We start from the raw sequence: 144179 nt of genomic DNA on the forward strand, positions 1-144179 counted from the left end.
ACACCATCGCCGTCATCATTCACAAATGAATTACCTCAGTGGTGACAAATATGGTGCGCTTGCTTCACACAGAATGGATGTTGTCAGCCCGGAGAACAGCATTTTCATGTCGCGCATTAGGTTGTTCGACGTGGCCCAAAAACGTACACTCAATGTCCCTTAGAGTGGGGGAACCATGGTCAGCTGCACCAACTAGTCGTATAGATGTACCAATACAACACATGCTCATTCTTAAGATTCATTTTTGCTCAATGTTAAACACAGATCCGGATACGGACGGATCCTTCTGTCCATTCTGTGTTCATTTCGTCCGTATTTCCACACGTTTCCACAAAGCTTACGGATACGCGCCAAACCATGGGGCGCAGTGTTGCCGATACATAGCTCTAATGTGACACAAAAAGACAATAACAATAACAATAACAATAACAATGGCGGGAATTTTCCATCCTCCAGTCGCAAAATATTCAATACCCTCACCGATCACCTCCTCCTCTTTGCCATTTGTTTTGGAGTTTGTTACTGTAATAAATGTTTCACCTTGTGTCGCCCCCGCGCCCCCTCTGGTGGATATATTGGTAAAGAGCAACACCAATGTAAACAAAGTATGTGATCAGTGATCGTGACATCTTGACTGGTTCATTTTCGTATGTAAAGGTAGCACAAATGGGCTGCTAGGTTCTCCTAGCATGTCCCGCGGGCAGCACGTCACGTAGCAACCTAAGCCCAACCTTTTCCTTTGGACCGTCACTTCAGAGGGAACAACAATTCTCCATTGAAACACCTATGGGCCAGCTGACTTCGGCATCAACATAGGACGCAAAAGTCCCCTTGAAAATCGACGCCATTTGTCGCCGGTGAGGATCAGTTCAGGATTAAGACTGGTGCCTCTCAAGGTTCTGATCTTTCCAAACAAACATGATGTTTAATGCCTCCATACATAAGGTACCGTATATACCAAGTGACACCACAAGCAACGTAACAATGAGACCATACCCCCATGCATTCTCACTTCAGCATTTGACTCAAATGAATTGTCAAGATGCGTTGTGAAAGACTGACTTCTCCGTAAACATTGGACGCATTTGGCGACACTCGATATGTGACCACTACAAATTGTTGCATTAGATGCTTATTCACTCGCGGTTACGATGACTGCGCAGACTCAAATTCATGCCCTAAAATAAAGTTTTTAAGTACTGTATGTGTCCATCTTTAGATTTTCAGCAGCAAGACATTATTTCAAAAGCAAAACGGGGCAGAAACTGGAGGTGAAAGAAGGTACGTAATCGAAACTTCATCGTCGCAGGTCATTGTTGATGGTGTGTAACACAACAGTCCAGTACGGAATAGAAGCAGAAATACTTAAGTGGTGTTTGACAGATTCTCGCAGTAGTGATATCCTTCATGTCCACACAAACACAAGCTGTGGCATTTTTTTGTGAAACATTTGTCAACCTTCAGTCCAGCGTGTGAATACCACTGATGCTACAAAACAAAACAAGCCGTCCAACGCCGAACATGTGACCGCTGGATGAGCAACATGTATGTTATTCCAGGGTACCGATGTCCAGTCGTGAAGCGGAGGAAACAGAGGAGCGACGGCGCTTGATGTGGTTGCCTCAGTCTGCTGAGTTAATAAGCTCAAATTAAAGATTCAGTGATGGGAACAGAAATTCCCAGGGCTGCCATCAGTGAATGGCTGGAGGAGACGAGACCACTGCAGTCTTTAACAGGAAGTCCTTCTTGATAAACCGAGATAGCAAACGTTCCCTTAAATTCCTGGTGATGTCACTCATATCCACACAACGGAAACGCCATCTGATAACTGAAGTTGCTGCCAGCCACTGGTCACATGAATGCTAGAAATGAAATTGTGACCTTAACAAAAAAGATTATTTGTTGTCACATATCAAGATTAAATGGGATTTTAACAGTCATTGTTTCACAACATTGAACACAACATTGTATTGACTTCAGCCAGGTCTCCTTTCTTTAGGTAACACATCACCATTAGAAGATGACAGAGTCACCTCATGTGATTGTTACCAATGCAAAGCAGTTTTAATCTGAGTCCCTCACTGGCAAACTGGAAAACTGGAAAGTAAAAGACCCAGGAGCAGACAAGCTGAAGCCCGTTTCACCTCACACTGGGACACTTCAATCTTTACCTTCCTTGCTCCTCAGTCCTCACAGTGTTCCGTCGCTCTCTGACTCACGTGTTGAGCCGGCTGAAATGTCACACAAGTATTTCCACCAAGTGTTTTTTGTTTTGTTTTGTTTTGTTTTGTTTTGTTTTGTTTTGTTTTGTTTTGTTTTGTTTTGTTTGAACCATGGCCTCGGACATGGACGACAGGTTGATGACAAACAGGAGGATGTGAAAAACCGCCAGGTCGACCTATTTAAAGACAAAAACTCAGAAAAAATTTGGCTCTAAATGAACACCACCTCACCTCAGACACGATAAGCTCTGCTGAAGGGCAACTGTGTGTCTGCATACTAAGCCGATATCAGATGGCGAGTAGGCGGGTTGTGTTATTAACTTACGCCACATTATTGGCTTCGGTGGTAAAACAGATTAAAGGTGACAGTCGTCTACCATCTATCTGGGGATTTTACTGCGTTGTCAGTATAATGGTGTCTTTAAACGGCATTTGGTGATATTTCATGTCGAGGGAAGAGGATTTATAACATGCTTCTTCACATGTGAGGCACATGCACCAACACGGCCGGGATTTCAGGTCCAGTCAATGGAGCACCGTTGGTGGCTATCTATGTCTGTCTGTCTGTCTGTCTGTCTGTCTGTCTGTCTATCTATCTATCTGTCTGTCTATCTATCTATCTGTCTGTCTATCTATCTGTCTGTCTGTCTGTCTGTCTGTCTGTCTATCTATAATCTATCTATCTGTCTGTCTGTCTGTCTGTCTGTCTGTCTGTCTGTCTATCTATCTATCTATCTATCTATCTATCTATCTATCTATCTATCTGTCTGTCTGTCTGTCTGTCTGTCTGTCTGTCTGTCTGTCTATCTATCTATCTGTCTGTCTGTCATCTAACTATCTGTCTGCCTGTCTGTCTGTCTGTCTATCTATCTATCTATCTATCTATCTGTCTGTCTGTCTGTCTATAATCTATCTGTCTGTCTGTCTGTCTGTCTGTCTGTCTGTCTGTCTATCTATCTATCTATCTATCTATCTATCTATCTATCTATCTATCTATCTATCTGTCTGTCTGTCTGTCTGTCTGTCTGTCTATCTATCTATCTATCTATCTATCTATCTATATGTCTGTCTGTCTATCTGGCTGTCTGTCTCTCTGTCTATTTATCTATCTGTCTGTTTTTCTGTCATCTAACTATCTGTCTGTCTGTCTGTCTATCTATCTATCTATATGTCTGTCTGTCTATCTGGCTGTCTGTCTCTCTGTCTATTTATCTATCTGTCTGTCTGTCTGTCTGTCTATAATCTAACTGTCTGTCTGTCTGTCTGTCTGTCTGTCATAACAATGGCAGTCATAAACAATGGTAGTATAAAGATTTAATAAGATAGACAAGATAAGATCATGTGCACTAGCTCCACTACAACTGAGTTTCCAGGCTGTATTGAGACCTTCTGTCTACAAGTTCATCATTCAGTTACATTGCTTTCTCACAACCCACCTATCTAAAAGCAATCTTCTCTACTTTCCTCCTTATTTTCATCCATATTATTTTCATCTGCTTTCCCGAAGGCTTTGAATAGAACAGTTTCCGCATGAAATTTTAATCATCCTCACAATGCAGCTCTTTCTGTGCGTCTGACCTTTCCGTTTCATGACGGGCACAACTTGATTTATGACGTATTCTCTGCAGTTATTGGGCAGAATAAGTTTAAGAAATAGAGAGATAATGATGAGTGTTTTCAGGGCATCATTGTAAGCGTAATTGCAGTATGTGTTTGTTGTTTTTTTAACTTCACGCTTCAAACAACGGCTTGCTATTTTTAGAGAGCTTCCCGTCACACGTGCGGCGGCAGACTGGGATGAGGACAGATGCAGAGGCGGCACAACTGGCCAGCGAGGAGCAGCGCTGTCGTCGGTGCACGTTGGCATGTGTGTGTACACAGAGCGGGTCATTTATCAAACTATGCCTGGAAAAGGAAAAATAAAAAATATGATCCTGATGTCAAGATATGGGCACAATCCTCACATGACTGTTTGAATTCCGGTTTGACCATCGTCGTCAAATACACTGTGTAAATGTCATTCAGTGGAACACACTACTTCACTCTCTGCTCTGACAGGAAACGGCTCAGTCAATGTCCTTACCGCAGCGTTGTCCTCAGTGGCTGCAGCAACAGAGTTGTTTCTTTCATTAATTGCTTATTGATCAACACAGTTTTGTCCACCAAGTTAATGTTTTTTTTTCCTTAATTCACCTGTTGCAACGGAACAAATGATCCCTTTTGTCTTGTCTCCTCTAAGTGAATGAAGACACCAGTGCATTCCGGAAAAAAAAAAAAAGAAGGAAATCTTTCTTTGCTTTGCTCCTGAGAACCGACGTCACTTCAAAGAACGGCCGCGCATGTTTACCCCCAAAGGATTGACCTTTATCGAGGTAGCAGTATGTCAACCTTTAGATCATTTACGTCTCCAAAAGCCTCGCGGACACAAACAAATATGTGCCCTTCAATGTCTTTGCAAACAACCTTAAGCCTGACTGTAAACACCATGTATTCAGAAGTGCATTACCGTATTTTCCGGACTATAAACCGCAACTTTTTTCTCGCGGTCTAAAACCTAGTTTATACAACAATGCCAGTAATATATTTTTTTTTCTAGGGATGCTCCAAGGCTGATCTCGACGTGATCGGTGAATGCCGAATTGCCACTCGCAACGGCATGTCGACTGTGGACGTTGTTTCAGTCTGTCATATAAAGTTTGCATCCTGCAGCACATGCACATTAGAAGGCGTCGACGCTACAAATTCAATATGATATTTAAAACACCAGCACTTGCCAGAGCACAGACAGTTTTCTGGTGCTCATGAAAGTGAAACTGCAGCCCTCGTGGACACTCGCCGGTCTGTGCGTGACATCCGGAACGCGCAGCATATTACTCAAGAAATAATCATTAATTTCAGCCTCTCTCAAGTGTTGTTTTAAGACGGAATCGATCGAATCCGCTGCTGTTTTGTGTGTGTCAGATGCAGCATTCTTTGGCCACCTGAATCTGAAACTCATGCAAACGTCCAGGGTGGGAACATTCATGAAAGAGGATAAAGACAGCTGCTTCCACAGAGTGCTCTCCCTGTCTCTCGGAGCATCCCTAGTTTTTACAGTCTAAAGAGCGTCATGCTGGCAAAAATATTGAGCCTAGTCACATCAAACGGATGACATCGCAGGCATTTTATTTATCTTTAAAGCGCTCAAACTGCACTGTTTTCGCTCGTGTGTCCTCATCTGTGCCAACAGAGACGATTTACTGCTGGGTGAAAACAGCCCATTTTTAATGTAAATAAGACGTGAGGAGTTCATGATTCAAGTTCAGAACATTGCCGAGATTGTTTCATGAGTCAATATCGATGTTGGACCCAGTTTTCAAAACTAGAACTAGATGCATTTTCTGTAGCACAGACAGCAACAGTCACCCGCGGCTTATAGACGGGTGCGGCTTATGTACGAAAATATCAATTTTCCTTCTTAGATTTCATGGGTGCAGCTAATATTCTGGTGCCCTGTATTGTCTGGAAAATACGGTATTTGTAAATAGCACTGAGAATACTAGATGGTCTTTCTACATTAGACGCTTGTGTTTAGTGGTATATCCCTATGTACATATAGTTCGTACGTAAATTTGAAAGGGTTTTAAATTGTTTTGTTTATAAATGACCCTGAAGGCGAACCGCCCACTCGCAGTCCCAATTTCAGGTGCTAGTGTAGTTGTTCCGCCTATACTTTAGGCCCTTTAACTGGGCCCCACAATGCGTGTTATCTATGAGCAAACCTGCCACAGCGGTTGTTCAAGGGTTGTTCAGTTGTTGGATCAATGGTTTTCCATGGTTTTATCAGTGAAATGAAGAGTCACTTCCTGCTGTATTACCGCGTGCCAACGCCAAGATTCTTGTGTCCTGGTTATCTGCCGACTGACTTTGAGGAGTAAATATTTATTGTCACAAATGGATCGTATAATGAGCCATTAAATGCTCCCGTCACACTCACTTAGGATCTGTTCATTAGGGCAGTATAGTACTCCAGTTCCTGTTGACATCAGGACTGTTTTATAACTCCGGATGAGTTGAGTAATTACTCTCGAGCGTTCAGCCATGAACACTTGCCAACAAAGATGAGGGGAAGAAGCAAACAAATGAAAGCTTCCTTTAAGTGAAATGAAGTGCTGTGATGATAAGGTAAAGGGATTTCTCACTGGTATTTTGTCGATAAACGTGATGGATCTCAGCTAGTAGCAGTACTGTGCCTTTGGATTTGATTCGCAACAGATTCTTAGATCGCATTGATGGCTTCTCCTGAGGTAGAGGACTTGTGGTGCATGAGGTGTCCACAAAAAGATGGGGTCAGTCACATCCACTCTAGCTTTTTCTGGGCTATGACTTTAGCTCTGTCTGCATCTTCATGTGCCCAACCAAACCACACCTTTTCCCCTTCCAGAACGGACTCCCAAATAACATCAAAAAACTACCACAAAAATTGGATTTTTGTTTTCATTTTGCTCACCATAAAAGCGTGGCTCTTCTTCTTTGGTTTGTATACGAGAAACGTTCGCCTTCTTTTCCATGTATTGCAAGAGCACTAGCACACCTACAGGCCTGGCATGTGTACTGCATCAGTTCCATTATACTGAAGTTTTTTTTTTTTTTTTTTTTTTGCATGATCTCATCCCAGTACTAATCGTTCCTACCGCTGAGTTAACTTCTCACCTGCAGTGAAATTGAACGCAGCAAAAAAAAAAAAAGTACTAATTTACACACTAATGGAGTCGCTGCCCTGCTCTGGGCAAAAGTTTTATATTAGATAAGCAGCGTGACAGGAAGTTGGGAGGCGACATCGCTTATCTCTCATGAGACGAACTGTCCTCAGAAATATCTTAAATGTCGTTTAACAGTTGACAGTGTAATCTTCCCCAGAAGTGGATAATCGTAGGACGTAGGAGTGGAAAAGACAGCAGGCGAGAATGTTGTTGTGTGATTGAGGAGAGCTGCCTGGAATAGTACAAAAGCTGTCTGGCTTTTCCGGGAGCTCTGGGGAATTCTACACTGCAGCACAACAGAGATGCGCGAGCGGCGACTGCGGTGGGACGAGATATAGACACTTACATTAACAGAGATGTTTGTGTTTGCGGGCGTTTCGGAGAACTCGACCTCGGGCTGGTTATTCAAATGTGAGATGAAGCAAATAAACAGCAGAGATGAGTCAAGCAACTGCTGGTGATCTTTTACCTCACTTGTGTCAAACCGCAGGCGGCGGGGAAGAATTCGTCCCCTTCAGTTCACGTGCTCGCGTTGAGAGAACGCAACTATAGATCTTAAAAAAACACATCGCCATGAACTCCAGCCACTAAATGTTCTGGCCTCGACGTTTATCAGGATGTAAGATTCCAAATATGAGCAACTAATCCCTTTTGTGCTCCACAAATATCTCTATGCCACAAATACTCCACTTCTATTTAAGCATGGGAGCATCAGGATTCTCCTGGAAACAAACAGTGAAATGCAGCGCACGTGTTCGCGGAGAACGGGTCATGTCTGCGGGGGTGGAGGGCTTAGGCAGCCAAGGATTAATGAAAGAGGAAGGAAAAAAAAACGAAACAATGCTTGTTTACGTCGGACAAATACATGTTATAAACAAAGAATGATTGTTCTCAGTTAGTCAGGAAATGGACCCTGAGGAAAGATGGGCTGCTCCAGTAAACAATTACGTGTTCTTCTCTTCTAATTTCTCCCCCTGTGCGATCCTATTTTTACTCTCTCTTTGAAGACAAGGAATGTTTTGGAGCTCATGCTTATGAATGACAGTTGAGCAGCCTGGAAAAACTCAAAAAAGGAGTGTTTTATAGAAGCTGGATGAGGGTCATGTGTGGTTGGTGGAGAGGAAATGGCCGCCGTTTTTATGAGGATAATTGAGGAAATGTTTGGTAAGTATTTTTGTGAGAATTTTGTCTGACTTGTGTGACACTAATCATCAAATAAAATTTGAATAAAGGCAAAAACACTCGCTAGAGCTTGTGTTTAACGAATATAACTTTATGAATCCAGCTGTTTGGTTGAAAAAACAAAATAAAAAAAGTTATTAAACAGAGTCGAAACATAAAATCTCCTTCAAAATTCAGATGGCAAGTGGATAAAATGATCCTTTTTTTAATCTCATATTTATATTTCAGAGAAAACTTGTTTTTAGTTAATAGTTTGTATTTAAAAATGCTTGGCTGTGTTTGGGTTCAGATACTTAGTAGATACTTGAATAAGACAAGAAAAATGCATTGGGGAAAATGCAAAGTGAGAGGCCACTCTGTTTTGTTCTGCAGTACGTTCTAAAAAGCCTTCAGCAAGAGAAACTCCTCCCACAAATGGGTCAGACTCATCAACTAAAAATCTGGATTCTTATCTGCTCCAGAAAAAGAAGTGACCTTTGCTCAAACCTTTCTCGTGTGGCATAAAAATGGACGTAAGATTTTGGCTTTTTAAAGCCTTTAATGCGTTGCTTTCACCCTTGACCTTCTCAAACCAGGATAAAACCAAGTGAAGGCAATATCTGATTCAAAGACGTGATGAAGGATGAAATAGAAATCAGGCAAATCATGAATCATAAATGAATGTGCAGTACGGCATTTCACCTCAGATCCTGAGCCAATATTTGTTAGGGAGAAGTCTCCGTGGACCATGATGTTTGTTGATGATATAGGGATATCAGGAAGTAAGGAAGGCGATAGAAATGAAATGTGTGTTGTGTACGCAACAGGCTTGACAACACAATTTCTCGCCCCTTTGTTCTTGCTGCTTGAATTCTGGCAAATCCACCCAAATTCAGGTTGAGTGTTCCGAGCCCTCCCTGATGCAATTGTGCGTGTTGGCTTTCACAGCTCCGTGTCCGATATTTTCTGGGATGAATCATTTGCTAGCGCACTCCAGCACAAGTCATGCGGGACAACGCAGGTCCAGTCTACATTGTCAATCCGCCGACTTTTATGCAAAACGCTCACATGAAATTCAAAGTGTGCCACTTATGTAAGACTCGACGAGTGTTTTAGTGCGTCCTCGTGAGGTCGGAGACATGATGCAGTTTAATTTCTGTATCTCTCAAATACATTATTTATGTTCGGCTTGCTGTATTACTCTAGTTCCTTTCGAGGCGGAGATGAAAATGAGTTTTATTTGATGGAGGTAAAAGGAGGAGGAAAATGTGCTCTCAGATTCAATTGAAGCCATCTGTTACTAGCCTGCGCTCCACGGCCAAGCTGAGAAATAAAAATACATTATTTAAATTTATTATTATTATTATTTTTTATTCTCAATCTGTGACAGTTCCAGAACCAACACACTCAAAATAAATGAATAAAAGTAGTGCTGTCAATTGACATATATATGTCAATAAAAGAATAAAAGTAGTGCTGTCAATTGATAGATATACATATATATTTGTGTGTTTTATTCTTTTATTGACATATATTTGTGTGTATATATATATATATATATATATATATATATATATATATATATATATATATATACACACAATATATATATATATATATATATATATATATATATATATATATATATATATATATATATATATATATATATATATATATATATATATATATATATACACAAATATGTATGTATATATATCAATTGACAGCACTACTTTTATTCATTTTTTTTGAGTGTGTTGGTTCTGGAACTGTCACAGATTGAGAAAAAAAAAATTAAAATTAAATACAATTTAAATAATGTATTTTTATTTCTCAGCCTTTTACCTCCATCAAATAAAACAAATAAAATAATATTTGTCATTCAATAGTTATTTGCCTCCATCATCGCTCCTTGCTCTATTGTCTTCTCTTCATCTCCTAATTTATTCCCCTCTCTTCTTCCTTCACATCCTTTCCCGTCATTCATCTCTTTGTCTTCCTTCTGCCATCACTCTGTTCTCTCCCTCTTTCCCTCAGATCAACTCCCTTCTCCACTTTCTTCTCCTCCTGGTCCTTAATAATTGATTCTGGCTGTCACAATGTGCTGACAAAGACAACAGCGGGGCCATTAAAAGTTTCTTTTTTTTTTTTTTTACGCTGTCTCCTGTCTCGCTTTTTCTGTAATCCCTGCTTCCAGCCCGCCTCTTCCTAGCCCGTCCTTCCACATGTTCAAAAGTTGAAGATTTTTTATTGTTTCATATATATATATATATATATATATATATATATATATATACGAAGAATTATGAATGCAAAATATTGACTTTTGATTCAATAAAAAAAATATGAATAATAATAAATAAGTGAGTAACTGTCTCACTGTCACTCCACATGTCCAAAACATCTGGCCTCCCCACTGTTTTCCTAATTTTCTCTGCGTCCCTTTGACATATACTCATTTCTGATCACTGAAGACTTGGTCACCTCTACCTGCTGTGACTCTGCTTCCAGTCTTTGCCGTCCCTAAACTATGTGTCCACTTCTCCTTGTTCCACCCTGACTGCACTCTCTTCTTCGCCTTCCTTGGTCTTATCTCAGCATAGAATTGACATCCCACAAAGGTCTTCTGTCTCACTGCCTCCCCCACGATCAAGGATTTGTTCGGGACGTTCTCATCGATAGTGCCCCAATTTTGACCAATGAAATGGAGCGTCTAATGTAACTGCAAGGTGAGGAGTGTCCGGTTATTTATTTATTTTTAATCTCGGTCAGCAAAGTCGCCTTGGAAAACAGGAAGAATAGGGTGCCCTGCTTAAATGTAGGGTGCCCCATAAACAGCCTGTGCTTTCCAGGGTGCCCCCACCCCAAACACAGGAGGTGCTCCTTGCCTCCGCCACTTGAGAAGAAGCAGCAGGAAATGGCTGTTTCCTTTGCGTGTTTCATCTCACATATGCGTCCATTTATTCACATTAAACCATGGCCTTCTTTGTTCCTGTTCACACCTGATGTGTAACAACACACAAACAGCAAAGTGCAAAAACACAAGGTTCGGCGCGGAGCACTGCAGCACTAATCGGTCATGCACTATGTCTCCCATTCATTCCAGACACTATAATCCAGCGCACCTACGCTGTGATCAGCCTCCAATTAGAAATCCATCAAGCCCAAGGTGCGTTTAATTGCCTTGTCGCGGCAACACTTCCCAGGCAGCCACCTTCCTCTCCACTAACCCCCCCTCGTGCGCGCGCGCTGCTTCAGTGCTCTCCAAGGAAGTGTACTCCTCTGCGGCGTCAGGATGTGATTTCATGCTGAACCTGATGAGCTGCCGCTGACAAAGACGTTCTCTCATCAGATGTTTGTTCTGACAAGTACTGCTGACTCATGTGGTGTGAGAGGTGTTTGGCTTTAATTCATTCAAAAGAATGCAAGAGATTCTATACCTTGGCTATTTCTTTTATCATGGGTCGCCCTTCGCCGATCAGTCCAAGGTAACTTGTACGACTACATGACCCTCTGTGTGATGGATAATACTCCAACTGTTATATAAGGTTCCGTGAGCGCATGGTTGTGTTCGGACGACACCCCGCTGTCTGGTCACGGTCAAAAGATTGTTGTCACATTTCTTTATGCCTGTGAAAATGTATACATAAATATGTTTACTTTTAGTTTCATTAAAACGTTTTCACTTTTTTTCGTTGTTTTTGCTGTCGTGTCAAGTGACATTTTCTTCCATTTGATGTCATGTGCCGGTGCCTCTGGCATTGGCATCATGTTTACACTTCAAGACTGTAATATGATGCAAAGTCTACAAACATCCTTATTTTATTTCCTGCATGAACAATCCGCTGAGCTCTAACTATATCGGCACCAGCGTGCCACAAAAAAAACAGAGTTCATGCATTATATTTTTTCATGTGGTAAACGCTTACACTGTAAGCATGCCACAGTCATGCCACAAAGCCACCTCAGCAGACACAGCACGCCTATGCAGAAGTCTTTTCTTCCCATAGCAGACCAGACTTGCTATTGTGGTTATGGCAGGTAAGCGATAATATCCCCCACAACAAGATCACCTTGCTTCGCCATTGCACTTCTGCAGCTTCATTTCAATATTCTGGTTCCCTGACACATTGTTTGCTGTGACTTCCAATGGCCTGGTGACACCATTGGTCACAGACCGAGCTTTGGCTGCGACACCTACTGATGTGCCGATCGATATTTCCGATCCTGCAATATCGATACCGATATTTCAGGAGAGATGCAAAATAACTTTAAAGGCTTGATTCTCTAAAATCGATTCTCAAAACAAGATATTGATACTTTTGATACTTAAATATTTTGAGGTAATGTATATCCTTAACAGGAACACGAGGAAAAGTAACTAAACTATTGCGATCCTTTCTGGACACGTGGTTGGTGGGAACTCTTCCGCCCATTACGTATAAACACATTCTCCGCCAGCCACAGAACAGACTAAAGGGGGAGATGGTATATATTCTATTTATACAATAATTTATTTTAATGTTTTCTTTTTTCAGAGTAAATAAATATTAGGTGTAGTCACATACACATAGATATCGGTATCGGCGATACCAGCCTGAATATTACTCAGTGTCGGACTGGAAAGGAAAACAGTGGAATGGAACATCATTAGCGACATAAAACCCTTCTAGACAACTATCCACCAATAGTGTGAAAGTATGCATGATGTTAAATAAGTGAAATTGCAGCTACTAAGAATAAGATTAAGGCTACTGCAGCGCGGCTATAGTAACCTACAGCATTAACAAGAGGGAATGAGACCCCTGTCCGGGTGCCACGCGTGTCCTTGCCGAAGTTAAAGCCAGTACTTAAACAAGGCTTTTCTCAAACACCCTTCATCTACTCTACCTTGAAACAACTGCTTTTTCCCGCTCCATTGACAATTTGCCAAATTTATGGAGTCGTAAAATGTTTGCATGAGGATTTACACCCGAAGGAGCTTTTGATCAGAGTTGTGCTTATGGTCCAGAAAATGTGCTCATATGCCCAGAAAATAGCTCTAAGGTATCCATCCGCAGTGTTATGTGTCGGAGGAGCATTAGTGGATTATATAAGCGTTTATTTTCCATCTGAATGTGATCAGACTGGTGGTTATGAGCGGCGCTACATTGATAATGGATGAACTGCCTCCAATGCAGTTCACATCCTCCCGGCTCCTTTGTTGACAACATCGATTTATAGTTTCAAGAAGCAGCTCTGACTCAACGTGCTGTCTGACGTCTCTTCAAATCTACGTCCCAATACATATTAGATTTGGACTGGGGTTGTGCGGTGTCTTATATGGTGCACCGTCACTAGCATGGATTATTAAAACTGAGTTAGTCATTTTTTTTTTTTCATCATCTCCCTGTCTGCAAATGCCGCTTTACCAAAGAGAAGAGAAGCAACCAGACATCCTCCGAGTTGCCTTTCACATTTCCCAGCAGAGCCGTTTCCGTCTGTCTTTTGGTGAAAGGACAATGACGCAGATGATCGTGGCTCAGCCAGTGTCTCGGGTGAAACACACGTTTCATTCTCTCGACTGGAGTTGGAGAAAATTTGGGGATGTTTTAAATGTCAGCCGGCCTCTTGTTGCAGCGCTGTATCAGAGCTCACTAGGGGTTTGTGACAGAGAGCGATACAGACGACACATGCAGTTGTACATTTCAAGCAAAAGTTAAGGATGGAAAGAACCAGAACCTGAATAACCTTTGCTGCTATTGTGAGCCACGTAAATAAAATCATTTCATTCAGAGAGTTTCACTAGTAATGGCATTGCTAGCGCTATATAAATGAAGATGGAGATGAGCTGCGTTGCCATGAGAGAGAGGCACAGAAGACATCTGCATCGACTTTTACTGAGCTTCCTGGCTATGTGGCATGACTACGCAACGTGTGAGTGACCGTGTATCACACTTACAGTACAAGTAACATACGCGACCAGGATCGCTTAAATCCGACAAAGTCAGATTGGATGTAAGTCGAATGCCATTCAAAATAGCCGACGCGAGGGTTAAGGTACCACTGTAGTGGTAGATCGCTGTGTGGGAGTGAGATGCTGGTTGGTTTAGAAATGCTGGCAGCCTACTGTGCTGCCGTAACACATATAACAGTTACGGCAGCACAGTAGGCTGCAAACACACCAGGCTGCTACATGCTGCGGTACCATACATTGAATAAAAAAATTAATAAATAAGCACCTGCTGGCCGTGGTCGTAAGTTCGGGTGGACGTAAGTCCAGCATGTCGTAAGTCGGATGTATTATGTGTGTCGCATGGAAAACAGAATGAATGTAAGTGAGTCCGTGCCGTCGCCACCACGGCTCTACCGCGCTGCCTCGGCTGTGGCACCGTTAAACTTGGAACAAGGATTATTTACGCCGGAATGGTTGTCCCTGTGGTGGTTATCCCTCCATAATATGGCCCTCTTGTTTGAGCTATTTTGTCAACAAACAAGCAAAACCACGACTCCACGGTGGAGGTGATAAACAACCCTGAATGCCTCTCTAGATTGATAGATCTGTCATGTTTCACGGCTGCCTCAAAATTATCGCCGCTCTGATTTCTTTACCCATTGTCTGCTGATTTGAAGTCTTTGCTCCGCGCTGCGGAACAGTCGTCAAGCGAAGTGGAACAAAAGCTAATTGATTTGAAGTTTCATTGTAGCTCTCAGCATGGAAAAAGACTGACTGGAACAAGTGCTGAAGGAGCCCTGTGGCCGCAGATGTACACACCGTCCCACGTGCTGGAGATCATTAGGCTCTTTTGTGTGCCTGCGGAATTGCATGTATTGTGTTTGAAACTCTGCACACACACACACATTATCGACTTGTGCTGCAGTTCTTGCAGGTGCTCAGAACCTTTCTGCAAAAAGAAACGTGACTAACAGCAAAACAGGAGTTATTAAATCATCTCTCCACGCGGCCTCAAATTGAACGCCGCGAGTTGCCCAAGGGTAATAAAAGGTTTTACATATCTGTGTTTGCATAGGTGGCCGAGGTGGCACATAGGTGCGGGGAACACTGTTGTCTACTGGATAATAAATGTAGAGGAAGGCACCGATCCATGTGTTTAGATAGTCGGCATCTGTTAGCGCCTCACAAACACACCGGGTCCTCAGGGCAAAACAATCTCCACCGTGCATCTCTGCCTACCTAATGACAGTGTCAAAACATGCAAAGTACCTCAGTGTTGTGCAGCTGCTCCATTATCAACTGTGGAAATGTTCCGCTGCTGTATAAACAGTTTTTATGGGCATTAATTGCTATGAAGCCATGTGTAGCTACTGCAGGAGTCGGTCTCCTGGAATTCACCTTCTTGCGCAGATATGATGAACGGTTGCGGGGAGAAGAATACAGGCTCTGACTATGTAATTCAGAGGACACAGTTGTCCATTTGTGCGCTGCTGAATCACAGTGGTTGACGCAAGACAGAACGCTGATGTGTCGATGAGAGAGTACGGAGGAAAAGGTGGTGGAGAAGAAGCTGGAGAACGTCGGTTCATTTACATTTATAGGACAGAAGTGAGTCTGGAGTCAGAAGTTCAGAGGTCAAGACACTGAGGTGAGGAGAAAGGACATGATAAGAAATGACTGGGAGATGTTCGGTGAGAGAGGCCAGATGGTTTGGGACACATGGAGAGGAGCGGACAGTGTTGGGGAGAGGACATGAAGGAGAGGAAGCCAACGTGTGAGGTTCATGGAGGCGGTGAGTGAAGACATGAAACTCGGGGTGTTTAAGCTGTGGTTGAAAAAAAGAAGAATCTCTGTAGCTCTCAATAAGCTGTGGACATATCCAAGGTCGAACTTGACCATGTGTGGAAAGTGGCGGATAGTAGATAGATGTAAATAACAAAGTCAAACAAATGAAAAAATACAACTCACCATTTGTCTTGACCTTTGGGTCGAACCAGTCTTGATGGCTTCATTGCCTCAAGCACATTATGCAGAACAGACTCGGCGTGTGATAGTCAACCTGATTTTTAAGCACTAACTCCTGGTTTTGACTGTTAAAAGAAGCTTATGTTTTTTTTCAGAGGCTCCCCTCAGATGGCCTTTTCCCCTTTGCAATGAAGCTCTTCAAACACGCATTTTCACTGGCTCTCTGTTGTGTCAAGAGGCAATTGTTACGTCAGAGAAAATTGTTATTATCGAGCAACTTTCATATGATAACAATCTGCAACAGAAGATTATATTCATTATTGATTCTTCCTGAGCGGCAAATGCCTCAGGTTCTGTGGTTGGGGACTCGAGATGACTCTCTTAACTGTTGCATTCAAAGGCTGCCGTTGTCAGGATCTATTGATGCACATATACATAATACCTCATGTTCCTGAGAGAGATTTCTATATTCTGGCAGAGAACAAATGACTTTCAACTGAAACATTTATGACAACCTCCTTGAGGTGATCTTGCAAAAAACCTGTTTGTTTGAATGCCAATGCCTGAGAAGTGAGAACAGCGAAGGGATTATATTTTATTTTATTTTATTTTATTTTATTTTATTTTATTTTATTTTATTTTATTTTATTTTCATGTGATGTAGTCTACCTGTTGAATTCATTGATGGGAATTGTATTTTGTCTGTTATTAAACAGCATTTTATTGTCTTTGTCATTGTTCCTCTTTATTTTATTTTATTTTATTTTATTGTATTCATGATGGCACGTTATTCCAAAGCACTTTCCTAGTTGGTGGGATCCTCACTGACCATGGCGAAAAAGCTGATTCTGATCGATTTTGTTATGTTTTGTTGTCTCTTCTTACTTCAGTGTTTCATCCCTGTTTTTATCTGTGTTCTGCGCCGTCATTTTATGATTGTTTTGTGTTGAATTATATTACTCTGTAAAGCACTTTGTGACCCTTGTTTGTCTAAAGTATTAAAAAAAAAGCACTTGAAGAAAACGTGCCTCCCCGTCCTTTAATTTTGGAGGGTACTGCATAGGTGACCGACTCCGCAAACTGACTTGCTGTGACAGAGCAATGTGAAAATCTGGATCTGGATTGTGTTGTATTTTATCATGTAGTCATAGCTTTTTTATCTCTTCATTTTCTAAGCCTCCTCCACTCATTACTTATACGCCTGGAGTCGCAGACATGTGACGCCTGGAGAGTTACGCAACCTTGAATAATCGACGACACCTGCAGCATCAAATATGCACCCAAACACAAGGAAGGATCCATATCTGCGCACCGACGCCTCGGGCGGATGCCCACATTTATCAAGGGACAATAGCAGTGACGTCACACGCTGACTCATACGACGCTTTATTATGACAGAGGCATGTCACTCTCCAGGCTCCCGCTGTCCTCTCCTGCTTCGCCCTGCAGAGACGGAGCTCCAGCTTCTGTTGGACACGAGTGAGAGTGGAGGGAGATGGGAGATAGACAGTAACTAAGAGGGAGACTCAGATAAAGCTCCCTCACTCTTCGCTCATGTTCGCATCTTCCAGCCGGGTCTATTATGATTCATTAATCCGAGATGTTTGGCACACACTTGCTAATTGTGGATGAGAATTAATTTCCCCTTAGTTGGGATATAATTCGGCTTTGCCTCATCAGATCGTATCACATCATGATTCTAAATGAGGGTGAAAAGAGAATTCCACGCTTGTAAATCGAGCATTTATTAATTCGCTGTCTTCCAACTCAGACGTTACTTCATGTTTGAGGGGGCTGAAGAGCCGTTCAAACACCGACGTCCTGTGTTGACTGCACTTCTGATACGTAAGAATATATGTCCTATATGAAGTGATTTAAAGACCTTGGTGTTTTAAGTTAAATACATGAGACAGTGCTGCAGTTTTGATTGTCCTGTTTGTGTCCATGCAAACAGTAGATCACATTCTGGCTTAGCCAACTGCAGGGCCACCCATCTTCGTACAAGAGCAAGGGGGCCTTCAACCAATGGACAGGCTCCAAAATATGAGATGTGAACACAAAAACAACACAGTCTTGATTCCTAAAGCATCGTGTATTGACTTTGTCAACTGCTTGTTTCCAGAGTTGAGACATTGCTATTTCAATGGAGGCAAACTGAGGTGTATATAACCCCTCCGCTGGCTGTGCATCACTCTTATACGTAGAAGTCCGTTTGACTATGTTCAGTACTTGACACCTGGGAGTGAGGATGTGTTTACGAATCGGCATAGGTCTTGGACTTTGCACGGCCTGGAAATAACCGGCGGAAACAAGTGGTTCCCAAACAGTGCCATTTCACACCAGTACTGTCCTCTGTACTTGCTCTCACCAGCTGCACAGGACTGTCTTTTGAGAGTCTCTAATTCTGCAATGAATTAGACTCCGTCCAAGAAGATCCTCCATTGTTCAGTGAAAACAGTTCTCCAACCACTGAAAACGCAAATATCTCCGACAGAGACGAGGGCTGAGATCCAGGTGGATCTAAGTCCAGTTTGTTTGTGTTCACTTGGGGGATTTTTTGAGAGACATACACGGGTCCATGAGGTATCATGGAGCAGTATAGCCGGGTTGATGAAACAGTGTCCTATTTTTCAGAGGCTACTTTAGAAATTGTGTAAGATTTGAAGTCCAAACATTTTACATCAGACAGTGCCACACTGTTTCATGAAACCTCATCTACCCATCTCCAGTGGACCCATTGGACTTGTACCTGTGGCGTGAACACACCCTGACAGACATGGTACAAAGTCAAGCACACAGCCATCAAACTGAATCCTCCTCCTCTACATTCAAAGATTATATAGATTAACAATTTGTCAATGTGAAGCTCGCAGAGCTACAGCTTCCTCTGAAGATCGACTGAACAACGTCTTGTTGGGCGAACCTGGGAGGAGGTCGGTGGGGGGTCAGAAAGCCGGTGTACGACATGAAGAGGGGAGGAGAGAAATAGATCAGAGTGAAACAGAAAATCAGAGACAGGAGAATGAGCTGAGTGACGGGGAGAATGTTTAAAAAGCTCCCCCTGCTGGGTTTCAGATAGACCATTACTTCTCGGAACTGCACTCATGAAGCTGGCAGGTGGGAATCTTCCCCCTGAAAGATGATGATCAATGGCTGCTTCAACTTATTGGTTGACGCTGAGGGTCTTTTCATTGAAAGCAAACAGCACCTCCACCGTGGAATTTACGTCGAGACTATTCATTTGCATTGGAGATGGGTAAAATTCAATAGAAAACAGGAGAAACAAGATCACAGGTCGATAACACACGTGCAAGTATTTACTATACCATAAGTACAGCAGCTCTTCTTCTATTCTTAGCACAGAGAAAAAGTAGCGTCAATTTTTTTGTCGAAACTGAAAACAACCTACAACAACATGAGTTTCCCGGTGCTGCCGATGACTTTCGAATGCAGCGATGCTTCTCTCCTGAGAAAGTGCACCGGAGCCTAAATCCGACAAAGCGCAGCGTTTTCATTAACCCAGACGTACAACGCACTTGGAGCTGCCTAAGGTGATACACAGATAGGGAAACGCATGTAAACCCCTTGTGTCGGAAATGTTTGTTTTCCATGAATTATTCAGAGTCTTGCTCCGTGCTGCACCTAATTTCTTGTGCAAATATATATCTATATGTGTTGCTTTTCACAACATTATTTAGACTAATCATTGTCAACTGCTGAGGCTTCAGCACCATGACGTGGAGAGCTCCACTGATGACAAGCTTTTGGGATGAGTGTCACAGCGAGATGCAAGTCAACTTTTGACTTTCTAAAGTTTGGATAAAAAGTTGCATAAATGTTGCTTACATTTATGCAACTTGGATAAAAGTTCTGCTTTCAATGCTGACTGTCCCACCAACTGAGTTACTTCATTTATTTATTTATTCAGATCAATTTATTAAAATACGAATCACCTTCACATTGTTAAATCACTTTCTCATTCAGTTCGGTCCAAAGAGATATTCTTACACACAAAGGCTAAAAAGTAAATCAATAAAAATCGAGTGCTGATATGAATGTCAACACACTGCAGAAGCTCGTCCTCCACACTTCAATCGAAGTTGGAAAATTCATCATGGAAGTGGACAGAATGAACGTTTCCTCGGAAAACGGAAAACAGAAATGACAGTTTTTATTGTTGATAAATGAATGAAATAAAATTCTTCAGAATCAGAATCAGAATCAAATGTATTGCCATGGTCAGTGGGGAGCCCACTAACCAGGAAAGTGTTTTGAATAACGTGCAGTCAAAAAGTAAATAAATAATAAAATAAAATAAAATAAAATAACAACAAGGCTGTTCACGAATTCAAAAGTCTGACGGCTGAGGGGAAGAAGCTGTTCCTGTGACAGGAGGTTCTGGTCTGGATGGACCGTAGCCTCCTGCCAGAGGGAAGAGGAACAAACAGTCCATGTCCAGGATGAGAAGGGTCGGCTCTGATCCGACCTGCACGTCTCTGGGTCCTAGAGGCATACAGGTCTTCCCCCTTAGCTTCTTGTTTCTCCACCTGTGTCATGGTTCCTCCTCCTTCCTGTTTTATTTTGTTAGTGTACTTCCCCCTCCTGCTTTTCCCTCTTGACAGAGCCCCGCACGTTCAGCACCTGACTGTGATGCTCCCTGATTTCTACCTGCTGCGCAGCACCATGTGCCAGAGTGTCATCGTGGTGGGTTCCTCATTTCACCATCATCTTGGCAAGTATTTACCAAGTGGATTATCTACTTGTTTGCCGTTTTCTCCTCCTAGGTCTTGCTCATTCCTTGTCATAATTCTTAATTCTTGTTTTTTTTTTCTTGCACTTCTTGTTGTTTCTTTTGCAGATCGTGCCTGGCTTGTCAGTGTTTTCTAGACTGCAACATTTGGACTTTTTGCTCCATCTGTTTTTGCCTGTTCCTTCTTCTGCTCTTGGGTTTTTCGGCCACGCTCCGTTCCGCATCACAATCCAAGTTGGTTCTGATCATTGCTATTAAACACATTTATAACATAAGTCCTTACTATTTTTGGAGCTGACTATAGGGATAGATTCACCCCAGACTACAGGATTATCTCATGACAGGGAAGATAATGGGGTTCTTCCCATGGTGAGTTGGGACCACAACAGCCCTTATATTGTAACATTTATACCTCTCTTTTGATCTTGATGTTTGGTTTTGACCGAAACCTTGTGTCCCAAACTACACACTGATCAGACACACTTGAGTCCGTCGACTCAACTACTTATTTTAAGTCAGGTCAGTGATGCCTCCCCCTCCTCAGGAACAGGTCGGTCTTCTTCGTAATATTGACAAATATCATGTGACGCTTGGCTTCTGCAGGATCTCCGTGACCCCAGACGATCTCATTCCGCTTTCAATCTTCGATCAAAAATTCATGAGACTATCTCCAGATATCCTGTGTTTTCGTCAGTAGTTTATCACACGTGTTTTACTGAAAGCCAGAGTTTAAAAACCCTGAGATGATGTCGGGCAACCATTAAGAGCTTGTGAAACCGCTCATGTGTGCTAGCAGAAACATCGTCTCTGAGATGGATTGCTGCTTTTCCCGGCTGTGTACTAACGTCCCGTGCCATGTTCTGTCGTGTGACCATCATTGTTGTAACGTCTCCTTCAAATTGAGAAATTATTCAACATGGCGTTGCTCCGATTCAGAACATTAAGCTGCGATTCACTCTGTCCTGAAAATGAAAGGTCATAAATGAAGCTTTTTAGATATTAGAGAGGTTATGAAATAATACTCTTGGAAGTAATCGTCTCCCAGTGCCTGCGCGAGATAACAAATACAAACTTCACCGCTCATTTTGAAGCAGAGAAAAGATTAGAGGGAAATTTAAATGACTTTTTAAGAGCCAGTGATGGATGCAGGCTGATTCTTAATCACTCCCCTATGTATTAAATCACAGATAACATTGAAGTCAGGTGACCCTGAGAATCCTTTAATGCACCTGCCTTCTCTGACAACACTGGCTGTTTTTAGCTGCGAATTCATTGTCAGGCTGGGACTTTAACTTGTGAATTCCATTCATTTATTATGGAAAAACAATAAAGCTAGAGGTGGGACTTGACTAAAAAAAATATAGAATTTATCAGAGAAATTTTCCGTTTAATGGTATAAGAATATTTGCCACAAGAAGCCACATTTTTCAATTTGAATGAATTTGGTATATTACTGAATCAAATGATGGAGCCATACATACGTTTAAACAACAAAATATTGTTTATTTTGCATCAGTTAGCACAATAAATCACGATGGTGGCTATGTTCAAGTTTTTATATCACTTTATTTAAACTAAAGCTCTTTTAATGTCTTGAAAATATTTGTTTCAAATAAGAATTTCAAGTCCATTCAGAGTTGTGGAAACCCTGGCTATTGTGTAGCGAAAAACATCCCTGAATAAAAGCAAACAGATTAAACAGTTAAAGCGCCATTTCAAGTACTTTCCAGAACAGTCCTCATTTTAAATGTCAAATAAGTGACCAACTATTCCACACCAGGTGGCATTTCTACCAGGACTTGAGGCGCAAACAGCTCCAACGGTTTTCGGTGCTCGCTGCAATATGCTTTGCATTCAGGTGGTATGGAGGACTTCATGTGCTTCGATGGTATGAAAATTCCTTTTTGCACAAAACCACGTTCTTATCAAGGCTTGCACCAGGCAGTTTCTGAAAATGAAACTTGCCCACCATAAGTCCATATCTATCTATCTATCTATCTATCTATCTATCTATCTATCTATCTCTATATATATATATATATATATATATATATATATATATATATATATATATATATATATATATATATATATATATATATATATATAGATATATATATATAGATATAGATGTAGATATAGATAGATAAATATATATGGCTGTATCCTGTATATACAGATGCTATATACACAGTATATAGATGCCATATATATGCACGATGTTTTGCTTTTAAATTCATAAACAACATGAATGCTTCCAGCTTCTTTTCAAAACGTAACTTCCAAACTCATGGCTACAATACAAAAGTCACAGCCATTTTCATTGACAAGACCTTGTGCATCATTTTGTATGTATTGTTTTTGTTTCCTTTTCAATTTTGTCCATTTTCCAAATAAGAAAAAAAAATATATTTTTTTATTATCATGACGTCAGTGTAGAATCGCTAGAAGGACGTGTATGAATTTGATCAAGGCACCATCAAAGAAATGCCTTTATTGGATGTTGTCTTCACCATTTTTCAAAATAAAGTGGAATTCAACACTTAAAAGGCCCTTTTATTTCCTAGTAAGATGCTGTTCATCTGTGGGCTTAGCTCTGTGGTTTCCAATCAGACTGAAGCCCCATCCCAGACTTGTTATACAGCATATGCATATGCATTAACAAGACCTACATTTCACCCTGTGTACTGTAAACGCCCTCAATTACAAGTGCTTAAATTGCAGCAACGCATTTTCATTAGCTAGAATTCCTCCATTTATAAGAAGACTCCAGTAAACGCAACACTCTCTGGCACCGTTCAGCGCTCACTCTGAGCCTCACAGTGTATCTGCCTTGCACATGCGGGCCTCTTTGAGAAGCTGTTGCCCGTATCGGAGTGTTGCTCACCGAGTTTATTAGCAGGGAAGTAGCAGTGCTCTTGTTAGGGCGCGGGTGCGGGCTTATCTACCCAGCCACAGAGAGAAAGACAGAGCACCGCACAATAAAAACACAATGCAAATATGCAGCAATCCCTTGAGCGCTTCCCTGACCCTTGATGGCGAGAGATTTTCAAACGCAATAATTAAGTCAAACACTGAGGGTAAACACGTAAAAGGCCGGGATTATTTCCTTCAGCAGGCTTGGTTCTGCTGGCGTTATCGGTCTGGCAACAGCGACCCTCATTCGCAGGCCTTATCTGAGGAGATTGCCGGCCCCAGTCAGGAGCATCTCGCCACCAATGGAACATGCGCTTGTTTAGATAACTACTGCCGCCGCCAAACACGCATGCTGTGCGCCCCCATGTTCAGAGCAGATGTTATGACCCGGAGCATCGTCGGTCGACAAGATCAACATGAACAACAGAGCAATTTGCAAATGAGGCTTCGTATGTTTCTGCGGAGAACAACATATGGCCTGGCTCAGGAAAGCGCTTCGCACTTATTTGTTAGCTTGTTTTATGTCTCATGCTTGGTCTGACTTTTTTTTTTCTTCATCATGGAGAAACAGTTCGATTGTTTGAAGCAATTTTACTCCTTGTTCCTACAGGCATAGGAGTCCACGTTTAATGTATATTATTGAGATTTGTGTTGGTGAAAGTCACCACCGTAAAACCGTCAAAACTCAGACGATAGACAGATGCTGCAATGAAAGGTGGGTACATAAACATTTATGTATAATGGTCTATGAAACTACGAAGACTGTGGGTGGGATCATGACCTATAGGCTTTCAGTGTGGAGTTGCAGAGCCAAAGGGCCAAGAGGAGGGAAGAGTTTGACGGTGCAGTAGGATGGACAGAGAGACAGATAGATGAATGAGGGATGGATGGACAGAGAGACAGACAGATGGATGTATAGAAGGGTGGTTGGATGGATAGATAGATACCGTAAATAGAGCGTTTGCGTGTAGCGTGTGTAGTTGTAGATCTGAAGAGTCGAAGGGACGGGAGAGTTTCTGAGTGTCACGGTGGAGCAGGTTGGATGGACGGATAGACAGACAGCAAGATGATGGAGGGATGCATGGACAGACAGGTAAGTGTATAGGTGGATGGATGGATGGAAGGGTGGATGGGTAAATAGATAAATGACAGAGGGACAAATGGATGTTTTGGTAGATGATGGAGGGACGAAGGGAAGGAGGGAGGGATGGGTAGCTTGATGGATGGATATATAGGTAGATGAGGGAGAGACGGATGAACAGACAGAGAGACAGATGGATGTACAGTATTGGGAGATGGGTGGATGGATGGTTGAATAGATGATTGAGGGACAGATGGATGTTTGGGTAGATGATGATGGAGGGACAGACCAGTCCTCGATGGATGGATGGTTTTTGATCCTGCTCTACTTGTTCTTCGCTGAGTTGCGGGACAAACTTTATTCACTTATACACATTCAAAACAAAATAGCAGCTTGGGAAGAAAAAAAAAAGATGAAAAAAAAGAAAAAAACCAATGGCATCTGTTGGCCGCTAAATCAACAGTGGATTGCAAGTATTTCAGCAGCATGAGTGAAGCAGTCCTGTGCACATCACAACTCAAAACATGGTCCAATAATTGTCAACCGATTCTCCGAGCTGCTCATCATCACACAGCAGCATCAGCTATTAACTCCAGAAGCATTAAAACCCTCCCTTCTATCAGCCAGCAGCCGAGATTTCCCTCCGTCATGGTCGAATGAGTGTGCAATGTATGAACTGCTGCTTAAGCCAGAGCAGTAGCAGGTGCACAATGTGTCAGCGAGGATTCAAACAAAGTCAATGAAACATGACAAAGCCTGCTCAACTTGGCCCTTGTTGCTTCCACCCGCTTAGCTTTGGAAAACCACTAAAGAAAACAAATGTTTTTTACTCCTCCTATTGGACTCCACTCCATAATCTCCATTCCTGGTTCTGCGTAGTTCAGTGAACTTACTGTACACTTTGCTTTAGTTTGCAGGACTCATACTCTTGTCTGGGTCTCCTCATGACCCTTCAGCGAGTCAGGCTTCCAGCTAATCCCCAGTTTCTGGACTGGAGCGAAGGAGAATCCTCAGACATCTGGTTGCACCTTCATGTTCCATCTTCTCACTGGACATCAGAGGCTGATGCGTGGCTTCATCCTCCTGTTTCACACATAAGGAAGCCGTCTATAACATGCAAATCACATTTTGTATATCTGAAGCGTCGCAACATGTTTCCTGCAGCAGCAGATGGAAATTAATACTGGCAATTTCAATACCGCTTCAAGGTGATTTAACATGGTTTCTCCAGATATGTCACTTCACTGCAACATCCGTGACTGTGCCGGCATGAAACAAAGCTGACCCTATATTTCAGCTACAGTTGGGCGCCATACCAAAGAAGCTTCAGGAACTTTCAAAGGCAAAGAAAACTTGTGTGTTTTCTCAACAAACTTCCACCTGACCTGATGTGGTCGAGCTTTTGGTCTCTCTTCTGTGGAGCTGACAGTCTCACCTGAGTGGCACCGCTGACACACACACACACACTCCAGTAAACGGTTCTCCTGCTTGACAAACTGCATTTGCTGACAGATCCCATGTGATTTGAGATTCTAGGATGATGTTAGAGGCTATCGATTTTCATTCCAGTGCAGCTACATCTTAGGCGTCTTATGATGCTTTATTGAGATGTTTCCAGCAGATAATATCCCTCACTTATTTAACTGCTTCTTTCATTCATTTAGATGAGACATTTTGACAGTTTCCTCAGAGACAACGCTGAAGTTTCTGCAGAGGCAAATGTCTCAAATGAGAAAAGACCAGTGGGCATCCAATAAACAAGCACTTCTCTCGACTAAAAGTGGTCTCCAAGTCTTCCTCACTACGGAGATCAGACACCAATTTTACAAAATCGTAACCAATTTTTTTCGTCTCTGATCCCACGCATGTCTGTGGTGCACTCTGATGATCTCAATGAAGCCCACCACACACTCGAGAAGTTCGTTCTCCAAGCCAGAAACGAAATAGAAGCATCATAACAAGCGGGAAAACGCAAGCACAACGTTGGAAGAGGGTGTTTATGAGTTTATGATCTGTTTCACAACAGAAGGAATCACAATAACAAGAGGAAGGAACACTTTAGTTCGCACATGCCGCCTGGACTTTGTGAGGATGGCTACAGATTTGGACCAGTTTTACTTCAAACCTAAAAGTCGTGAAGATTTTGAGTTGTAAATACTCTTAACCATAGGGCCGCGGCTCATGGTTTGTTTTACACCTTTGCGCCGTGAGGTCCGCGAGACGCTCAGTTTTAATACGTTGCGACAATACGACAAATATGGTGGCAGTAGTGTGTCACTGAATTGATCTGTGATAGTAAACAACTATGAAGAAGTTCTTGAAAAGAAAGAATGATAAAGAAAGTGATGCCGCCCCCAACAGTAAAAACTGATCATGACGCAGTTCAGAAAATTTATTACAACTTTAGATACTTTCATTTACACTTCTTTACACTGTCTTTTTTGGAGTTTAAATAAAAGAATTTATTCATTTTTTCCCAATTTTCTCAACATTTTTTCCTTAGTAAATTTGATGATTATGACTTGCACCTGGTTCTGCTGCTGCGTCTTTTCAATGACAAATACATATCTTTGCGATGACCACATGGTTTCATGACAGTTCACAAAGTTTCGGTTTGTTTACGTGTAAGTAGATTAAACATGGTTGTTGATCACAAATTAAACCAAGAGTCATGAATCAGTTCTATAACTTGAATGGGTCCGTTTGTTTTGGGAAAGTTGGGCCCCGAGATCAAAAAGGTGAGGAACCCCTGCCACAGATGGCAGGTCGGGGCAGATGTATACCATCCTATGGTCTGGAAGGAGAAGATTTGTGACACATAAGAAATGTGGAGTCGCTCTTCTCACAATCATATATTAAGCCTGACTTACAAAGTAAAGGGCGTGCATCCACCACGGTGACTTTTCCGAGCGTGGGTGCGATACATCCCTGCAGAAATGAGGATCGCCTGAGGACTGTTCTTCATGGCAATTAAAATCCCTAAACTTGGAGGCCATTAGTTGATGTTTCTGCCAGTGACGCGTCGCTTCTGTTCCAGCCAAGACTTTTCAATAGCCTTTTCACAGACTAATCCGACGGATGTATCATTCGGCCTGGATGCTTCAAGATGTGATCAATTTCTCAAAACGGTTCAGTCAACGCCGTCAAGATTCCACCCACACGCTGGCAACCTTCACATCCGCTGGTAGTCAACATTGGACCTCATGAAAAGGGCCGACCCCAATGGTTTGTCAAGGAAGGGTGAAATGTTCTTCTGCCCACCGCAGTCTCTTGATCAGGACCCCTCTTGCAGAATAGGTGAGATATATTGGAGACAATCCGCGAGATAGCTAGAAAATTTTTCAATGGATTCCATGGAAAATTCAGGGTGGGTCAGGGAATAGGTGATTGTATTTTGGTGGTTCCAGGTCCAGGAAGTCTCAACCATTTGAGGTCTTGAGTTACCCGAGGTGTAGGCTCTGCGAAGATGTGCTCCCACCAAACGCAGAATCCAGCCACGTTTGCTGGATTTGGAGTGGGAGATGCATCTCAACGCGTGGGTAGATTAATCTTAGCCCCAACCCTGAGCTAGGGTTATGAGGGAAAAAACAAGATCTTGGATCCAAGCGGCTGACATGAGTGGCAGGTGCCTCCCTTTGAGATAGGGTGAGCCACTGCTTCTCCACTTTCAAAGGAACCAGGAGGTTCAGGCACCTCATGAGGATGCCTCCCTTTGGAGCTGGGAGGAGACCCAGGGGCCGACCTAGGAACAGGTGGAGAGATGAGATGTCTTCACTGGCCTGGGAGTGTCCCCCAGTCAGGGCTGTTTTCTGCTCCTTTAGACGCTACTGTACCCGCGACGATGGGGGATTAGCTTGAGTTAGCGACCCCAGAATCTCAAAATGCTACTTAAATATCCTCCCACCATAGGTAAAAGACCTACAATTCTTCACCTCTGATCAACCATGTTGACTTCCCTCCGACACAAGCCCCGTCCTCAGCTTCTGTCGCTGAAAGCCAATGACTACTCAGGTGCGAGATGCGCAACAAGTGCCACAGAGTAGCGTCTGGTGTGAGATCACCTTTTCGCTCTTTGACCCACCATCTGTTCTGCTGCGTATAAACATGGTATCTTAGTGCCTCACTCACCACTGCTAACAAGTCCCAATATCATCCGCAACCTCTTCTGACATCACTTCATTTCTGGATGGGGGCTTCACATAATTGCTGACCGGGCGCCTCCGCAAGCACTCATCTGTGTGCAAAAGGATTTCAGCCAATATGACCTGCTGCTGTCGGCAATAGCTATAACACTTAATCAATAAGTTGAGCCGTAATGACAGACGGCCAAAGCCCTGGCAGGTTATGCTGCTATCGACACTTCCGCTGTGCTCTTTTATCAGACTTCTCCCTGCGACAGGATCTTATTGCGTAATGTTTATTGTGGGGAAAACCTTGATAAAACAAGACAAATAAATCAATAACATCACGCCAGTCATCTTTGCAGGGGTCGCAGGAGACAGCGGTGCTCTTCCGTCCGCCACCTTCACCGAGTCACCCCAATCCTCTTCGCTCTTTTAGGGTGTCTTCCTCTACCCCCAGCCGTCCTGCTGAGGGATTATGACTAGTTATTTGTCAGTAAATATTAAGAAAAGATTCAACTCTGCAGGACAATGCCGCGCATCAAATCCCCGCTCAAATTGGCAACGGCATGTCTACTCCTCTGATCACTGATCCGAGTCTCTTGGTGGGGATTTCCATCCAGCCATCCAATTATTTCAGTCTCACCACTGCTTACAACACGGTCCCCTGATGATCGGCCGATCAATGCACTGATCGGCACGGCTGCAAGCCGACAGTTTTAGTGGCTTAGAGTGTCAAGAGTGGTGGTCAGCGACTGTTTGTGACTGCCGCTTGTTAAAAGCAGGTTGTTAGCTACAGCTGCACAGTCGTGTTTATGCTTCGGCAAAACACTCTCATTTATGCCACACTGACTCCTAATAGTGATGCAATACTCGAGACACATTTAAGAGTCGAGAAAGCCAAGAAGAAATTGGACTGTTTGACCATACCTTAGCTAGACACGTGTCTTTATCTCATCCGTTGAGTGCTGTTAGATTTTTGCAGATTGTGACTGTAACTAAAGACACTGAAAGTTCCATGGATTTATTCCATGGAAAAACCTTGCGATTTAGTCTTGGAAAGATGAGGAAGCATCTGCTAAAGAGAAGGCGCCCAGGCAGAACCTTCATGGTCAGTGGCGGTGCTGCAATTTCTTTCATTTCCAGTCTCCTAAAACATAACTTCTGTTTTCTATCCGACCAAAAATTAGACCGCAACTTATAGAAAATGAGGTCACGTCCTGGTCTCTTTACTAGTTCAGCCTGAGAATCAGAACTTATCATAACTATAGCGACAAATGAGTGCGCAAGTTGGAAATATGAACACAACTGTTGCTTTTATTTTGCTTGCTATGTTCATTTTTTTCAGTGGGTTGTATACAGTACAAGCTTTGATGTGCCACGCCATCTTCTCCAAGTATAGTGAGCATTAAAGCGTCACCTATCGGCCTGTCATGGGTACTACATCGCTTTCGCTGATTTTGTTTTGTGAGACAGTTGGCCGTCCTTTGTTGTCATGAACATCAAAGGAACATTCAAGAAACTGCTTTGATGTTTTTTTATTTTACCATATGTGGCCAAAAATATACTTCATACTTGCAACTTCTAACTTGTGGGCATTTTATTTTCTACCCAGATTGGCGCATGCATCTTCCTCTGTACTACAACACGCTGCACTTCTACACAAATGACGGGTAAAAGACTGGATGGAAATTTTGCTTTTTGTGAGAAGGGCCTTCAACAACACAACTTTGAGAGAAAGTGGACCCAAAATGAGCGCACTTGTGAGGTTTGTCCGCACACCAGTACCAGTCAGGACCACTATACTTGTAGACAAAAGAGTTGCATGACTCTCGGTGAAGACGCAAGCGATGTGTTCTACACATTCACTGTACCAACATTTAACCTTCATTCGGTTAGATGACACACAAGCAGCCCACAGGAAAGCAGAGGTTGTTTAGTGAAAGAAGCCTTGCAGCAATTTAGTCTTCTGATTTTATTATGGTGGTTTTCCCTCTGTTACAATGTAAACTCTACAATGTTGCAAACCCACATGTCTGAGCGCAGAGCCGTCCAGAGGAACACACAGGGTGTCGGCTCCGGCGCTCAGTGAGCTCAGGAACTTCCATGCAGCGTTTCACTCGCATCAAGCCGACGCCTTTACTGTGGCGCATGGCGCGGAAACGAGCGATTCTTGCATTCAAAATAAAAGCATGTTAAAGCGTGTCACTTACTGAATGTACATTTTCAAACGCAATCCCGTGCGTGAGAAGGTGTTGTTAATATCGATTAGAACTAAGCATATTATAAAGCAGAAATCCCTGTTATTCAATCATTTTACTTTGATGTCAATGCATAAAACAATAAATTCGACAGTATGTTTTTTTTTTTGTCTTATCGCAAATCTAATAATTATATTATCATTGAAACTGAAGTAATGTGTACTTCAACAGAACTGTGGGGAATTCATAATATAGAATGTATAATTGAATTAGCTGCTATTTGAACAAGTTGAATTAGAAAATACAGCTGTTATAGATTCGAAAGGGAAAAATAACTATTATTATTCTCATTTTGTATTCGTCATGAAAGGTCGTCTGCCATTTTGTTGTTAATTATTAACATCTCTATCAATTCTTCTTCAATTCCTCTCCACTTTCATCTTAATGTATTTATTGATGACTGAATGAGGACCACCACAAGCGACTTCATGCGTCCAGCGGTTAGTCGTTTTATTTTGAAGCGTCCACCCGGATGTGGTCGCGTCCGCGTGCGCCCGCCTCACCGACGTCTCGCCTGCTGCGCTATCTGGATTAACGGCGCAAAGAAGGCGACCGGCGCGGAGAACGGGGATCAGGGGACTGTCCTGCTAAGCTTGCGGTGTTATTGACCGGACGACAGCTTTACTGGAGCTTGACCTGCTGCGTTGCCTTCGCCTCTGGTTTACTCCAATTTATTGTTTGACATTTTCTCGACTGCAGAGGAGAAAGAGAGTGAAGATCCCAAACCTCCGACCAGGCTCTGTTATATTACAACCAAGAAATAGTTTCATCCACATTAAACTGCACTTGTGTTTTTGGAATAGACTTCTCAAACCGGCTGGATTTGGTTTCCCGCATCAGTAGGAGAGGTGGAGGGCGCACAGTTTGGGCAAGAGGTGCGGGAGAAGCAGGAGATTCTGGGGTTGGGTAGGTTTCCCAGCTCCCCTTGGATGGGATTCCGACCGCAGCCCGTGGATGGCGGGATGAAACCTGGAGAAAGAGACGCGGATTGAGAGAGGAGGGAGAAGAGGAGGATGTTGTCGGCTGCTGTGAGAATACAAAACGGACGCACCCCGCTGGAAGAAAGGATTGAACTCTAAACCCGAGCGGAATTTACAAGAAGGAATCCGTTTTTTTTTTCTTCTTCTTCTTCACATGGGGCACATTCTTCGGGTTGGAATCTATTATGGAGTTACAATGAAATTCCAATGATGGTATTTGGAGACATAATTGCGCCCTGACGCTCGAACCCGGCGCTCCGGAAAGAGGTAAAGTTTTTGTTTCAAATGCGCATCTTCCACTTCAGTGTGTGTCTTCTGCTGTCCCGAGTGCGACGGAATGGTGTCTCTGAAACGTCCCTGCGACGGGTTTTAGTTTGAATTACAAGGTCACAAATGAGCTCTGTGTGTGTGTGAGTGAGACGCGCGTCTTTTGGATGCGCTGCACATATTTCTGGATGATGCGCGCGCGTGTGCGCAGGGCAAGACCGCACCTCATAAACCCATCCTCACGCGGTGGACGGTTTAAAACCCTGGTTGCTTGCGTCCTACCCCTCTAGTTGTGTGTCCGTGTGCTGAAGCAACTCCTGAAATGCAATACAGGATATGTGATACCAGAAACGTTCTCCCTGGCGTTGAGCTGCTTCCTCTTTTAGACTGTTAACCAGTCGGTCTGACGACTAAAAATGACGCATATTATTAACGCTTGTCTTGTGTGTGGGTTCAGTGCAGAATGAAGGTCGGACAGCATCGCATTTTTTATGCGTATTTGAAAGAGCTGAAGCCAATTTTGTTCACTTGTGATATACCTGCACATGTCGTCAGAAAGGGACGCTGTGGGTCTCTGACCATCAAAACATCAGCACAGACTCAGAGACATAACAGGCATCTTGAAATTACAATATTATTATTATTTAAATACCACTTCCATAAAGTGTTTGTTAAGCTTTTTGGACCTGAATTTTGCAGGAATTTTGAGTCAGAACACGATGTCACTGGCAGTATCACGACATCAGTCCTGCACAAGCAACTCAAGCTAATTAGCATTAGCGGAAACTGAGTTGTGCTCACAATTGTTTTGCAAACGTAGTTGCTCAGGCTAGACCAGAACAGGACGCAAATGGTTGCTTCATTCAAAAGTGTGAAGTTGCGTGTACCGGTTAGCACTTTTGCGACAATTAAAAAACAATTTTCTGTAAAAAAAAAAAAAAAAAGATGCTACTTAGTATGCAAATTAGTTATCAAAATGTGTGCTGAAATTATTTATTTATTTTGTCCTTTATTTTCTACTCCATGTTCTTAGTGCGCCGGTACAGGAACCGTGTCCGCGGAATTTCCCAAGCTTTTGTGCTACTTCCTGGTCTGGCGATGAATGTGTCATAATTGGCTGACATGCACTTTTATTGCTTTTATTTGCGTCACACAAAAATCATTATTGCCTTCTTAATAGACACTTTTGCACCACAGTAGATATATTTATTTATTTATAGCAAAAAATCAGCGTCAACAAACCTTTACCTTTTACCTTTACGGAATGAGTCCAGGGCTACATCCTGCTATTAGACCAGGAAGTAGAATAGAACTGCTTGACAAATGTGGTCTTATAGTAATAGAAATGTTTGGCTGTAGAAAGTCATTATTTTATCATTATTTTGAATTATGATTTATGTATGAAACAGCTTTAAAATAAAATTTTAAAAAACTGATGCCATTCTGCTGGTGACATTCGGTACTTGTGGGCACCTGATCCTGAAACTTCAGTGGTTTGTATTTGAAGAGCTCTGGAGAACAAGACAATCCACATCCATGCTCACTTGTGTGTCCATTTTTGGGCACCAGATTTGACTTGGGAACATGTTTTTCAGTCAAAGCAAAGATAATTCAAAGGGTCAGAGTGACCCCCAGAGCAACAGTAAAGAAGACTGACATCACATCAGCTGAGCTTTATCAAGGGCCATTTGTATTCAGGCGGAGTAAATCATGAATGGCCGCTCTCTCGTCGAGCCTTTTTGGCCATTTCGTCCATCAAGGAAAAACGGCTCTGACTCAATCCTTTCCGTGATTTTGTGCCGGTACAGTAGCTCGCATTGATTGATCAACGCAATAAATGTATGCGCACGAGCCACTCATGCCGCTGTTAATGGCCCGTGGATATGGAGGTATTATGCAAATGCTCCCCTGCTTGTTGGGGAAAGAAACGAGGATGTCTGAATGAGGCAGAGAGAGGAACTGTTAGTTTCCAGTCCATCTCGGTGGTATTTAGGCTCCGATTCACGTCTGAAAGGTTCGGTTTGCCGTTCCATTACATCCAAAATGAATTGCTTTCAGACTGGGCTTGGATTTTAAGTGTGAAAGTTGAATTATTCTTTCATTATGTTACCAGTGGTCCATATCTCTGGGACGTAAAAGGTGACAATCTATTAGATAACCTTGCAAAAACAGTCATATTACTTCAATCTCAAAACAGTCTTTTGACAAAATATTGGAAGATCTATGAACAGCTAATTTGAAGAGCACACATTTCGTAAATAAAGTACAGATACACACTGAAAGACTGAAGGATATTCTTTTTTTAAATTTGGAAATATAATTTTTTTTTTTTCAGTATAATCTGTGAAAAACACAACTCCTAAAATCATGTTGTTGCTCACATATACAGGCTCTTTCCACAGCACTTTGACCATGACCACACTCATGGTTTTCCCGTTGTTGGTCATAAATTGTTCAAGGTTTATCTGTGCGAACAGGTTCGCACAAAGAAAAAAAAAAATCAGGTGTACAAGAAGGTCCATCCTGTTGGAACCAAACCACTGCACACTCTTCGAATGCTGGGCATTAAAAAAATAAATAAATATCATGTAACTTCCTCAAAAAGTAATTATTATATTTTCAAATAAAATACAGAAAAATTAGGAAAACATTTAAGTTATTTTCATATCCTTCAGTATTTCAGTGGATTCATGCAACAACAACAACTTTAAAACTTGTTTCCCATTTAAAGCAAGGCACAAATCTAAGAGCAAATATCATGTACGTTTATAAAAGGCACTATTAAATTGATCAGTAATACAATTTCATAGCAATAATAATATGTGAACCAGGGACCACATTCAGTTCTCTCGTGGTTGCATCTTTGTGCAGTACTTCCTCCACTCCTGCAGGGGTCCCCAGCGTAACCATGAAGGAGTAGACAGCCTCCAGAGTAGCACTAATCCAATTGGCTTAGAAATGTCGCCACATTTTCTCTTGAAATTTCAAATGAAACATCAATATGTACATGCAGTTTTTCTCCTCAGTTTGTGGTAATTTTATGTCTACTTGGAGTACTATTGCGAAACACCTCATTCGCTTTTATTTTACACACTTCTGTGGCTCTTAAACAATTTTGTTCAATCGACCTCGTGGTCACTTTTAAAGGTATTCAGTCTTTAATTTTAATTTTCTACTGCTGTGTTTAATGCATTCAAACCAAGTTATCTGGTAATGGGTTCATCGAAGGCCACAATGAGAGTTTGTGGAAGGCAAAGCTGAGGTTGACTATTACATCAGCTGCAGGACAGGGGTCTTGAGAGGCAGCAAGCGGGGCTCTTTATTCTTCGTCGGGGCAGCGGGATTTGTATTCTGCCCATCTCTCCCTTGCCCTCTGTTTATCTGTCTCGCGCTCTCTTTAGCTATCTGACAGAGGGCTGCAGGATCCTGTGGTGGGGATGGTGGAGCTCTAATTCAATTTATTCCACTGCTCAGAGACAGACAGAGGGAGCAAAGGAAAGGCACACGGAAAGATAAGCAAGGGGATGGAGACCACAGATGTTAGGGAACATTTCCTATTAGTAGGGAAGCGCTGGCTATAAAAGGGAGGCGGCATGTTGCAGTGACATCTGGATGGGAGAAATCCTCTGTATGGAAATGTGGGCCACCTTTAACAAGGGCTGAAGGTTGGCCATTTGTTTCGATGGAATCGGAAACTTCAACTTAAATAAAACACTCTCTTTCTGTCCCGCCTGCTTCATAATTCATGTGTGTGTGGAAACCAATCAGAAGTTACTCCACAGCTGACTCGTGCCAAGGCGGGATTAGTCTTTGACTGTTGGCGCTGGTAAAGTTAAACCCATGGTCTTTAATTACTTGGAAATTGAATGGTGTGGCCAGGAGAGTTTCTGCCAAAACAATAGGCGCTGGTCGCCACTGAAGCGCGGCCAGTCCACGCTATGCTCGGCCCTTTTAAGCGTTGGCTGCAATCCAGCCGGTAACCGAATTGACTCTACTTTACAGGTGGTGGACGAGGCGGCGTGTTTTGCTGTCGTGTACGATCACCCACAAGTGACCAGAACTTTACACCTCCATGCTTGTTTTATTGCTCCTAAAATGAAGGTGATGAGAATTGTTGTGTCGGATTTCAAGAGAGATCATGGCATTTTTTTGAATTCGCACCCAGCAGGGAGTCAATCCAGCCTCCGGGGCTCGCCAAATTCTGTTGGAATAGAGTTTGTACAGACTATTTTTTTTGTCTTCTCGGCTATAATCTTTCAAGCTGTCATGGTGTCTCCCAGCTTAACACGGTCAACAAGGACTAATGACCCGCTGCCTCTGCTCCGTCGGACACATGTGGTCACCCTAAACTTCGACTGGTGCACTGCCTGACAGTGTTACCCCTCACCAGGAACCAAGATTGCCATGGTTTACCAGAACAAGGGCTTCTTGAGTCACACAGTTTTGTCTTCAGAGAGCTTCCTTATAGGAACTAAATCTAGCGTGTGCTTTGTGTAGTGATGGCAGAGATCAAGTGGGGCGAAGAAGAGAGTGCAGACAGGGCGGAGACTTGGAGGGAAGAGTAGCACCATGAGTGAAAAGGCAGCAGTTTTATAGGACAGCTCTGATGTAGGGTTCATAGCTGTGGAGTTTCCAAATACGCCGTGTGGGTGCAGGTTTTTGTTCCAACCAGAGAAGCAGCACCAGACTTTTGGGGGTACAGTTTGACACCCCTAGCTTTGAGAGTCTGGAAGCAGAGGAAGAGTCAGGGGCGAAGATACTGAGGTGACCAGGTATATGAAGTTTAAGCTTGTTTAAAATTAAATTTATTTAAATTTATTCATTTATTTTGTTATTTTTTTGACGCTGCTCTTTAAAATTAGACTTTATTTAAATGGAAATATTTCAGTTTAAGTAACTGAAACAGATGTAAGACACAAGTTGTGAAAATGCTGAAAATATCCAACACAAAATTGTATTTAAAAGTATCTTCTGTTTGCTGTAAAAGCCAGTTTTACTGAATGACTATAATGAATCAGATGCTTGGTTTTGTTTGTGATGCTGCGTGGACCGGGCGAAGCGAATGTCAGTACCTGCTTTTCCCGTGACACGTCTGCCACCGGACCTTGTGAAGCGAGCTGTGCTGTAGCATTGCACGTCTGACGCTGTCAGGGTGAGCGGCTGGTGACATGACAGATGTGTAGCATTATGTGCTATAATGAGCTGGTTTTCTGGACAGCAAATGTGGGTGGAAGTGACATAATTCAGCAGAAAATACCGGCCCGATGCCTACAAGTGTCAATCTGTCTTCAGGTCAGTCAAGTGGGCCGCTCCCTTCATGCACTCATGTGAGCACTTTAGCGACTATTTCAAGAGTTATTAATCCTTAAAAGGCCCTGCCACTGTGAGCAAATACTGGAAAAAAAACTGACAAATAATGCCGCAGATAAATTCGCCTGTTTATTTCCTGCAATGTCTCATGTAGAGGGTGTTCACTCATCTTTTTCTGAGACAGTTATCAGTGTAATGGGCTACATGTTAGTGGTAATATTGTGTTGATCACTGCCACAATGGCATCGATAGGTGAATATCTCCCTGCGTCCATCCATTCATCCTCTTACCTGAGGTCCGGTCGCCGGGGCAGCGGTTGAAGCTAAGAGGCCTTCTAGAGCAACCTCTTTAACCTAAGGGTGGAGACAAACCGCAAAACGTATCTTATAGTTTAAGCTGTAAAACTACATTAACTGGAGCAGAGAAACTGGCTGAGTGTTCGAGAAAAATCCAGTGAACGACTCAATCGCTGAAAGATCGAGGAGATTAGTGGACCGAAATTCTCGCATAATTTTAAACAAAAATGTGGGTGTTCATAGCTACGCAGTTTAAACTGACCGACCCGCTCGGCGACCTTATTACGACTCTCCCGGCAGGAATAGTTTTGTCTGCATAATTGCATTGAATCAGATATTAAAGCAGAAGAATGGGAATCAGATGTGCTTCAGCGAGTCTTTCAGCACCATGGACAGCTCCGCCAGCGCCAACACGGTGATAGACTGCGACTCTCGTTTTTCTCGTTATTCACGCGCACCATTTATGTATTTTAATAATTAATATCAATTTTTACAAGGCCACTTTTTAAAAATAAGCAATAGATGTGTAGCAGTGGAGAAATTTAGATGTAAATGCTGAGTATATCCGAGATTAAATGGAGCAGAACCATATGGAACAGTTTCGCCAACACTCTCCCTCCGTTTCAGCGTGTCTCACAAATCAAAGCTGCTGCTTATCGACAATCTCACAACACAAAATGCCACAATTTGTCCTCCATTCAGGCGGAAAAGACCATCTGATTGTCCGTATTGAAGAAAGATTATGATGTATAATGCAACAATGGGAAACCTTAAAAGACCAATGGGGGGATCTAAATGGTTCTCTAGCTTTCTTAAAGCAGATAAATGAGGGGCTTAGTCTGCTTTGGAATGATTGTATGAATGTTCTGAGTAAAGAATACTGTGTAATCTTAAACTTTACAATCAATTCACCCTCACTTTCACCTTCTTCTACCGCTTATCCGGGGTTGGGTCGCGGAGGCAGCATTCGGAGCAAGGAAGCCCAAACTTCCCGGTCTGCACAAACCTCGTCCAGCTCTTCCCGGGGGATTTTGAGGCGTTCCCAGGCCAGACCGGAGACATAATCTCTCCAGTGAGTCCTGGGTCTTCCCCGGGGTCTCCTCCTGGTAGGACATGCCCAGAACACCTCCCCAGGGAGGCCTGCTAGGGGCATCCGGATCAGATGCCCGAGCCACCTCAGCTGGTTCCTCTCGATGTGGAGGAGAAGCGGCTCCACCCCGAGCTCCTCCCGGGTGACCGAAATCTCTAAGGGTGCGCCGAGCCACCCTGCGGAGGAAACTCATCTCAGCCGCTTGTATCGGCGATCTCATCCTTTCGGTCATAAAGCTCGTGACCATAGGTGAGTGTGGGAACGTAGATCAATCGGTAAATCCAGAGCTTCGTCTTGTGACTCAGCTCCCTCTTCACCACGACGGTCCGATACAGCGACCGCATCACTGCTGCCGCTGCACCAACCCGTCTATCAATCTCACGCTCCCCTTTTCCCTCACTCGAGAACAAGACCCCGAGAAACTTGAACTCCACCACTTGGGGCAAGAACTCTCCACCGACCTGGAGAGAGCAAACCACCTTATTCCGGTCGAGAACCATGGCCTCAGACTGGAGGTGCTGATACTCATCCCTGCCGTTTCACACTCGGCTGCAAACTACGCCTTGGGGTGGGGGACAGGTGTCTCACGGCGGCCGTGGCTTACGGGCCGAACAGCAGCACAGACTACCCGGCCTTCATGGAGTTACTGGGAGGGGTACTTGACAGTGCCCCAACCGGGGACTCACCCACGTAGGCAATGACAGCAAGACTTGGACAGTTTGTCCATAACAAACAATGAATTCAACAACTATAAAAACTGTAAATTTCCTTTAAAACCAACCTCAATGGAAGAGTTCTTTAAAAACAACCCCAGTCTACATGTTTAATCTTGCTCACAATTTCTCTGTCAAAACACAATTTTATTTCCTCCTTCCACAAACAAAGTCAAATTTGCACGCCTGACCTCGCAAACCTGATTAAAAATATCAATTTTCTACGCTCGGCACATAATCAGATTCTTGACGGCAGGACAAGAAGGTCATCAGTGATGAACAAACACCGTTGTTTTTTTGGAGCCACTGGGACCTGTGCAGATTAAACGCTGCATTTAATTAAGAGGCTTGGGATCAGGAAGTCAGCGAGAAGTCTTGGCCCGTGCCATCAGTAGCCACATTTAGCTTAGCTTGTTAGCGCTCGCCATCTGTTCACATACAGATTAGGGCAACACGGAAGGCGGCGGCGCTGTGGGTGGATTTCCACTCGCTGTAGAGGCTGTCAGTCACTGGAGTTCACCCCAATTCCAGTTCTGATCGATGGACACCAATAGACCCAACACCCCTTCTTGTCAATGGAGGTCTTCTGAAGTGTCCCACCTTTCACTTGGTGCTTCATCTTTCAGGATTCACAAGACTAAATGTATGACTGTGGCACCGAACAATGCTGGAACAATGCCTTTTTGTGCACGTGCTGTCAGGTGTGCACAATACCAAATTTTTATTTATTCATTTCGGGGCTCATTTTTGCATGCATTACATGCTGTCGCCCCATTGCCACCGTGCCTCTCCCACATGAGGTCAGATCCAGTCACTGAGTGTTTCTTTCTCTCATTCTTGATTATATGTTTCCACCTGTTCGCACTTGCTCATCCTCGCGTCACTTGCCTATGTGTCACTCTGGTCGTGTCACGATTCAATCTCATGAGATCTCACCATCTCACTGGGCAACTTTTACTCATACATTTCGCAAACCAGAACACAGTGTCAAATCTCCTCTAGTTAGCCAACAATACTGGCTATCAGTCACTGAACTGGGCATGAGATAAATGTGAGACGCCAGCACTTGCTAGTCTGTCATTGAATGGGATTAGCTCATGGAAATATTGACATGTCTCGATGCGAAGGTGTCCGTCCGTCCCTGAAGGGGCTTCTTTTTTTTGTCTCTGGTAATGAGCTGTCGTTCTGACAGTCAGGAAGGCTTGATCTCTCCGACGCCCCCGCTGACTCACACTGTAAACCCACGCGGGCACAAACATCATTACACCGGCAGACAACCGTGAACCACGCCGTGGAAAAGAGGATCTCAGACATTCTTTAAAGAAGCAATTATGTCTTACAAGAACAGTGTTGTAGAGTAGAATGATACGATTTCGAAGGCACTGTCTTTCTTGACGGTGGAAGAGAAGAACCAGTGAGCTGGCGACTTTATCATGCAAACACAGTCATTCTACTGAAGTTACTATTCATATTGTTTTAGTCATGGATTTATTGATTTTGACACCCTGAAAACACACAGATTTTTGGGGGGTTTGCTGGGGCTGGGTTTGCATGTACTGTATTACCAAGGCTGCTCAATACATGGGTGGGCTATTACATTTCCAAAATAAAGGGGCCACAAAGTCACTGAACAATAGAAATACAACATAGAAATAATTTAAAAGTAAAGAAAGAAAATGAAATTTTAGGCCAATAAAAATATCAAAAAATTAAAATTCGGAATTGTTATGATTTATTGTGTTTTAGACCTCATGAAGGGCCGTATGAATATAGGATGTAGGGGCCTCATGTGGCCCCACACTTTGCACAAGACAATGCAAAGTAGTTTGGGGTAAATTTGGCAAGTTGTTTATTTATTATTTGTTCTGAAGGAGGTTTTGAATTGTTTGACTGTGGGATGGTGATTGTACTGTAGTAAGAAGGACAGTTCTTCACGGCTCTCAAAAAAGGACAGGCTCTGATGGAGGCCCCTGGCCTGCATGAAACTCTGGAGCATCTTCACCATTTCCTCAGGCACAACTGAGGAACGTCTGGCCGCCTTGTCAATAATGACGTCCCGGAATATTCAGGAGAGTCTGGAAAAACAAGGCAGCAGGCTTTGAAATCTAAAGCTTTATATTCATTGTTTTTTTTTTTTTTGTTTAATCCCTGTTGCTTTCGTGGCCCAAGCATCTTCATCTTTGTTTGATTGTGTCTCTCCAAACTGCTGCAAACCAAGAGCGATTTGAAGTGGGTTGCTCCTGTTTTAATTGTACAAACAATCTCAGTAAATCCCACAGCATTCTGGAGAAACAAGTGGGTGGCAGGAGTGTTAGCGACGCCGCGCATAAACTCTTATGATAAACGGAAGAGTGGAATGTGATGAGTTTTGAATTGTAAATAAGATCATTCTGTGAGAAACTGAAGTGCATTTAAACAGGCAAAGTTAAGTCCAAGGACATGCAGCAGGGTTTAAGTACAGTGGGATTATTCCGTCATACTTTCAGAGAAGCCTGTAAAAGTCTGCTATCTTCACCTCCAGTGTACTTATCCACAGAAATCACCTGCGCCCGACGCTGCCTTGCGAAAGATAAACCCACTGTGATAAACGGATAAGATGCGGAGAGTGCTCAAGTGTGGATTTAAATAAAACACAATCTTCAATGCTCCTTTGCTTTACACACTCAGGCGGCGGATACTCACTAAATCTGTACTTATGTGGGCAAGGGTCCGCATTCACACGCCGAGCCACAGAGTGGGCTGACCAAACCAAGCACGCAGTTACCGCGGCTGACTTCTGGGAATTGCAGCGCGCCGATGACTCAAAGATTTACCAGCACGGATGCTAAAGTCAGCACTTTCACCAAGATAGAATGGTTTGCTGCGGCCATTTTGAAGCACTTGCACACGCTTCCTGTCAGGCTGCGGAGTTGCTCCCCGCAATATCAGGGGATTTCTATCTAAATTTAATGGTTAAAAAAGCCTGGATCAACACCCGGGGGGGATTCTTTCCACCCTCAACAACAACAGGAGACTGAAGATACTTTTACACAGGACAGCTTCTTGGATGCTGGAGGAGATGCTCCGGTGTTCTGCTTCACTTTGTCCCCGATATTTTGGGGCACATCTCCAAAAAGAAACAGTGATTTCAATGTGTTGTGCGACTCCGACCATCCAGTCGGAGTTGCACAAGGATATTTGTTTGTCATCGAAAAGTCCAACCAGCAGCAGAACCAGGTGCAAGTCATATTCATCAAATTTACTTACGAAAATTTGAAAAAAATCCACTTGATCCAAACTGTTGTGAAAATTGGAAAAAAAGAATACAATTCTGATAAAATAAATATAATAAAAGCACATCTAAATATCATAAAATAAATATGACTTATTTAAACTCCAAAGAAGATATAAGTGAAGTGTTAATAAAAGTATCGCCATAAAATCTTCTAATTCATTTTCAAAACTGCGTCAACAGGTGCTTTTATGAACAGTTTTTACTGTTGGGGGAGGAATCACTGTCTTTATCTTTTTTCTTTCCAAGAACTTTGTTAGTAACTATCACAGATTTGCAGCTGTCAAGTCAATGCAGTGACTCACTACTGCCACCATATGTGGCTTATGTATTAAAACTGAGCATCTCGCGACCCTCAAGGTCCAAAGGGGTAAAATAAAAAAAACTTTTAGTGGCCCTATAGGAGGCACTCATGGCCCAACCTTGGGCCCTGAACCTAGGGTTAAGAATCACTGGTTTAGAGATGATTTTTCAAACACATATGCTAACTGTTGTTCAACTGGCATCATTGGTTACAAATAATAAAAGCAGTTCTGACCTTTTTCGCCTGTTTATATGTATATAAAATAAACCTTTGCGAATCAACAAAAAAATTGCGTTGCGCACAGTATATAATTCAAAAATACCGTAGCTATGTGGCCTGCATTTCCAGTGTCTTGTTGGTAAAAGACCATCAAATAATAGCCTTTTAATAGCCCAAAATATCCTAGTCAGCTGCCGAACCATCACCTTTTTTTCAATCTCACCCAGGGAAGAAAGGCCTCAGCAAAAATGTAAATCTCTTCCAGCCCGCACTTGTGGTCCTGAGCTTTGAGACTGAAAGGTCGAGTCGGTCGGGTGAGTTTTCTTGACTCCCCCTGAAAGAGCTAAGAGAGAGGAGCCAAGTCATCCAGAAAAGACTCCTCTTCTTAGGATGCCTCCCTGGTGAGGTGTTCCACGCGCCTCTTTGCTGGGGCTGCTGCCCCGCCTCGACCTGACCTCAGAAAAATAACCTTCAGACTGAAGCGCAAAAGAAACTGTGGCACCGAAATCAGTCCAGATGGATGGATCCAAAGACAGATGCACTATGTCATGACATCAAAGGATCAAAGGACATGCCACCATCTTCATTATACAGTCTCACCCAGTGAGAGACTGCGATTCTGTCTTGGTATTTTGAAGCAGTTTCACAATTTCTGCATATTTCTACACGTCTTCATGTACTTCTGAATATAGACGCCAATATGTCATTTATCAAGTCAGTGTGAATGAGTGCCTGAGTACTAGAAGGCCTGCAGCCTGAGCCAGGACTTTCTAGGCTGATGTGTGTTGTGTTTACTTGCAGCAGGTATAGCCTAGCGTACAGTGAGTCACAGCCTGTGACCCATTTGAGCAACGCTGCTCTGCATGACCTCATTCCGACTGCACAAAAAAAAGCGATACCTTGCAATTGCAGCTGCTACAGCAGGGTTACAGACACTGTCACCTTTTTATTCAAAAGGCGCCAGCTTTTATCCCTTTGTACGTGTGCTTCTGCTTTGACTTGAAAAGAGCAGGAGTTCAAGAGAAAACTGCTTATATGATGAATGAATAAAGAAATAAAACAATGCATGTGTGTGTGGTGGGTCACACAGAAGGTCACACGCTGGTGAGATAAGCTTGTTAGCAGAGCTTTGGTTCAAGCGGAGTGTCATGTGCTGTAGCGGGCGGTCGCCAGCAGAAGTTTTTGTACCTCATTTTGTCGGTTTAAAACTGCAGAAAACGGTGAAATGCAGAGGGACAGTGAGGTGAGTCCAGCAGTTCCTCACTGATCCTCCACACCATGCACTTGACACTGAGACCAATACCACACGTCCTGATGCGTATCCGACCCGCTAGTCCATGTCACAGCCTACACTCGAGTGTGATCATTACGTCCTTATTGGAAGCCATCTGGGTTGGCTGGCTTATGTGCATATCTGGAGTCACCCGGTATAAATATTCATCGCCTGGCTTTAAACTGCCATGAATATTCATTCTGCCTTCAGGATGTAGACGGGTGGAGTAACTGTGATTTCAATCGGACAGGCGTTTAACGCCGCCTCTTTTCCTGGAGCCTGGGAACACGCGCTGAGAGCCTCTCGGTGTTTCCCCGCAGCTTCGTGGTTCTTATCATTGGTGGATGTTTTTCGGGGGGAAAATGTTTGCCTGCGAGATAAAGGCAGATGGAAAGTTGTCTTGGGATAAAATCAGCCAAAGTTTTGTTCTGAGTTTGAAACTGCATCAGACTGTGTTCTACTTATCCAGAACTCTCGTTCATTTTACACTGCATCCAGTTTGTTTCCCTGCTGAGTCATTTTGGGCTGTTGAGAGCATTTGTTTCCATGAGATGCTGCTCATTGTATTGAAACCTCTCTATATTTGATTAACTCAGCAAAAAAATGTGTTTATGTTTTGGTTGGTTTCAATGACGCCGAGAGATTGTGCTCACTTCATTTTGGGGTGTTGAGCAATGTCAGGTGTTTCTGCAGAGGGTTTCCCACTGTGCTGCACAGGAAAGGCCTTGGCAGAAGTTGCAACATCAGATGTTTGCAACTCAAAATGCTACTACATTGACTGAAACACTGAAGGGTGTTTTTAGCGCTGTGTCTTTAAGGCGACCAAAACTGCTCCCTGTCTTGACTACAATCTCACTAAAAGACTTCACAACAGCAGATGTTGATCTTACTGGAAATACTGATTCATATCTAGCTCCTCTTTCACAAGTCGATGTGAAACTACAGCATCATGGAACGCACCGTCGTTTTTGCCTACGGTAAATGAAATGAACCTGAAGACAAAAAGGACGGTAGCACCTGAAGAAGAGCCATTGCAGTCCAGTAATGACCATTAAATTCCAACAAACTAGGTCTGCGACCTGGAACGACTGAGGATTCGTACCCTTCCAAATCCTAGGAGGCAGTGCTTGGCTGCACTGAGCCAGCATTAGGGCCGAATTTTGTGTCATTGTGTAAACGTCCCTATGGTATTCAGAGACACTGGCCCCTGCCTTCTCTGTATTTCCCAGGTTGAACGTAACCCACATATTTTTAACACCAACACGGCTGCCTTTCTGTTCTAGTTACATTGTTAGCTCACTTGATGCCTACCACAACTTAGCAATGGGGCTTCAAACCTAGTGAGGGCGAGATCCATATAGCGGCCAGTTGTAAGAAAAAAGTGATCAATATACACCAATACTTGAGCACGAAGCATGTTAGCTACATTAAACTAGCGTGCAGAGCACACACAAAAACACAAGAGACTCTATATCGATCTTGCATTATTAACCGTACATACTTTTCCCGCTGTGTTCTATACCATGTAGCCACGTATAGATGCACAACCAGCTTGTTTTGTTGCTGTTCTCAGAAGGTTGCGTGACTTTCTTGGCGTACGCTGGTTAGCGGAGAGGAAGAAGAACAACCTGGACCTGAGTGCTTTATTAAAACTCACCAGAGATGAGAACAAAGCCTCCTTGAAGAATTGACATGAATTATTCACTCTAGAGAGGGAAGAGACGAGGAGATGGCAGGGAGTCAGAGGCTGAGTGAAGGGGAAAACTGGGGGTCAAGCATTTAAATCTCTGGTCTTCCAGCTGGAACATGGGATCGATCAGTAGAATTTCCGATCGGGTTTCATTTCAGCCAACTATTCTTTTGTCAGTAGAGCTGCAATGAAGTTCTGTTGTTGCTTGTGCTCTCACCATCTCGCTGTAAATCTCCAGCATTACATCGCCCGCTGATGTCGAAACGTCCTGTAAAAATCCCTCCTCAAACCCGCCGCAGACTAGCAGCAGCATCAGTGCTGTTTTCCAACACAGACGCACTTCATCACCCAGATGAATGCGTCCTCTTTTGTATGCTGCCTGTGATGCAGGCATGCTGAAGCACCTGAGAAGGAAATGCTTTATATTTATGATGATGAGAGGAAATATATTGTCAGGCAACTACTTTGTATGTAAATGCCTCATTACAGCACACATCGATGCGTTTTGTAGTTTGCAGCGACGGTCGGCGGCGGCGTTGTGCGTATGAATAAAGTTCATAAAATCCAGTGTGCTGGAATAATTGCTCACGGCTTGCTGAGCTGGTGTCAGGTCGACCCGTGTTAATGACACGTTGGCATTGCTTTAGTACCTTTGTGTACTCGTCCCCACTGTGCGGTTCCTCGGCGTGAAGCTGTTGAAGTGTTATTTCTGTCGGACCGAAGGTCTTCTCTTCTGTCCTTGAGCCGTGTGCAGCTTCCAGAAACATGGACCTGAGTGCAGGGCTTAAAACAGTGTTGAGAATTGTCATAGTAGCTGCATCTTTCTAGTAAGCTAAAAGTGTCAAACTCAAGGCTCTCGGGCCGAATCCGGGCCGCTGGGTGATTTTATCTGGCCTGCCAGAGCTTTAAATCCAAGAAGAAAGTGTTCAATATTATTATTCTTAAAAAAAACGAAAAAAAAAACTGAAAAGACAGTTTGTAAAAAGCAGATAGATGTTTGTGCTTCAAGTAGATTTCATTTAACATGACTTTTATTAGTTTAACCACATAAAAAAAATAATGACGTCACATGAAATATATTGTTTGATAATATATTGCTTTAATTTTACACACAACTATGATTTGGCAGGAGGCTAGGGTCCATCCAGACCAGAACCTCCTGCCACAGGAACAGCTTCTTCCCCTCGGCCGTCAGACTGTTGAATTCGTGAACAGCCTTTGTTGTTTATTTTATTTTATTTTATTTTATTCCAAAACACTGTCCTAGTTGGTGGGATCCACCATGGCAATAAATTTGATTCTGATTCTGATTCTGGTGAATGTATATAAATATAAAGACAGTATTTTTACTATCTTTAATGGCACTTCAATATCTATTGTTTTATTTTGTGGTTTTGTCTGACGGCCACAGATGGGCAGGCCAAGGGTTGCATGCGGCCCCGGGGCCACACTTTGCCTAACATATTCTGAATATTTTAACTTAAACAAAATACAATAAAAAGTCGGTAATGTATGGAATAATTGAATTCAACTTAAACTTTCAGTGCAACTCATATATGAGAGCTAAAATAAAATATGCTTCAAAATAGCTAGCATTAGCGATGACTGTGTTTCTGAGGAGCACTGTGGCAAAGGAAAATAGTCGAGGCTGCTCCCAAAAAAAGACTCAAAGCAGCTCCCGATTCTGATAATAGAGGGATGTTTACTGTAGCGTCGAGACGCTGAAATGCTGTAGGGCTGCATCCACCTCCTCTTGCAGTCGCTACCCTCGTAAGCTTCTTCTTTTTCTCGTCCTGCACAGTCCGTTCAGCTGAGAGGACAAATACTGAAGGAGGGAACTCATTTGTCATCCCCTCGCCAAGATCCTGGTGGCACGCCGCGAGATGGGCTGACGGAGGGAAGTAAGACTAAATGTACAAGCGGTTGTACAGCCAAATTGAATTTCATCATTAATTCAAGAAGACTGGCAGGGATGGTGCGAGCCTTCGCCTTCGCCGGCGGATCTGAGAGCCTTTGAACCGCGCCGTCAGATTTCTAATACAGTGCTTCCTAATGGTCTCCTTCCAATTCGACTCGCAACACCTTGGCTTTTTATCTTTTGATAGTTGTATGTCATCACGATCTCTTCATACCAATATCAATAAAACAATACTTTGCCTTTGCTTCATGAATAGAGACCAGTAAAATCTTTCAGGTCAGGAGTGTGTTCATCTTCCTCCCTGCTCACAACCATCCTCTTTTAGTGGACATTAACATAAAATATATTATTCCTGGATTTAAAATCCCATTTGTCAATGGTCACTTCATTTTTATGCCCTTTTTCTGGAACCACTCAGGCAGAGATGGCGCTGTTTAATATGGTGGTTTTATTGAATGGTGCTCTGCTATAAAATATTATGTTAATTTCAAGGGCTTTTAAATTCATGTTTGGTCACTGTGCAGACTTTAAGATTTTTTTTTTCAGCTAAATACACAACTTTCTGTGCTAGAAATGTGTTTTGTTTGGCCACGCCCCCATTTGTTGGGCTTGGCCGGTGCCCAGGAAGCAGTGGAAAACAATCGGCTGAAACCCAAAATAGCAACTGAAGCACCAGGAAAAGTCATGATATGGTCTGCTGGAGTGAACAATCTGATCTCCAAGTGGGCTGAAGGTGACGTGCAGGAGGTCAGTTTGACAAAATGTGACTTTTTTTTTTCTGATCTGTCTTCAAAAACCTGCGGGGGAACTCAGCTGCTTGTTATCTGTTGGCAGCTGTTTCCCTGGAAATAACAAGGGGCCAGTGCAACCCAAGCACCTGGTTCAAGACCCGCTCACGCGTCAGATGCTGCCCAGACCAGGTAACCGAGCAACGTGAGGAATGGAGGCTGAAGAAAACAAACAAATTAGAGCTAAATCTCTGAGGTGGAATTTTAGGAGAGCAGAGGAGCTGAGGGGAAAATCGGATCGAGTGTCAGCAGGCAGGAAATGGGGAAAGTTGGTTTTGGAGCAGGAGTGTCCGGCTGGAGGTCAGACTCGTAACTGTAGCAGCAATACGTCACACCGGAGCGCTGAAAATTGGATCAGAGATAGCAGACGGGGCGGGCAAGGGTTGAAGGAGAGTAGGAGAGGAAGATGAGAAAAAATAATGGAGGGGTGAGGAGTGCAGGGGAAAGGTGGATGGAATGAAAACTGCGGTCTCAAACTGAACTGAACACAGCAGACAGCTTAAGTAAAGGCCCTCATTTTTTATTCACTCATCTCTGATTCAGTTCAGCTTCCCTCGCCCACCAGGGTATGTTTTTTGCTCGCGACTTTCTGGGGGCTTTTCTAGCTGTGTCTTTTCCAGTTGGACCATGAGTGGTCCTCGAGCACTTGTGACCCTCAAATTCATGAGAAAAAAATCAGATCTGCCCATTGTTTTCAGTGTCTGATGGGGCAGTCATTCACATCCATGAGAGTCGCTTCCTAACCTCCTCATGCCACGCAGAGTGCCGGTTCAGCGGCTTCTCCGACTGCAGCATTAGACCGGTAAACACAAGGTTTGTGCAGTAGCCTTCAGCCTTGATACCTTTTGAAGGATTATTTGGTGGTTAAAAAACACACTAAGACTTTGTTAGTTACTGTGATATCAATGGCCTTCACTTTCACCTCACCTTCTTCTGCCGCTTATCCGGGGTCGGGTCGCAGAGGCAGCATTCGGAGCAGGGAAGCCCAAACTTCCCGATCCGCACAACCCTCCTCCAGCTCTTCCTGGGGGATCCCGAGGCGTTCCCAGGCCAGACCGGAGACATAATTTCACCAGCGAGTCCTGGGTCTTCCTCGGGGTCTCCTCCCAGTAGGACATGCCCGGAACACCTCCCCAGGGAGACGTCCGGGGGCAGATGCCCGAGCCACCTCAGCTGGTTCCTCTCGATGTGGAGGAGCAGCGGCTCCACCCCGAGTTCCTCCTGGGTGACCGAACTCCTCACCCTATCTCTAAGGGTGCGCCCAGCCACCCTGCGGAGGAAACTCATCTCAGCTGCTTGTATCTCGATCTCATCCTTTCGGTCTTTACCCAAAACTTGTGGGAACGTAGATCGATCGGTAAATCGAGATCTTCGTCCTGTGACTCAGCTCCCTCTTCACCACGACAGTCCGATACATAATAAATGTATAAAATTTGTCTGCCACTGTGAAATTGAGTCTCACTTTGCTCTAAAATTTTCACTAAGTCATGTTGAATATATACGTGGCCAAACTATTATGTCACCATATATACGTTAAAGTTGACTATCCCTCTGTTTTGCGTAAATCCAAGCACTCACCAAGCAGCAACAATAATCATTTTTTTCTTGCTTTTTCAAATTGTCCATGTCTGATTGCCATTTTTATATCATATTTTCAAGCCTTTTTTGCGTAAAAGAATGTGTAAAAATATGCTTGTTACTTTTATTTATTATATATATATATATACTACATAAAATATTGAAATGGAAGTTCAAAATGTCGGGTGTAGTTTGGGTGGTGACTAAGATGCGACTCAGATAGAGAAGTAAACCCTTAATTGTATGTGACAAAGACTCGAGGTGTACTGCTACTCCTTGAATACCTTTGTTTAACCTTTGCGTAACCCTCCTGGAAGTGCGTCGTTGCTTTTCACACATCGCTGGTTCCTCACATGCTTCTGCATCACGGGCCACCCGTACTTGTACAGTCTCCCCCTCGGGGGTTCAATCACTCAAAGGTCAAGCAAAATGGCTACCTTACCAGGCCCGTCCCAGTTGTGACGCCATTTGACTCGGAGTCACAGCAAGTTCACGACGGCGCTCTTATTTCATTTAATCCGAGCTCTCTTATTCCGGCAGTTAGTGAAGTTTGGGAACACTTAAATGAGCCACTCTTTCATCTCATGCTAACTTTTTGTTAAATAATTAAATCAAAATGTTTTATACATTTCTCCTCCGTCTCATACACACCCCCCCACCCCCACACACACAAACCATTTAGGAGCTGTCTGTACAGCTCAATTCAGTTCTCAGTGGGCAAGCTGGGAGTAGCTTCACAGCCAATTTTCTAAACACTCCTACTGTGCGAGTGTGTGTTTTTGTGAGTGTGCATGACTGTTTGCTAATGGGAATATGGTGGTGGATTGACTTTGCCAGCGATCCTCTCCATGTGGGTTACGAAGACGTGGGCTTGGAGACAAACAGGACCAGACACTGGAGGGACAAGGACAAACAACACAGACGTTGATGTGGCCATCTGATACACCGGCACGTGGGAGCGCAGATGCGACACACACTTGGAGAATACCAGAACAAAACACACATCTGACAAGTAGCCACTTCCAAGCGCACGTGCTCAGACATGTGATTGTTATTCATCTTGGCACTGAACCACAAGCTCACACATGAGCTCAATAAAGGGACGGGCGGGTGTGCTGGGAATGTGTCTTCCTACTGAGCCTTTATCTGGTGTGACGACTAAAGAAGTGGGAGCTGGTGGACCTCTGCACTGGTGATTCCGTGTGTGGCTATTTTGAATTTACCCATTAACTTATGGTCTCTTTACTGCATCACTGTATGAAGTATGAAGTGTGACCCGTTTCTGGGTTTATCAGCCACAGAAAGTGAGTTCATCTCAGTGCAGCTAGTTCAAGGTACTTGGGCAGGTTCCCTAGAAACGGTGGTCAGGAGTTTTGGATTACATTTCATCTTTTGATCAAGAACAGCCTGTTCACCATGTTACTAATACTACTAGTCAATTGACATAATGGAGAGACACCATGACCACCCGCCGTGCGTTCATGAGGTCACCCACACCTCCTGAACCGCCTGATATTTTTAAAAAATGGTTCCCTCTTACTGCTTCTCATCCTCACATGAGATTTGTTAAAGGGATCTGTCTATTTTTTCAGTTGAGGGACTGTATTTTAGAGATCATTTTGCACCTTTAATGGAGGTTCAGTGAATGACAAATAGGTTTTAATACACTATCTCACCCTGATGTCCTGAAGCCTCATACTACTTTGTTTTGCTCCACGATCTTCTTCAGACGATGAGCACCTCCCGAACAACTAATGGAAAAACAGCGGTGAGTGATGCTTCCTGGTGATCCGCAAGAAGAGCCGGAGTTTCTTTGTCTGTTTCCTAGTTTTGTATCAGCTAACAGAGGGGTTGGTTAGGGTTGAAACTAATGGCTATTTTGACACCCAACAAATCTACAACTACAAGTAACTTCCGACTTCCGACCTGCACCCGTACTTACCACCACGGCCAGGATTTTTTTATTCAATGTCTGGCACCGCAGCACGTAGCAGCCTTGCAAACGTACGACAGTTACGGCAGCACAGTATCCCAGCATCTCTCTCTCACACAGAGATCTACCACTACAGTCGTGCCTATAACCCTCGCGTCGGCCATTTTGAATGGCATTCGACTTGCTTACGTCCAGTCCGACTTACGACCGGTTAGTCGGAACTGATCCCTATAAGTCGGATGTTACTTGTATATTAACAGTTATTCTACTGATCAAATGACGAAGTGATTTATTCATTTGGACTCGGCACACTGCGGCATCACTGGTGGGCAGCTAACCAGTAAGTTAGCAAACGTTGTGAGTCAGTCGGAACACAAAATATAGTGTAACCCAGATCAATTGAAGTCTATTTCCATTGATGTGGACATTTGTTATACGGCAACCTGCCCTGCTAAAACGTGACGTCGTTTTCCGACAAAGTTCGTCCGAATGTGGATGTCACATCGAGCCATTGTTCTGACTCCTATCCACTCTCTCAAACGTGGAACTCAGTGTCGCCTTTTTCCCTTGTCATTTGTCCCAGGAAGGTGTTTGAGCCGTCGTGCCTCACATTGATTCATGTGAACCAGCAGAGTGTAACTGTCAGCCTTGCACGTTCACACTGTGACAACAGTCCTAAAAATCCTTTGTAATGACTCCAACGTCTTGTTCCTCCACTGATATCAAGATGTGAAAAATCATTACAAGCTCATATTTTGCCCAGTTTGCAGTAGCTTTAGTAGTAGCCAGAAGTCAGAAGTGAGAGATAATACGGAGGTAAAACGCTGACCGTGTTCCACAGTTCTGCTGGAGGTGATTATTCAGTACCAACCACAAAAGACTGTGTGAAGCCACTGACCTTGCTGGCTGCTGTCAGTAAAGTCAGAGCACATACCACAGGATAGATGGAAAGGAGAGCGCAGTGACAATGTGTGTGTGAGGTTGACAGGTGTTGCAGTAACAGGGTCATTACCGCCCTAATCACCCTGTAATGACACGAAGGGAGGGATGGCAACACTCCTCTTCTCTGCCTCTCCTTCCTGCGCTTGATCTTTCACCTTGAGACAGGTCAGTTTTTGACCAGCAAAACTTGTTTTTTTTTGCACCAGCTTTCAATAGGCGGCCTTGCGTCATCCCATCTCCCGGCAGTGCGTGTGCGATTGACTGTTGGGAAGTGGGTGAGCCGATACCATGATGACTCCAGAGCGAAGTAGTTGTGACATGCAATTTGCTTGGTGGGTAGGAGTGTGACAGTATGTTGTGTGGAAGACAAACGCACGCACACACACCAGCGCAACAACCTGTCAGCGCTGCATTAGAAGCTTTTAGCACGTCTCTGCAAAGTAGCCGGCAATGTGAAAGGACACATCCTGAGAGGTACATTCTAGTGGGAAAAACCGGACTGACGGCTGGATCACATGCATGTGACGAGACTCCCATTCAAACACAGGCCTGATACAGTTCTCAGGATCTCCACAGTGTCTTTGTCGATGGTGAAAAACTGAGCGCTCTGCAGGCCCTTTTAGATAAGTCATCAAAACCTGCTGTTGCTTGGGGAAAGCGGTTTTCAATACCGAGCCAGCTTTGGGATGTGCCTTTCATCCGCAAAACATCTAAGAGCTTGGAAGAATGATAAAATATGGGTGGGTATTTGATGTTTAATTTACTTCTCCCAACATTTGAATATTCTGTGGCGATTCAAAGTGAGCAGCACCAGTGCGCTTCGGTCCGTCAGAGCGCTCCATGGTGAGAGGCAAGTGTGTTTAGGTCATAAGATGACTATAAGCTCTGTACCAGCAGCAGGACCAGATTTGATCCCATCTCCTATGTCTCCCAAAACATGTGCAAAAAACAATAGATTAACTTAGATTAGGTTGCTTTTATTCTTTGGTTGTTTAGTTAAGAAAAAGTTGGCACAAAAAACGGCACAAGTGACATTGTAGAGGCAAAGAATAGACAGGTTTAGACTTAGACTTCCTTTATTGTCATTGCACTAAGAAAACACAGCAGTGAGACCTTGGCAATGAAATGTTGTTGCTTGACTTCCGGTTCCAATAATAATACTTGCATAATAATAATAACTTACAACAATACGATAAATACAAATAATACTAATGAGTGCAAAACTAATACTACTGAGTGCAAAGTAAGTAAAGTTAAGTGCGAAACAGAAAACAGAATAACAGAATGACCTGTATGTAAACTGTACAAACAAACGAAAACATTGTAGCAGCTGGGGAGGTTATTACACGAATAGGAGGTAGTTACATCCATTTTGTGTCCATTTAGAGCTAAATACAATAAATAAAAATACAAAAATAAAATGGAGAAATGTCCTGGATGCCCAGCATGGACACACCTGCAACTGCAACTGGAAAAGACAATGGTCTGTGTCGCCAGCAAGGATTTAAATTTGTTCCATAAATGCATTTGTGCTAGAGCTACACAGATGCAGCATCACGCTGCAAAAAAAAGGTCCACACACAAACTGCACCATGTGGTTCACAGAGTCTATAATTAAACTGATATAGTTCAAATGTATGACTTTAAAGAAGAAGATTAAATATTAGTGGCTTAACATATTTGTATTTGCTGTGCTGAGCAACGGGGGTTTTGATGTAATTTCGTTTGGATTTGAATAGTTTCAATAATTTTGTTAAGAAATGTGAAGTCACACATCTAAAGAGTATCATCACAAAATGTTTATTGGCAAGTAAATAAAGAAATATGCATCAGCATACTTCCTCTTTTTTTATTTAGATTCCTGGAACTGTCTGACAAACTATGTTTTTTCTTCCCTCTGACACATTACACATTAATGAGGTGAATTTTTATTAAAAGAAACATTCTCTTGTTCTCCAGTGGGATCCAGTTTAATTTTAAAGGCCCCAGAATTTAGCATAATGTAAGGTCTTTCACCATTTCTTGAGTGTTTTAACTCAAAATGCATTATATAAAAAGTACCCAAAAAAGTGACTCCTGATTCTAGATGAATGGATGAATCTACATGGCTTCACAAGTTGGCATGAATGCTGTATGGATGTAGAATGCTCAACTAGATACTGCTCTTATTTCATCCATGTATTCATTCAGTCCTGGCATCAGATGAACTCAGATGCCAGATAACTTGTGTTTAAAATCCAACTTTCAGCACCTTGGACAGCGCCAGTGCTGAACCTAAGATGGAGGAGGAGATGCGTTTGACTTGTACTCAGTGTGTCCTGTCTCGATAAGTCCCATCGGTTTGCATGCGTTTTGGGGCATGAAAACCTTTGGTTACTGAAGTTCCTTCTCTCTTTAATTCCTCAGAAAACTATTGTTTGGAAAAGCCAAGCTACTTCAATATCAGCTACATGTCAAGTGCACATGTGGTTTTGCAGTACAAAAGGTGATTCAGAAAAGTCCACTCTTGCTGACACAATATTTTTCTGTTGCGGCTGTTCTCATATTTCACCTCCAAGGTGACATTGCTAAAGATACTTAGGTGATTAATTTCCGACACACACACACACACACACACGGAGACATACAAGCATTAAAGCATGACATACACATTCCATGGGTCATGCTCGAGTTGTCGCCGACTATGGAACAAGGTGACATTGTTTTGGCAGCGCAGGGGAGTGTTTGCAGCTTTGGATCAGTGTCAGCCAGAATGTGCTTATTCTTCAACCCTCCTCTTGCGGACAATCGTTCCCCGTCCTGTTTGTTAAGACGGTGAAGGTTTTCCTGTAGCTTCAAGGCAAGAGGGGACTGTACGTTTCTTGGTAGTTTAAGTTCAGATGACATTTTAAGATGACCTGGAATATGAAGTGGAAGGCAGTTTGACGTTTTCTTTCAGACTGTGTCAGGTGTTGAAAGAGTCAAACGCCTCTTAAGCTGTGTCACTGTCAATGCAGCAAAGCTTTCCGTGATGACAGGGCAAGAACCGGAGAGGAGGTAGAACAAGTGTAATGTCATCTCAGAAAGTGAGCGAGGTAAAGGCTACGACCTGTGTGGAGCTCGCAGTGACTGTTAACAATGTAATTGCATCAGTGTCTGGCAGACCGCCCGGCCCGTCCTCGCCCAGTGTTGTTCCGGTTCTTACAGAAGGCAGACGGCGAGATACAAGCTGACAGCATGACAGCTTTTAGAAATCAACTTTTTTCAGTCAGGAAAAAGTGAAACGCTTGCAGCGACTTTCACATGACATGCCTGAGTGGTCACCCTCAGGCGGAGCAGGGCAATGCAAAACACACTGTTGGCTCTTCGCAGCTTCAGATCGATGAATAGAAAGGCTCCAGTGATTCCCTTTAATATACATCCAGAGATTATTGATGGGTTCTGTGAGCAGGTTTGCGTGTTACAGCCTGAACGAAACAAGGTCAGACAGGTCATTGTGTCGTCATCACCAGCTGGTGGTACAGGCCACATACATACCGGTGCCATTACGCAACATTATTACAGGGATTACGGGGTAAATCTGCCGGAGTATGTGTCACGGTGAGCTTTATGAAAGGCATTATACTTAGCGGTATGACGATCACATCGGTGCGGCGGTGTTTCCCCTTCACTGTGCTTGTAGTTAATGCAGATTACAGCGGGAGAGTTCAGAGCAGCAAAGCAAAGATAAAATGCTCCGGAGACACTTAGCTGATAGGAGCACAGATGGATAGTTGTCAGAAGAATGGAGCAGTTTAGCCGTCGCTTTGTGACTTCTCCGCCCTACACATTACTCACCTGACTGGGAGCCACGAACCAGCGCGTCACGCTGCACGTTTGGTTTCTGCTTCAGCGGGTTCTGATCAAATGAACTGAAAATGTTTGCTGAACTTTGACGGCGACTACATTTCCGTTTAATACACTCACACGGCGTGTAGCAAAGTGAGCTCGGACACATTCGTGAAGCTCTGCGTGGACGGCAAATATTGGGTTTCAGGGATGCTACCATGAAGGGTATGAAGGGGATCAGTGTGAATAGAGTAGATTGTTAGACATCAAAACCATCCGCTATTTTTATCATGTCTCACTCAAGGACACACAAGGACATGGTACTGATAGGATTTTATAAAGCAAACAGACAAGGCACAATAGATGAAAACATGCTGTTGTGTCAATACTATAAGTGGAAAAATAAATATACATCAGCTTTGAATTTAAACCATTGAATTTTTTTTTTAGATTTCAAAAATTGATTTGAATTTCATTCTCCATTTAAAGTCCGTTTAACCAAGTGATTTGTAAAATATTCCAAAATAAATAAATTAGTAAATAAAATGGAGACATTTTTCTTCGCCCATATCTCCCACACCCCTTTTTTGAGGTATTCTGGTTGTTACTTTGGTGTATGCCTCAGCATTTTTTAAAGTCATTTTAATAATAATTTTGTTCCATCTGACTCACGATAGTGAGACTAAAGTAACGTGTTGTCTTTCTTTATGTATGGTATATAATAATAACAACAACAACACCAATAATAATAATAATTAAAAAAAATAATAATAACAACAAGAATAATAATAATAATATAATAATTATTATTATTGTTTTGTTATTATTATATTATTGCTATTATTATTATTATTATTATTATTATTATTATTATTCAGGAAATAATATTCCATTTCATTAAAGAAAAAATAAAGGAAGAACAAATAAAGTTATTATCATCATTATTACTACTACTATTTTACTACTACTTATAATAATAATAATAATAATAATAAGAAGAAGAAGAAGAAGAAGAAGAAGAAAAATAATAATCATGATTTTGAGACCCATTTGGATCGAGGAAGGGTGTGAAAGATTGTAGTGCCTAGTCTCCACGGATGCAGCTCATGCGCTCTCAAAACCACCAAGAAAATCTTGACTTAATAACATACAAAATACAACATATAACAAAATCAACTTTCACGTAACTGTGGTGACAACTTGTGCTGATCATTCAACATTATTTTTAAGTCACTAGATGAGACTGCAGGAGGCTTGACAACTTAGAAATTCAATTCCCAGTCATGGTCCTTCCAACAAAAATGAAGCAGCCTGAAACTTTTTCGTAGCCTTTCAGTTGTGGAAGATGTGGAGATGGTTTCTAATGGATTCTATCTTGAATGAAGGCAGGTTTGGAACGTAATCCCAATATTTTTAAGTGGCCATACACTTGAAAAAAAAAAACGTATAAAACTGACTGAACTCCATACAGTTTGAGTGAGTGCAGTTATTTGGAGTCCGATGCAAATCTATGCAGAGTGAAGCGTGTTAGCCGCTAATGATGGCTGTGTATTGACAGCTACCTGAACGGTGCCGGCCAGAATACGTAATGACAGTGATGGATTTCCTGGTGCGGCTGCTGTCAGCAGGCGTAGCTAATGCCCAATGACTTCCATCTTGTTTACAAATTCCGCGATGTTTTGGACGTAATGAGTCAATATGTGCGAAATAAACTCCTCATCAGCAGTCAGCAGCAGATTATGAGCCGGCAGTCTTTAATTGTGTGTCTGGTTTCAGGCTTGCCTTGTTTTTCACACTTGCTAAATGCTGCGTAATGGCACCACGCTGCAGGCCGAGATATAAAGTATTTCACTAAAACGCTAGCGCTGTAGCAACGTTACTCGACAATGGTTGATCTGTTAAAATGAGGCCACAAATTTACAAACTATAAATTCTGTATGGTAATACCTCAAAAAAAAGGAAAAAAGACCAGTTGAATGCTACAATAAAGTTTGTTTTTGGTGGAGTTGTGGATAAATACACATTCAACTCAAGGTATCAAATGCAGCTCAGTGGATTTGACAGGGTGAAGCGACTCACAGAATTATTCTGAGTGGATTAAATTTACACATGCTGGGGCCACCTGTTTTACAAAATCGAAATTGGCAGAAAAAGTGTTTGGGAAAAAAAAAAAAAAAAGAATTAGACAAATGAACATTTTCATTTAGGCCAACGGATTAGTCCCGTGTTGACTCAGCGAGCCACAGAAATGCCAAACAGATGCTGACCAAGTTGAAACACGGGCCGGCTGCTGATGAAAGATGCCCAGTGCTCTGGCTGGAACAACCTTGTCAGAGTTGGTTGAAAGTGACTAGAAATAAGGAATGTGTTCGCTTAAAGTGTTCAATAGGTTCAGTGTTTTAAATAAATATGGACAGTACTCATGGGGAAAGTATTCTGTCACATGGTCTTTAAATAAGACATTATTTTAAATGATCAAATAATTGTTGTTTATTTTTATTTTTATTTTTATTTTTATTTTTATTTTTATTTTATTTTAACCCAGGGAGTAGGGCACTACAGCGTTTTGAACCCCAAGCACACAATTTTATTTTATTTTTTATATTGTTTTAGTTACACATTTTTTACATTTTTATTTTTTATTACATTCATTTGAGACTATCGCTTGTGTGTGGAGAAAGAAGGAGTTGAGGAGAAGAAGAGAGTGCAGGCAGGGAGTTGTCCAGAATGGAAATGAATGAAAATGAAGAATGTGTTCGCTTGCAACGGCAGGGTTTCTTAAAAACTTATGTAGGTTCATAGGTGCAGTATTTTAAATGAATATGGACAGTACTCATGGGGAAAGTATTCTGCCACATGAACATTATTTTAAATAATCAAATAATTGTTGTTTATTTTATTTTATTTTTATTTTATTTTATTTTATTTTATTTTATTTTATTTTTATTTTTATTTTTATTTTTATTTTTATTTTTATTTTTATTTTTATTTTAACCCAGGGAGTCAGACACTACAGCGTTTTGAATCCCAAACACACATGATTTCATTTTATTTTATTTTATTTTTTATTTTGTTTTATTTACACATTATTTTATTACATTCATTTGAGACTACTGCTTCTGTATGTCTCCAGGGCCTCACACTCCCCTCAATGACATTTTAGATCCCCCACTGTGTGTGTTAAATAACACATATTTTAAATGACTTTAATTAATTATTTTAAATAATCAAATAATTGTAAATTATGACTGTGCAAATATTTTTATTTTTATTTTTATTTTTATTTTTATTTTTATTTTTATTTTTATTTTTATTTTTATTTTTATTTTAACCCAGGGAGTCAGACACTACAGCGTTTTGAATCCCAAACACACATGATTTCATTTTATTTTATTTTATTTTTTATTTTGTTTTATTTACACATTTTTTTATTACATTCATTTGAGACTACTGCTTCTGTGTGTCTCCAGGGCCTCACACTCCCCTCAATGACATTTTAGATCCCCCACTGTGTGTGTTAAATAACACATATTTTAAATGACTTTAATTAATTATTTTAAATAATCAAGTAAATTGTAAATTATGAATGTGCAAATATTTTTATTTTTATTTTTATTTTTATTTTTATTTTTATTTTTATTTTTATTTTTATTTTTATTTTTATTTTTATTTTTATAACCCAGGGAGTCAGAAACTATAGCATTTTGAACCCCAAACACACATAAATAGATTTTATTTTATTTTATTTTATTTTATTTTACATTTGTGACTATCGATTGTGTATGGCGCTACATTCGCTTGTGTATGGGGCGACTACAATGTCAAGACAGGGAACCTTTGAAGAAAACAAAGTGACCATGACATACTGTTTAGTGACTTTGGAGTCAGAGACTGAAGACACTGAAGTTTTTCACTGAAGATCAGAAAGAGTTTGTCAAGTTTCGAGACCAGGGATGGAGCTTTGGCTCATGTTGGAGATGGATGACAAGGAAGGAAAGCGGAGGTGAATGAAGGTGTGACTGGAGGACGATGAAGACAGGCTTGCTGAGCCAATCCCTGATGGGAAGAGCAAAGCACACAGAAGCTACAACAATAAACCTGAGCAGCTTATCGAGGCGATTAACCAGGATTTACACCACAGATAACAAACCACAGTTTATAGTGTTTTAGACTGGGACCTGAGCGTTCAGACGACTGACTGTTTCTCTCTTATGTTTTTTTTTTTTTTTGGATCATCAGAAAACCCTTATTTTTGCTTTGTCAGGAGAAAAAAACAGAGGGGCTTTATCCTGCCTTCAATTATTAACTCTGTTTAAATGGATTGGCTCTCGCTAGGTGTAAATAATAAATGGATTTCTTTAACAGAAGACGGGTGATTTCACACCTCTGTACGTCGGGTAAACTTTCAATCTACTCCTGGTCCAAGAGAGAAGTAAATCCGCCCGAGACATTCGAAGCTCATTCTTTTTTAAGTTTGTGACACTTTTGAAAAGAATGGTTCAGACAGTGCTGGAGAAAAACACGCATTATTTCAGGAGAAATACTTTCCTTTGAGCATCCTAAGACGTAAGGTCATGACTGTGATGAAAGATTTGGGGTCGAGATGATGTAAGGTTGGCAATAAAGTGAAGAGTTCTGCGCCTGCTGTTGTGCCTTCTGCTGGAAAGCTTTACATTCCCTTCTGTGTCGCTTTTATTTTTGACCGACTTGTGCTGCCTCAGACATATGGCAGCGGGGACCTGGCCCATTAGAGCCCACACTGTCTCATGTCGCTTGGAAACCAGGCTTGAGACGTCGGTGTCAGCCACCCAAACTTCAGCAGACAGGGAAGGATGGAGGTCAGAGGTCGTCGAAGTGAAGACGTTTCAAAGCTTCGAACTCCAGCCTGCTGCATTAGATTTTGTTTGCTGTGCATGCGATGTGTCCAGTTCTATTGTATTAATGGGGTTCTTTAATATGTATCCTCTGAATATTGAAGTACATTTAAAATCCATCCCCCACACTCCTTGTATTTCACCTGCTAATTCACACTGCCCCGACATCAATGCTGTCTTGCTGCTTCACACTTCAAAGCCAGTCATTCTTTTTGATTCATGTCGTCTTATTTGACAAAACAAAAAACAAAAAATAAACGGTTCTGGGGCTCGTCCCTGCTCTGATTCAAAAGCACATTTGCTTGGAAGCGGGTTCTTGGCTCGGTGCTGCTGAATTACAGTATTGCTGGTTTGAGCTCAGAAGAAATTCCAGCGCAAATATTACAAATCCTCGGTCTTTATTAAACAGAGGAATGGCATGTAACTGGGCACCCACTTTTTCAGCTGCCATATTGTAATGTTTAAACAGAAGAATTTTTTTTTTTTTTTTTTTCTAATGGAATTTAATGGTTAGATCATTGCAGCAATGTGGACCTGAACCTTCTTTACTCCTTTACACATTGCTTTTCCAACGTGTGTGTGAATAAAAATCTTGGAGTGGATGAAGTCAAAACACACTCACGTCAACTTAAGAGAATTTTCATTTCCTCACTCTCCAGTCTTCTGTGTATGTGAGAAGAGCTTAATGCTAAACCGCTTGTCACGGGACATTAGACACTTCCTGACCGTGAGCGTGTCACTGCTGCATCCACAGTAAACTTCATTTTACTGACTGAAAAGTTTCCGAGAACTAAACTGTAAAAGTGATGCGGAACAATCGCCCCGGCTCCGACCGCACAGAACCTTCATGCAACCAAAGGATTATGGGATTCAAAGGCCATGTGATACAAACGTATATACTTGATTGTCTGATAGGGACTTGGCTGATAATCCTCTGAGTCCAAGCCCTGTAAGAAGACATGGTATATCCTGGAACTGAGGACAAACATTGTGTGTGGATTTGGTGGCAATATGTGTCGCGTGCGTGACCAGATAGAATCCTGGTTCTGTTCACATGTATTCTTATTGATAGTGAATTGCATCATCAGCAAACTGTGAATATGATCTACTAAAAGAGGCATTATTATTATTGTATTATTATTATTGTTTATTATTATTATACTACCATTACTACTACTGATACTACTACCACTACTACTAATAATATATTATTATTATATAATTAAATTTTTTGTGCTGGTAGTGTGGCTTTCCAAAGTGCTGTGGCTCACATATCTTTTTAAGTGCATTTGAATTGGTGTTTGCACTGTACTTACAATGATATTGTAAATCTCCGTCCCCTTTGCTCTTCTATTTCATCTCTTCTAACGGAAGGATAATCCAATAGCGATTGGATTCCAAATGACGCGTAATCTCTGTTGAGATTTAGGGGAACATCAACACAGCCAAAACAAGAGTTGGTGAAAGCAGATCAAGTCGCAGCAGTTGATAGATGTGGTTTTAAAGCAGGACGGGAGGCCGGACGATTGTCTGGCGCTCCTCACTGGGCTCACTGTGTCAACAGGGCGAGGTGGGTGGAGATCTAGTGAAGGATGATGGGAAGGGAAAGGGAGTCGGGTGGGCAGAGATGGATGGATGGAGGCTGAGAGAAAGAGACAGAAGGAAGATGGATGCGGCGCAGTCACAGACACAGAGGGATGAGGTGGAAAATAATGGCAGATGCAGAGATGGAATAACGTCCAGGAGCGTCCCGCCCTCCACTGCGCACACAAACAGGAGCACAAAGCCATTACTTCAACTGAATAATCGAGTTTGAAGCACCACCTTTCCCTGATGTGCGACGGACTGATGGCTGAAGTCAAAGACGGACACGCAAACTCTTTCTGAACTCTGACTCAGCCCGAGAAACACGAGGCTTTTGTCGCTGCCCAATGTTTATACGCAGCTGACTTTCTTCAGACGTGCTAAGATGTTGATGGCGAACGAAGCTGATGGCCTGACCTTTGAACCAGCGACACGCTCTCTTGGGCCTTTAGGCTCTGACTGATTCGTCCTTGACGGCTGTCGCATGGATTATTGCGTGGCCCGCTGCAAATATTGATGCAGAGTATGACCCCGTACTCCCCCGACGCGCTTGTTAGATTCGTTTCCTGGTTTCCTTCAGATTCTAATTCAGCATTTTGCTGAGCAGCATGACTGAAAATAAACTTGGGATGAGCCGAAAGGACCTTCTGTTGTGTCAGATTACGCCCAGTATTCAGCTGCAGCAGCTTGAAATTCTCCATGTGTATTTGTTTTCCTTGAGGTATATAAAAATGCTTTTTTTTTCATGGCTTTCTATGGGTTTTTACCCTTGATAATCGCTGGGCAGCCAAGATTCTATTCATGTATGACAAAATATAAGCGCAGAAACACCCTGGAAATGGTTTAACTAGCAAAGACTCAACACAATTACAGGGAAATAACAAGTAAAATTTCCTTCTTCTCAGCTTGACGTGGAGCTTAAGCTGTGCAGTGTTCTATATACATCACAAATGTTGTGCTTCTGCTTACCGGCCTCTTTTAATAATTCATAGCATTTCCTTCTGCATGGTTGAGAATCGGACATTATCTATGGACTCGGTCACCCGCCGCCCGCATCGTCTCACTCTCATGAATACGGTGTTTGTGATTGTAGCACTTTTACCTCCCGTTCAGTGGGGAACTGCTAAGAAGCTTTAGAGATTTGAATCCTTCAGGATGATTCTTGTCGACATCCATATTGCATGTGAGTCTGTTGCCAAGTGCCGGCGATATTATGTACAGTTTTGTAGGGGTTGCTGCATCAGGGGTCGCCACTGCCAGCGCCTCCCCGCAGCTCAACCTATCTTGAAGATCCTACATGAGCAGTAGTATGGTGGCAGTAGTGAGTCACTGAATTGACTTGGAAGCTGCAAATCTGTGACAGTTACCAACTATGGAGAAGTTCTTGAGAAGAAAAAAAGATAAAGAAAGTGATGCCGCCTCCCCAACCATAAAAACTGTTCATGGAAGCACCTTTTGAAGCAGTTTTGAAAATGAATTAGAACATTTTATGGCCATACTTTCATTTACACTTCACTTATATCTTCTTTGAAGTTTTAATAAAATATATTATTTTTTATTTTATGATATTTAGACATGGTTTTATTATATTTATTTTATTCCGAATTTTACTGTTTTTCCAATTTTCTCGACAGTTGACATCAAGATTATTATTATTTTTTTCTTTCTTTAGTAAATTTGATGAATATGACTTGCACCTGGTTCTGCGATGATCACATGGTTTCAAGTCATTTCACAAGGTTTTAGTTTGTTTACGTGTGAGTAGACTGAATATGGTTATTGATCACAAATGAAATCAAGAGTCACGAATCCGTTCTATTGAATGGGCCCCATTTGTTGTGGGAAAGGTGGGCCCCGAGATCCCCTGCTCTAGACCATATCGCAGTATCCAAACCTCCCTTTAAATCCAGCTGCAACTCCTCAGATATATACATTAGAATGTCTCCTTGATGTATCTGTATGCTGTTGAAATAGTGAAACAAAACATGGTTAGACATAAAAAGTTTCCAGTGGGCACTTTCATGTACACAGTAAACATCGAGCTGAGCGAATTCTGGACAGGTTGTTGGGCGGGTTTCTCACTGCTTAAAATATAGGAAATGCTTAAGCAAATATTGAGTTTGTCGTCGCACATTCCCGAGTGTTCAAGAGGCAACTGATGCTTTGTTTTGTTGTAAGAAGTTGTGTCATAGAGCCAGGGATTTCATTTATTCCACAAGCATGAGAGCGAAGCCAAAGCTAGCTGGTTAGGCTAGCAAGAATCACTGTGCAGTGAGTGCCAGATAGAGAATGTGATGGCAGATGAAGAAGTTCACAAATCCAGTGGTAGTTCGTAAGCCTGTACTGTCCAATCCTCAGCTCCTCCATCAGCATCTGGTACGCTGCTGCAACTTCTAAAAGATTTAGAGTGCTCTGTATCAGCGGTAACTGGCTGAAGACTCCCATCCTGGGAGGACATTCGAACTCTGAAGAGAGCTGGACATGGACTCTGAGGTCCATCAGGATCAAAACCTCCTGCAAATAAGCTCCTTTGTTTCTCCGCCACGTTCCTGTTAAAAGCATAAGCAAACTATATGGATACTACCAGCAACACAGCTGATTCTGAATTTTGGAGGTGGGAAAAATATGCTCTCTCTAAGGAGCCTAGTCACCTGGGAGAGGCTATGAGTAGAACTTCGCCAGGTGAGGAGGCTGGTGCCGCTCTGGCCTGGACGCCTTGCTGGTGAGGTGTCCCAAGCCAACCGAGCAAGGTAGAAACAAATATGTTGCTCAGTTGCTTTGAAAGTCTGTGACCTGCCAGAAGAACCGGAGGTTTGTTTTTGCCAAGACTGCTGCACAACACTTTGTTTTCAAATAATCTCCAACTCAAAATTTGAGCGTTTTGTTTGAAATATACATCAAGTTGTAGCTTATTCTGTTGCCTAGCTTTTCAGTCAGAGAAACCGAGGACCGTCTCTTGCTGTCTTCCCGAGAACCGCAAACTTATCCGCGAAGTCTCCTTCCTGCAGCTCCTTTTTTGTTGTTGCGTAACATATTAAATTATTGAAAGTAATTCTTTCTCGCAGACCAACGCGACGAGAGGTTTGTTTCGCGTGGGGATACTCGCAGCTTTCATCATCACCATCAAGCACTCGTGATGAGAAAAGTTACAGTGGCATTTCACCCAGGGCCCCGGCCTCATTAAAGGATATATTCGCTCTCGCCAAGCGCACACTGAGTAAATGCTGCTTCACCTTGGGGAAGGAGGCTCATTAGCCCGAGACACTTGCCTTTGCTCGAGGGAATTGGAAAGAGAAGATCGTATACAAAGACTTCTATGTAACAATGGGATCTGGATCATGCTTTTTTGCTGACTTTGCATTTTTTGTTTGCTCTAAATAGCCCCATGAAGATGGATATATGCCGAAATTCTAGTCATTTAACGCTGTCATTTGTACCGAAAATGGAATAAATTCACCTGGAAACGTCGCTTTAAACGCAGCAGAAGTACTCCGAAGTTACGTAAGCATCTCTGACTGTTTTAGCTGCGCAAGCATCCCCTTCCATTAAACAGTTCCAGATACACTTTTTCAGGGTCAAAGCCCGAGCGCCACAACGTTTTAAAGGATTCCATAAATAAGTGAATATTCCCATTAATCATGAATCATTCATGCTATTCACTGAGTCATTTGCATTATACGCCGGGAATAAATGTTCCGTAAAAGTAAAGTTCCAGACAAAACAAATTGGGCTCGGTTGAGTTGTCGGTGCGGCAGTGACGGGGAATGAACCGGGACCGTGTCCAGAATGCCATTCTCATCACGCGGTTGTTTAAGAGAGCAGGTCTTTCTCTACAGAGTGTGTTGGCTGCAGGCTGTTGTGTTTGTGGCAGGTTACTTGTGGCGATGCGCTGGGAAGTTTTGTTTTGCTTCTAATTCAACCGCGACGGTTGAGTGAAAGCAGGCGGCCCGGAATTTATTTTAGTGAAGTGACACCTCAGCAGGATTCAAACTTCGATAACTCATGCTTCGATTGTTGATTTCATATCTACACTCCAGTCCGCAGTGCACTGCGTTTCATTGTTGTCACTTTAAATCTTGGAAGTATAAGATAGAGACTCAATATTGACCTTGAAGAGCAAAATCCCCTTCTCTTGTCAAGGTCAGTGTAATGTGCGAGCATTAACATTGTGTCATACAATATCACTCCGTCCTGCATGTGTTTTTAGTTTTTTAGAGCAAAAAAAAAGTTTACATTTTCTCCTGCGGGTCCCTATTTTTATATCAATATTCCCCCATATAGAGAACAATATCAGAAAAAGTAAAATAAATAAATAAAGGGCCAGTGTGAAGTATAGTATGTGGTTCATTTCTAGAGAACTTTTTTACATAGATTAAAATTATACATTAAAATGATGGATAATGGAGGGGAAATACTTCATTTCCCAGAATGCTTCACAGATCTGTGTATAATTTGAGTGTAATTTCTCAAGTCTTTAAGTGAAAACCTTTGAAAACTAGAAGAGCAGCGCAATGCAAGCAGCAGCAGTCCACCTCCAACACCATCAACCAAATACATAAAAACTCCTGGATCCAGATGGTTATCGAAATCACCCACAAAATGGAATGTTTTAATCCTTGTGCCGCTTCTCTTTTCAATAACTTTTCAAGTTATTTTGAAGGCAAAACCATCAAATGCTTCCTTGGTTCCGGGCGAGTGAGATAAAGTCCTCGGGTGACTTGGTCTTTTACGTATATTGCATGTTAACAGACTCACACCTGTCCTCTTCATGTGGTTTTAATAGATTCTGTGAGACTTAAATCTCCTGGATACAGACTTAAAAAACTATCATCTGTGTTATGATATTAATAATTCCTCTTAATAGATATGGATTTCATTCCACTTCCTGTAATTCCAATTCTTCAGTAGAAACTGAAGATCCACATTTAGCATCCACAGATGTCTATCGACGGACAGCCACATATCAACATTCCACCACACCGACATCCTGTAGCACCCCACTGGTGTCCGGTAAAGCCAAGAAAAAACTCCTCCTCCTCACATTCATAACCTACAACATACCTTCAACTCTCAAAATCCAGACTCAGACCTGGATTACTGTCTCCACTGTTCTGCTTCTAGTCACCTTTTTCTGTTGCTGCATCGTGGACCAAACACACTTATGAATAAAATGTACTTTTATTATTGCATAATTCAAGGTGAGAGATGAAATGGTCTCCAGAAATGCTGCTTCTGCAAGCAGATTTTTCACTATTGGTGCGCTGTGAGTGTGTTTGTTTGCTGTGTTTGCACTTGTGTGATGTCTACTAATGCGAGGCACAAGCGAGCTTACATTATTAATGCGAGAGCAATCTCCAAATCCCTCCTGTATCTGTCTACAGATCTTGTCTTGTTCATTGTTTTTCATTTTCTCAACTGAAATTCCGGACCCTACATGCTTGACCATGGCCTCTTGTGAAAGTTGAGGTCTTCTGAAACGAATGCCCGGCTTTGCTCTTTGCCCTCGTTCTTCATCTCCTCCTTCCTCTCCGCTCGCCGCCCTGCTGGCTCAGCTGGGATAGAAGGCAGCCGTTGTTTCAGCCTTGTCCTGTATCCTTTGAAGGAGGTTCGCTGAAAGAAATGGGGAAGAAGGGGCGAAGTTAAGCACGGTCAGGGGAGCAGGGGGAGAAATTCAAATGGAAGAAGGGGATGAAAAGAAACGGTTGGTGGAGAGATGAAGAAAAGCTGGGGGGGGGGGGGACGAAGGGCAAAAGGATGCGAGGAAGGAAGGAAGGAGGTGTCAGGAGATCAATGGCCATTACTGTTCAAGTCCAGCAGGTTCTTGCTTTCAACTCAAAAACAGGCACCCACAATTAACCCCTTGTGTGGATCCTATTGAAAATACGTTCTCAGTTTGAACTAATTCATGATGCGAGTCTTTTTCTTTTTTTTTTTCCAGTGAGGTGACCCCGACTGAAGACTTTGACCTGCACCTCATCGATGATATCGCCACGGTAACATGTGATTCTAGAAGGGATCTCATCAGCGTTTACATCTCATGGTACGTTTTTATTTTTCCATGACTATTACTGGTTTGTAAAGTACTTCTGTTGGTTGGGATTTTTTTTTTCTGGTTTATGACGCGCTTTTAACCTCTGAATTAGCTGTACAAAGTGCACATTTCTACTTCTCCTTTTCCCATCAGGCTTTGCCAAAGCCAAAGCCCCCCTAGTTATTCTCGAACCTTACCGGGTGTCTCCTGCATCTACCATGGCAAACATTCTCGATTCCCCCTCTTGCTGAGCCCAAACCATAGAGGTCAATTCCGGATTTTTGATACCGCTAGGATCAAAACCATCCATACCTTCCGCCTCAGCTGCTAAGTCTCATTTGATTCACTCATTTCCCAGCCAACAAATTGTGTAGGAATGACAGTAAATCCTGAATAGTTCTTAGAGTCAGCCTCAACTCATGTTCCCAGGCCGTGTGTTTCTGTAATTAAAGGTCAAGAATGCCCCCACATCTCCCGATGACACATTCGTCATGAGCATCAAAGTTATTCATTTCATTAGCCTTATCTTTCCTTTGGATGAGTCTTCCTCTCGGCTGTGTTCCCATTTCGCCTTTCAGTTTTCACAGAGAAAGGAGCTGAAAAAGCCTCCCACAATAAAGCATTTGTACAGTAGTATCACCTGAATGTGGATCTTAACCAAGTGTGTGAGTCGATGTGGTCATACCAACCAGGTTGCTCACATCTTTGTGTGGGATTTGTTCCCATGTCAACATGGGAATTGCAAAAAAATACCTGTGAAATAAAGAGGTGGGGAGGAGGTCAGTCCTTTGCCATATATAGGGGAGATAAGCGACCGCCCCTTAGTTCAGAACTAGGTCAGATTGGAGCGTCTCTTCCTCAGGTGGAGCTGATACAGAACTGGAAGGAGAAAAAAGTCTGACATGTCAGACTTACACATGCTCTAGTAGTCAGATCAGTGACCTTGAAACTTTGGTTGTGGTGCTGTCAGGTCTGAGACAAAACTAGGAATAGGTTGCAGGGTTGTGCTTTTGGAGATTTGGATCAGAGGGTTTTCTATTGTTTTGGTCCATAAGTGTGACCCATGACACTACTAGTTTCAAGTCAAGGACTCATCCCCTTCGGGACTGTTGAGGACATGTGATGCTCACTCTCGCCTCCAACACTCTGAAGATACTCCTCATGTGGAGAAAAAGGTTGGGGAAAACATTGGTTTGGAAAGGAGGGACAACATTAGACCAACCAATGTTGGAGGTGGAGAAGACAATCGATGACATCCAGGTGGAGAATGAGCACTTTGGATGTTGTGAGAGGACGACCAGCCGGGTTCAGCACTGAGATAATCTCAACATGGGGGGGCAAAATCCCACTTTAGGAGGGAACCTAGACTGAGATACGGGAAGATGGAAGACTACCAGAGCTGATCCTTGTGGGGTCATGTGGTCAACAATTTGTGGATTTAACTTGGAGTCTCAGTTCTAACATGACGTTGAATATTGTGAAGCTAGAATGGAGATGACACTGCAGTGAAAGGCCTAGACGCCGGAGACAAACCAAGAGATTCCTAGAGACGAAAACCTTAAACTCTTAAAATGAAACAAAGGACGTTCTCTCTCCCTGGACTCACGTGCCTGTTGGCGGGCTGGAAAAGACTTTGAGGGGAATCCAGAAAGGGATATCGCATATTTACGTGAATGTCTGATCAGATTTTTCTCAACATCAAACAAGCTCATCTTCAACATCAAATCAGCTTTACGCTAAGCCACGACTGCCCACCCGCCCCTCACCCGCTCCCCCTCTCCGTCTTTGACACCCAGCAAACGCACCTCTCTCTCTTTACCTCTCAGCTGGTTGTTAGATCTCCCAACCTCGATAACGCCCTCTGGGATGAGGCGGACTGCTGAACTCAGCGAGAAAGACGAAAGAACAAACAGCAGCGGCGAGAAAAAGGGATAATATCGGAGAATGGGAATTGCCTCTCGCGCTCTTCATTCGGGATGTACAGTTTTAATTATGAGCTCATGCCTGTGATGCTGTTTTACCCTTGAAATGCAAATGACAGAATTCAATGGGAATTAGACTGTAGATTCACACTTTGACCGTATGGATCCCTTTGACTTATGTAACAGAGGACAGGACGCTTCCGGCAACAGGAAATCCGATCTGACAATAGCCCTGATCACACACTTTCTTATGAATATGCATGCACATGCATGTAGCGATTTTATCAGCTACCCTGATATAATCATGGCCTGAAGCTGTCGCGGCTTCGGTCTTAGAAAAGAATGACTGCGGGATTCCAGATTGGCTTTGCGGCACAATGACAAGCCATCTTTGAGAAGGGCGCTTTTTTAGGTTTGGCACACAATCCTTTTTCATGTTTTGAGTGCAAATAAAAGTGTAAATCCAAGACAGTGTTGTGCTGCCTGAGATAGCTTCCCGTCTGCGAGCGTCTCTCTTCTTGTCTTTTGTGCTGGCGGTGGGCAATGTGTGTGGTTCACTGATACCTTTGCCCCCGCCAAGACTGCAGCTGTGCTTTTTCCTGCTCTCTTCTATCAGGTTTCCCTAGTTCGTGACTGAGGTTACCTTCTTTTTAAGAAGCGCAAATAATATCCGATTGGATTTTCCAGTTACAGAAATGCATTCTTTGTACAGGGAGAGTCAGGCAATAGCTTGCTAAAGCCCTTCCGTTATAGATAGTTACAGTAGGTGGTACTAATAATTTGTGATGAATAAGCTTTGTTGCAATCCTTTTGTTATCTGAAAGACGGAGTACTGCTTCTGTTGTTTCGCTGTACTAAAAGTCATTGCTCTTTTCCTCATTCCATTCAAGTGGTTGAATTAATGAATAATAATATTAGTTTGGATTTCACAGACTGAAAACTGCAGCACTAACAAAACTAGATATCAATTTTAATATTGCTGGAATGTTGTAGATATTGACATCCTGAAAACCAATCCACAGACACACCTTGTCTGGATATAAACAACTTTGTGATGAGTACTTCCTCCGTCTGCAACTAGAAAACCTGCAGGACGAAAAGGATACACAAATTTGTAGAATGAGTTGTTTACGCTCAAGGAAGCCATCTTGCTTTGACTACTCAGAGTGGTGAGGATTCTCCCACCTTCCGACTTGGAAATCCAACCGCAACATTTGGATCAATGTACGGACGGAGCCTTCCGCGTCCCTTTTCTCCGTATATCTGCGTGTTTCCACAAAGCTTACGGATACGGACCAAATGAAGCAATACCACCGGAAACCACAGGGGGCAGTGTTGCTGTTACTACTCGATACGTAGCTCTAATGAGACATGAAGAAGACATAGAATTCTCCGTCCTCTAGTTAAGATATATTTAACAGTATCTCCAACCACCGCCTCCTACAACGCTGCCTACTTTTTTCTCTTTTGTGCAAGATGTAGGTTATCAATACTTCTTCCACAGTCGCCATGTTTGTTTTGGAATTTGCTGTTGTCATATTCTCTCAACTCTGAGCTGCATCCCCTGGTGGATATATTGGTGAACAGCAATACCAACCTACAGAATGCACAGAATTATGTGGTCAGTGACAGTGACGTCGGGCTTGTAGGGAGCACAAAGGAGCCTTCAGTCCCCGACTAAGTGAAATCCGAACCTCTCCCTCAGAGTGAGATTACTTGCATTTTAAAACTCTTAGTGGCTCTATATTTTTCCTCGGTCTGTTAGCGTGGCTCTCTCCTCTGTCAGAAAGTATTTGAGACCCAGTCGTCGAGAACATAAAATAATCTGGAGCTGCAAAAGGCAGATCGACGTTCGACAGTCGTCCTCCCTTTTAAGCTGACATTGATGAATGCACGGGAGAGAGAGAGTGGAAGTGGCACGGTGGATAAAATGGGAGGAGACGGTGGGATGAGTGAAGAGCGCAAGTCCAAGGAGTTCAGGGTGGATTGACGAATTGCGAGGGAGGAGAGTGAACGTCAGGTGGAAGAAGACATATGGCTTTAACCTTCACACCATCCACTTCCTGGAAGCCCCCAGAGACCCCAGTGGAACTCTGGGATTTCTCTATTGTACTCACCTTCCTGGGTGTTTATTTTTCCACATTTCGACCGTCTTTTGTTCATAAGAAGTTTTGCACAAACATCTTTTTCATTTTGCACCCCCTCTCCCCTCATCTTGGCGTCCATCACAGCAAATGTATTCTTCCTCTCATCTCCTGCTTTCCTCCATTAACCTCCTCTTTACCTCCTTCCCTGGCAGATTATGAATGTGAGTATGAGTGTGTGCTAATCTCCTTTAGCTGTGTGAGTGTGTGTGTGCGCCCGCTCTCTCTCTCCTGTTGAAAGACCACACGCTCACCAGAGGGAGTTTGGCAGCGATACCCGCAGAAGGCCGCCTGGGCCCGGGTCACCGATCTTACCTCATCCTCTTCCTTTGCCGGCCCCAGTGAGATTCTCGGTTAGAAAGGGATGACGGGAAGGACGTGAGGCTGTTAGCGCATGTGAGGAAATGCAAATAGGTTCGACATGCTGTTTAATAGTCATGCTCCTAACCCACCGGTTTCACCGGTTTGTGCCTCTCGGTGAGGTTGAAACTAACTAGCTGGACGCCTCGTGGATCAACGTAGTGATCAGCTTCTTTCCGTTAAACCACACTAAAGCTAGCATGTGTGAGGCAGCACGGTAAGCTTCTTAAAGGGGCGCGATCCAGCTTATTTAAGGGGCTTTTATAATGATATCGGACCCCACTGGAGCACTGCAATAGGTCCCTTTCAGTGATACGTATTTATTGCTATTGAATTCTGAAGGTGCTGCTAGTGGTTCACACACTAAATATAGAACTATTAAAATTTACGGTGAATTTGAAACTGAGACACATTTGAATTAAACAGTTTCTGAATGAAACAGATGGCGTTTTGGTCCTTTAAGGCAAGGGTGCCACACTGAGCCCCAAAAGAGCCGCGTAGGTGCAGATTTCGGTTCCAAACAGGAGCACCAAGGGTGTTTGTTGTTCAACTGTCTGGTGCTTCTGGTTTTGTCGGCCATTTTGGGAACCAGTTTGACACCCCTGCCTGCAGAGGGCGTTGGATCTTGACGTGCTTTTCCCGCCCTTCTTTTCAAAGCTTTACTAAAAAGAGACCGCCTTGTTGTTCTGGCCGAATTTGGGGCATCTTAGCTTTCCATTATGTCGCTGGCGGACGCCTGTTGACGGTAATGTTCTTAATGTTCTTCTTTAGATCGAGCGCTTGTTTTTTTTTCCATTGAAAATAAGGTTATAGCAAGAGTGATGGGGTATTTTTTTTTAAGTATTTTTTATTTTTTTAAATCCCGAGCCACAACAGAATCTGTCGACTGCGCCTGCTTTGTAAAGTTTCTGAAGAGAAATGCGTCTCAACGCGAAAAAACAAAGACTTAATCTTGGTCTGACTAATGCTACAATGATCAAATATCATTATTGAGAGCGTCCAGATTTAAAAAAATGGAACTAGGATCTGTGATCTTCTGCGATGCATCTTAGGGAGGCATGGTGGGCACTGAGCAGCAAAAAGTCCCAAAAGTTGTGACTTTCCAGCCTCAGAAATGTGTCTGTGGTGTAGTTACGGTTCTGACTGTGAACAAGACAACAGAGTATCTTTACTGTTTGTCTGAGGCACAACAAAAGAATGATTCAAACTATCAAGTAAAAGTGAATTTACATTTGTAGACTAGAGGAGCACCGAAGGAACGCTTGCTCTGAAGCCAATCCGGGAAAAAAGAGGTTAATATCTGAGATAAACAATGACTCACGGCTTTAAATCTGTTCAGTCTCCAACGCGTTGCTCTTTGACCTCAGGCCGTCGCAGGAAATGAACTGTGTGAAGCAGGATGTGAGAGTAGCCAGATTTGCTCATGTTAAAAAAAAAAAAAAAACCTCGAAGGCTCACCAAAAATAACTTTCATGACTACAGATGAAATTATGGGGTACATTATTTCTTCAATACTTTAAGTGTTAAATGTCTTTTATTCTGCCAGTTAAAGCGTTGTAGATCTCTGCAGATTCCTGGCTTCGCCTTCCTGCCGGAGTGTCTATTGTTTCTCAGCCTTGGTTGATCTGTTTAGTGTGGTGCTAAATCACATTTCACATTACACTCAGCTGCTATTCAGGCCATTTCACGACCCTTATACTGTGTCTTTTCTGCTGAAATAAATGCTGCCCCAGTCCTTGACTGTGACCGTCGTTGTATATCAGCCAAATCTATTTTGCTAGTTCAAGTGTGATCAGTTCTCAAGTGCAGTTTATGATAGACTTCCCCCGCACTTGAACCTCTCACTGGCAACGCTGGAGCACATTTCAACCCGATATTAAGTCAGAGACTGCATTCTTCCTAGAGTCACTTTTCTTGCTCTCCAAATCTCCTTCCTCTACCTCTGATTCTTTTTTTTCATTTCCGTCCTTCATATCAATCGCTAAACTTCTCTTCTCTCACCTACTAGTTTGACAGTTTGGGTGAGGAAATGGCTGCGACCTAGTCTGCTGTTTCTTCAGGCTTTATGTGTTGTCACCATGAGTTAAGATATTGGAATCCATCCGTGACACCGAGTCACATCACAGAAAACAATTGTTAAAGGCTCTTGACGGTGACCTTTCTAATCCTTCAGTTCATTTATTTTTACATACTGTCATGTTCTTAATTATATATATGTACTTTTAGTTGTACTCATATTATTTTTAAATAAATTTCAGAGAATATTTGTATTTAACAGTATCGCATATATGGCTTTATTTCCCCATATGTCCATGTATATTTCCTCATTGATGGTCATATTTCGGGATTCATTACTTTGAGTCTATTATGTTTGAAATATTCTTCATTTTTCTTGAATGTATTCTTTGCTGTTCATTGTATTATTATTATTTATTAATATTATATTATTTGGGGAACACAGTACCTCTTTTCTTTTCTGCTTATTATTTCTATTATTTATTTGTTTTGTCAAATGTAATGTACCAATGTATTAATATATTTATTTCCTATGAAGTTTTTTACTTTAAGACAATGTTCATGTTTTTAATAATATTTTTTCTAGTATTTTAATTCAAATCTGTAATTGCTAATAAACATTAAGCAGTAATATATATATATATATATATATATATATATATATATATATATATATATATATATATATGTATATATATGAACGCGAAATCTTCAATCTTTATTTTCATTAAAAGTATTTTTAAAGGAATCATTTTCATTCTGATTTGTATTATTATTCATTCTTCTCATCATACCATTATTAAGTGTTCTAGTGCTGTTTCTGTCTTAACACTATTAAAAAATGTCTAGTTTTATTGGGGTTCTAATTTATATGCGGCTGGTATGAGCTGCCAGATTCTGAAAGTTCTCATATTAATATCATATATTGGCTGGTATGGAAGCCTCGAGATATCTCTCACTGAATGACAAACTACTCAGTGGCTCCCAACATGCCCTTTTGCAGTATAAATAAACATGCTCTGTCGGTTTGCACATTCCCACCTTCCTCTTCCTTTTATATGGCTGCGATTCTGCCAACATGATGGGTGCAGCTTCATAACTGCCGTCTCTTCCCTCCACGCTCTTTCCCCTCTCCGATTCCTCCGAGTCTCCTGTTCTGCTTGATGCTATCTCTTTCCATTGTCTTTCTGCCTGTGGTCAGTTTCAAATCTTCATCTCCATTCTGTTCTCTCTCACTGCCTCATTTCTTATTGAGCAATGTGATTCATAAGTATAAGGTTTCATCTCTGTCTGTCTTCTGTGCTGCCGGCAGTGTGGGTTTATTCACTCTTTCTCTCAAGTCTGTTCCTCTGTGCCCATTTCTCCACTGCCGCTTCCTTGTTCAAAATCAAACAACAATCCTGAAATCTTCACTACAAAGGCCGGTTTCCTGCAGGTCATCCACATTTATTATGAAGAGATTTTAATGAGAAAATAGATATTAGACAGAGACAACTTGCTATGCATGAGATGCGACTTTAGGTACGATGGTCAATAAGGGCCAAAATGGTGGATTCTTCAGATCAAAGTCACAAAACACTGTTGACTTCTGGGTCATCTTTTCAGAAACCTGCTGAGTTTTGATGTCAAATCTGTTTCTGTTGGACGTAAAATGTGGCCATAGCATTGAGTTAGAACTGTTACTCGACTCACTACTTCCAGCCAGTTCACTGACCTGCCATTTTATTTCTTTATTTTTCTGATTTAAATAATTTACTCCGATATTTTTATGGCTTTCTTACAGCTCCATACAAACCTATCTCTGTATAAAAAAAGTGACTATTTTTCCATTTTTTTCATGCTTTTAATTTGCATTTCTTCATGCTCTACTTTGTTCATTCAAAAACATATAATACATTACATTACAATATATATTTAGTATCTATCTATACAATGTATCATATATAATTTAGTGTTATCTATCTACTTATGTTTTATTTATTATTTAATGTAATTATTATTTTCAATTGTAGTATTATTATTTGATAAGTTATAATAATAATGGACATCTAATTCAGTTCATGCTGTATAACTTTGTTGTCATTTTTAAAATCTAAATGCGTGATATTTTTCCTCTGCGTTATGTAGGCAACCAAAAATATCTCAACAACAGCAATGACTTAAGTAACTGCAAAGCATCCAAATAGCAGGCAGAATGCAACTAAAGAAATGGATTTGAACACAGAAACTGGGAGCCAGTGAACTTCCCATGCTAATGAAAAATGTTGCGCTGGAGAACTTTGGTCGTGTAAGACATAAAACAATGTATTTGAAGGCTCTAAACAGGGAGCGAGCGAAGCGAGGGGAAGTGGGATGAAAGCAGAAAGACTCAGTAGGAGGGCGGGAGATGAAGAGATCTGCTGATTTGAACGCTTGCCAAAGCTTCATTAGATAAGGCTGAATCTATATCCATCTCTGCCAAAGTGCAGAGGCCAGCTCACCAGAGCGTTGCCGCGGTGGATCCTTGTAATTTGAGGATGTTACGAATCACAGCCTAATGAGAAGTCTATCACTGGAGATTTAAAGCGTAATGTAAGAGGAAACAGATAAAAAAAAAAAGAACATGAAACACCATGGTCTGGACGTAAACACGCCGCGATTTTCAAAACTGTCTCAGATTAAGTGCCGGCGAATGTGACGTGACACGTTTAGATGTTCGGAAAAAGACTTTTTGAAATCCCTGTTTCTTTCCAGAGAATGCAACGGAAATAACTACAAGAGCATTAGGGGAAATTATTTATTTGTTGACTACACTCTGAAGTGTGGGCGAGGAATTCAGAGAGAGCCAAACTAAATCTGGCTTTTGATATTGAAGAGTACAGCGAGGAACATTAGCGTCAGCCGAGGAACTAAGCAGTATGCGTGGTGACTTCACTGACCTCCTTTTGCTCGCACACGACTGGACTTGTTGGGTGGGATATGACTTCAACTCCTCCCTGTGAGTCGTATTTTGCAGTGAGTTATTCATCACTCATCGATTACTCTAGTCTTGCTCCCGAGGACCAAATATATGCGATAGGTTTTGGCTCCAAAGTGGTGAAGAACTGCTCATGTTTGCACAGGTTTTTAGGTTCAGTTGTGATGAAAGTCGATAATAGTCTTTAATATTCATGACAATTTTGAAGTGGGAGGAGTCAGTCTACTGGCTCCTCCTACAGATGCTACAGATACTATGCTACTTCCTGAAATCGCTGCGGCGCAAAGAACATGGCAGCAACAAAACTAGCATCGACTAGTCATTTTTCACCAACGTTTTATCCAGGTTCTAACAATCTTAGCTGCTGTTAAAGATCAGTGACACTTATTTAACATGAGGAAAAACTGATCCAATCCAAACAGTGCTTTTGTCTCTGAAAACTCCGACTAGATCTGTTCAATTTCTTCTCTCTGGATCTCTATTTAAAAAGCTCTCAGTGTGCGCCGTGCCGCTCGGGAGTCACATATTTATCAATAGCAGCCTGTTAATCATCTAGGTTAAATACAGATCACTCGCGCGCGTATTTGTGTGCACACAAACAAACAAACACAGGGAGGCCAGCAGGGTGTGTTTATATTTGTGTTACTTTTTGCTTTGTTTGTGTGTCAAAGTGCTGAATATTTACAGTTCTAATGATAATATACAGTGAATAAACACTATCTTGAGTTTCTTTTGGGAGAATTCGGACCGAAAAAAAATAGCACAATACGTGACAAAGTTTGTGAACACTGACTCAGATGTCACCATTAGTAAAACTGCATTTGAGAAAAGGCTTAAATCAATAAGAGCGCTCCAGGACTGACAAAATACAGAATAAGAATTGAGATAAATAACATGCATTACAGTCAATTGATCGCATAAACCGTATTTGTGGCTTCGCAACTCCACTGGAGAGGCAGCAAATCGATCAATGAAAGGTCCTCTGGTATGTTGCTATCAAATCAATATTCATATATTTGGAATTCCAGCTGCTCAAGACCTTTTTTTGTGGCAGTTGTGTTGAGATATCAGACAGTAAATTGTGTGCTGTCCAGCACTCGGTGATGTGTTTCTCAAACGCCTTGCTTTTCTAGTGTAAGATAACATTCCAGCGGTGCTGTATACGAGCGATGTATTTCATTCAGCGTGCCGTTGTTTCTGCATGTGAATAGCAAACGCTGATATTACCTCTTATTAGCAAAGAAAAGTCCAGACGCACCTCATTAGCTCCCACACCAGAGGAGGAATTCCAGCTGGATACGGCTGGTGAGAAAGCGCTGATAGAATTAAAAGCCGGCGGAAAACACCAGCAGCGATGATTCCAGTCGGCGCAGGAGAGAAATCTGAAGGTTGGATTTATCATTGTTCGACGTCATGCATGCGAGCATAGTTGGTTCTGCTGCTTGTCTGCTTCACCCAGCACCTCGAGGCATGCCAGTGAACATTTGGGACAACCTGCGCCACCCAGGACTTAAGCGGTTTCAACAGCTCGCTGGTGGCACAGCGACTTCCTCTGTGTGACACTGAGGTTCTTTTCTCCTGAGAATCATGAAACTATATTTATGGAAAACACGATTGACTTTTCCCTAGTGTTTCTCTACACAGTGGAAATAGGAAGTGGCCATGTAATAGTTATTATTCAAGCTAAAATGTAATGAAATTGCACGAAATACCAACTTAAGTGTATTAAAACATTTTTAGATTCAATTTTATGTGTTTATTTATTTGTCCTGTGAGAATTATATTGTTATTATAACTCACTATTTATGAATTATTTGAAATAAAGAAACAATGTAGTTTTTTCTGTTTTTTAATTTTCAGAAAATGCATTTGTCTGCAGAATCAAATTGAAAAATATATACAAGCAATAATATATTTGCCAAGAATATTCTCATTATTATTATTATTATTGTTATTATTGTTGTTGTTATCATTATTGTCATTATTGTTACTAATATTATTATTAATAATAATAGTATTACTATTATGATTATATATACTGTAAGACAAATGGAAAAATATAATAAGAAGAAATTTAAGATCATTAAGTCATTAGAATTTAGAGGCACACAATATCTGTCATTTTATTTATAAGAAATAAATCGATACAAAGGATAATAATAAATAAATAATCATAAAACAGGGCAATATAGTTGATACAATGGAATCATATTTTTGTGTAGAATTTTTCAACTTAACCAAATGAATGGAAATTAGATTTTAAAAAACACAAACACATTTACATAGTAGGTTCATTTATTTAAAAATTGGAGCTGTCAGAACGCAGGAATATGTTGTTAATATATCATAGTTTTATGCTGACATGATGGAACGTAGGGGGAAAGGCATCAATGTGGCAGCCACGGTCTTCGCCAAGATTTCTTTGCTACTGTTTTTCAAAGCTTCTCCGACAAACACAGTTGTACCCAGAGCTCCACGGGTGGATGGATACAGTAAAACAGCAGTTGACCCAACCACAAACCGCTCACTCTCAGCACATTGCGGTTCCCTCGGTAGGTACTATTTTTATTGCCATGACTCTATAGAACATTGAGGAGCAAGGTAAACATGGCGGATGATTTATTAAAGTTGTATGATTCCCCGCCACAGCTTCTGGATCCGTGCTGCGCTCCACGTATTTCTTTAAGTTCCCCTTCTTTTCTCTTTTATTTCGCTGCTTTGTGGACATTAACTCCGAGTCATCTGGACGGATCACTCTTCCGATACTTGAAGTTTGGTATTTCCGTGAGGGTTTGGTGAGTGTGATCGCCTGTTAAATGTGGTGCAGCTAAATAATAAAACACTGCGCTCATGTTTGGATCTGGTTAAATTATTCATCCTGTCCCGCGCACACACATGAATACACTCTCCTCAGTGATGTACCGCTCGCACACAGCACTTCTACCTGCCGCTTTCTGTTGGTGGGTCCTCTTCTTCAGCTCTCGGTAGCTCATTTCTTATTGAATGCCTGCATTACAAATGACAAGGTCAGAGCAGCTTTTTTTGGAAGTAAACATCCAAGTGAGCTGGCATGAAACCAGCGGTTGCTATGGTCTGTTTCAAACTTGGCAGGGTTCGGATTTACTCCTCCGTCTGGGTTGCCATGTGAAGCCTGAACATTGTTACAATTTCTTTCTCTCTGAGACTCGAGCCATTGGTATTTGTAGTTAGCAGATGGATGTCTCTGTAAAAGGAAAAAGCGAAACTGTACGGCCCCTTGTTTAGGTTCAACTGTAAACGTAGAATGCTAATCTGCACTGAGGTGTCCAGATATGATGGAGTTTAAACTGAGCATCATAATAGTGAAGAAAGACGAAGCACGAGTGTTTTAAAAGCTGTCGGGAATCTTTCCCGTTGCAGGACAAAGAAGAAGGGCAGATGACGGTTACAGCCAATGGAAGACCAACCGTAAGCTAAATAAGAATGCAGCTCTCGTAACACGAGCTTCGGCAGCGGAACCGTACAATTTTTGTCCTTGTTCAGAGGGAAGTTCAGAATCTGGTAATTTGAAAGTGTTCGAGACGCGGAGTGGGACTCAAGCGCAGTAATGCTAGAGTCACAGGAGGCAGACAGCGGATCAAAATACAATACACAAAAAAAAAGCATCACCGAACTGGGAGTCCTTCGCACACTGATGGACGGATGGTCGTCGAAGATGAGGGGAGGAGGAGGCTTGTTGGAGGGGCTGAGAGAGCTTGGGCGGGCAGCTCGGCTGCTGTGGCTTGGATGGCACGATAGGGAGGCGTCGGCTTTCAAGGCGATCTCATGAGCGGTGGCTTGGACTGGAAACCGGGGTTCAGAGGCTTGGAAGGGAATCTTGGCAGGTCTGGCTTGGACGACAAGCAGGAGAACATCTCGATAGACTGACTGGAACCAACTCTGGAGTCTGCGCTGTGTGGTCTGGTGAGTGCCCTGAAGAAGCGCACTGCTGTCCATCGCACAGAGCGAGCGAGGTGAGAACAAGAACATACAGGACAGGTCCCAACAACATGACCAGCCATACCACAGTATAAGCACATCCCGTGAGCTAACAAGTATTGACGCTCCTCCGGTGAGAGACGGGTTCTTCTCAACTCCAGGCTCTGGTGGGTTTCGTGGCACCTTGCTCCATCAATTGCGGAGCATAACCGTCCCTTCGTAACCGCAGTATACCGTCTTCTGATGTCCACTTTTAACATGATAATGTAACTCAACTCCGACTGGCTCGTCCTCTGCAGTCGCCAGATCTCTGGAACGGCAGATTCATGTCATGGATCTCCATCAACTGTGTGATGTTATCATTTCAACATGGACCTACATGTTTGGGTCTATATTGGGTACGCCTTTTGAGTGGATGCCATGAAGGATTGAGCCAGATCCGAAGGCATAAGGGGCACCAACCTGGTACTTCCAGGAGGTACCCAAGAAAGAGTGGATAATCTACCAGATTCTATTTCATTGAAAATAACTGTCGTGCCACTGAGGGCGACAGTCAACTATAGCTAGCTGCTTGTTAAGGGGTGGATCAAGAGGTGTGTTCAGGGGGCTTTTCTTCGACAGATGTCAATGCAGATCTCTGGCTATTGATGGATCTGCCAATAGTCTACTCTAATTGACTCGCCATGATGATGGCAGGTGAATTACTGCATGGTAATTGCAAAGTAATGGCCATCAATTATACAATAACGGTAGTAATTATTGAGTTATGGCCCAATGAGGCAACACCAGCAAATACCAGGTAATGTCCGAGGTAAATGGCAGTTCAATCCAAGATCAGTGTTGCACACGTTGCCTTATCTTGAAGTGGAGTATTTACTCCGGAAAAGCGTGAGATTTGAACGACACAGTATTGTTGATATATTTCAAAGGACCTACCGTATGGGGCACCATCCTCACTTCTGTTTCTTTTCCATTAGGAAGTGTACTTTTCAATCCTATACTGACGCTAAAGGCTGCCTTCTACGTTGCATGTTGACTCATTGGCGCTTCACTGGACTGACGGGGCTTAGAACGTGGCTTGCCAAACCCCAACCACCATCTCTCTTGTCAACATGCCACCCGGAAGGTTGCCGTCTGCGTCAGCAAATCTTAGGTAGCTAAAGCGCCGCGGATGCAAAGATGGTTTTCGGTTCAAGTCAGGGGTTAGACTGAGCAAAATATTTTAGGAGCAGTAAATAAAACTCTAAAATGGATTGCTATCCACGAGTGTTCCAAAGAGGTGGGAATGGTTGGTCTTAAAAGTACTTTGTAGTCATGTTCTACACCGTCGCGTTGTCACATCAGAGTACAGTAAGCGGTAGATGGGTGCTATTTTTATATGATACTACATTGTGTTTGTGATACAGGTGCCGTTTTAACTGAGATAAAACAATACCATTTCATTTCATTTAATCTTTTAGCGGCTGCGGCGTCTGTACCGGCGACGTGTCTTCAACGGAACGTGAGATTAGAGACAGACATGGAAGTGAACACCAGATAGATATACGCTTCCTCTTTTCCCATTGATCTCTCGTGCTGGCTATTTTCAGCGGTGGCACTCAAACGCACACTTAGTTCCTCGCACACACGTGCACACGTAAACCAACAATGTGTCATTAAAAGATAATGCTACACTAAGCTAGCCGCGGCTTCCCACTCTGCTCCACAGGCCACTTCCATTTAGCCATTTACATATAAACACATGAAATCATGTGTATTTTTGTTGACTTTGTCAGTGTGTGTGTGTGTGTGCGCGTGCATTCTTATGTAAGCATGAAGCCTCCTCTTGCCTCGAGGGCGATGATGGAAACAGTTTGTCATCCTCCCACTTCTTTCTGTCTCTCTATTCTACCATTCAAGCTTTCAAATCAAATATACTTTATTGGCGTACAAGAACATGGCCACTGCTAACATAGCTGTTTCTAACATTCACAGAGAGCGAATTAAATACTATTTCCCCACACAAACAAACACTAATGCCCACGGTAGGTTTGTTACTTGTGCAAAGTCATCACACACACTGGCAGATGGCGATCCTCTATGAGCACTTATGCAGAGACGAGGGGAGTGAATGATCCAAGAGTCAATATGCAGGCGCTGCCATGCTTCCAGGCTGCCAAAGATGGACTGCCTCAATGGACTCTTATCGTCTGAATGATGGAGCGACTGTGTCCTTTGATCATGTGACTCATTACGCTGTTTTCTTTTACAGTGTTTTTACAGGAGGTCTGTGGGTTTATTTAACCCTGCATTTGTTTATTCGCTTTTGGAATTCATTTCTGCTTTTTCCTTGTATTGTTCATTATTCTCATGATTCTTTTCTTTATCGTAAAAGTGTAGTATAGTTCACTGAAGCATCCTATCACACTTAGTCATGCACCTCACCTTCTACTTCACTTAAGTCAAATAACAGTGTATGTGTTGGCCACGCCCACCTCACGTCTTTTGGGGCCATAAACATATATTTAAATTCTTATATTTAATGTTATATATCGTTATGTTTGTATTTTAAATTAGGACATGATTTTAATGTATTATTATTTTATTATATATATATATATATATATATATATATATATATATATATATATATATATATATATATATATATATATATATATATATAATTATTTTTTATTCTGCCATTTTTGTTATACTTGATATTTTTTACTGAACTCCATGTCTCCAATTGTATAGAAAAAAGAATAAAGAATAAAATAAAATAAAATAAAATAAAATAGTCCATTCATTCATTTTAGGGCAAAAGAAAGTGGACAAAATATTAATTTTCATACATAAATAATATGTAAAGAAAACTTTTATTGGTATTATTTTATTTTTATTTTTATTTATTTATTTATTTTTTCAAATCCCCAAATTCGACATTGCCTCTCATTACTGTCAATCTAAGGCTCTATTCATCACGCCTCGACATTTCACACTGGCGCTGACCAGAACGACATGAAATGTTCCTCCCCGATTGTGTTGTTTTGTGCCAATGCTAAAATTAAACATCCTTGTATGGGCACTGTCTCCAAAGCTTTGGGCGTCAGTGGAATAATAAAGGTGGAATCTCATCAAAGCTCCAGCTAAAGACTTTGTTGTTTCGCCACATCAAATCCAACGTTGTGCGATAAATCATGTTGCCATGAGCAATAACAGCTACATGAAACGGACCCACTGAAGCTCACAGCGGACGTGTTGCTGACTCCCTCAAAGAAGCATATATTGAAACACATTACTTTTATAAATGTAAGTCTTGTAGATAAACATAGCAGGCAAAGTTTTTCTCATCTTCAACCCTCTCCTCCCTCCTTTACTTCGGAGCATTACTGACACGCTGATATGTTTTAATATAAAAAGTGTCTGACCCAATTTACACTGCCTCAATAAAAGATTCATTGGCTCAACTTTTTTTCCGATGTAATTTGGAAAACGGTTTCTTCCCACTGTTTTCTCCTTGCGTCTGTTGTTCGTCTTTTTATTGGAGTTCCTCGTCCTTGTTCATGAGGGCAATTAATCTTGGTAAAATATTCAGTGATTTCACGTAATCCCTTTTGGCGACGCTCAAAAGCGTACACCGTGTTCCAGGCCCTGTCATGAGCGAGCAGTCAGCCGTGTGTCTGTACTGTATTTTTAGCACATGAATTTGGGATGTGACCAGGATGTTGTGTGATCACACAGCTGGCACTTATTTTTAATGTGTCGGCGTGAGAGGGACCAATAGATGCGGGATCAGTCTCCCCGCAACATAGAAAGTTCACAGTCTTCAACAGTTTAAATCCCGAACTTAGTCCAAAAACGGAAAAAAATTCAATTGTACTGACAGAAAGTCAATGTTCTGAAGAGCAAGACAAGAGGCGGGGCTCACATCGGTAAAACTAGTCATTAAATAAGACTGTTGCAAAGGTGTTCAACGTGTGGCCTGAGGTCCACATTTGCACATTAGGTAAGGAGCTTCAGAATTACTATTTGTGTCCCTTAAAGTAACAAAATATTCCCAACATATTCACCACTTATTCAAAGTCTTCCGTTTTATATTCTAATTTATATGAGAATCTTAGTTTCTAGTTTCACCGTGGGGTTTAATGCAAACACAAACAACAAGGGAGGGCGAGGACAAAGACTAGCGGGAGCTCGACTGTTACTTGACTAGACGTGGAGACTTGACTTGTCTCTAACTATGTACATCAGCCGGAACACAAGCAAACAAATGGGAATACAAGGACAAACTACACACCTGAATCACGAGAATCCATCCAGCCGTCCATCACTGAGGTCAGGTCGCGGGGGCAGCAGTCGGGTCAGAGTGATCCAGACTTCCCTCAAAGCAGTGAGAACCATTAAAGTATCAATAGAGGTCAACGACGGCAAGGCTTCAGTGGTGATCTATAATCTAATAAATAACAGGAAACCAAGCCATTTGTAGGTTCTGCTTCTCCTCTTTCACAGCTTCCTCAGTCAGCAGCTGTAATGTGAACCAGTTTGTCCGAGTGTGTGGCAACACGGCAATCAGAGACCTCGCTGTTTGTCTTTTACAAACCAATACTTTGTCGCACTCCTGCAGATGAAAACACGCTGCATTGTGGATTGCCACTAAACAAGAAATATTACTTAGCAATACACCACCTGCTGTTGGGCATAAATCCTCTTTCTCTCGCTGCTCTTCTTTTAAAACTGCACTACGCTCAAATATGTCCTCCGGCTGTGTTCTCATCTTCTGTGTTCAAGCGAATTTAACCACCGTAGTGGTTTCTGATTTTTTTTTTTTTTGTACCGCGGATACCCAATAGACGTGCTCCTCCGCCGGTGCAGACGTTTGCTCTAACAACACACAGTTGGGTTGTGTCCGTGCGCTTGTGTGTTTGACAGCCCAGACAGGGGGAAAACAAGCAGTTCTTGTGGTGGCTGCAGCTCCCTGACCTCTCCTCCGAGTTTCTCGGAAAGGAAAACGCAGGTTAACTTGAATTCACTCTGGACTGACTGCATCAACACGGCTGTTTGGTTTTTTTTCTTTAACAAAAATAAATAGCTGAAACTGATAGCCAGCATTGTGAGAGCACTTCATTTAGCCCAAGGTACAAAATGTGTTCTTTGTCATGAAAATCATAACACAAGCAGCTGATAATTCTCAGTATTGTACACCTTTCATTCAGTGATGGCTGCCATGTCGACTTGTTTTTCTATATGCTGACGATGGCATCTTCTTAGAGCAAGTGCAGATAAATGAAATTCAAATGGTTTGTAGTGATTCTAAAACAGTTTATATGTAGTGTTGCTCAGTCTGTTCATACATTTTGTTTTTGGTCAAGACCGCTCGACTTTGCCAAATCGACTTGCATTGAGAAGTCATCCTGTTTGTGCTTCATGTTTTAGCCCTGAAGCTGAAATGCTTCCGAAAAACTGACTTGGCCATATTGGTACTCTGCACGATTTACAGAGGAGTAGCTTTCGAGTGCCTTCTATCTTAATGGAGGTTTGGAGGTTGTATTTTACTTGCTGCACATAAAAAACAAGTGATATCCGACTTATGACCGGGATCGGTTCTGACCAGCCGGTCGTAAGTCAGATTGGACGTAAGTCGTATGCCATTCAAAATAGCCGACGCAAGGGTTATAGGTGCTACTGTAGTGGTAGATCTCTGTGTGAGAGTGAGATGCTGGGATACTGTGCTGCCGTAACTGTCGTATGTGTTGCCGGACTGCTACGTGCTGCGGTGCCAAACATTGAATAAAAAAAAAATAAAAAAATCTTAAATGACATTAACAGATGAAATACTGATAACACAACATATTTACTACTTGCCTAATAACTGTTAATAACCAGTAATAATGGTGTTGTTTAGAGTGAACATTTCTGGTCATAATGGTAATTTATATTCCTTAATCTAAAGCATAAAAAATTTATATCAGAGGTGAAAGTGTTATGTATTGTCATGTCAATATTATTACACACCTGGCATATGAAGTCAAAATGTGAATGTAAAATAATGATCATGTCCTCTGTCCAACTCATATCTGAATGTTCATCACAAACCCTAGAGTCGAGATAAGCCATGTCTCTGTTCCTAATATTTTGTTTTCCTAGTGATAACTGCACAGTTGTCTGGTGTGGTAAAAGTAGCCCAAAGAGGTGAATGAGCTAAACCTGCTACTGTAGCGAGATTGTATGTCCATGTAGAGTAGGAGACTTTTATCTATCAAGGCTCATGTACTAAGCTTTATCTGCGAAAATGTTGCCACGATTGATTAAAATATGACCTGCGCTAGATCCTAAATGATCCTGTCTCTCCATGGTTCATTCCGATCTTCAGCTTGTGAAGAGAGGCGCTTCACACTTCAGGATCACCCGCACTTGTTTGCTCTGTAAGGGAGGGTGGTCGTAATGGCACGATGCGGACGTGCTATTCCGATGAAGAATTCATACGCTTCCCTTGAAATGAAGTGAAAACTCTGTAGCATATGAGATACTGAGCAGTGACACCGTGAATCGAGCACTTAAAGAGTCGCTGGTGCTCTCAGCACGAGAGCTCCGGTTACACGCTTCACCAGTGTCAGTGGCTGCTGTTCCCGCACAGATGCAGCGTGCGGTGTCTTCAGTGCTGTATATGAAAATCAATATGTGCACGATAGGTCTCACCTGTTATCGTTTACGTTTGAGTTTCCATGTGCATCGATGCATCATCTCTCTGTGGCGTCTCAAAACTGACCTTGGAGATTGCTCTCCTGTGTCAGGCTGCTATTATATATTCATCCAGTCGGAGATTATTTGGAGATGAGGTCGACGTCGCAGGACTGATGTGGCGAGTCGCTCTCCTTTTGTCGATTATTTGTTGACTCGACATTTCTCCCCTAGAAATACTTGTTCAAGGTGTGGTGCTAGATCTGAACCGCTAGAATTGTTGCCTATATTTTGGAGCTCTAAACAGGATTGTTTTTCACTCAGCATCGAGACAATACTGCACCTCCACTGGGGTGATGTGGTAGTACATATGCCAGGCCTATAGGTGGCGTTGTTGTGGGCTCGCAAAATCTACTGAGAAGAACGCTGAGCTCTGGAGACTATTGGTAGCACCAGTGACATGGACGACTCGACTGTTACTGCTCATCACTGACTTGTTTTTGTTGGTTGTATGTTGAACACTGACATTGCATGAAAAAAAAATAGTACTCAGAGAGTGCAGACCCACGGCAAGCAGCTCATAAATGACTATCTGAGATAAGTTGAGCAGTACAGTTTTATTTACATTTCTGTGTATATATTACACCTCAAACATCAGCAGTAAGAACAGATTTTGGTGAAGGGAAGATGTTGAATATTACTGTGCAAATTATTCTGAATGCGGTACCTGAAGACAAAAACAACTTTTTGAAGTTTCCTGGGTCCAGACAGTACTCAAAATAAAAGGTAGGTTAGTACATAATGGTAGATTTCATGCAATAAATTCAGAGCATTGACCAGTTGAGGTTGTAGGTTCAGTTGAATGGCATGAAAAAGCTAGTTGAAATGAGCTTCTGAAAAAGACAGAGGGTTCTATGCTGTGTTTAGTGTCTAAACAGTAGTGAATTCTGACCCACAACACAGCAGCGCCTCAGTGTGTGCTTGCTCAAAGTGCTCTAATTGAATAAAGTGTAATTGCGATGTATTTAGGCAGCTGCTGACCCTTGGTGTTTAAATGGGTGAAGCCATTAGCGCGACCGTAAGGTGTACTCTAGCGGACACGCGGCAAACAAACCCAAGGCGTGGAGGAAGTTGGCCGGTTAAGTTGAGTGTTCTGGGCATTAGTGGAGTTTTGCATTGCAAAACACGCTGGTACAAACAACCTCCGAACACAGCCAGAGGCCTGGAGGCTGTGTTAAGCAGCTGCAAAGCATTAGCACCCCATGCTTGGAATCGATAGCAATGCTCCTCGTGGATTTGTTATTCGGATTAAATCCACTGAATCAATCATGTGGAATATCGCCTCGGAGCCAATTGTTTTTAAGATAAATACTCCTCAACCTTTGATCCTTTCATGTCACGTAGCCAAGCTGCTGGGAAAGTTAATGCATCTTTCCTCCCAAAAAACACCTGAAAGAAAAGCGCTTTTTTTTTCTAACCTTGTGAATGATTCTTCACTGAACTCCAGCGCCGGATGAGAGTACCTTTGGGATGTTTCTTCTTCTTCACCTGTGAGGTCATGTGATCGGCAAAATGCGTGGATGAGCCCATTTTAGTGAATCACTTTGTGTGAAAGAGTTTTCAATGCCATAAAAGGCGTACGTTATCTTGGTGCAATAAATGCAGGGCGAGAATATCGAGTGAGAATCACGACCTGCGTCTTGCTTTATTGCTGCGTATTTCAGTTAAGTGAGTTCGTCTGGCTCTCGCAATCTTTTTAGCTCTGACACTGAAATGCATCAATGGGATGGATGGCAGGTCAGGTGACGACAAATAAATAAATAAATATAAAAATATATATATTTTTAAAAATAAACAAGAGACAGATATATAAAAACAGAATGAACAGCTCTACTTCTGTTTTATTATCAGATTATTTTTGTTAAATAACACATATTTACTGGATTGCAGACTTTCAACTGGCTATTTTTTCACCTCAAAAATGCATACCAAAAATAAAAAATACCACAGAAGAAGTGGAAGTCACTGATGGGAGAAGAAGGTTTTCTGATGTGGAGATGCAAGGTATCAATGGACCTCGAGCTGGACTCAAACTAGGAACCTGCCATGTTTACAAATAGAGTAAAACACAAAACTTGCTGTGTGGAATAAATAATCCACAGCTACCTGAGCCCATGAGAGACATTTTTTTTCTTTTACAGGAAGTTCAAAGAGTGATGCTGTTGAGTCCACTTCAAGCTCTCTGGCGTCCTAAAGAAGCAATACTTTCTGCTGCACTGTGTTCAGCTGTCATCGCTGTCCAGTGTTGTTGGAAAACAATTTTCAAATTTCACTGTGTCTCTGGAGGAAATTATTTCCTTGTTTTATGGTGAAATATGTGAAACCTTCAAGGCCTCTCCGGAAAAATGAGTGGTTTACTTGCTGACTGATCAGGAGAAACAAAGATGAAAGACACTTCGGAATCACTGTGAATATGTCCGGAAAGTGAGTGTTTGTATTTTTGCTTGTTATCGCCGCGACATTGCGATGCAGCTTCAGATCAGTTTCAGAGTGCGAGTCGTGCGGAGAATCCATTTGCAGCGGCCGCAAAGCCGGCTGTTTGGTGAGCAAGGAAGCCATGGGTGAAACTAGCTTTGACGCAGACCTGCGGGGAACTGGGGGGCAGCGGTGGAAGGGTTTCAAAGAAGTGAATAAAGCAGCGCACGACTATCCCACCGCAAACAGGGCTTAATTTGTCTTCCGTACCCATAATCCCTCTGGTTAATTCACCATTCCATTTGATCCCCGACATGTCACCCCCAGCTAAAGTCAATAACATGATTTTCAGGTTTGTCTTTTCTTTGTTGGAGAAGAAGCTCCCGCCTTTTATGTTCTTATACGACTGCTGACGGCAGCGTCTCTCATCACCAGCTCCAGTGGAATCTCTTCCTTTGAGGCCACCGCATACTTCATTCATTCTCTGATTGCTCTTTTGGATCATTGTTTTTTTTTTTCCCGTGAGTAACTCACTGTTTTCTCCCTCATTATAGCCTTCTGTGGAGTCATTACTGTGCTGCTGTCGGTGTCAGATGGGTCATGATTCTCTCCTGTTCCTGGTATAACATGCACTTTCGACAGCTGGAATCTTCGGTCCTTGCTTTTTTTTCTCCCTGGTTTTCCAGGCCATGTAAATCCAGCTCAAAGGCTCGGTGATTGTATAAACTAGTGCTTGTGTGCTTTGAATGAAGGACCTGCTGTGAGTCATATACGGTTATATAGGGCTGCAGTTTCTGGGGAATATCAAAGAACCTGCGCGCCAAATATAGTCCAGTGTGTTTGTGGAGTGTGGAGCTCTTTAATCCATATCTAACAGTGTCCTTCAAATCCTTATCAAGGGTGTTATCAATGAGAAGTTTCTCTTCCTGCTTTATTTTTTTTTTTTTTCTTTCAACCATCCTTTATAAACTGGAAGCGCTCATGAGGACCGCCATACATCAACACCGGCGTGGTTAACTTGTCCGAGGATCGATTCGTAATGCCCGAAAGACATTCGGTTCAATGGTCCGGGGCTCAACACTCGATTTGTTCCTCATACGTAAAGCAGAGAAAAGGACTTGCTGATGATATGGAAGTGTGAATTACGTCCATTGCTCCCGTCTTGTTCCAGGTGTTGAGTCCAGGTGGGGTGGTAACCATGGAGAGGCTGTTGCTGTGTCTTATGCTGGCGGTTGCCATGGCAGTGCGGGGACAGATCTGCCCGAAGCGTTGCGTGTGTCAGATCCTGTCGCCAAACTTGGCGACTCTCTGTGCCAAGAAAGGCCTGCTGTTTGTGCCGCCCAACATTGACAGGCATACAGTGGAGCTGAGGCTGGCTGACAACTTCGTCACAAGGTAGGCGTCAAAAGTGCACATCAGGAATAGAACTGACCGAGTGAACCCTGTTGTGAAATTTGAATTTGAAAAGAATTACACTAACCCGCTCCACCTCCCCATTTTTTTGGTCCAGAAAATTAGTTATTTTTAATTGTTGACTCTGACGAATAATAAAAACCAAAATGTAAATAAACAAAATAAAATAAAAAAGCGTATTCCAAGAAATGAAAATAAAATGTCAAAAGTGGCATGAAGATGACGTACCTAGCCCTGACAATAACAATAAAAACATTTAATAACAACAACAACAACAATAATAAAATAATAATAATAATAATAATGATGATGATGATGATGATGATGATGATGATAATAATAATAATACATTCTTATAGCATATTATATCTTAATATAAATTGTTTTGTAATTGTTATTGTGTATATTAATTGTTTCAATAATATATATATTACGTGTTATTAGAATTTAATATATGACAATATTAAATAAAAAAATCAAAAATAGTGAAAATTTATTATATATTTATTTTAAATTGTTTTAATTGCATATATTATATAACAATTAAAACAATTCAATATATATATATCGTAATTTTTACAGTAATTTATACAGTATTAGTACAGTTTCATACATATATTTTAATATTGCGCTATTAGGAAAAACAAAATCTGGTTATTTGGAAAAAAAAAATCTAGACCAATAAAAAAAGAAGGAATACAATTTCCAATGCAAAAAAAAACTCAAGAACTCACTCGAAGGTTTGTTTCCTAAGTGAAGATTCCATCAGAACCATTTGTTCGCTCTATAGATAAAAGTGTTTATCTGCGTTACGCTTTCATTAAAGATCTCTTTGAAGTCCTTCACGGATTTTAATTGGATGTTCTCGACTGTAGAGTCCAACATAGCTAACAGGTCTCCGAGGAATATTTTTTCCACTGGTGTTTTTGATGTACGTCCACAGTGTAAAAAGGAAGGACTTTGCAAACATGACTCGCCTGGTGGACCTGACGCTGTCTCGAAACACCATCTCCTACATCACACCTCATGCCTTCGCCGATCTGGAGAACCTAAGGGCCCTTCACCTCAACAGGTACGGATGCACTGTCGACCCGACATCGAATCCCCGACCTCTGACTTTTTTCTTTCTTCTTCGGCAGCAACCGACTGACCAGGATAGGGAACGACACCTTCAGTGGCATGTCGAAGCTCCATCACCTGATCCTCAACAACAACCAGTTGGTCTTGATTCACCAAGGAGCTTTTAATGACCTGCTGGCGCTGGAGGAACTGGACCTCAGCTACAACAATCTGGATTCAATACCCTGGGAGGCCATTCAGGTGAGAGCGCCTTCCGCATACATCGGCTTCAGAGACACAAATGTCATCAAAACTCACCTTCTCGACTTCCTACAGAGAATGACAAGCCTTCATACCCTGAGTTTAGACCACAACATGCTGGACTTCATTCCGGAGGGAACCTTCTCTTTGCTGCAGAAGCTTAACCGCCTTGATGTCACCTCAAATAAACTTCAAAAACTGCCACCGGACCCACTTTTCCAGCGAGCGCAGGTATTTTCTATTCCCCGTACACGGGAAAGTAATTCAAAGTTTCAGCAGCGTGACACCGTCTCCTGCACCACAAGGTATTTTCTCTGAAACTGTCAGCGGATTTCACATGGAACCACATATATGGGTCACGCTTTTCATCATCCTCTTGCAAATATGAATGGATTACAAATCATTTTATTAAGACCTTCAAATGTGTGGGGACAACAGAGGATTGCGGAGTGATTATCTTGTGTCGGAAACAAAATAATAGATGTTTTTTTCGTTCTGTATTTCCACAGGTTCTCGCTACATCAGGCATCATGAGTTCCACGTCCTTTGCGCTGTCGTTCGGCGGAAACCCTTTACACTGTAACTGTGAACTGCTGTGGCTGCGACGGCTCAACCGAGAGGACGACCTGGAGACCTGCGCCTCGCCTCAGCATCTCTCCGGCCGGTACTTCTGGTCCATTCCTGAGGAGGAGTTTCTGTGTGAGCCACCGCTCATCACCAGATACTCACACGAAATGCGTATCCTGGAAGGCCAAAGAGTCGCTCTACGGTACGTATGAAATCCGAGTTTGACTCGGTTGAGGACACTTCTTGAACAATAGTCACCCAAAAAGTGGTGCTTTTGTTGTGGCACTTCATCAGTAGTTTGGTAAGCTGCGACCTGGAGCTGGTTTTACTACAATAGCTTCAATATTTTATCGCATTTTTCTGTGGTCAGTCTTATGTTGCACTTATCAAACATGATGGATATGTCATCATGGACTTTTTTTTCCCTCCTGTCGCTTGCTGCGATAATTTTTCAAATTCAGTTTTCAAAATCTACAAAGCAAAACCATAAGTTCACCAATAATTTTTGGGTCAATTTATTTCAGTGGAGTTTGGGCTCCTGCTGACCAAAAATTGAATATAGTTCTGTGAAACTGTTGAATGAGTTTCGTAGTTATGAATAGTTTGATCAGTTTCTTTGAGATTCTGACAGCAACAGTGTGTGTTGTTTGTGGAGACTGAACACAAGTGCACAACACAAGTGTAGACAGGATTTACAATTTTAATAATAAAATTAATGTATTTTTGACTTAAATAAATATATAATGATCTGAAATACTCTTTCAAGATGCCCATAGAAGACTGTCAAAAAGCTGTTGAGCCTTCACACCAGAAAACTGAATACTGAATAGTTGAAAATAAAAATACATTTTAATTCTATTTATCAAAATATAGTTAGATAAGTAAAGTTTCTAATGCAAGTATTTCAAGGGCTGAGTGACTACTTGCTGTTAGAGCTCACTGCAAGAAGAGCTACTCCAGCTTGAGTCATCCGTAGTTTAGTCGCTCTGTTGGTTTTTCCCCTAAATTTTTAGTTACAAGTGAGTGCATAACCCCATCTTTTTACTCATCGTAGTCATAATAGACCCCAACAAGCCCCGGAAAAAGCACAAAAAAAGCGGCCACTTCCTGTTTCGACACGCCGTGGGAAAGCTCTATAAACGCCCGTGAGAGGTAGCAGATGCAAGTCAGCTGACCGAGCACCACCTCCCAGCAACACAGCAGTTAGCATCAGGATCAAGTGTGAAAGAAAGGAGCTGGGGGTTTGACAGAGTGTGAAGCTGTTAATGTTTTAATGCAACACAATGGACCACCCAAATATCAGCGGTGTTTACACCCATCCGTTCCCCGCAGCGCGCATTTAAATGCTTTCTGTGGACATGCTTAATAAATGAGAGGCCAGATTGGTGTCAGTCCCATAAATTTCATGTTCTTATGAGTCATTTCTTTCAGGCCCAACAGTATTTGAGCTGTCACTGGGCCTAAACATCAGTTGACCTCCCCAAGTCATGGATGTGTTGGTGACTGGATGAAGGGCTGGGAGTGATGCTGTATTTGCTGGATAATTATTCACATTTACGCGGTTGCGCCTGGTGCTCATTAAGTGAGAAAAACAAATTTACCATTGAATGGTTTTTGTTTATCTAAATGTGTCCTTTGATGAACCCGAAATGTAATGCAGCAGAGATGAGCTCAAATTTAAAAAGCCCTGAGTTGTAAAAGACGCTTCGAAAACCCCCCCAAAAAAACCCATCAAGTTCCATCATAGCTCCATCCAGTTTTTTTAAACGTGTTCTTTTCTTTTAAGGTGCAAGGCGCGAGGAGATCCAGAGCCAGCGATCCACTGGATCTCTCCGGAGGGCAAGCTGGTGTCCAACTCCTCCAGAACATTAGTGTACGCCAACGGGACTCTGGACATCCTCATCAGTACCGTCAAAGACACGGGCTCCTTCACCTGTATTTCCTCAAACCCGGCGGGTGAAGCCCACCAAACTGTGGATTTGGTCATCATCAAACTGCCGCACATCTCCAACAACACCAACAACATTCAGGAGCCGGACCCGGGCTCCTCGGATATATCCACGTCGGCCCGGAGCGGGGTCAACGGGAGCAACGTGACCGGCGACGTGAAGGGAGGCGTGGACAAGAGGGTGGTGAGTGCGGAAGCCACCTCCTCAACCGCGCTGATCAAGTTCAACTTCCAGAGGAATATTCCTGGGATCCGAATGTTCCAGATACAGTACAACGGAAGCCAGGACGACTCCCTTGTTTACAGGTAAACACCTCGATATTGCACTCCATGTGACCGCCATATTGGAGGTTGAGTTTGCCACTGGTCGGGGTGGCCAGTCAAGGAGGGGTGTTGATGCATCTTGGTTTGTTTTCCTCAAGCTTGCTGCATGTATTTTCCAAAAGATTAAAGATCACAATTTTTTTTTTTTTTTTTTTGTAGCCCATATACACTTTGTAAATTGCTTAAAAGTTAAACATCGTACCCCCCAAAGAACAGAAAAAAATTTAATAACAATAGTAATAAAACAAAATCTGAAACAGTTAAGCAACACCACAGCATTCATATATATATATATATATATATATATATATATATATATATATATATATATATATATATATTTAATTCAATAAATTTTTCAATTTTATTGAATCTATTGAGACTTTACTATGTCTGTGAGATATTTACATACTGGCCACTTGTAGCGGCACTCTGAGAGTATGTAAAGTTTCCGCTACAAACACTTTCAAAGTTTCAGATTCAGGTGGCCAAAGAACGTTGCACCTGACTGCAAAAGATACGACTGTGACCTTCTCTGCATAAACAACATCTGTGAGAGGCTGGTCGTCTAACTCAGTGAAATAAATGATTATTTCTTACGCTGAGGAACCAGCAGTCTCGCTTTCACCAGCCCCTAAAACTCTCCGTGCTCCGTCAAGTGCTGCCGCTTTAAATGGCATATTTTATTTTGACGCACTTCCCTGCACAGCATTGTCTCGTGCATGTGCTGCGGGATCCATACTTGGTTTCAAAGCTCCATAGCAGACATTTTGCTGCCAAGTGAGCAGCAGGGATGGAAGACTACTCCTACTATTAAATAATCAAAGAACCACCACAGCGTCCAACTTAAAAACCCGGCTGAGAGTGGAGATCAGGGTCACTAATGAAGCCGGGAAAAAGTACGGAGGGTGAAGTTTGGCGTTCCGAACACCCGGCCTGCTGGGAGTCAAGTTCTCTTGACTTTTGTCATTTGTTTAGGATTACAGAGATTACACCAATCTCACATGAAGTGATTGTTGTTTGAGCTAAATATTGACTCAGGTGAAATAGGGAATGGAGAATTAACACGTGGAGACACGCGAACCCGTGGAGAAGCCGCTCTCCCTCCTGCAGCTAATCCTGAGCTATACCGTATCACAGCGCCTCATCATCGCCAGATTTGGAAGCTATTAGACCCAGTGCTTAGGTCGCTGCGATGACAATACTTGCCGTTGGAATCTCATCTTTCCCTCTCCATATTTTAAACATCAATGGGGCGGTGGAATTTTTAATTTTTTTTTTTTTTACCAAGCCTCCTTCATATTTCATCACGGCATTAATAAAGCCCTTTAAGTGACAACTCCAAAGAGACTTAAAAAGTGTCTCCAAAAAGAATTGATCAAAGCCTTCAAGATCTTATTATTGTTCCAAGTTACGGCGTTTCATCTTTGTGCGTCGCTTTCAGAAGTGTGTTGCACTCAGTTACACCCAGAGTTTTTGATATTCCAGTTCACGATGGACGATGACGCTGCCACAGGTTGCGAATCGAACCGTAAAAGTGAAACACAAACATTATATTTAAACTCTGAAAGACTCAATCATTATTTCATCTCAACTTCTTCTGTTCATTCTCCCAGACGTCTGTCATCATCCGAAACAACCAAGCGATCCACAGTGTTGTGTTCCCTTGTCTTTAGATGGCTAATGGATTTCTTGGGCAATGTCATATTTCTTCCATTACCCCCCCAAAAAATCTACAGGGAAGCAGAAGAAATAAGGGAGGTGAACCAAAAACAGGAGGGAGTAAACAGACAACGTTTGACTGGTTAACCTTTTTTTTCTGAGTCGATGCCGTGAGAGGGGCTTTAAACAAGTCTGTACTTGTCATGTAGTGAGCCGCCAAAACCTGACTTATCTCAGGGACACATTAGCATGAAGACATCTGGCGGCAGGATCGAACTGGCGACCTCATACTGCCGCCTGAGCAGTGACAGCATAAGTGAAGCTCAATTAGCTTTGCGGCGGAGTGGCAAATTAATGCAGTTTGTTTTTTTAGTAAGCCATTTGGAAGTTCTTGTATGTAGAGTTCCCCACTGCATTTTACAGTCGACATGGCCCGCCTTGCCAAGAACTGCTCCCCACATTGACTAGGCTCTGCTCACAAAAACACTTGTGTTGTTTGACTCAAAGCTACAAACGTCTTAGGGCATCAACTAAAAGCCTAGCATGTCAACGTGCAGATGGTAGGGCTGCATCAGTAGAGGACAAAAAAGTCAATATGTGACGCCTTGAATCTACCTCCTAAGGGCTGCTCCAATAAGTCATAAACCTAAACATGATCATGCTCTGCCCTTCATGTCCCCCTTCATCATGAACCTCACTGTTGTCTTCTTCTAACACCTTCTCTCCTCTGCACATGTCCAAAACACCTCCCGATTTTATTGTATAGTTATTTCTTATCTTCCAACTAGGGATGGGCGATAACTTATCGTGCACGATATACCGGCAAACACAATCTCCACAATGACAATTCTGCATCTCACAATAAATTTGATAAACTCACTGGCTGCATTGGACTTGCACACGTGAACACGGCGGGACCATGACGGCGCGTCGCGCTCTCCAGCTCCGCGGCGTGTGACAGCCGACACCGGCATGTGACAGTTGTGGAGAGTGTTATTATTATTATTAAAACAGGGAACTTTTGATAATAACACTGGTCGACTCTGAGTCTCTGGATCGGTGTTTATTTTATTAGATGGAGTGGTCCTCATAGGTTCTCTGACACGGTTGTCTGCCTTGGTTCATATCAACACATGCAGGTTTTCCGCTGCGCTGGCGCCTCAGCCAAACACCTTGGTGAAAATAGTTGGATATTGGACGGAGCTCCGCTGCAGTATTGGCGGCGGCGTCCTCTTCCGCGTCCCCATTCGGGTTCACTGATCACGGACACACTCTCACAGGCAGATACAGCAGACAGACGGCTCAGTTTAACCCCTAAATAAAACTGGCAGAGCAGTCAGTCAGACACGCGCGGCTTCTACCAGAGACGTGAAACACTGAATTTCTCATCTCTACACTTAGTTAACTATTATATTTAAACATAAACAAATAGTGATGTTGGAAGTTTCATCATAAAACAGTTTCCAGAGAGACTGTAGTATGTCCACCACATGGAATAGAATAAAAATGTATTTAGTGTGATCATTATCATTGCCGAAGTGATAACTTTTTTTGTCCATATCGCCCATTCCTACGCCCGACCATCTTTGATTCTTCTGTCTGTGACTCCTGGCTTTCTATCCCATGCATAATGCTAGTCAGCTCCACCTGTTCAACCCTGCCCGCACCCTCTTCTTCACCTCTGTCCATACCTCTGGATGAGAGCCGAATCCCTGTACAGTTTCCCCAACGTCTTCACTCTTCCTCCCTCTCAGTTTAACCTCCCTTTATTATCATTGTCACCCTCACCATGGAAGTAACCTGACTGACTCCACTCAAATGGCTGTTATCTCTATGCTAACAAAAGTCACCCTCGGATCCCGTGGCTTCGAGTGGATTTCAGAAAGAGGAAAAGGTGAAAGTGGACATGTGAAGAAATAATGTGGTGACCTTTAACTTGAAATCAATCTGCGGAGTCCCAGGCAAACTTGAGCCTTTATACCTGACTTGTTTATTGAGCGGCCTTCTGCCGTGTCAATAAACATGATAAAACTCAGAGGCAGCATCGACTGCCCATGAATGGCCAGCGTTTCTTATCAACGCAATATTCCTGAGAAGTCAAACGACTTTTAACAACTTCATGGTTGATGTTTACCTCACGCCCCAAAATCCAAAGACGTATAGACGACGAAAGGAAATCTGGAGATGCAGATAAGTGGAAAGAGCGTGCCATCAAATTTCCAAACTGCACGCGGCAAGGAAACGCATCACGGCGGATCGTTTGATGGGAGGCAGCTAACCGCGGCCTTAAAGAGCACGATGACTCAGCTTATGTAAAGTGTTGAAGCCTCGCTGGGCAGATGGAGGTCTGCAGAGCAGCGGAGATAGTGCTGAAGCATGTTCGCTGCTGGAGTGGAACTCATCAAACGTCACTTTGAAATCTCCTCTGCTTTAATTGTTTACTCTGAGCTCAGCGGTTATGAAATATTTCCCAGCGTGGGGTTGGCTTGCCGGTGCTTGAGGCAGAAAGATGGCGAGTGGCGATGCAAAGGGAAATATTTAGCTGTTTTTTTAAAGATCACATGATGAGGCAAGAAGTTTATTTCTGAATCTGACACATGTAAGACGTTTGGTCGACATATTTCTGCTGTGTAAAGTCAAATTTTGAAGAGGTGAAAATGCTTTCTTATGACATCGCTTGCTGTGGCAGCGGCCACCTCGCAGAGCTCGCCGTAACTGTATGGTAGAAGGAAATCTGAAGCTGAATGGACGATAAAATATTCAGATATCGCTCCTGAGTGCTGGTGAATAAGGCACCGGCAAATCCCTACAAGCCTGCTGTGTCAGTAAATCAGCTTTAAAACAAAGAGGTGAAGGCGCCATGGAGGGCGACGCAAACATTATTGTATGTAGTGGTGGTTTCATTTATTAAAGAGTATAGCTCAGCACGTTTGCCATTAAAAGGTGAAGTCCCCCATGTAGTTATTCATTTTCAGTTTCATTTAGAGTGTGAAATAGTGACCAAGGTTTGCTTTTCTGTCAATGTCTGTGTTTTCTATATTTGTCTTTGTAAAACACGGTGCCAACATTTGTGGCCATACATTTTTGGTGGTGACCCAAAAAACAACATACATTTTCCCCATCTACCTTAAAGATAGGGTGAGTAGCTGATCCACCAGGAGAGACTCAAAGTAGAATCTTGACTCCAGTGTTTCTAGTGAAGCAGATTGAAGTGGCTGATGAGCTATATATGGGCCCCAGTACAGACACAAAAACTGCATCTCATTTATTGAGAAAACTTAACTTTTCCACCTAGAATGGCTGTTGGACCTTTCTAGGTTGAGGAGAGGGAATGTCGAGGGATTTTTGTGCTGACTGCTGCCACACGGCCAAACGTAGAAAGAGTAGTACTAGAAGATGGCGTTAAGATGTGAACACAGAAATTGCAGAAAATTTACTTAATTCACAGGTTTAAGTGATTATTTTGTTGGTGTTGTATTTTGTGTCGTTTTCTTATACTTACTTTAATTAAATAACTGTATGAACAACTTTCTCAAATATTTTATTTTCCTTAGTTGTTGCAGGGACATAACAACAAATAAGATCCGCTTGACCTTCAGGTCCGAGGAAGTTGAAGTGTAGTGGTCTCACAATAAAAAAAAAATAAAAAAAACTATATACAGAGGTACCTCGGTTTTCGAACGTCCCGGACTTCAAACAAATCGGAGTTTAAACAAAAATTTTGAGATTTTTTTTGCTTCTGATTTCGAACGAAAATCCAGAATCCAAACGCCCCTGAAAAAAGCCGGAAAAAACATAACGTGCACGGACCGATCAGCTGACCCACGACACGCTTTGTTATTGTGTGTAACGCAGCCTCTGTATGTAGACGTGTCCCGTTAGCTACATTTACTGACTGTTTTTCCTTCATATTGAGGTGTAAAACCTTTCCTGTCTCCACACTGGACCGTGGTAGAGTGTCACAGGGGAGGTGCTCTCTCTCCACACCTCCGAGGCTGGAGCGCTCACTCCAGGGTTTGATGTCCTGTTGTGGGCTGGAGCTGGGACAGGGATGAGGCGAGTCTGGGACAGAGCGTGACTTGGTTTATGACTTTGTCACAGCCAAACTGCACAGAAGCGCACATTCAGAGCTGGACACGCACCGGGCACCTCTTCACTTCTGGAGAGACCTCACTCACTCGGCAACCCCTCCCACATGCAGCGGCCACACACATAGAGGAACAGTGCACCTGCAGCAGACACTCTACATTCACTCCTACAAAAGCCTGTTTTAAGGCTTGGAACGCATTATTTCTTTTTCCATTCATTGTAATGGGAAAAATCCATTCAGATTTCGAACAAATCACTTCTCGAATGGCCGTCTGGAACAGATTGTGGTCGAGAACTGAGGTACCACAGTATATATATATATATATATATATATATACTGTGTCGTCCCATGAGGTGAACATGAACCATCACCATTGCTGAACACTGACCTCTGAACAGCGTCTAAACAATTATGGCTGACAGTTAAAGTGTGTTGGTCAATTGAAGTCCCACTTATTTAACTTCCACATCCTTTGTTTCAACGCATAACAAAAATGATCCCGCAGCTTAATAAAAGTACTAATGAGCTCGCCCAAAGCGGTGGATAACGTTTGTTTCGCCAGCGTCCAGTGCTGCTGCTGGCTGTGCCACCGAGTGAGAGCCGCAGTAAAAGCTCCCTTATTGCCCGGCTTCAGCTTGACCTGGAATGCCATTTTTGTGGCCCGTGGGTCCAATCAAATGTGTTGGCCTGCGATCGAACAATCCTGTGTCACTATCCACAGTTTCGTCCAGTGAGCCAAAATGTATCTGTAGGGTGGAAACTAGCCTGAAGCTAGCTAGCTATGGAACCGCTTACCTCCGATGATGTGGCCATCCTTGCTGGATGGAGGGCTGGAGTTTTAGCAGCTTCAGTGAAAACATGATTGTGCGAGTAGGCAACACATATTTGAGTAGTGAAGAGTTTTCTAGCCATCAAAACAACAACCCTCTGCCTCTCAAGTTCCATTACTAAAGTGAAATTTAGGGTGACAACAGAGTGGATTTGAGAGGCAGAATTCTAGCTTGTTGTCTTCTGTGGAGGTCTACGGAAGCTACAAAAGATTTTGGAGCTAGTAGCTCGATGATGCCAGCAACAGCTACGCTCAGCTTCCATTGTTTAGGATTTTCCCTCTGCAAACATTTCAGGCTGGAATTTAGATTCTTCAGCTTAAGCGAAACGTGTCGCTCACGTAGCGCTTCAGAGTGTTGCCTAGCCCTTAAATGAGTTGCCTTTGTTGTGGAAATTTCAGTTAGTGTTAACGTAGCCTTCCCCCTTGGTGCCACTCGGTTCTCCGGCTCAGAAGCTTATCACATTTTACTCTGATGCCGCAACATTGCCTCATGAACAAACGGAACACTATCCATTCCTATAGATAGCACGAGACGTTTATCTCGGAGGCAGAAAGTGGCACGATACAACACATCCCTACTACAAAGACGATGCCACAATGAGCGTGCAATGGGCTGAATTTTTTTTATTGTTTGTTTTTTATTGTTCCCTTTAGATAGGAAACCAGCTATTGTGCCTCTTGCATCAGGTGAAGTGGAGAATCCAGCCTCGGCAGAGACGCTTGGCTTTGGTGGAAGCAACCTTTATTAAAGCCATTGCACTCCAATGTGTTGCAACAGGATTTAAGCAGTGCATTATGTAATCCCTTCCTTCTTCTGTAACTGGTGGAATGAGTTTAACATGCACTTGGCAGATGCGCAATAGACTACATATTTTACTGACTTCACCTTCACTGGATGGTTGGGAAAATTGTCCACTGTCGTAATGTATGGACGTACTTTTGGTCCATGTTGGGTCCAACCCTCTTGGTTACCTGCTACCTGACGTGTAATGTAATAAGAAACCGAAGAAACTGAGCAGCCTCTAAGTCGACGACCGAGCCGTAGGAGAGGGGTCTACTGAAATTGGATTCACACACGACGAAAACACACACACCCAAGTTGCAAAAAAACATATGTATATACAGCGAACACATAGAATGAGGAGGGAGCAGTGGGCGCACAGGCACTTTCCTGCTGCAGTCTTGTGTGTAATGAAAGTGTAATGAAATCCACAGAACACACACATGCACATGCCGGCGCCCTGGGCCGAGGGCTTGGCAGAGCAGAGTAGATAGATTAGTGTAATAGTCTGGACCGAGGCAATCATCTGCCCACTGTAGGGCCTCAAATACTGGCAGCAAGATGCAGCCCAGACACAAGGAAATTAGTCACAATGAGTGAGTCAGATGGACACACAGTCAAAAATAACCGGGCGATGGAGTGCTTTAGTGAAAAGCAAGTGTTGATGTGGAAATAATCCAGATGATTGATGGACATTCATTTGAAAAGAGTGTCATTCATAGGAGCATATGATTCAAGTTCCAGTATGCAGTTTTTAAAAGTCGAAACTTCATCGCCATGGTAACAGGATGACTAAAATTCTCATGCAAACAAAGCAAAACAACACATTACACACACAGTCCTGGTTAGAGTCAGTCAGTAACAGCAAGCCTTTGGTGGGCACTCAGTGTCCCATCATGCACTGCAACGGTTGACATCAGTTGGGCCAAATTCAGGCTTAAAATGGTCGCAAGAGTTGGCTTCGGCGCTGACAGTTAAAAGCAAGTTTGTTTTGATGCCATTTGAAAATGGAATTAACACATCTATGCAGTTTGTGTATAACAAATTGAAATTCATACAGAGCAGTGGCTGGATGCGGCAGAAGATGCTACACAGCAGACTGCGGGCTTTCAGGTTGCTGCGATAAAAAGGCGCGTTGTCACATCTGGCACATTGGTAAACACAAGCGCTGACAGATCGACACTGAAATAAGCCGTAGAAATGGGTGTAGAACCGATAATTGATGCTTTAAAAATGCTGTGCTCTGTACACGCTGCCACTTTTAGTTGCAGTTTATCTTGTCATTTCCTTCTAGTTTGGAGGATATCAAGATAGAATTTGCCTGCTTTGCACCCTTTGAAGGCTTTCCTTTTTTATTCAGGATTTGAAAGGTGTTCGAAGGACTTCTGCATGAATAAACAACTTATTTGTCAGACAGTTGCAGTTTCATCCTAGTTTGTTATCCATTTTGCCTGAGACTTCATTATTCATGTTTTTTTTGCCAGTTGTCCTGGTGTCTTCAGCTTGTGTGGTCCAGATGTAGAACAGAGACTGGAATTGCTCTATACGTGGTTTTGAGCGGGACATGCTCAGACTGACTTTTGAACACGATCCAACTTGCTCTAACTCATCAAACATACTACGACTTGTGCTCCAACAGCAATGTCTCTTTTTCTTGCTTCCTGTCAGTGAACTTATCGCAACAGCTGCATGCGTTTATCGGAATTTTACGATCATTAACAGTGACTTAGACTGTACATAATTGATAAGCTCTTGTTCTCTGCTTTCCGGAACCACTTTCTTGTCTGTGTTTGTACAACGCGTTGTAACTCACCAGGCATCAAATTGCCACTATTTTTTGTGGGGGTTTTTGCATCCGATGTTGACACTGAAGTCAGCCTTCCACGTTGCATATTGACATATATCAGTTGGAGTTAATGCTTCCCTTCTTGTGTGACGTCTGAAAAAGGGAGGCTGGAATTATGTCACCGTCACCAACCTTTGTCTCTCTTTTGTGTGACGTGACGTCCGCAGCATCAGGCTATGCCACCAAACATGGAGCATTGAAAGCCCAAGCGTCAACATGCAAACGCAGATTGCTGACTCAGTCTGGGACGCAAAAGTATACACGTAACATCCGACTTACGACCTGCTCGACTTACGTCCACCTGTACTTACGACCACGGCCAGCAGATGTTTTTTTTTTTTTTTTTAATTCAATGTCTGGCACCGCAGCACGTAGCAGCCTTGCAAAACGTACGACGGCAGCACAGTATCCCAGCATCTCACTGTCACACAGTTATCTACCACTACAGTAGCACCTATAACCCTAGCATCGGCTATTTTGAATGGCATTTGACTCACGTCCAATCTGACTTACGACCGGTTGGTCGGAACCGATTTTGGGCGTAACTCGGATGTTACTTGTACTGTAAAATATCGCTATTTGACGATATGTGAGTAAAAAAGTTTAAGGTTCAGCATATTGTATTGGTGCAAAGAGTGCAATGTAGGCTAAACCGTCAAGGAGTTAAAGGTCATTTAAAAAGATAAATCCTGTTTAGGGGGAAAGGAATCCTAAAAAAATAGAGGCAGTAAATGATACCAAGAACACAGCCCCTGGAGGCATCCAGAGACGCCTCATTTCTTACTTGCCGTAAAATGTTGTGACTATTCTGGAGAGACAATGAATGCCTGTTTGGGAATTGTTGAATGACCACATTCTCGCAAACAACGCAACTTCATTGCCTTCATTTTCCATGTATATGCCGGTAAGAAATAGCCACACGTCTTGACAGGTTGTATTTATACTTCAAAAGTCTTATCAGCAGTATCATGTCTATTCCCGGCAAAACGCTTCCTCTGTATTGTTGAGTTGGACATGAGCACTTGTTGTGTGTCTGCGCCTCTCGCCAAGGTCAGTTATCCCATAGGGGATATCTGACCTCAGTCATTCTGAGCACAGCACTTAAGAGGCTGTTTTGGGTCAAGGACACACACGCCCACAGAGTAACAATCACATTTTTTTTTCTCTCACCCAAACGGAGCAACATATTAATCACAGGAAGCTACATCATTTACACACACAAATAAAGGACAAGGCCAGCGCCATAATGGGGAAATTCATCTCCTTCCTGGCACGTCCATGTATACAAATGCAGCCGCTATTATCTTTCCTTGTAGACATCAACGACATCTGCTTCCACCATTACCGTCCCGAGTCAATGTCACTTCATCTCTGTCAGTTGTAGAAATAGCGATATCGGTTGAGATAAAAGCGTCACGCAGGAAGAAAACAGACTGGCGGTCAGTCAGTGTGGAGATGGTCCTATTTAGTATTCATGGTGTCAGAAAGAGGCCCACACACTCTTTCAGCCTCCTGCTGTAAGTCCACTGAGGCCATGTTAATGACCCCGCCGCCGCGTCTATTCCCCATCACTTAATACTAACCATTAAACCGTAACGTGTCTCCTAACCTTCACTTAACTCCAACTCTGAACCAGATGCTTAACCTGGCCGAAATTGAACTTCTGCGCCTGTCGGAGCACACCAGGCCGCGGGGCTGCGAACCGGCCGCCCCCTTCGATTTTAATGAGGAATTTCATTTGCATTTTAATGGGAATATACAGAAAAGCTGACGTGCCGTTTCGGAGAAACTGGAGGACGAATGTGGAGATGTCCCGGAACATTTTAAGAAAGTTTCAGTGAATACGGGATTTAATTAAACTCTCTGTGAATCAAGCCGGCTTCCCCCAAATCCGTCATGATCCAGCAGCGAGAGGTGAACAAAGGGGAAGTGTGCGGCTGAATAATTTGTGTAGTAATAAATCATTTAATTGGAGTGCTGTCCCATTGCTGACATTCGGAGTTTTGTTTCAGACGACTCAGCACCCAGCGGAGCTGATTGTGTTGATTCTTTATCGTCCTCGGCCGCGTCCCTGTTTTACTCTTATCATTCCACTCTGCTTTTATTAAAGACTGCGGAACTGTGTTTCTTCCGAGATGTCGTCCAAGAAGGGACCATATGTTTCATAACAAATGGATGTGGAACCCTACAGATTCATTGAACTCATTTGGCTGCACAGGTGGTCATATTCTTCCTCCTCATCGCTCCTGCTAGCTTCAAATACAGTTGGTTTTTAATGGGAAAACTTGCAATTCAGTCGATGAATTATTCTCCACCCCTTATTTTCATATTTCCATTCTTTCATATACACATTCATCTTTCAAAATTGCCCACAAATGTATTCATGTTGTGTGTGGATATTGACTTGTTTAGCCCGAGCGTTATAAGCCATCAAGGTAGTTACCGCCGCAAGCCTCAGCCTAACTTCATCTCCTCCTTCATCATGAACCTTGCTCCTCTTCATCTCCAGCGTTCATGTGTCCGCATCTCATCTCCAAGACACTCTGAAAAACCATAAAAGTTACCCTCTCAAAACTATTTTTAACTTGAATGTCAATCTCATTTGCTCACTACCAATATTACTGATCCATTTCTGTGCTTAATCCTATTTGGCTATGGAAAGTTGCTGGAATTATTGTTCCCGAATGTGCGCCTGATGGTTATGTTAATATCAATCTGGCTATAAAAACTGCTTATATGGCTCTTCCTTTGATAAAAAGAAAACAGTGAGCATCAATGATCTACATTTCAATCCTCATTTGTTTTTCCAGAATGATACCACCGTCAAGCAAGAACTTCCTTGTCAACAACCTGGCTGCCGGGACCCAGTATGACCTGTGTGTGCTGGCCATCTATGATGATGTCATCACCTCCCTGACAGCGACGCGAGTGGTCGGATGCGTACAGTTCACCACCGAGGCGGAGTACATGAGCTGCCATTTCATGCAGTCGCAGTTCCTCGGTGGGACGATGATCATCATCATCGGCGGCATAATCGTGGCATCAGTGCTGGTGTTCATCATAATCCTGATGATACGATACAAGGTTGGTGGCTTTTGGGCTTAGTTGGTTTCGGAACGTAACGGAAGGAAGTCATTTTCATGTAATGTTTTATTGCTATGGCCATCACGGGGCAAAAATGAAGTGTGGCACGTGTCTGTCCTCAGGTCTGCAACCCAGCCGATGTTGGTAAGGGCGTCAGCATGTCGATGACCAACGTGCACTCGCAGACCAACGGGCAGCAGAGCCAGGGATGCACGGTGACGCCCAGCGCCTCCAAACATGGCTCCATTGGATTCGAAGATCTATCCGGTGGGTTGAAGAAACCAAGTGGAGCGGCAGGAGTTTCTGGGAAGGATACTCAGTCTTCAGATTCCTCCTTGCCGGATCGTTCCACAGCGACGTCTGTCCTTAGCCAAAACTGGGGAGCCAGAAGCCCATCTGCGGGTGCTGAGACCCAAGCTAAAGGGGGCGAGGAGAAAGTGTCTTTTGTCGTCGAAAGAGGCCAGTCCGGCGTCTCCTCTCCCACCGGTACTAGCTCACTTACCAAGCCAAAGCGAAAGCCCGCACCAAGTAAACCAGGCTCCACTGGCTCCTCGGGTACCCATGACTTCCTCCACAACTCCTCCCCTCATCCGCCCTCCACTTCCTCATTGTCTACCAACTCCTCCACTCTTGTCCCAACACCCATCCCTCTGGACAACCTCAACACCAACCGCAACAACTCCACCTCCCTCAACCAAACTCCGCCACCATATCCCAGCCCTCTGGCTACGGTCAGCCCAGTTCCTTCCATCCGATATAGAGAAACGCCTATACTGCGCCGGGCCCCGCGCACCTCCTCCTCCTCTGCCAAGTACCAGACTCTTCCAGCGGAGGAAGTGGGGAGAAGCCGAGCCAGACGGAGGTACTCCCTCAGTGAAGGAGGTTCTAAGACTCAGTCATCCAGTAGCGGAGGAGGGCCTCAAAAAATAAGTCGCATAATGAGGAACAAAAGGAGCCAATCAATGAGCGGGCTGATCCCCAAAAATGGGGAAGCAGACTCGGAAAAAGGACGATGTGACTCAGATTGGATCTTGGAAAGCACAGTTTAAACTGGTACCAGCCCATGGAGAAAAAAAAAAAAAAACCTCTAACACCCATCATCTTTGATTTCTTTATGCAGCTGAGAGGTTTCTTAGATAATATGTGTATAAAAGGGGGTTGTCTTATATGAAACTGTTTGCTATTGTTGTTTAGAATGTCTATGGTTTGTATGCTGTTTATTTTCCAGTGTGTGGAAACGGTTCATTGCATCTTTTGGGGTGCAGGTGTTAACATAAAGTTTATTTTTATCATTTTTATTTATTTTTTTAAAGAATTTATTTCACAGCATACAAGGGCCATTGAAAATGTGAATTTGTAGACAAATAATACACATGAAAACGACAAAATGAAATTTAAAAAATACTTACTTTTCAGTTTAATTACCCTAATATGCTGTTCATTTCAAAACTCAGTTTGTTCCCATCTTCGACGGTCTTTTATCGGTTTTACAGTTTGTCATTTAGCGAGTAAATAACCTGCCTTGTCTTGTTACGTCTTCAAGTTGTCTTGTTGGTTCCACCTTATAGCACAAAGAAAACAAGGCAACGGGGTCGCCACGAAAATCGCCACAAAAAAAGGGAGTATTACAGGAAATGATGGTCGAAACAACACAAGAACTGAAAAGCACACCACGTTCACACACTGACTGGACGTGTGCGGTCACACTGCGGCAGAGGAGTATCGGTCGGTGCCTTCTTTTGCACTTACAGGTAACGGAATTCGAAAACCACACAGCTCCACCAACAAGAATGAAGATACGAGGAGAGACAAAGATTTCACACATAGCCTTTCTTAATGCTGAGGACATTTCTCCAACTGAGACAAAAAGTACGACACAGACTTGATGGACCTCTTATGAAATTGATATTTTTTAATGGAAAGAATAACGAAAAAAAAATCTTATGAGCTTTTCACTGACATTGGTATACAACCGTCTCAGTTGGTCACACACTCCTGGAAAGCGTCTGTACAGAAAAAGACAACATGTACTGTGTTGTTATGTTGTGTAAAATAAAAAAAGGGACAAATAGAAACGTGTGGTTGATTGTGGAAAGAGAACATATTTGTGGCAACAAGGAAGTCTACTGCGGTTTTATGAGTTGTGTTACATGTGGCTACAGAGAAACTGAGAAAAAGGGGGATAATTTATTTGAAAAATGGTTTGCTGGAGCTTAAATCTTGCTGCCTGTCTACTGGAGGATTATGGTGTTCACTTTTTGTGAGAGTGTTTTGGAAGAGTAGTGAAAGCAGAACTCTCATCCAGAGTGACGGACTGAGCTCGAGGGTGGTGAAGAAGAGAGTGCAGGCAGGGTGCAATAGATGGAGACGACTGCCATGAGAAGTTCGAAGAGTTAAGATATATATTTATACATATGCCACTAATACGCGACTTGTATACCGTATATTAATGTTCTTTAATCTCATGTCACGCTGACTGACACGACAAACGAATAAACATTATCGCATGTCACACAGACATCGACCAAAGTCGTGCCAGAAACGTCGTCTGATCACACGTGAGTAAATGTCACTACGTGTATCAATGAAATGTACTCAAATATGTCGGTTTTTGGTGTATTTAACTGGAAAAATATCCAGAGGGAAACACAGCAAACGCCCCACCTGTGACTCGCGGAACTTACCTAAGCGTGTGTTGCCACAGACATCCGAAGGGATGGACCTAACTTTTAGCTAGGAGAGCGTCTGGGCGTCTGTAAAACATGGAAAAGATTCTCGACGGTAGCTTTGCCGCCAGATTACACTGGTATACGGCGGCATCTGGTGGCTATGTTATGGTCTGGAATCGGGCGTCCATTTTTTCATGTGTTGCAGACGCCCTGACGCCCTCCGAGCTAAATACCTGGGATGGACCGAGTGAGAGCAATATTTATCTACTTCTCATTATTGAAAGCTCGTATTTCTACTTTCAGCAGCGCAATATACATCAAAATGATCCTCTTTGCTACTTTGTTTTCAGTCAGCCCTTCTTGAATCCAAATGACTTTGTCAAAGGACCTTCAGTGTGTAACTTGTCTTTTTTTCATCTTTTTTCTCTGGTGTTACTCATACTCCGGAGCAACTTGCAGTCGGTAAAATACGATGTAGCTGAGGGACAAGGTGTGACTCGAGATGGACCTTCTCCATCAAACTCTTCAATGGATGATTGACATAAAAGTCAGGATTCATCTGAACATGTTGCCGACCTGAACAGACGGGTGTTAGTCAGCCAACTGCATGTGGGACAGAGTCACCGCACGCTAAAGCGCCACCTTGCTCGCTCAGATTTCTGACAATTGTTTGACATGAAACAGTCCTGACAGGCCCATGCAAATGGCTGTTTTCACTTTCATTACTGTAAAATACATTGAATGAAAGAAGTGATAGCAAATCATGACTGACCTTTCAGTGCATTTGTTCACTCTCCTCGTGGTCGACTGCTCCTACAGCAGATGTGAACGATAAGGCAGCAGACATTGACTTCGTGATGTTACTTTCCACATTTTATAAATCAGAAAAGGTCAAATAAAAGTGTTGCAGTTAGAATTGTTTGTTTCACCAAACCACTCGTGGTAAACAGCTCTTCATATTTGTTTATTTGTGGACCTTTGTGAGCCACAAAGATCCCATGGATAAAGCTTCTTTGCTCAACAGACTATAGATGTCAAGTATTACTTAAGACATCTGAAAACCTGACGCAGAAAGAAATAATTTCAGTGAAAAATTACAAGATTCAACTTGTCAGGAAATGTATTTAGGAGGTTGGGCAAAAGTGCCTTTTCTCATTAGCGTTTATTTATTTATTTATTGCTGCTGAAGCGACTGAATTCTTCAAATTAATTAAAGCCCAAGCACCTCTCCTCTCACTGCCTCCCAGGGCGCTTTAAAATTTCAACACCTGATGACGCCAACAGAAAGCAATGGAATGCTTAAGTGGAAACCCGAGTTAGTGCCGTGTCACACAAGAAGAGCAGCGGAAGAAATAAAGACGATCCGGCTCCTCGTTCTTTAATTCATGGAAGGAGCTCATTGTCGCTCATCTGTGGCATCACGACGGTCAAACTTCTGCCTGAAAGTGTGTCACTGATGTGCTGGTTTACGCCGCTCGCTTGACCTTCCGATGCCTTCCTTAAGCTGTTAATGCCTAATGGTAAGAGGCTTGAGGGGAAATTATCTCTCCCCACTGGAATCAAGTCTTTTTAGCCTTTTAGATGCTGCATTTGTTGACACCATTTTTGCCAAATTTGAGAAATATCCCTTTAGTTTTACAATGTGGAATTACAGTAATATTTTAAAGTGTTTAACTGTTGCCAGACTAATACATCAGCCTCGGGCAGAGGTGGGCTATTAAATTTCCTAAAGGGCCACATAAGAAACTGTAACGGTTGTGAGGGGCCAACATGCCAGAGGAAAGACAGCAATGACTACGGTGATGGAAAAATATCTATCAAAATAGATACAGTAGTACCTCGGTTCTCGACCACAATCTGTTCCAGACGGCCATTCGAGAAGCGATTTGTTTGAAATCTGAATCGATTTTTCCCATTACAATGGATGGAAAAAGAAGGTTACAAGCCTTAAAACAGGCTTTTGTAGGAGTGAATGTAGAGTGTCTGCTGCAGGTGCGCTGTTCCTCTATGTGTGTGGCCGCTGCATGTGGGAGGGGTTGCCGAGTGAGTGACGTCTCTCCAGAAGTGAAGAGGTGCCCGGTGCGTGTCCAGCTCTGAATGTGCGCTTCTGTGCAGTTTGGCTGTGACAAAGTCATAAACCAAGTAACTTAGCTCTGTCCCAGACTCGCCTCATCCCTGTCCCAGCTCCAGCCCACAACAGGACATCAAACCCTGGAGTGGAGGTGTGGAGAGCGAGCACCTGCCCTGTGACACTCTACCACGGTCCAGTGCGGAGACAGGGACGTTCGAAAACCGAGGTACCACTGTACTTTGTAACAAGGACAAAATGAACCTAAGAAGATGAAATCTAATATTATAAGGCTATTAAAAAGTGTAAATATGGCACGAAACCTATTGAAATATTTCATTATATATGTATTCAATTTCAATATAAAGAACTATGGATTGGATGTTCAAGATAAAAATATATTTTCAGTATTCCTTCCATGTATTTTAAGAAAGAAAAAGAAGGAGAAAATTGTAGTCTTAAAACGAGTACATGCTCTATTTACTGCTGAAGTGGCGGTGGTGACTACAAGGGAAAGAACAAAAAAATGGCAGAAAAATTAGGACATATTTGTTATAGTTTTGGTCTGATGTCAAACAGGCCACGAAAATGCAGGTATTGGGCTGCATACGGCCCCGGTGCCGCACTGTTTGGCATAGCGGGACTCGGCCGTCCGTTTCCATGGCAGAAGGGGAGGGGCTGGGGATGGGGCCACACCAGGAATTGTTCATACGTAGCTGTCCCCCTCAGAAGTGTTCCTGAAGAGGAGGAGTCCTTCCCGACTTACAACAAGGTTGTCATTGAGAGACTCACTTGACTTTTTGACAGCAACAACAGAGAACTCCCCTTCATCCCCCCAGTAAAGAAGGTAACCCAACCTCACTCCTAAGCGATAACAAATAGATGTTGGGAAAGTCGACTTTTGAGTTCTAAACTGACGGCACAGGCAGCTTTCCAGCATTCCAGGCAAGGGGGACCACCTCACAAAAGGGGGGGAATGCGAGGCACAGGTAGACATTTGGAACACTCCTCACTGACTTACACTGGATATAACTGTTTACTCTATTTTGCTCTCCTCCTTACTGGAAAGAATTCACCATGACTGAAACACACGGCCGTTTGAGAGGCTTTAAATAGTAGTTGACATGAGCACTATGTTATGGTTTACTCACTCAGCCTCATCTTCCGTCTTTCTTGTACGTGATGACGTCAATTGAAAACCTAATCCGTCAACATGCAGTGCTGAAGAGTGACTTTGGTGTCAGTATAGGACGCAAAAGTGCTCTTCCCATACTACTAGGGGGCGCTCACTTCGCACAACGGAGAACCCCTGCATTTTAATGGCGTATCGTATAACGTATAATAGTGTGTGTGGAAGGCTGCCGACAGGTTCAAGGTCTTCCATCTCCCCGTGACCTCATTTGGAAATTAGTGGTGGGAAATAAACGAATGAAATGCCATGTGATATTAGCATGTGTGGAGTGGTTTCAAGTTCACCGCAGCATGAAATCACCCTCAGTCCTCCAACACCAAGGTTTAGTGAGTCTAACAGACACACTCCTCTCACCTATAATCATACACTTTCAATGGTCCTTGCCTGAAGAGTTATATAATAGCCTGAGCTCAGTGTGCTTCCAACATACCTGTAAATGTCAGATTGAAAGATTAAAACAGGTTAAATATAGAGACTTTAATATGCATGAGTATAGGGGTGGTATAGGCGCCAACACCAGTGTGAATGTGTGCTTGGCCAAATCATTCCGCTCCTCTTCCTTGCTCATGACGCCAGAAGGAATGTCTAATGAGCATGTGCTGGACGACCCCAGTGTGTGTAGAGGCAAAGAGAGAAGCCGGGCCAACGATGCTTGTACGTCAAAGGAAAAAAAAAATTGACACTGTTTTAATGATCCTTCACATAGGAGGTGAGATCTGTAAGATCTTCTCCTCTTCTTCCCATCGAGGCAGTCCTTCACCTTCATGTCTTGAATCTGCTCTTTTTCCATCCCAGTCTACTGTGTGGATGATGAATAAATATGTGCGTCCAAGACCTTCCATTTTGACCTTGTGTTACTGGGCCTTTGAGGTGCAGCAACATCCATCCATTCATCAACTGAACCTTGGAACAATCAATTTGTCCATTTAAAATAATGAAATAAAGATACAGTTCTTGTTTATTATTGAGTCAAACTTGAGGTAATACGCTTCCTGTTTGAACATTCGCCCCCAGGGTGGCTTGATCCAAACACCGGCTTGTGAATTTCAGATGAAAGGTGAATGTTTATTTCCCAACTGAGCAGACTTCCTTCAACGCTGGACGTGTCACGGCGAAGCCGCGAAAGCAATATGTATTCATCAGTTCAGTACAGTGCTGCTCCCATTGACGTCATGGAGATTGACGCTGCTGAAGAGCTACTGACGCTGTCAACAGTGTTAAAATGAAGCCCATCCGGTGTGTTGAAGGAACCTTCATGGTGTCTGATGTCAACTGTTACAGATGATGCACCGGTCCACTAACTACACAGTGTGATCCACTGGGAAAATCCACTCCCATGGAGCCATTTTGATGTTAGAAATGAAAGTATTCAAAACTAAATAAAGCCAATGCTTTAGGGGTTTGGAACTTTATTGAAAACTTGGAAGTCAGCTCAGGATCTTAAAGACTTAAATGCCATGACAAAATGCCAGCACTATCTACAATCAGAAGATTTTCTCCCGAGGTCCTTTGTATATTTTGGCATTGCTTGTGTACAGCTGCTGTCTTGTATTTCAGGTAAGTTTTGGCTGTAATCCCTGGTTGTCTGCCTCTGTTCCTGCCAAGAAATTTAATTTATACAATAGCCAACCAATCCAAATACAAGCCATTGTTAAGTTGAACTGCTGCCAACCGTAAGGTCAACCGTTCGAGTCAATTGATTTAGTTTTTTGCCACATTGTGGGTCAGCTGAACACATACACACTCGTACACAGTAAAGTAGTGACAGTAAAGCAGAAAGAAAAAAAGAACCGAAATGTCTGAATTTACAAAGTAAAGAGATCTTTCTTCCCGCTGTCTCTGCTCTTTGATGAACCACTGCACCCTAGTTCAACATAAAAAATCCGCTTGATGGTTATTGTCCTCCTTATTTTATGAAGTTAAGTTGATAAGTCTTGACAGGAGGAGATAGAGTCTCTGACGTGGACATGGTGATGTGAAGAGTGAGGGTTTTTTTCTTTTGCCAACCAATCACAACAGTGATTGAGATTGAGAGGGAGGGGACCCCAGAGGTTGGGGTCTATAGAAGGAGGTAGGCCCTTGAGAGGGGAGGTGAGGTGGGGGAGGAGGAGAGGTAGGGGTCTGTACATGCTGCAGATTGAAAGGTGAGGTTGGGGCTTCAGAGGTGAGCAAGGTTACTTCAGAGGTAGGGATCTGAGAGGAGAGGAAGGTTTCTGCAGGCTTGACAGGTGAGGTAGGGAACTACAGAGGTAGCCTTGAGAAGTGAGTTAGGCAACTACAAAGGTAGCCTTGAGAGGGGAGGTAGTGGTCTACAGATGTAGGGACTGAGAAGTGCTGTAGATGCTTAAGAGGTGCGGTATGGGTCTGCAGATAAGGGTGTGAGCAATGATGTAGGTACCTGAGCAGAGAGGTAGGCCCTCAAGAGGGGAGCTAGGGGTCTGCAGATGAAGGGATTTGAGACGTGAAATTGGTTCTTGAGAGGGGAGGTAGGGGCCTCCAGATGTAGAGAATTGAGAGATGAGGTATGGACTACAGGGGCAGGGACTTCAGAGGTGAAGTAGGTGTCTGCAGAGATAAGCGCCTGAGAGGTGAGGTAGGCCATTGAGAGGGGAAGTAGATGCTTGACAGGGGTCTGCAGGTATCAGAAAGCTTTATTAATTCCAAAAGAAACTGTGTAAAGTTTAGTGTAAAGTAGTGTAAAGACGGCAAACTCAGTCCCCACTACCAGAAATTATGCAGTCGAGATTCCCACATTTGGGGAAGGATGGTCAGCATGGCCTGGAGTGGAAAGGCCTAGCCTTCACCTTGGGTGAACCACCTTCTTGATCATGGTGTCTCCCCTGCCAGGTAAGTATATAGGTATGAGAGAAGACATACACACTGGAGCGGAGTGGTAGGTCCTTGACAGGGGAGCTAGGAGTCTGCAGAGTTAGGGCTTTAAGAGATGAGGTAGGGACCACATCGGTAGGGACTTCAGAGGTGAGGGAGAGGTCTGCAGAAGTAATGGCCTGAGAGGCGAGGTAGGGGGCAACAAAGTTAGGGACTTGAGAGGTGAGGGAGAGGTCTGCAGAAGTAAAGGCCTGAGAGGTGAGGTAGGGGGCAACAAAGTTAGGGGCTTGAGAGGTGAGGGAGAGGTCTGCAGAAGTAAAGGCCTGACTGCATGGATGAGACTTTGGAATCCCGCCAAATGAGAGGCCCAAAAAGTATTGTTACTATATCATAAAATTCTGTACATCACGTGAATATCCGTTTAAAGAACCTTGCAGCTCACCATCGTTTAAATAGCCCCTGAAAATAGCTTGACTGGCACCTCTGAAACAGATTACAAGACTTCTTTTCAAACATAGGTTTGATTTCCAGGAAGGTAATTCAGCCGAAATTATACCTTGTGAGAGAGGTGGAACAGAGGGAAGAGTGGCGAGGCTGAAATGAAGGCTGATTGGACTGATCACCCAGCAGGGTAACTGAGCAGCTGTTCAGCACAGACTGGGCCGATGTGGCAGTCGCAGAAACCCTCTGTCATCTCTAACTTTCTTTTCCATCACTCATTTTAAATGGACCTTGCAAGGCAGCTGTATTCTCCTGGGATTCACTTAAGAATCAATCTTGCCAGGCTTCGAGCGACCAGCTCGAGGCCGGAATAGAGAGGTTCGGGTCCGTCGGCAGGGGGACAGAGGACGTCTTTGGGTGTTGTTTTTGGTTTGACGGAGCAACCTTTGGTTCCAAAACAGATGGGAATGCTGTGAAAAACACAGGTAATGTTTGTGCAAATCAAAGACCAGTGTTTTGAGTCAGAGGAACTGAGGACTCTGGACCGATGTATATGGCATTTAACTGATATTTACACATTTGTATATGATGGAATGTATATATATTTTTTGAAGAAAAGAAAGAAAACTGAACTTTATTAATAGTAAAATGTTCAATAAAATGAGATGCAAAGACCAGAAAGATTAGAAAGCCCATAAAAGAATCAACATTTAACCACTGAACCCTTATTTGTGTGCTGAAAACATGATGGAGATGATGAATGTGTGATGCTTCTGCTCTGTTAGTCATCTAATTATTTACTCCAAGTCCCCATTCAACCCAAGTGTATACTCGCCTGCAGCACTCTTGAGAGGCCTGCGCCATTTTTTTTTTTTTTTTTTTTTCGGGGAAGTGCGGTGAGGAGTACTTGACATGGAGACTTCCATACAGTGTAATTTCCAAGCAACTAGTTTTATATATGATTGACGGAAATATTTTGGCAACAGTTCATTCAGACTCAGGAGGGGGTAAAAAAACACTACAAAAAATTAGATGTTTGAATATGCTGCTTCTCTTTTTTGTTTCCTTTGAAGCTCTTTTCAATTTCCCCACACTTAGACGTCCCTTCGACTTGAGTGGAGAATTGTAATACAAGTGAATATATGCTATTTTCAAGGAGGAAAAGAGGAAAAGCATCCGCCTTTCAAAGGCTGGTGGTGCAGCCAGTAATGGAGAAATGAGAAGAGACAGATTTCAAACAGATCTCACTTCAAAACATAATGGGCTTTCATTCTAGAATAAAACATAAAAGTCAGTTTTTGTGAAATAGTATATTGAATATAATTGCAAATGTGTATGGAATGCTCTTCACAACTTATATCATATTTGGTATATGATCACGTTGTGTTGTATTTATTTTTAAAGTTGCCCCTTATTTATTCATATAATACTGACTGAATGAAATTAATTTATTAAAAATAAAGGTCATTCATATAATTAAAATCATTTTTATTTTTATTTTTATTTTTATTTTTATTTTTATTTTTATTTTTATTTTTATTTTTATTTTTATTTTTGATGGGTTGGACAGTTTGGGTGACCAACATCTAGGGAGAATTACAACATACCTGTCAACTATTAATGCCGCAAGAAGAATTTATATTAGAAAATGCATATCACATTTGTATCTAGTGTGAAACACGTGCAGAGCAGGTGAGCAGAACCATCAACTCAGTCACAGCTCCTTCTGCATTCTTCACCACCAAAGCAGCTCCAAACAGCGACATATCTCTCATTTTGAAAAAAATGTTAGTCACACATCACTCACTTGTGTTCTCCACGTTTGCCCTTGGCTAATGTCGGCATAGCAACAATTCAGCTCCTGTAAAGTACGGCACAGCAGCCTATCAGACACGAGCAGCGGCCCTGGCAAGACAGACCTAACAAATCGCTTCGCAGATGGGAAGTGTGAATAAGAGTGTTTTCCTTCTTTGCATTTGTGTACGACATTGTCAGCACAGCGCTTGGTCGTGCAGAATATCAGACACAGTCTTGTGTGTGAGGGAGAGACCCACCCCCACCACTTTTAACCATCACCTTCCATTCTTCTTCAAGACAGAGGACTGAAAGCGTGAAGTGGAAACAGCATTTTTTCCTTTCTTTTGCTTAAAATTTGAGCGTGAAAAAAGGTTTTCAGGAACAGCTAAAGGAATTAGTTGGTTTGGTATTCGATTATTTCTGGTGGGACGCTTGGGGCGAGGGCGTGGCAAGACCTTGGTCCCAATGGTTGTGGGAACCTCAAGGGTTTCATGGTGTAATTTAACCCGGTCTCCGGTTCTGCTACATATTAAACCACATTCATTCTTAATGTTGAAGAGGAAAATGTGGTCAATATTTTTAGGTTGGTGTACAGGTGGGCTTCAGTGAGGGCAGTGAAAGTCCAAGTTCCTGTCCTGTTTATTTATGGAACGTTTTAGTCCACAATTTTGAAGGATTAATTTAAGGTACTTCTATATGTTTGCTGTCAATGTGCAGATTCAGAATTAGACAGATTAGTGCCGAACCAGGGGGCGGGGCATATCCAGACCACACCTGGGCACCTGTTGGTGGTCCACTTTCCAGTCATGTAGTGCAACATTTTGTTTTATTTTCTCAACTGATCTACATGTTGACAGGTCATTTGCACTCTTTCTTTACATACTCTGACTCATAAAATAAAAGACACTATTTTTTTTTCTTTTTTATTTTACATTCGCTTTCCCACTCTTCATTTTCTTCAAACCTTACTTCTCAACCCCCATCTTCTAAGACAGTTCAAGATTATGAGTCACACAGGGTTGCCAGATTGGTCGGGGTTCCACCTGGGCAGCTGGTGAACATGTTGGGCTGGTAAAATATAGCTTTGTGTGGTGGCAGCGTTTGCTTTCTTTAGAAAAATGATTTGGAGGGAAACATTAACAAAAAAAGTACAAAACACTAATACTACTACTACCACCATTACTACTACTGGTCCCAATACTATTATATAATAATAATAATAATAACTCTTTTGTTGAGTCCTAAGTTTGTTATTATTATTATTGTACAATTTATTATTATTGTTATTATTATTATTATTTATTACTATCTTTTTATTTTTGCCCCGCCCCAATATCCTGCGTTGAGAGGTGTTATCTTGTTTGAAGACTGCCTGTTAAATGCTGGTGGTCAGGGAAGTTGGCTATTTGCTGGAAACAATATGGATTATATAAGTATTGGAGTATGGATTTAGCCCCTCTGCCTTGAGTTTGACACAGTGTGTCGAGCGTGGAAGACAAGTTGCCTCTTTTCTTTTCTGACTCAAATCTAATATTGTATTTTGACAGAAGAATAAGTGGAGCATCCAGAGAGGCCTAATATCACACTGTTGTCAAGTCAGTCTCACCAGAAACACATTGAGCATGGATGTGCATGTTGTTCATCCTGAAGTGACACAAGGTTCATTGAAGATGTTGAGCTCAATAATGAAGGTCTGCTTCAACATGCTTCTTCAAAGGGGTCCATTGAAATTTAAAGTAGAATTAGGGGGACATCATGTTACGGACGAGCAAAGAGAAGTTGCAGTGAAGATCAGCATGTGCCTTAACAGCAACACAACGTGCTCAAAAGAGCAGAAAGGGGAGTCACAACAGAGAGTGTAGCATGCGAGCAGACGGCAAAGAATGTTCTGTCATGATAACTGAAGGATGCACAAACAATAAGAACAGAGGATGGAAATTTGGCTGAAATACTTCAGCAGCATGCAGATAAGGAAAGTTGCTCCGGGACAAGGTAAGACAGAAAGGATGGATGAAGAGGAGAAGACAGTTCCAGTAATACAGTCCATTGACCACGACTGACAAGGTCCTCCATCAGTCAGCAATATGCTGATCCAGCCTTCTGCGTAGCGAGAAGGTTTTTAACTCTATAAAGAAGCAAATGTCGAGGAAAAGGGGTAGATGTAAGGACAGGAGCGGCGTTGACAAGGTAAGAGGAACAGACAGTTAAATTGAACAAAAGGATACTGTTTTGGGGACAGGAGAAGACGCTGATGCAACGTTTTAAATCTCAGTGTGGTACTATGTTGAAGACCATGGAGTGGCTGGAAAGCAAGCTATGTAGACCAAGTTAGTTGTGAGGAAATATGAATTCAGAAATAGTCACAATGCTCTGCACTGGCCAGGCTCCGTTTGTTGTTTCAGAACTGTAGGAGGAAACCAGAGTGCTTTTCCCTTTTTGTCGTCCACTAGATAACAAATACCAGCGCTAGCAATAAATCACCATGACGACCACTGATGGAAAACAAACCTCCCCAACTTCATGGTTCACATGTTGAAGACACCTTCGAGGTCTCGGCGCGTCACACCCAGATATAAGGTCTTTCATTATCACCCCACTCTTCTCTCTCGACTTTGAAAATTTTAATCAGGCTGTTAATCCACTGATCATTTTTCCTGGTGAGAGAAGTGAGGTGCAGCCACCATGCAGACGGGCTGCAGATAAGGAGCGTAATATTCCAGTCAGGTGTCAATGTGAGAGGGGATTGAATTAATCATCTCCTCAGAGCCATAAGCGCACATAGATCACTGGTGTATATTAAGTCCTGCTCCTTATTCCGTCTCCTTTTCCTCCCCCGCCACTGGATTAGTGTTCAAGAGGACTCCTTATTTGACCACCTCGGCATTAGCCTCGATATTTTCAATAAGTCGGGCGTTGTCGATGTTTCCTGGATGAGTTAAAGGTCTCCCCCGTGGCCGTGGTTTCGAGACTGGTGAAGAATCACTGGAGATCTATTCGGTTTGTTTGGGGGAGGACACTGAGGGAACGCTAGCTCTTAGTAGGACTTAGCAACGGCGATGACCATCAAATAAGCCCGACCCATCGGAACAGCTGGGAGAGTTGTTTGTTCAATTCCGTGGAATGAAGGAATTAAAAAGGATCTTGTTCGTAAGCCGTGGGTCATGTTTTTATTGGTGGTCTGGCAAGCGGGACACAAGATAAGGGCTTCTCTGACAGGCAAGTTCCCCCAGAATCCAAGATGGCTGCTGTGAATGAAAGGATGCTATCTGGGCACCGTCATGGGAGATTTCGGAGGAACTGAAGGAGAGGAGCTGGCATGGGAGGATTTTGATGGTACCCTAGGACAGTCGTCCCCAAGTCCCGGGTCGGGGACCGGTACTGGTCCATGGATCAATTGGTACCGGGCCGCACAAGAAATAATGAATTATTTCCGTTTTGTGTATGATCTGAGTCTGAAGTATCTTTTATTTTGAAAAAAAAAAAAACTTTTATTTTGAAAAATGACCAAATTCTCTTGGTTAAGCCTCAGTCACTTGAGACAGACAGAAGAGCCTATGACTTCCAAGAAGAAGAAGGTTTTTTTTACAAACAATACCAGGAGACGTACTTGAAATATGGATTTATCGCGGTCATCTACCGTCACTCCCAGATGGGACCGTCTCGTTGCTGAAAAACAAGCTGAGGGCTCCCATTGATTTAACAATATTGTGAGTTAAAATTTTCATGCACTTTATATTCAGTGTTGTGCTGTATCTGTACGGTATTTTGAAGGCATGTTTAAATGTTACGGTGTAGCGACCAGAGTCAGAGAGTGTTAGGGCACTGGTTGAGAGGAGGAGAGTTTGTGAGTCTTAGTGGGCAGACAAGCCTCATATGATGTGTCAAAGTGACAACTTTATACCCTCTGGACCACGTTCCAATTGTCTTAAGTATTGACCGGTCTGCAGTACAAAAAGGTTGGGGACCACTGCCCGAGGACATCTCGATGTGCGGAATTAAGGAAGGTACGAATGTGAATGCTTAAAATAATGGATTTTAAATTGGCTCTAGATCTAAATGTTGCCTTTTCCAGATGATGTGTGATGCTCTCCAAATCCACCAAACATGGTGTTCCTTCTGGAAAATGTTTGGAAGTGGAGCAGCACAAAAATCTGTGGGTCGATTGAGGGAAGGATGCAGTGAGAGACTAGTGAAGCGTGAGGTGAGGTCACGCTCCTCCTCACACAATGAACCTTGAGTAACAACGACTGCTTCTCGACTGCTCCTCACCAAGGTGTCTGGATGTTTTAGCTCAGTCATCCTGGAGATGCCTGGAGTGGAGATGAGGAGTGAAAGAAGCCAGTTGGATGCGCAACTGAAGTGAACCATGAAGTTAGAAGATGAAATCGCGCATAAAAACCTTGACAAGCCAAGTCACATCCTTTGCCAACGGACTTTATCGACCTCCGTCCCCTTTAGTCCCATGTGACTTTTATCTGGATTAGTGCCAAAGGTGAGTGACAGGTTTACTAATCCATCTCGGGGGTCGCCAATCCGGGACTTAACACTCGATAATTGGCCTATCTGCCTAAAGCTTCAGCTGCTGGACTTATCTTCGGGGCCAAAAACCCACCAGTGACATAAATACAGACGTGAGGGGGCGCTTGAGGTGGGGAGGGGGATGCGTGAGTTGGGTGTGGAAATACGTTTTGTGGAGTCAACATGTTGCGTGCTTGGCCATTGGTTGAAAATGTCAGTGGATGGGAGCAGTAAAGATGGGAATATGTGTCTGACTGGAATTGTTCTGTAGCTCATTATTACAGCCATGTTTGTTTACGTCCGCCCCACATAGTGTTCAGGTGACGCTGCACCAGTGAGTTCCACTTTTTAGTTACGTCTATGATACATTTCAGCCATGGGAATTTGGACATTTATAAATGGATTCAGAATCGTTCACGTTCGAAACGATTATTAATATTGGTGGCAATATTTGTGGGCAAATGTTTGTCTTCTTCTGGAGGGACTGAATATTAATGAGTACAATCTAATGAACAAAGGGATTCATGTCATCATTTTTGTGGGATGGTTTAAAGTATTTTGACCAAAATAGCATTCAAATACCTCGGCTCTCGACCACAATCCGTTCCAGACGGCCTTTCGAGAAGCAATTTGTTCGAAATCAGAATCGATTTTTCCCATTACAATGAATGGAAAAAGAACCAATGCATTCCAAGCCTTAAAATAGTCTTTTGTAGGAGTGAATGTAGAGTGTCTGCTGCAGGTGCGCTGTTCCTCTATGTGTGTGGCCGCTGCATGTGGGAGGGGTTGCCGAGTGAGTGACGTCTCTCCAGAAGTGAAGAGGTGCCCGGTGCGTGTCCAGCTCTGAATGTGCGCTTCTGTGCAGTTTGGCTGTGACAAAGTCATAAACCAAGTAACTTAGCTCTGTCCCAGACTCGCCTCATCCCTGTCCCAGCTCCAGCCCACAACAGGACATCAAACCCTGGAGTGGAGGTGTGTAGAGCGAGCACCTCCCCTGTGACACTCTACCACGGTCCAGTGTGGAGACAGGAAAGGTTTTACACCTCAATATGAAGAAAAAACAGTCAGTAAATGTAGCTAACGGGACACGTCTGCATACAGAGGCTGCGTTATACACAATAATAAAGCGCGTCGTGGGTCAGCTGATCGGTCCGCGCACGTTATGTTTTTTCTGGCTTTTTTCGGGGGCGTTCCAGTTCTGGATTTTTGTTCGAAATCTGGAAAGTTTTGTTCGAATTCTGAGATGTTCAAAAACCAAGGCACCACTGTAGTTATATATTTAAAAAAAACAACTCCTTACAATTTGGAGACTTGGAGAGTGAGCATGAACTAAAATGAATAAATCATAAATCTCATTTTCATAAGAGTCATATTTGTCAAGTCTCATTGATAAAACGCATGTGTTAAATATCCGACTTGGCGCCCAACGGGGGTCTTTCTAGAGCAGAAAATAGATCTGACAGTCAAACGTGTTTCCTGGTTGAGACGTGATTATCCCAGGGAATTGGTGAAATCAGAGCGCTTGAGTGAAGGAGGCTGTCAGTCGCACATTTGACAGGAAGTGAGTCGTGTTAATGCACTGAGTTTGCAGTCGCTCATTAGGCATCGCATCGACCTTGCTGGGAATACGCTGCTATAAAATTTATCAAAATCCATCGAAAGCAAAAAACTAATTTGGTTTTCGTAGACACTTAGTCGATAACTTGGATCTTGTTCAGCTTCCTGTGTATTTTTGTCAACACCCGGTGGTCAATTGATTTGCGAGGCAGCAGCTTGTGTGACATCCTGCGCAGCCCGGCCCTCACTGGCCGCTGTGACGGCGGTGCAGTGACTTGCATATATTCTCAGGCTGTCACATAAACTGGACTTTGAAAGTAGCTTTCTCTCATTATTACTGAGCTGCGCGAGCAGGAGCGGTCAGGTGGATGATCGGCTTTAATGGACTGCAATAGCGCATGAAATGAGAGGAGGAACGCACAAAAGCTACAGGGAAGAGTGTGTAAAGAGAGACTTTGAAAGACAAATCCAGTATTCCTCCAGCAACCAATCAGCTGAGAGCGAAGAGTCATCCATCTGCTGCTCGGCTGCATTACAGCTGAGCATGCAGGAAGTGGGTGTGTAGAGTGTTCTGTGAGTTAAGACAGAAACTGCGATATCAAATCCAACGCAACTGAATCTGCTTTGAGGAGAAACAATAAAAACCGGCCCTCTTCCAGCTTACAGAACTACATCTGTACCTCGCAAAAGTAGAAGTCATTTTCTGTTGTCTGGCTCACCTCATGGCTCAAAGGAAATATGATTTTCTCCCTTGTTTCCTTGGTACTGGGTCAGCAATAATACATTATCCGCAGACCTTTTCGGCGCACTAATATGAGGTCTGGCTTTTTGGACTACACAACTGCAGTTCAGACCGAAAGACTGAGCTAATAAATGAGGAAATAGAAGCGTGAGAAACATCGACTGCGGCATTTAATTCAATCCAACTTTATTGATACCAAGTGTTTCGTAAGATGCTAACCATTCCGCGAGTCCCAGCGCTGTATCAAAGATTCTGTCGGATAGATTATTTTGATATGAATATTCTCATATTACATCTTTACTTAAAGTGATCTGTAATCGAAATAAATGAATAAATAAGTGGCCTGGAAGTTTTGGTTTCTCAAATGCTGGATGAATTGGCGTCAATGAATCTCAGTCTAATGTGTTTCATGAAAAAAAAATACTAAAATTGGAAGACCTCAGAACTGAGATCGCGCCTCATTTGATTGAGAACCGCAAGGCGTCAATGTTTTTTTTTTTGTTTTTTTTTTGTTGTTTTTTTAACCCACTGTGCCTCTAAGTCATTTGCAATTTTTTTTACTCAGTGTGTTTAGTGCTGAAATCAAGACCACCCATCCTGAGGCCAAGTCGCTGCCAAAACAAGATGGCGACCACTTTTACTGACGCATTGGAAGTGGCAAATCACTTGCAGTTTTTCACTATATAACACTTATATGGTGTAAATCTAACCCTCGAATTTCACATTTCCCCTTCAAAAAGTTTGAGACCATAAAATCAGACTCAGTCTCGAATAACACAATACTATTTTTTTTAAATAAACACTCCTTTTTTTCTATTTGATGTTTCTTTCACGCCGATGACTAAGGGGCTTTGTGTTTGAGTGTGTCATATTTATCGGTTTAGTTCTTATATTTTCTGTTACTTCCTGTTTTATTTTGCAGGGGTGCTTTTGCTTGTGCTTTTGTTCCTGCTTCCTGTCCTCATGTCTCCTCAACAGCTGCTCACTGATTTAGCTGCCTTCCCAGGCTGTGTGTCTAGTTTGAGTGATTGTCCGCACCAGTTCGTCCTCTTTTTGTGCGAGAGTCCAAGCATTATTTCCTGTAAGTGCCTTTTTGAACCCTTGCCTTTTCATTGCTTTTGATTTTTGGGTCCGCTTCCCTGATTGGATTGCAGGCCTGTGTACCGAACTGTGCCTGGAATAAAGACTTTCTAACTAAGTGTCACATGTTTGCTCCCCCAAAAGAGGTCGGTAAAGACAGAGCGCATCGAGAACCCACCGAAACCTGCCTGTCAACGCCTGACTGTCAAGCGTGTATATGAGCGGGCGACAACTCCAGGTGACCTCTGAAGTTCTCAAATGATCGATAATCCATAACTTCTTGAGTGGAATAAAAACGTAATAGTAAACTCAGAGGACATGAGTGGGTGCTGCGTCCGCATCAGCCAAAAATAGGACGGAAAGAGAAGAAGCCGAGGAGAACGGCAGACAGCTTGAAGAGGTCAAGAAGCAAACACAAGTGACAGCATTTTGCTCTGTCTCCAAACAGAATGGGACCCCAACCCTGTGCAGTCTGTTCCCAGCGGAAGGAAATTAACAATCCGTCTCTTCACTTAGCGATTCTTTGTTTCTTGACACCTCTCAGGGTCTGTGAAGAATCTTAATGAGGGCCAGGCCTAGCAGGGAGCTAACCAGACGGAGAAAAAGCCAGAGATAAAAGGGGACAGTGTGCTGTGGCATCTTTTTTTTTCTTCTTCTTCTTCTTGCAATATTGGTCAGATCTGCTTCTTTGTGGAGAGGATTTGAGATAATGAGGTTATTTCAGGACCCAAAATTATGAACAAGGCATCAACACCAGAGAATAGGACGAGACAGTATCAGTGATTCAGTAGGCATGAAAGAACACAACTTTTCTTGTGTCGTTTCAAACTCTTATCCCGGAAATGTGAACATTTTCTTAGCCAGAAAACAGAATTTCACATTTATTCATCATGAAAATCATCAATACGAAGCTAAAGAGCAACAAGGTGCAGATGAGGTTTCGTGATACAGTGTCCTGATTTTCAGAGTCCACCAGATGGCGCTGTCTACTGTCAAATGCTTAATCTTGAACAACTCATTCAATGAAACCTCACATCATTTAGAAACCAAGAGCGCCATTTAGTGGCCTCTGAAAATGACGACAACCCGACAATACTGTTTCATGATACCGCATCGAGCCATCGGTTACAGAGTTGGCTATGCTCCAACAATCTATTGGTGCAAAACAGTGACCTGAGCAGAGCAGGTTCCAGAACCCCTCCAAAACGTTTGCATCTTGGAGTGAAGAAAATAAAACTTCGGACTCATCAGAGGTGCTGAACATTTACAATGTTGCTTGTATGCACAGGTCTGCCGAAATGGTCCACTTATAAGTGATGACCAGTGTCGGCGTGTTAGCAGTTTCTATTTGACATAAGTTCAGTATGTACCGTCTGTGCAGATGAACGCTTTCAGGATTAAAGGGCAAGTAATAAAAATACACTATGGTTAAATATCAAGTTTTACGTCAGTGCTCTTTGACCTGCTGTGACATGTAACCCTAGTTTAAGTTTGTCATCTTCAGAAATACTTTTCCTCTTTACGCAAATTATACTGTTTGTCTCGGTTGTTAACAAGTGAGGGTGGGAGTGGGAGTGAGGATGGGTAGATGAAACTTGTTCTGGAGCCTCCACCGGTGATGATCCAAACCCATATCCAGGCTGAGACACGTCAGATGGCTTTGGTGCTCAGTAACCTGCTCTTAAAAATGAGATTCATCAAAATGTGGCAGGTTTTCGACCAATCAGAGGCCAGAGAAAAATGGGACTAAGCTATACAGGTTCTTTTGATGTGAACCAAGGCAGACGACCGCGTCAGAGAACCTATGAGGACCCCTCCATCTTATAAAATAAATACAGATTTATAGACTTAGAGTCGAACTACGATTCAAACTAAAGTCCACCACACTCTCTACAACTGTCACCCGCCGGTGTCAGCTGTCAAATGCTGCGGAGCTGGTGAGCGCGACGCGTCTTCACGGTCTCATCCTGGTCATGTAGGCAAGTCCAATGCAGCGAGTGAGCCGTGTGTTTATCAAATTTATCGTGAGATCCAGAATTGTCATCGTGGATATTGTGTTTGTCGGTATATCGTGTACGATAAGTTATTGCTCATCCCTAGCTAGCATGTAAGTCATTTAAAGCGTTGACACTGGATTCAGTTTTTATACTAAAATGGACTCCATGCTTGAGACATTGAGAGGAGGAAACCTTGCGACTGATCGCTGGCGTCAGGAGGGAGAGAGAAGCATGTTGAGGTTTGAGTACTTGCTGCTGAAATGAAGCAGGACCTGGTTCAGAAAGGCAGAGGACACTCGTTCATCTGAATCCAATAAACTGATGGCAGAACTCTGACCCTCTTGCATTAAGGCGCATCAATACACACGCGGGGAAGAAGCCGAGACCCTCTCTGTGCATTGACAAAATTGTTATTCAATTGACGTCGCGTCTGCAGCTCCAGCCGACTCCACACAATGACATTGATTCACCCTGAACCGCTCTAATCAACTGATCAAAGATCCGCAGATTGGCTGACCGCTTCCATTGCCTGCGACTTCACGCGGTTAAGTTAGTGAGGTGGCTGATTTGCACGACTGGACCAAGTGAGAAACCATCGTGCGAGTGAAAGACCTTTGTGTGTTTGGTCTGCAACCGCTAAATGGATCACGTTCTCAGCACTGTTTCTCCGCGTCATGGAGCGTTGACGTCGAACGCCCCTGCCATCCTGGAAATTGTGACCGTTATCAAACATCTGTGATACTTGGATGTTCTCATTTGCAAAAGGGAAATTGCGCTTGGACACAAATTGTCAAAGCGTCTGATAAAACCACGCTGAGAACGACGATCATAAAATCCACCACATTGCCACCCAGGCAGGGAGGCAATTTCAGTCCCGGTCGGATGAAATGCCGCTCATACACGACGTTTTCTGTCGTGGTTACGAGGAGAAACGTCGCAAGGGTGTTCCTTTCCAGTGTTTCAAACTCCACCACTCCTTCTGTAGAAAATGTAAGGAAGACATTTAATGAGAAAAACAGTGTACGTGTCAGAGTTTTACAAAGTATTTTTTCTCTGTATTATAGTCCAGACTCTCTACCAGACTGACAGGCATATCAACCATCCATCCTAAAACCCTGTCAGATCCAAGGTGCGCTGCCATGGCAGCCATACTAATCGGTGTTGTACAGCCTGATAGCCATCGCACAGTAAATTGGAGTGTGCGATGGACTTACAGCAATATATCAGGTCTGCTCTTCCATTACAAGCGGTGGAAACCGAGCACGCTGCACACCAGTTCGCCACAGACATGAAAAAGTGAAAGACCAATTCCTCTATTTATTTTTAGTGTAGCCACAGGACACGGAAAGAAAACATGCCAGGCTCTACTCATTTGCACAGACCATCCCAAACAAAAGAGAGCAGAGTCGCAGGGAAACAAAAAAAGATTGGATTTCGGCCCAACACAAAGGAAAATTGCGATGCGATTTTGAAGATCACTCATGTCTGAAACACCATCTATTTTTATATACCATTTCCATATGAATATTGAGCTCGGTGTTTTGCTGCTAAACATTTTGTCGACTATTTGAGGATGTGTCTCAACTCCTGCCAACCCTGTGAAGCGAGAGATTTCTCTCTTTTATACAAAGTTTGAAGCCATCGACTGTGTGAAGCGTTGACTTTAAAGTTGGAGACTTCATTATTCTCTGCTAAATACTGTTTGTGGAGTAGAATTCAAATAAACTTAAACCATTTTTCATCATATTTCTCAGAAAATGCATGTTATGTTTGACCCAGAGGACTAGTGACGGTGAGCTGAAGCTTCTTGAAGCACTGAGGCATTTAAAAGAATTGGTTCGACTCATGAGTCGACGCTTCAAGAAGGTTCATTTGCGCTCTGACACAACCAAGTGGACATTAAATATAACATTCTGCAAGCATGAGCTTTTGTTGCCCAGAGCTTTCAGTAGGATTGTCATCAACAATATGGGGGCAAATGCCATAATGGTGTTTGAGAAGACATGGATAAGATGTACACACACAGAGCAAAATTTAATTTCAATTATTTTTATTCAAAAATATATTTTTTTTTTCCAACTGTTTTTGGACTGAGCATGTTTCTTTTCTTTGACTATGCTATATCTGTAATACATAGTACTTACGTTGCGGGCAGAGATAAGATTGAAGCGTTCCCAAACCAGGAAAACTGTCTCTTTCTCGATGGTTCCATGACAACAGTCATAGATAATCGATACAGAGCTGCTCACAAAACGCGACTCCATTGCGCCTCGTGCCGCTTAAATCTGGAATTGAACTGCTCGATCCACTTCCTGAACTGGTCACACGGTACGGCCAGTTCGAGACTTCGACCGTCTTCAGCCACGTCGTCAGCTACGTCACTGGAGCATTTCTCGGTGCGCTATTCATATACTTGCTGCCAAATTGCTCGGTACACGCACCAAAGAGTCAACACAGCGAACACATCACTACAGAGGACTACTGCCCACGATAGGCACCTTTGCAAAGGAAGCAGGCATCGGGCCCAGACTTGAGTCCGCGGGAGAAGGTGGACTTGGTCTAGGACTTCTCCAGCTATAGGTATCAGATGGCGTTTGATATTTTGCAGAGGAATCTTGGCGCGACATGTAGGAAACAATGTATCCAGCGCGACTCAAGGTTGCTAAACAATGAGCAGTGAATCCTGTTTAAGGAACAGCAGGGAGTTCAACTGTCCGGTGTTTGGTATTTGGGCGAGCAATAAATAAACAACTTCACATGGTAACACTTAAGTTTTCATCCGCATGGGCGAGCGTTTGGCAAAGGCTCTTCTTCTCCATCAGTCACAAGCAATTCGGCATACTGCCCCCAGGTGGCAGAGAGGTGTGGATTTTCAGTCCATGTCATTGAAGGGAAAATGCAGCCATACGACAGAAATAGTTACTGTTATTTTAGTAAATATTTTTCCCTCTAAAATTGCATTAATACTCTGTACACACTGGTCATATTGACTTGGCCATAGACTTGTTATGGTTGTTTCTTCTATACCATATTTGCTAGTCAAAGTCCACAATTTTGTGTGTAGTCTTTCCCCATTTTTTGTGGCCCAATGTTCAAAAAAATTATGATGGATAGCCGGCGGACTCAAACCTTGCATGTGCAAGCACATTTGCTTCCGAGCACAGATGCCGTTTTTATCACCATGTATCAAACCGGGCTGAGTGGGAGTTAACATGCGCACATGTAAAATCACTAACACAAGCTTCAGCGTGCTGAGGAAAAAAAGAGAAAAAAACCCATGCATAATGAAGCCTGGTCACATCTGAATAATTGAAAGGAGAAAATGGATTTGAGAATCCATTGTAATTTGTCCTCTGAGCACAAACACCGTGTTCCCAAAACAAGCCTGGAAAAAAAAAAAAAAACATAAAATCATACTGTAGAACTTGTCTACGTGTGAGTCAACATTGTTCAGAGATAATAAAGTAAATTGCACCTCAAATTGTTTTAGGTTTTGCTCACTTGCACTGTAAAACAAGGCTGAAACATTGGTGCCGTTTTCATGACCAGGGTTGCAGAGCTTTACAATTCAGATGGAGAATAAGTTAACATCTTTTTTTTTCTGCTTCTCATGACAACTTTCAAACAGACCCACACGTATTGATTACCTTCACAAACCGCTGGGAGCAGCTGCAGCAGAAGGGTTGGAGCCTCTCCGTGGCACGGGCACCTCCTCCTTTGGCTTGTCCGCTCTGTTTATACTTGCTCTGGCAAGGTCTCTCCAGAGTTCTGCAAGCTGAAATAAAGTTTTTGGCAGGGTGGACAGAGAATAGCAAGCACTATTTTGTTTTAATCCACTGCAAATTCCACTGCGGGGAAGTCTTGTCGACGGATACCTCAATAGGACCCATGCGCTAACTGGTCAGTCCAGGCATAAGTATAGAGGGGGAGCTGGGACTCTTGGGCAGACAGCCCTCTAGGCGAGGCAGGAAGCCTCTGGAAGAATGTCCTCTGCCCAGGAAGCAGATGGTTAGCAGGGAACATAGGGGAAGTATGTCCTTCTCTGGGCAAGGCTGAGTTTCAGTGGCAAGGACAAACTGCCATAAACCTCATAGCTGTTTGTCTGGTCGACCACCAAGGTCAATACCCACCTCGCCTGGGCAGTGGGGGCTGCACCCTTCTCTTCTGGGAAATACAGGCCAGTGGGGGACCTCGTATGAGACATATGGCCTCATATCTAGAATGTAAATATTTATATTTTCAAATATCTGTGCTGCTTTAGTAGCCCACCAGGAGCAAGTGGCAGTGCAATGACCCCCGGACTCGACGCCCATCCGACCACCAGCAGGAGGGAGGGGCTGTAGCTTCTCTCTCATGCCATTGCCTTTTCTTCCTCAGCTGAGGATCTTCCCATAACATCCTGCTTACCACCAGCAGAGTTTACCAGACAAAAGAGACGTGATGGGATTCTACAGCAACAACAGCCTGAAATCGCCTACAGTGATATTTTTTTACGTCAATACTGAAGTTTTTCATGAGAGTTGGAAAAATGGTGTTGCCTTTGAAGATAATGAAAAGACGAAATTGTTGAAGAAAATGGATAAAGATGACAGTTTCAGCGTCACGTCTTGAAATAAGATTCAGTCCCTCGGTGTGAACCTCTAGATTTCCTCCATGGAGATGATCGTTTGACCAAGTAACCCCATCAATGTTTGAAAAGCCCCTTAATGATGCAGATGAAGAGCAGAAATGACAGCGCTGGACCTTAAGATGCCGTAAAACCTGATGGCTTCAGAAAACGTGTTTAAATAAACATCAGACGGCCAAAGGAAGGTGCCAGCCATCCAGAGCCAGGTCATGCATTATTCCTCTTCTCTTAGAGCATAGAATTTATGCGTGGTGTTCGAGTGTATGGGGTTGGAACTCCTCATGTCTCTGGAGGCTATGTTCACGTTTTTATATCACCTTATTGAAACCAAAGCTCTTTTAATGTCTTGAATTTCAATTTTATAAGAATTTCAAGTACATTCAGAGTAGTGGAAACCCTGGTTATTGTGTAGCAAAAAACATCCCTGAACAAAAGACAACAATCAGACCCTATACTGTGTATATATATATATATATATATATATATATATATACAGTGGTGCCTCTGTTTTCGAACAAATCGGAATTCGAACAAAAATTTCGAGATTTTTTTGCTTCGGATTTCGAATGAAAATCCAGAACTCGAACGCCCCTGAAATAAGCTGGAAAAAACATAATGCGGCTGACCCATGTCGCACTTTGTTATTGTGTATAACACAGCCTCTGTATACAGACGTGTCCCGTTAGCTACATTTACTGACTGTTTTTTCTTCATATTGAGGTGTAAAACCTTTCCTGTCTCCGCACTGGACCGTGGTAGAGTGTCACAGGGGAGGTGCTCGCTCTCCACACCTCCACTCCAGGGTTTGATGTCCTGTTGTGGGCTGGAGCTGGGACAGGGATGAGGTGAGTCTGGGACAGAGCTAAGTTACTTGGTTTATGACTTTGTCACAGCCAAACTGCACAGAAGCGCACATTCAGAGCTGGACACGCACCGGGCACCTCTTCACTTCTGGAGCAACCCCTCCCACATGCAGCGGCCACACACATAGAGGAACAGCGCACCTGCAGCAGACACTCTACATTCACTCCTACAAAAGACTATTTTAAGGCTTGGAACCTTCTTTTTCCATTCATTGTAATGGGAAAAATCGATTCAGATTTCAAACAATTCGCTTCTCGAACGGCCGTCTGGAACGGATTGTGGTCGTGGTACCACTGTATATATATATATATATATATATATATATATATATATATATATATATATATATATATATATATATATATGAACTTTTAACCGAAGACTGGATGAGGAAATGAAGTCATCATTCTGCAGAAACACCATGCCTTTATATAGAAATGCACTAGTCATGTCTGCTGTCAATAACTCCCTGACGCAGTCCACTCTCACTCTCCAGCTCATATTTCTGTAAATAACAATGACTGATAATTTTCCAGTGAAGACAGAGTTCTACTTGGTCCGTTAATATTTCGATCGGACGGGAAATTCATTTCATTCCTAGTCTGTGTGTGTGTGTGTTTCTCCTGCAGGTGATGGATTCATGCCCACTGCTCAGCTGAAGACACACACCCACAGATGGAGTCCGACACTGGCAGATCAGTCGGTCGAGGTCTGCTGTTCAGTGCTCGACTGTAGTGACATCCGTGAGAGAAAAAGATGATTGACACTGATTCATTAAGCATACATCGATGAGTCAGCAAAAATGACTTGACGTGGATTGCATGGGAAGTACAGTGCTCGATATGAGGAGGGCAGAAGATTTTCTGACCGGTGTCGTCCTTAAGATGCACTGAAGTCCAAATACTGTAGACTTCAAAGGTTGAGGAAGTAGTGAAACAGCTCCAAATGTTCTGGGGTTCAACAAAGCCTAGCCGAGTCTAGTTGGGAAAATGTGGAGCTGAATTGTGCTCAAAAGCTTTGGATCTAAAAACAGGAAAAGCAAATGTAAATAAACACATTTTGGTTTTAGATTAAAAAAAAAATGTCTGGGGAAAATCCTTGTTCAGTGGGCGGAGACAAATGCAGCTTAAGAAATTTCCGGCGAGAGGCGTTCAAGAAACATAGATTTTAATGCAAAATAAATTCATGATAAATAAATGTCTCTGTGGAAAAAAAATAAAACAAAAAAAAGCCCACTTTGATGTTGGACAATAAATACAATATCACTGTGCAACATAGCTTTGACATGGCTTCAGGGAAGTCACGGAAGTGATCTTAGAATTCAGTGTTTGTAAGACGTGTTTTTCATAACTCTTCATCGACTCTTTGAAATTGAAATCACGATTTATCCTCCACATGAGCTCAACAATAATTCATGCTGACCCCAACCAAACGTACGGCTTGATATTCCAGGCACCCATAAAGGGGATTACAGAGGGGTGGCCCACTGAGAGGGTTCCGTTTTAATCTAACTCCAGTCCCACTGGCCTTGAGTCATCCGGCCGCAATTTCCTCACTGCAAGCGTCGGAATGTGATCAAGTCATTCGTGGACATGTTTAATCGCCTGCTGTGTTCATGAACGTCTGAGCTTGCAAAACAGGCGATGTCCGTTGAGGACGATCATCCGGGGTTGGGAAGAATCAGAGCCGGAGCAAGGTGGGACTCAACAAACAACACAGGTTCATAGAAGACAGTGCATGGTGCCTTCATATCTGTGCAGAATGGAGTTCACTTTAAGTCGCCGAGCAACAAGATCTAAACTAAACTAGAGCATTTTGAGTCATCGGCATCGGTCATCTGTTTATATGGCACATTCACTTTTGAAAAACTGAAGCGCATCAGGAGATTTCAAATGTTCTAGGGCAGCCATCACACACTGACCATTTTCTAAAGGGTCGGCGTGGCCTAGTGTTAGATGTCGAGTGTTTGATGGAGAGATGAAGAGGATGGATTTTCATGTTCAAAATCACTAGAAAAGCCCCAGAAATGTCCTCTTTTTTTTTAAATCACACACCTTTCAAATAAACTTTAGACGCCCTCCCTGAGAGCCAAATTCATGAATGACAAAAACAGGTTAATATAAAAAAATAAATCTTGACCAATAGAATGTCATTGTCTGTTCTTCGTCCGAGTCACTTTTCAGATTCGGATTGTGCCCCCTCGCGCAGTCGTCTGATCCCAGTGAGAAAAACAAATCCATCAATTTTCCTGCTTTGAACTGAAATCGATTTCACCCCATTGGCTGAGCATCTCCCGACACATCGAACAATCCAGCGTGGGAGAAAACAGTTTTAATACCCCGCTGTTATTCGGAAGAAACAACAAGCCGTGGGGTTATTTTAGGTGGCAGGTCAGTGATTTCAGCCACTTCTCATGAGAGCTCCATCAGGGTTTACAGATGTCAGGTCCACAACAACAACAGCAGCAGCTTACAGCATATATGCAGTTTTGTCTTGCTCTTTTTGCATTTGGCTTTGAAAGCATTGAAAGCTGCTGGTTGCAGTGTGTAATCCACCTGTGTAGAAGAATCTCAAAAATAGCAAATGTTTTTTTTTTTTCTTGGCTGGCTTAAAAAACCTGCAAGCGGATCACTGTAGTTACATGTTAGACCAGTATGCGTTGTTTTAATGCTCTAGCGCACAGTGAGTCCCAAACAGGTCGTGTGAGTGCAGGTTTTCAGGAACACACCCTGCAACCGATCAGGTGTCCGACGACTGTAAACAGTTGTTTGTCAGTCTGCTGCTGTTTATTTCAGCTGACAGCTGATTGGTTAACCTGTATGTGCGAGCAAAAGCCTGCACCCACGAGGCCCTTATGTCGTTCAGTGTGAGAGCCATGATCTAGCAGGGAACATGGAAGAAAGCGCAGCATGTCGGCAACAACAACATGAACATGGCACATCGGCAAACAGCCAAATGCTTAGTCTCCAATGTTATGTCGTAGTGTTGTATACAAGTAGTGTTGGATACAAGAGCAAGACCGAAGTGAACCTTGGACTCGGTCTCTGGAACTTGACTCGACTACAGCACTATTCTGTGGGCTGTGTTTATATTGAGAGCTTATGTTTGGGCCAAACTCGCCATGACATCATCGATTTCAAAAAGTCCAAATCCATCCCCTTTGGGACCCGATTAAAAATTATTTGCTTGTGTCAGCTTGTGTCATGTGGACCTTATGAGTAACCGACGGACACCGCCATCGTGTCCGATCAACTCAAAAATGGAAACCGAGTCAGAGGCACAATTTTTACTTTTTTTTTTCTTTGCTACAGAAATATCCCAGAAAAACCGAGTGGACAGAAGACACCGTGAGTAAATCTTTGGTCCACGATTATGATACCGGTTCTGACATCCGACCGAGTCGCCGAATTGGTGGCGAAAACCTACCAAGAAGTCAATAGTGAGCCCCTCATCGCCTTTAGTTAAGAACTACAGCCTCAGTGTTGGAGGTTATGATCCAATATCCCAGGGGACCAACTCACCATTCACCCTGTCCATGAGCGACATGCCACCAAAAAGCCTTAGAGGAAGGATTTTCTCAACATGGCCGTGGTTGATGGATGGCTGTTCCGTGGAGAGGTCATCGGGTTGATAGAATGATTGAAGCCAAATGAGCTTGGGGGTGATTTTGATTGATTGACGGACAAGAGCTCCGAGCGCATCTGTCTTAACGTAGACAAATGGCCGCCCATCCCTGGGCAGAGCGTGGCGTCTCTTCTCTTGCTTCCATCTGATCTGCTCTGTCACTTATCAGTCCTCCTTCCATCTGACAGAATGCTGCCTCTTTATTTATGCTCGACTCAGACGCTCCCACGTGTTGAATTTCCTCGAAACACATCATTTGCTAATGTGTTTGACGGCGGAATGTTGCAGCTGTCAAACCAAATGGAACGTCGGAAAAATGCGTGTTGTTTTCAGTTCCCTTTTGGCGTCTCCCTAAATAAGAAAGTCCCTCCACAAACTGCAGCGTGAACGTGACATATGAAATAGGTGCAGTGCAAGCCTCAGTCCCACGGCAGACAGGCAGACGCAGTCTTGCTGCGTCAGCTGAGCCTCCGACGATCATCGGGATAACTACATCTGTGGAGATGGCTGCATTAAAGTCACTCTTCATGTTCTTTAAATGCAAAGCTACTTCGAGCGTTTGCGACAGCTGTTATCACTGGGGTCGTTTCATTGAAATTTCTGCATTTTTGCGCTTCAATTTAACCACAGAGTTTAAGTGAAAATGGAAAGAGCGGGATGGTCTGAGATAAGAAAGTCATCTTTTGTCGGGTTTGACTTGAAGATGCTGAAAAATAAAAGCAAGATAATTACAGGTAATTACATTGTCCTTACAACAGGAGCTCAAGTTCCAGCGGTATGCACGTGCTGAGCAAAAGAGATTGACTCATCTTTCAGGTTTTTGTCTGCGTTCCTAGGAGAATGGGTCTAGTTTGAAGCCTCAAGAGCTCCACAATCCCTTTATGCCGCTTGTATAGACAATATTGTTCATTCAAATTCAAATAAACGATAAGGAAAATCTCATTGGAATGAAAAAGGATTCGGCTCTAGCCAGAGGTCCCTGTCTCCCTTGTGTTTCCCTTGCAGGGACACTGAGACAGCGGGGTGTCCTCTCCATCTGGATCCCAGGTGGTATTGACTTTTTTTTTTCTTTGTCTGAGGTCAACACACTTTCTTCTACTTGTGTGGAATAATTTTCTCACTCACCGGCCTGTAATGCACCATTGTGAGAGGACCTCCTCCTCCTGGTGAATATTTGCTCACGGCCCTGGCGGTAATCTGCATGCATGTGCAGAAACCTTCCCCTGGACTCACCTGAGCGGAGGCAGAAGGTACGGAACAGTCAGCTTTACTGCATATCTTAAAAACTGTACGAGGAGTGATTACATGGACCTGCACTCTAATATCCAACCAATTTAACTTTGCAGCTTGGCCGCGTTCTCAACGGCCCTTGCTGCTCTTCTCCCTCCGCCCTGAGATGGCAGTAGGTCATGTGACTTTATGGAAAGTGTCTGCTTTACCATGTTACTGAATTAGAAGCAGAGCAGCTTCTATTTTGACAGTCAGAGGGAAGCCTATTTCCTTAGGGTGTCCTGTACCTGACCCACTCACATCTCTGCATACAAGAGGCTGCAGCTCACATCCAACTGCTACGAGGGAGGACTGTGATAGGAAATACTGCTGAAACCACTCACAAGAACAGTACTCAATCATTTCCACCCATAACTTTCATCCAGTGCTATTGCTCCAAAATGAAAGTGCCTTCTGTGGCATATCTTGACGGTGTGGGTAGAAAGGATAGAGGGTGGGCTCAGAGCTGGCCATGAGATGGCGCTCCTTTCATTCTGAAGGTGGTGTACTAGGGCACTTTCACACTGCATGTTCTGTCTCGAGACAAAGCCCTTTCGGCTCAGAAGTCCGAGATGTGAACACAAGCGAGTTGGGTTTGGCTGCACCGTGTCTCAAGAAACCCTCCACATGGGGTGAGATTCTCACCTCAGATGCCGGAAACTATGTGTACAGAGCGACACAAACGTGATAAATACCGGGCAGTCAAGCATGTGTTCGCTGTCGTTCCAAAAAAAACAAAAAAAACAGGCGCCGCAGGAAACTGGTGCTTCGGGACGAGAGCGCAGCGCAGTTGCTGCGCTCTGCAGTAACTGTTTTCACTGCTGTGATCTCGCTGCAGCACAGCTGTCTGCATGAGGACAGTGAAGAGGAAAGAAGCTGAGTTACCGAAGAGCACCAGAAGATGGTGGTAAACAGGTTGTCGCATGGCTGATGACCACTTCCTTGAGACGTGCTTTGTTGTGGGTCACAAACCAGCTATATTGCGCAGAGCACCGCCAGCTGACAAGAATAATAGGACATCGTCTGAGGCGCGGAGGTGCGAGGCAGCACAGCAGGGGGCGAATCGGACTCAGGCCACCTGAGACAGAACCTGCAGTGTGAAACCGCCCTTAAAGGAGGAGAGCCTCATAAGGGGATACATATATACCAAGTGTCATCCAATGTACTTCAGTGACTAGAGTACTTCTTGTGCACAGAACATTACACAAGGATGGAATACTTTTTTATGGCACTGAATTCCTCCATTTTTGGTGAGGATCAGAGCCCAACATGGTCTGTGAAGTTCAGTCCCTTGTGGAAATTTGGAGTAAAGCATCTGTTCCTTGCCCGAATAGCTACATTTTCTTATCGAGCATGAGACACTTAATCTCAGGGTCATGGGTTCAAGCTCCACATTGTCGCTCACTTTTAGGAAAGAATTGTCAACATATTGTGGCACCTAAAAAATGAAATACATGTTGAATTTGTCCATCTATAATCTGCCCGAGAGACTCTTCCATCATGTACAAGTCTGATGGTTCTTCACTTGGAAGGATGAACTTTGCTGTAGTCATTGATCGTGACATCAATAACTGCAAAGTTCAATTGCTAACACTTGAGCCACTTTGTGTCGTCGCATCTGTCTGACTGAGCTCCTTCGTACATGGTGTGTAAAGTTCTGTGATCTGCTTGATCTGCACTGTAAGTAGGAGACACACTCCTTCCAGGATGTCTGAGTCAAACTAAGCAGCCTTGAGAAAACTACGTCAATAGACGTCTTCTATGTGTGCGACTCAGCAGCTTCATAAAAGAGCATAGTTGAAGATGAATAAAAGATGGCAGGAAACAACGTCAAAAACCCAGTGTCCGCAGGGTTCTGCTTCTCTGTTCTGTGCTCCGCCATTGTCCACTATCCCTGCTGCTTCCTATCAGCGGGACGGCTGAACAAAAAAAATAAAAAAGTGCTTCTGTTGTAATAGAGAAATTCGCCTGAAGAAAGAAATGTGATTGTATCATAAAGTTTTGTTTGGTTTTGATGCAAATTTTTTGCTCCTCTTCCACCCAAGACAGCACAACGCCGAGGTCAGTCTATACATGTGTGCGACCTACGAGCAGCGACAAGCAGCAGCAGAGATGACATTGCCACATGAATTGCATAAAACGTAAACCTTTTTTTTCGGCCGAACATCTGGCCATTACCGATTTGCCACACTATTCCGATAAAATGCTTTTGGAGGCGTTAATTTTAGCGTTACGAGTTAGCATTTATATCCATGAATCATTTTCAAAGGAAAGGAAAGAGAAATATGTCTGAAGACACAATGTCTTTATTTCTATTCCCCAATAGGTGGCACTCTTTGTGTTTAATTTTTTACTAAGCTTCCCATGATATTTAAAACAAGAGCGCCACCTACTGAGTTCTGAACATCAGGACACTGTTTCATGAAGCCTCATAAGCCACAAGAGACTGATGCCACTACAGCGCTCAGAAAAGTCTTCAGTAGCGCCCCCTGCTCCCCAGCATTAAAAATGTCCTCATGCAGTCAT

The 144179-nt window shown here is 42.8% G+C and overlaps 1 protein-coding gene and 1 non-coding gene across 2 annotated transcripts; one reads left to right on the forward strand and one right to left on the reverse strand.

The window, feature by feature from the left end:
* Window positions 1–31691: 31691 nt before the first annotated feature.
* LOC128746937 (leucine-rich repeat and fibronectin type-III domain-containing protein 5-like) lies at window positions 31692–112464 on the forward strand. The gene is made up of 10 exons (XM_053844306.1): window positions 31692–32404; window positions 69933–70034; window positions 93687–93910; window positions 94872–95000; window positions 95068–95248; window positions 95324–95479; window positions 95758–96017; window positions 97602–98069; window positions 110106–110379; window positions 110502–112464. The coding sequence occupies exons 2-10, from the start codon at window positions 70032–70034 to the stop codon at window positions 111426–111428; spliced, it is 2622 nt and encodes an 873-aa protein (XP_053700281.1). The 5' UTR covers window positions 31692–32404; window positions 69933–70031; the 3' UTR covers window positions 111429–112464.
* Window positions 112465–119005: 6541 nt separating this feature from the next.
* On the reverse strand, window positions 119006–119163 carry LOC128747880 (U1 spliceosomal RNA). Its single transcript, XR_008412724.1, has one exon. It is a non-coding gene; the product is annotated as a U1 spliceosomal RNA (small nuclear RNA).
* Window positions 119164–144179: the final 25016 nt, after the last annotated feature.

The sequence above is a fragment of the Synchiropus splendidus genome, chromosome 16 (assembly GCF_027744825.2).
Source record: "Synchiropus splendidus isolate RoL2022-P1 chromosome 16, RoL_Sspl_1.0, whole genome shotgun sequence".
NCBI lineage: Eukaryota > Metazoa > Chordata > Actinopteri > Syngnathiformes > Callionymidae > Synchiropus > Synchiropus splendidus.

What these genes read in the sequence shown, in the direction of transcription:
- LOC128746937 (XM_053844306.1), top strand. An exon ending in TACCCTGGGAGGCCATTCAG is followed by an intron (nt 95,249 to 95,323) that starts GTGAGAGCGCCT and finishes GACTTCCTACAG; the next exon opens with AGAATGACAAGCCTTCATAC. An exon ending in GGCCAAAGAGTCGCTCTACG is followed by an intron (nt 96,018 to 97,601) that starts GTACGTATGAAA and finishes TTTTCTTTTAAG; the next exon opens with GTGCAAGGCGCGAGGAGATC.